Source organism: Episyrphus balteatus, chromosome 1 (genome assembly GCF_945859705.1).
Source record: "Episyrphus balteatus chromosome 1, idEpiBalt1.1, whole genome shotgun sequence".
Classification (NCBI taxonomy): Eukaryota; Metazoa; Arthropoda; class Insecta; order Diptera; family Syrphidae; genus Episyrphus; species Episyrphus balteatus.
The window spans coordinates 112,031,494-112,175,672 of record NC_079134.1 but is presented as its reverse complement, the minus strand read 5'-3'; the positions used below and the strand labels follow the sequence as shown (position 1 = coordinate 112,175,672).

Sequence of the window (144,179 nt, the reverse complement as noted above, 5' to 3'; positions counted from 1 at the left end):
CTAAAATTCATGTTTTTGAAATATTGGAACAGCGAAAAGCAACTATATATTTCTAAATATCGAATGTACTCGTCGGTAAAGCTATCGAACCAGTCTATTTTCTGAATCAAAGAATTTCCAGAATCCAAAAATTTTTGCTGTAGGTATTACTTTTAACGAATTTTTATCTTGAAGGAAGAAAATAAAAAAAAAAAATCATGTGTGCAATTCACACTTGGTAGAAGTGAAACCTTAAAAAATCATTTTTCTTGCAAAAAAAAAAAAAACAGAAAAAATCTACCAATTTTTATTCTATCTACTTTAAATCCATATTTTTTTATACGACAACCTACATATGTGCCCATGATTATGAAAGTGGACTAAGTCACTTTTTGCATTGTTTGAAGAAAAACTTACACAATAATTTTCTTATAACGATTTAATGATATTTCTTTTATGAAATCACTAGAGGAGCAATAAAGAAGTTTATTTACTGCAATTTCGCTTTCAAATCAACTTTACTCCTTAAATAATAATTATTTTTAGTCTAGATTTGATGCCATTTTTTGGAGTGACTTAGTCCACTTTCATAATCAAGGGCACATATATACATTTTATATCATCTAAAAGCTCAAAATATTTATATCGAACATGTCTGTACAACATCTACAAAAGAACTAATTTTTTTTTTAACCAAATCACTTTTCATCAAAAAAGCAAAAAAATGAATCTTCTCCACAGGTGTTTTGAGGTATTTTTCAAGTTTTTCAATTTAAGATTGTGTAACTTGTAGAGCATTTACCGTTAAGGTAGTATTATTAGCATACGTATTAAAGTCAAATAAAATGTTTGTGTGCTCTAGATCCAAAGATATAACGTGTTTTGAAAAAGAACATTTTTTTACCGTTATCTCAGGATATTGAATATGAAATTAATTGAAATTATGCACAATTATAGTTTATTTAAATACCTATCTACAGTATAAATTTCTTTTGTCCATCTATTAAAACAAAAAAGTTATAATGAATTGATTTTTCGTGTCGCTTTTTCGTTTCATATTGTTTCAAATCACTACGATACTAAAGAAGTTTTCACTTCAAAAATCATCTTGATTTTATTCTAGAATCTGGAGGACACAGGAGACAGGATTCACTCAAAAGAGTAGGTACAAGTCAGAGTATTTGACCAAAAATTTGAACTTGGGGTATAGTCCTCTGCGATCGCTGTATTCCATGCGATATAAGGCATGGAATACAGCAAGTTTAGGATGAGATAACGATGAAGGAGAATGCCAAAAACGTGAGTCCCGCAATTCTGTCTGTATGTACCTCAAGCTCAGGCCTAAACTATCGGAGCGATTTTCTTTAAACTTACATAGTATTAAACAGTAGAACCAAAACTAACGGTATACATATTTATAACGGAAATAGAAAAGTTTTTTTTCGAAAACGGCTCTAACGATTTTATTAAAAAATTTTGTGTGTAGTATTACAACTTTTGAAATAAAAAAATATTTGTTGTACCGATATAACGTAATTAATTATGAATTTTTCGTAAACAAGAGAGCCGATTTCAACCAAAATCTTTAAATAGAAACGTTAAAACAATGGTTGTATTAAAATTTTACAAAATTTTCAAAAGACACATTTTTGGATTTTTAAAAAAATATTTTTTTTTAAATAATTTTTTTTTTGAAAACGGGTTGATGAACTTTATCGAAATTTTGCTTTTAAGTGTTGAATATTTTCTTAAAAACGGCATACCAATATTTTTTTCGAAAAATGTTAGAAAATTGCTATATGTGTATTAGGGTTCTTTTTTTAATGCGGGAGATTTGAAAACAGCTGATTCGTGTTCACAAACGTATCGGATACTTAGGTATCTTGTATAGGGTATCTGTGAGTACGTGAACGCACCCATTCATAAAAGGCTGAGTAAGTAAGAAACTTAAGTAATTAAATATTTTGTTAGTTTTGTCATTGACATTTGATACCTAAGTATCCGATACGTTTGTGAACACGAATCAGCTGTTCATCAAATCTCCCATAAGATACACGAGAATCCAGAAATTTTTAGGATACCTTTGGATTTTTTTGCTTGTCAACACAGCTGATCGATCAGCTGAGATTTTATATGGGGTTACAACAACACAAAGGTATCCGGATACCCTTGGATCGGTACGTGAACGCACCCATTGTCTCAATATCGATGATGGGTTTTAATAAAAACCTTTTGACGAATGTACCCATTTAATGCACAATGTTTACCCTTTGATAGCATGGAAATTCACAATTTGTGTGGTAGAAGGATTAGTAGTACCACATGTAGCGATGGTTTTTGCGATGGACTATGCCGCCAGATGTTTGGGTTCGATACCCAGCGTCCACCACCAAAAAAAAAGTACCTACTTCTTGCGTGGAATATAAAAAGCCTCCAAGGGTATCATCTCTTCTTAGCCGTTCGGATTCGGTAGATTCACCCCAATTACCTAAGTAGTTTTTACTAAAACGAATTGCTCTAGGAGCGCCAACCTGTATTAAATTAGAAATTTAACTTCACACTTTCCTTCGCTCTTCACCCCTCTACCCTCTATTTTAATAAGATAAACTGCATAGCTGGAAATGAAGAATTCGCACATCCGTTACAACATCGATGTAAATGCTGCTTCTTTTTTTTGTCAAAGGACCCAAACTGAAAAGTGCCCTCTTTTTTAAAGCTGACAAAGAAAATTGTAAATTTTGAAAATGGGAACGATTAAATCGGTCCAAGAAAGAAAATGCACTTACTTCGATCTTGTGCTGGATGTGACACCTGTTGATTTTAATTCAAAATATTTAATGAAACAATAATAACATTACTCTTGAAACAACAATTTTAAAAATACAAGTAAGGCAGGAGACTTGTTTTATTAAATCTTAAAAACTAATAAATGCTTTTTTCTCAAATTATGTAGTTTCTTTTTTCTAATTTTTCGGAATGTAATAAGGAGCAGAAAGAAATTTTCGTGTTATTTCGCCAACGAGGCTTCGATCGGAAATTGTTTGCGCTACACCATAAACAGCCAATTTACCCTCTACTGGTCGACTGGGGTCTTTTAACATTTCCTCAACTTTAGCCGCTGTATCAGCCAAAAATTTAGCAGCGACTCCTTCTTTAGTGTGCATATCAGTTACGCAGATGTGGATACTATGGATAATAAAATTTAAATAAATTTTAATTCAGAATGTTACAATAAATAAATACCCGGAAGGAAATTGTAAAGTATTTAAACTCCAGCCCATCTTAGAAAGGGCGTCTGAAAGGCGAAAAATTTCAAAAACTTCTGAGCCTATGGCAATAACAGTAGTTGCAGGTTTTCCAATCACATGTATTCCTTTAATTTTTCGCAGACTTTAAATATAAAATATTAAATTACGTATTGTACCAATTTATCCATAATAATTTACCCATCTTCAATAAAGCGCGACGTATCCACAATACGCTTTGTTGCTTCCAAATATCCTTCTTCACCATAAAGCATCATAGTAGCCCAGCAGGCGGCAATAATACCACCAGCTCTCGATCCGTTAACTGTTGGTGATCCATAAACACCACCCGGCCAATCCGTGGTAACCGTAAATTGATGATCACGGAATTTTTCGTCTGAATATATAATGACTGAAGATCCCTTAGGCGCAAATCCGTATTTATGAGTGTCTACAGACAAACTTGTTACACCTCTGACACTAAAGTCAAAAGGTCTCACAAAATAACCGGCTCTCTTCATAAATCCAATTATAAAACTACCAAGACACGCATCTACGTGCACTGGGATGTTGTGCTGAAATCCGAGTTTTCCAATTTCTTCAATATCGTCCATTGTTCCATATGGGAAATTAGGAGCCGAACCAACGAGCTTTAAATTATGTTTAAATGAATTTATAATATTTATTTTTAGATTTGTATAGTAATATTAAAAGAAAAGAAAACTAAGTCTTAAAATTTTGGAAACGGATGAAACAGTATTCTTGTGGAACGAGTTAAGAAAGGAGATGTAAAAATTTTAAATAACGATCAACAAAATTTCATCATACAAATCTAGAATATTCGAAAATGAGAACATTTAAGTAGGATTGGGCTAAGACTCGCTAGTAAAAAAGCTTGAATAATAATATCCGTGTTTTATTAATACTCAGTATTTTACTTAGTAAACATTTTGTGCTGTAAACAACAACAATTGATTACTTTTATTTATTTATTAATAATCCTTACTGTTGAAGGGTCAAAAATGTATAAGTTTAGAAAATAATTTTCTCTATAAACCAACAAATTAAAAAACTTTTGTTTAACCTTAGCTATCTTTTATTGTTGTTTTCCGTGTAAAATTTTACTGAGCTAAGTACTGAGTTACCAATAAAACACGGCTAATATTAAATTGGGGAACTGGTTGGAGTTGAGTTTTGCGTTGGTTAAATTTGGTCTCCAAAGATGTTTAATTTACTGTGGTATACAAAATTTTAAATTGTTTTTTGTTTTTTTCTTAGAAAAAAATTAAATTCAACGCAATACCCAGTTACTATCTATAGTTTTTCTTCTAGTCAATCAAGTTATGCCATATAAAATTGATGTTTATAATTTACGATCCCCGACCAATAATTATTAGTCATTATTAGAACACGATTATAATATCGTGTTCATTTAAAGATATTGAAAAAATGTTCAATTTTAACTAACTTGGAGCAATTTAAATATTTGGGTCCCTGTTTTTTATCTCTGCCGATACACATTGTTGAATGAAATATCACATTTCTGCCACATAAATATTTTCCCAATTATGAAGGTCCCAAACCCTTTAGTTACAAAAGAAGTTACACATTTTTAAGTATTAGGTAAAGAGGAGAGGTTTAAGTAGGAGACACCGATGTTCATTGATTTTAAACCTTTGTAGATTGTAATGCGGTTTAAAGACTGATCCAGGTAAAGCATTAATCATATGAGTTAAAAAGCAAAATATGAGTTCTTATACTTAACTCTACGGCCAAAGTTGTGTTCAAGGTGGAATTTATGGGCATTCCTAGCGAAGCGAGTATTGCGGTTAAAATTTTTAAGGGGAGGAAGCCAACTAGCAACTTCACTAGAGCACTGATTACAAAAAAAAAAAACAATAACAGAGTGAAAGGCAGGACGATTTTCAAAAGAATCTATCGATTCAATAATTGCACCATCACCAATCAGTTTTAAAGCTATGTGTTGTACCCTATCTATTAGGCGCAAAGATGTTTGGGAAACGCCTGAACAATTATTAGAGCGGGCGGCCACTGCAGAAACGCTCAACTCATCGAGCTAAAGAAAATTTCAAATGGGAAGTGAAAGAGGGCTATTAGTAGTTACGAAAACCACAGGTCTTCCCGTTCGCATCCTGGCACGATTGGCGTGGTAAAGTGCATCGTGCATCTCATAGAGTTAAAAGACAATATTGGTGTCAAATTAAAGGTGCTATTGTCAGCTATCAAAATTCAGAGGTCTTCCAGGCGAAAATCTGGCAGTTTTGTCATGCAGCCCGTTTTAAGGTTAGAAGCGATAAAAGTGAGTTTTTTCATAAAGTCTTGTTTTTTGGTATTTTGGTGGATGAGTTAAGGAGTTTTTTCACTATAAAATAAAAATAAGAGTTATTAGCATTAAAATATAAAACGATGTTTTGGAAAAAGCTTGATAGTTTATTAACAATGACCCAAATTATATGCAAAACTACGAATAATTCACGAAAAAGTCTCAAATAATACGCTGCGCCCCTTACAACTTACCGAATTAAAAGGCGACTTTAATTTCAAATTGAAGCTAATAATGTCTTTTTTTGAAAACCAGAGGTCTTCCAAGCCACATCTTGACATTTCACCCCCCAGCCTGCTTGAACGTTTTAAGTGAAAAACGCTCCTAACCTTAAAACAAGCTGCGTGACCTAACTTCCAATTTTTGGCTTGGAAGACCTCTGGTTTTCAAAAAAAGACATTATTAGCTTCAATTTGAAATTAAAGTCGCCTTTTAATTCGGTAAGTTGTAAGGGGCGCAGCGTATTATTTGAGACTTTTTCGTGAATTATTCGTAGTTTTGCATATAATTTGGGTCATTGTTAATAAACTATCAAGCTTTTTCCAAAACATCGTTTTATATTTTAATGCTAATAACTCTTATTTTTATTTTATAGTGAAAAAACTCCTTAACTCATCCACCAAAATACCAAAAAACAAGACTTTATGAAAAAACTCACTTTTATCGCTTCTAACCTTAAAACGGGCTGCATGACAAAACTGCCAGATTTTCGCCTGGAAGACCTCTGAATTTTGATAGCTGACAATAGCACCTTTAATTTGACACCAATATTGTCTTTTAACTCTATGAGATGCACGATGCACTTTACCACGCCAATCGTGCCAGGATGCGAACGGGAAGACCTGTGGTTTTCGTAACTACTAATAGCCCTCTTTCACTTCCCATTTGAAATTTTCTTTAGCTCGATGAGTTGAGCGTTTCTGCAGTGGCCGCCCGGACTATATGTGAATCATATTCTAGTTAAGGGCAGAAGTAGGCTTTATAAATTGAAGCCAAGTCTGAAGGGGTGAAAAATTTCCTGCATTTTTTAAGAAAACCTAAGTATTTAGCGTAGCCAACGTAGATCATCATTAACACACATACCTAGTACTGACAGCTTTTCGGTTTGGTTAATGCAGGTACCACTCATGGATACATTGAATTTCAACGATAAAAGATAGCATTGGATTTTCGAAGCATTGAATTCCACTCGGTTTTCGCATCCCCATTTTACAATGCTATCAAGTTCAGAATTCAATGACCCTATCATACGCAACCGTTCACGCCTTATATCTGAGGAGCAGGGACGTGAGGCAGGAAACGCATATGAGAAGCTAAGGGTTGAGTCATCGACGGAACAATTCAGTGAATTAGTAGTTTTGGATAAGAGTTCATTTATGAATATAAGAAAAAGAGTCGGAGACAAAACGGAACCCTAGAGCACACCAGCATTTATGTAGTGAGTGTCAGATTTAAAACCATCCAATACAACTTGTATTGAACGATCAGAAAGGTAGTTACTAATCCAGAGAAGGCAATCATCGATACCAAAAGCACGTATTTTTGACAACGATCGTGGTTCACTGCTTAATTCCAACGTAATTAAGCCTTCAATTGTTGGAAACGTTTCAAATTAGATATGTTCTATGATGTGCATCGTACGTTGCGTACTAGAGTAGTTTCTAAAATCAGGGTGGCGAAAGCAGCCGCTTAAATTTATCTTTCAATGAAAGGCAACTACAGAGGAATTTGCAGGAACTTGAAATTGTAAAAACAGAAAGTTGAAGGAAATATTGATGGAAATAAACTAAACAAAAATTTCGTGACATTGCATTTCCTTTATGAACCATCATAGCAAGTTCCGAGATGGTTTTTTGAAAAAAAAAGTTCATATTTGTTATCTACGATTGATGCCCATTCAAGTTAAATAATTTTTATCGGTGCTGATTTTCTTTCCATTTCTTCTCCACTTTTTTCAACGTTTTGTTACCACTGGTATGTGTATCGTTAGTCTTGCTTGTGGGTTTTCGCCTGGCGTTTTCGGATGTAAATTACTAAAGGATCATAGTTTTTATATTTTTATATTTTGTATTCTTGAAATTCAAATCTATTTGTCAAAATCGTAAATTTTGAGATTTATTTTTCAAGACAAATTAAAAATCCCTAGGATATTTTTAACAGAGCTTCTATTTAAAGCAAATACTGTAACTAAAGAAGAGTGAATTAAATGAACTTTCAGGCCCAAATTTATTATTTTTATAGGGACTTTAAATATAATGGAGAGTGGATAAATTGGGTCTTTGGTGTAAATTTAAAGGTCGAATATTTTCATAACGCTGTTTCTTAATAAAACAAGTTGCAGAGTTAAATTTTTCAAATTAAAAGACCTTATCTTATAAATTTTAAAACATGTTTTGGACTGCATAAATTTGGAATTACACGAAAAATTGGCAATTAAACCGAAGATTTTGTTTTCTAGATGTCAAATCTCTTGATAATAGTGAAAAGCTTGGGAAAATTAGCATCTTCTAACATTCCAAAGTAACGGAGAGGCCATATTGACACTTGTTTCCAGTTTATCTCGCTGAAGAAGCAATCACTTTTATTGAAACTTGTTTAAAAAATTATGTAAATATTACCAGGAATGATAAAAACTTTGAAAAATCGAAAAAAATTAAAACAACTTAACCTCAAAACTATTGCCCGCTCAGAAAAAGAATATATGATAAAAGAAAAAGATAATTCAATTTCGGAAAACTTTGGTCTGATAACCATTTCTTTAGGACCAATAGTTTTGGGGATATAGAGCGATTCGCGTTTTCCAAAATGGAGGATTTCGCCAGGTGGGTGGCGTCCCTAAAACTAGGACTTTTTCGATACCCCGCTTTCAGATTTGAAAAATTCAGCCTTCCTGAATTTCGTTCCACAAAATGCCTGTTTTTTTACTAACTTTCCTGTACTAGTCGAAAATATAACATGTTTTTCTAATGCAAAAAACGAAAACCTTTTTTATATTTCTTTTAAAATTCAAATATATGTACCAGTAAATATGAATTTAAAAGAAAATCTATGTGTAACTTTATTTTTCCCCATTTACCTCAAAATGAAATTATTTAAAAATTTTAAATATACAGTTTTGTTCGTTTGTAAATAGCGCAATTTTTTATTACTATGCCAATTCGAAAATAAAAAACAAAAATAAAATCACTCCACCCTTACCTACATATTTTGAACTTTTGGATAAAAAACTATGGTTTGTAGGTACCAGCGCAGAACAGAGCCCTTAGGGGCTCATACCACCTAGTTTCCCTTACTACGAGTATATTCGTAAGACCAAAAAGTAAAAAAAATAGTTTCAAAAACTAAAAATAAATGGTAAATACCCGGTGTATACCCGAAAATGGTAGCATACATCGTCGGCACAAAGCCAAAAGCACAAATGTGCATTGTTAGACATTTTCACTTCAATGCCGCATTTAACTTGTAGTTTTTTTTAAAGAACCTGTTCTGACCTGTTCGGAATATAAAAGCATGTATGACTTCTTAGTGCTTAGTTAAAACAAATCTAAACGCCTTTCTACAGTATCGGTCAAAGTAGTTTTGTTTAATCAGCCTGTTCTGAACTGTTTGGAATATAAAAGTACAACTAATTGGTCCTTAGTTAAAAAAAAAAATTAATTCCGAACAGCATTTATTAATGTTTGGAACAACACAATTTTACTATGTTCAAAAAGCCTTACAAGGCGTACTAGGCCCTGAGAAAAGTATATTTAGTTTGTTTTTTAGTGATATTTTTTAAATTTAAAAATAACTTACCATTATTGTATTACTATTAATTGCTTTTTTAAAAGCAGCTAGATCAACTTCGGTTGTTTTTGGGTCCAATTTAATTGAACGCACATGAATTCCCAAATACTGCCCAGCTTTATCGAAAGCAGCATGAGCGCTTCTTGGAACTACCATATTTGGTTTTGTTATGCCTTTTATTTCACGTGCATAATCTCTATATGCCTTACATGCCAAAAGTATTGATTCAGTTCCCCCTGTAGTCATCTAAAGAAAGATAATTTAATTTTAATTTTAATTTATAAATGTTTTCAAGAATTATACTGTGCCAGATGTGTTTTCACCGCCGTTGAACAAAGTACTTATCATTTTAACAACTTCAGCTTCCATTTTACAAATTCCTGGGAAAATATCAAGGTGAAGTGGATTTGTATATGAAGCTTTTCCATATACTGTTGTTATTAAATCAACAACATCTGGATCATACCCATAAACAGTGCCAGAAACACGTCCATGTTGCCAACCGTAGTTGCCCTTTTCTATATGTTGGTCAACTAATTTAAAAATATCTTCCTTTGAAAGACCCTTTTCAGGCAGTTTGTAAGAATACAGAAGCCCATCACACCTCTTCAACATATCATTCCGGAATTCATCACGAGTACTGCCTATTTCTTTTTCGATGCGTGCTTTGACCATAGGTATTTTCTTGACGAGGCGGAAGAAATGTTTTTTGCCGCGGCTGTAGATACCTTTCGAAAAAAGTAAGTAATGCATTATACGTTTTTTCACATTCAATAATTCAAATTTTTTCAGCGCTCGTATTTAATATTTATTTTATAATAATAGCTATGTTTTTTAGCATTACTACCCGTATTCACAGTTGGAGTTTACATGCATTAAAAAAACAACACGCAGCTGTCGATAGGAATAGAACGTAAACCAATATGCGGATAAAATTTTGACGAAGTGTCTTAGTTTACGTTTTCCTTACTCTTGGTGCGTGCATATACATTTTTGTTCAGGGTTGATATATAGGGAATCCTACTGCGGAAAGCTTTGCCAAAAAAACACGCCTAATGATTTTTATTTCCAATATTTAACAATCTTTTTTACATTATGAATTTATTTTTAAAAGTACCATAAGAAATGTTTTGTTTTATTAGGAAGTTGGTTATAATAGATTAACTGATCTGAACTACCTTTGAAATTTTTGACGCATCCTTTGGATCGTTACTCTTTTGGCAACCCCACCGAATGCATATTTTATCGTGATACGGTAGCATGTAACTCTGCAATATATTTTCTACGTACTTGACAGCAGTGTTGGCAGTAATCGATTGCGTATTCGATTACAAAAGTAATCGATTACAAGTAATCAGATCACATTTGTTATCAGTAATCCTGCTTAGATTTGTAATCAGTAATTTGATTACTGATTACATTGCAAATAGTAAAAGGTTAAACAAGCCATATTTTAATAGAATGAAATTCAAATTTGTTTCTTATTTGCAAGCTTAGTAGTTCCGAAACACTTTTTTCAATTCTTTTTTCTCTTTTTTTCGGATTTTATTGGGAATATTGATTGATTCTAACTGCTGGCTACTGCGCCAATCTTGATGATGGTTCGAGAATAAACTCTTCGCGTTCTACAAGAATTTCTATTGATGTGAAATAGGCAATGCCTTTCATTCATATCCCTTTAAAAAGGAGTCAATACATTGAATAGGTCAATTTCTTCCTATCCAAAGAACACCGACTCTTCATTAGTCAATTTTTAAATGTATGAATGTTATGTTTTGGAACCCCATCTTGTTTATCATCGATAAAAAATCCTGGCTTCGATCTGGTAAATCATTTTGAAACACCTCCACCAATCAATCTAACCTGCATACCAAATCAAGGAGGAGACCCTTAATATTTGTTGAAACTGCATTTATCTTAAAGAAAAAATTAATAAATGTTTAAGACTAAAACAAAAAACACATCTTTTTAAGATTTCAACTGGGGGAGATTTTCCCAAGCATCTTAAAATGTATGAGTTTTCTGGTAAACTTGTTCTCTACTTTTTTGTTTATTGTTATTTTCCTCATAAGAATAAATTAATCAATCACTATACTGAGCACACATTTTCGAAGAAAATTGGCGTCAAACTAACAAATTATCATGGGCATGATAAAATGAACAACCTTTTAAAATGTATATCTGACCAATTAAAAAAGATATCAACCTATTGTAAACACACCAACAAAGAATAATATTTCTTCTAAAAATGAAGAGCTTTACCAAGTTCGTACAATTACACTGGTCAACAAAATTTAACCTTTTTTTCTGCCACAAGAACCAAAATATACTTTTCTAGTAGTTTTTGGGGTGCTGAATCCGAATCTGAAGTCAGAAAAATTTGATTGGCCTCCGTTTTTGAAATATTACCGTTATAAAATGCTAAAAACCGTGATTTTGGCTGTTTTCGAGGTTCTGTTTTTATGTGGGGTAATTCATTATACAAACAAATTTGTAACGGTAATTATAAGAACAGATATTCTTCTTTCAAAAACTGTTTAAATTTTCCCGATATCTCTTATTGCTCGAGATATCTTAAGTTTCAGTTAATAAGCCAAAGAGAAACTAAATTTAATCTTACGTTTAAGTCACTGGTCACAGAATTTTTGCCACAACAACAAAAATATACTTTTCTGAAGATTTTTGGTTTGCTGAACTCGAATCCGCAATCAGAAAAATTCTATTAGCCTTCGTTCTTGCAATATAACCGTTATAAAAAAACCTTTTTTTTTTGCATTTTATAACGGTAATATTTCAAGAACGAAGGCTAATAGAATTTTTCTGATTGCGGATTCGAGTTTAGCACCCCGAAAACTACTAGAAAAGTATATTTTGGTTCTTGTGGCAAACAAATTTTGATTTGGTTGGCCAGTGTTGTTTCTGATTCAAATACCGCTACTTAAATTTTTAATATCTCGGGCATTAATAGAGATATCGGAAAGATTTAAACAGTTTTTGAAAGAAGAATATCTATTCTTATAATCACCTTTACAAATTTGTTTGTAATAAATTACCCCACATTACAACAGAACCTCGAAAACAGCCAAAATCACGTTTTTAGCATTTTATAACGGTAATATTTCAAAAACGGAGGCCAATCAAATTTTTCTGACTTCAGATTCGGATTCAGCACCCCAAAAACTACTAGAAAAGTATATTTTGGTTCTTGTGGCAAAAACCTTGTTGACCAGTGTTATTATTAACAAAGAAATTGTGATTACCATGAGTAAAGAATTTAGAATTAGAAAACATTTTTATTCATTCATTTTTCATATACAATTTAAACTTATAGTGCAATACAAAATAGTGTTAAAAAAAATAAATAATAGCTATCATTCTTTAACTTAAAGTTAGGGTTGAATGATACACCAAAGTTAGTGTTTTTATTAATTAATCGCTAAGTTGTATAAACTTTGCAGATAGAGCGTTGCTGTAAAACAATTTTGTTCTTAGAATTTACCCTTTTATTTCCCTTATTTTATAGCGGAACACCAATTATTATTATTTTTTTCGATTTTATTCTAAGTTTCGTTACTTTCATGTTACATGTGTTTTTAAATATTTTTTTTTTAATATTTCTATTTTTTCATGGTTTCGCGCAATATTAAAAATAAAACAAATATAATCAAAAAATATGTAATCTGATTACTGTAATCATTAATCGATTACTGATTAAATATTGTTGTAATCCAGATTACTGATTACATTATTTAATCAGTAATCGTTAATCAGATTACTTTTTTTTGCCAACACTGCTTGACAATTATTGTTTCTTTTATCAGAAAAATAGTTTCCACTCCAAGTCAAAAAAAAAATAAATGCCATACTTTTATTAGAGTATCGCCAGTTCTAAACGGAAAACTGTAGTAAATGTATTAATGTATATAATTTTTCTCTAGTACTTCAATACAGATTTGTAGATATTTGATATAAGACCATTTATTTATGTAGACCGTAGGGTATTTAGATAAAAAGCCCTCTGACCCTGTGATAGTATATAATAAATGAAATTAACGCTAAATATATTTATTAGTAGCTACTCCAATCTTTTTCTTTATTATTTCCTATTCATCATTGCAACCAAGTTACATCTTCTTCTGAGATTCTTCTTGAGTTAAGTGATACAGCGATACAATTTGGCAGAAAGTTTCATTTGCCATGAAAGTGATTTTCTTTCTTCAAAACAATTTATGAAAAAATTGACTTACTTACAGGACAGACTGACTATGATTTGGGCGGATTGCCGGATAATCTGTTGTGTTCTCATCAGACAATTTTCTTCAAAATTCATTTTTTAACTTTATTTTCAATGTTTTTTGTGTCTCTTTTAAAACAAAATATATTGGGCTACATTCATAGTTCTTTCATAAGCTGTAAATTTCTTGTTTCTAAGATAGACTGAAGTTTATCTTATTCATAGACAATTTAAACCCACTTCTAAATCATTTCTCTATGGAAAAGAGTTGCTTCTAACCTTGGTAATAACTTTAGACTCCGGTCTAAGCAATTTAATTTAGAATCGTTTTTAAAATATGACTATAAATAACTATAAATATGGCCCAATATTACTGTGAGCCTACAGACAAGCTGTTTTTTTTCAACTTGACTAAAATGTCGGTCCGACCACAAAAATATCAATTTTGTTTAACCCATTCGGCTTACAGGACAGACCGTCCTTTGAGTGTCCACATCCACACTATCCAATTAGACTTACTCTCCGGTAAGTTAGTCAATGTGATTGTGAACCCCCTGTTCTGCCCATAATCTCGTAAAGGAACTTCGATTTTGATTTTTTTGCATATTTGGAAATATCGCATATTGCGATATTAGATTTACTATTTCCCTCTATAACTCGGAAGTAAGAAAAATGTAGTTAGGGCCTTTACGAGATTATGGGCAGTGTTATAAAAGAGTCTACTAGCATAGTTATGAGGGGTTTTCTTTTAAACTCTGTATTGGAAACTAGGTGTATCTTGAGAAACCAAACTATTATAAAAGTACAAGTCAAAATTTGCGGATTATAACGTTTAATAAATTTATTAAGGTTTATTTCTAAAGCTATATAAAAGAAAACACTGATCCAAATCAGTTGGTATGGTTCCAGTACGGTAAGTATAGTTATAATTATATAGTGTTGTATGAATGTACCAATAAGAGATTATTATTTTAGACTTTGACCCATCTTAGTTAGAATAAACATTTTTGAGGTACCTACATACTAAAGCTATCATATCACAAACAGTTATCAGAGGCTAGATTAAATTTATTGCTAAAGTACCTAGCCTATATACATATATGGCACACTTTTTAAAAAATGTGAAATTATTATAAATGAGATAATTAGTTTATTTGGCAGATCAAATTCCATACTATAAGAAAAAATACTTACTCTCATCCTGATTTATTAAGTTCCACAGCCAAACTGTGCTTAACACAGTGGTTGCTGTAATTACCATTATTTGCCATGGTTCTCGATTGTTAAATGTCTTATTGATTCCTCCAGTGAGGACTTTTATAGAATCTCCCATTTATATCAATAAATTTATTGAATAGCTTTAAAGAAACTTTAGAAAAAGTAAGGAGAACCACTTCTGTGTTGAACAGAAAACAATAAGAACCAAACTAAGACGGCAATCCAAGTGTTTCAGTTTCTTTTTTTATTTTACCAGCAAACAAGTAAATTTTTTCAGATAAAGTAATTTGATATAATTTATTTTTACCAACTCAGATACGCTCGTTGTGATAAGAACATTCAACAGTTCATTATTGATTTTTTTAAGGTTGTGAGCCTTGTGAATTATTTATTATAAAGAAGGTCCCAGAACAAAAAACAAAGCAAACAAATTTGGCATGCAATCGCCTTTAATTTTAACAAAAGGTCAACTGTTGAATTAATGAATGTGTGACTCTAATTTGGAGCTTTTATAAAATTGTTTTTGTTGCTTGAAGTTTACTACCGTCATAATTAGAAAAATTCCGTTGACAGCATTCTATCAACATAACAAAAAAATAATAAGAGTGAAGTAGGTTCCACTTATAATTTTTGGAAGAAAAATGGGTGCGTTCACGTATCTATCTTAAGCTTAGAGGATATAAGTGCCTGGCTACACGGTGATTTTTCAATCGCCTAAGCAGTGAGTTTGTAGGCAAGAGAAATGAAGAGTGAAGGGGGAAGATGCTCATGAAGGGAACTGAATTTTCTGAGGGCAGTACAGTTGCATTGCTAAATTTTTCCTATTTTTGACATTTGTTCCTAGAAAAGTAAAGGCTTAAGGTATAACTACATTGGCTCAAAAAGTGAAAAAGTACAAAAGTGAAAATTTTCAAATGCATTTTTGTGTAGTTTTTCGGGCTGGACAATTAAGACTAATGATGCAGAAGGCTTATTTTTTGGTCTAAATAACAATTTGTATAATCTTTATCACAAAACAATTGTGCTAGTCAGAAAAAAAATCTTTTCACTTTTGTACTTTTTCAAAAAGTGGTGTATGTAGTTAAGCCTTTAACTACATACACCACTTTTTGAAAAAGTACAAAAGTGAAAATATTTTTTTTCTGGCTAACGCAATTTTTTAGTGAAAAAGAGTATACAAATTGTTTTTTAAACCATAAAATAAGCTTTCTACATCATTTGTTTTAATTTTCCAGTCCAAAAAACTATACAAAAATGCGTTTGAAAATGTTCACTTTTGTACTTTTTCACTTTTTGAGCCAATGTAGTTAAGGCTTAAAAGTGGAACGTGATTGGGCACAACAGTGTGTAGCCACCGCATGTGATTTTTCAATCGATTGAAAAATCACTGTGTAGCCAGGCACTAATAGGTGTGTTTTTTTGTTTATCTATGTCAGCTATTACATGAAGCCTCAAGAGGCGCGCCTCTTTTCAAACGTAATGAGTGCAAAAGAGAAAAAAGATGAAACAAAAAATTATGCGACCAGAGAGTCGTGGGTCGGAATTCTGAGACTCTTTTTTGACGTTTCTTTTTCAACTTTTTCTTTTTTCAAAATTCCCTTTCATTTCTTTTTGCTTCTTGGTGCAATACAACAACAACACATTTTAAATCAAAAGAAAAATGTCAAATTTGAGGCGTGTGCCCATGTTCTGTATTTTTTATCACTGGCGATAAAATATTTGAATGGCTTTAAAATCCATTTAATCTCATCAAAATAAAAGAAATTTTGTTCCAGATCATAATTTCTTAATTCATACATTCTGAATTTGAAAGAAATTTTGCTTTATTTATGGAAGAAAATGGATTTTAGAGACATTAGGTGTGTTTTTTTGTTTATCTATATAGATTTTGTGCAAAAAAACGACATCGAGATTTTTGAAATCAAAACAAAAACTTTTATCTGTATAGATTTTTGAAAAATCCAGGTAATTGAAAAACGTTTATCGCCAGTGATAAAGTTACAGAACAGGGGCCCTGGACTCAAGAGGCATCATGTAATAGTGCGCGCCTCACATAATAGGTGTGTTTTTTATTACCACCGGTCTTAACTGGACAAAAAAAAACGCCTCGGGGCTAAACCTGAAATCTTGGCAGCACCGCCATCAACTTAGCAGCACTTAGTGGGGATTTTCAAAAATTTTTATGCAAATAATTAGGTGAGAATTAGGTGAAATTTAGTGAATCAATTTTACAATTTGGTGAATCATGGTTTAAAAGTTATTAACAAATTACGTAAGGCGTAAAGTTAGCAGCACTTGGTCATGAAATTCAAAAAAAGTTTCTCCATAATTCAGTGTCAATTTAGTGAATCGTATTTCATCAGTTTCATAATTTGGTGAATCATAGTTTATTAAATAATAACTAAAATAGAAAAATTAACAAACGTGACGTAACGTAAAAAAAGCATTTGTTAATCATGGACACAAACCTCACGAATGAGAATGGCAGAGTTCAACACACCAAAACTGAACCTAAATTCAGATTTTTTCACATTGAACGCACTTAATATAAATGTATACTATGACAATGCACAGTACACATAATAAGGTAATATATTCCGAACGTTGTCAAAATTTGTTTGTCAAAAATGGGCACCAATCTGTCAGGTCGGCCTTTAATTTTAATATTTCAATCGCAGTAAACAGGAAATTTGTTTTTGTTTTAATTTATAAAATGTCATTTAAAAATATTATAAATTGAAAAATAACAAATTTTCTTCGTGTTTCATCGCGGAAAATGGTAAATAATTGTTTAAAAATTAGTGGTGTGCGTGGTTTATCGGTTTTTGTGCGTTTTTCGTCGGTATTTTAAACAATTAAGAATTCGGTAGCTGACATTGGTCGCCAAAGTGTCATGTTTTGACAATCTGGCGACCAATGTCAGTTCGGAATATATTACCTTTTTATGTGTACTGTGATGACAATGCGTTCAGGTGACGTTTTTCATTTACAAGATACACTTTGATTTGAAAATTTCCAATGCGAGTTACAACAAAAATGCTATTTTATAATACAAAAAAAGTTTGTTTACATCTTCACTAGCCCAGAACTAACATTCAGTGGAAGTTACTCACAAGAAAGATTTTGTTTTTTTTTTCGCATGAATCTTGGACACTGATCTGTCTTGGAACATTTTTGAACTTCCGCAGATGATTACTTCAAAAGTATGATTCACCAAATTCTGAAATTTGGAACATTTATTCAGAAAAAGACCACAAGCATTTTGGTACATAATTCATAATTTGGTGAATCTTAATTCAAGAGTTACATGCGATTTTCTTTTTTTCGCGTGCGTCTTGGAACATTTTTGAACTTCCGCAGATGATTACTTCAAAAGTATGACTCACCAAATTCTGAAATTTGGAACATTTATTCAGAAAAAGACCACAAGCATTTTGGTACATAATTCATAATTTGGTGAATCTTAATTCAAGAGTTACATGCGATTTTGTTTTTTTCGCGTGCGTCTTGGAACATTTTTGAACTTCCGCAGATGATTACTTCAAAAGTATGATTCACCAAATTCTGAAATTTGGAACATTTATTCAGAAAAAGACCACAAGCATTTTGGTACATAATTCATAATTTGGTGAATCTTAATTCAAGAGTTACATGCGATTTTGTTTTTTTCGCGTGCGTCTTGGAACATTTTTGAACTTCCGCAGATGATTACTTCAAAAGTATGATTCACCAAATTCTGAAATTTGGAACATTTATTCAGAAAAAGACCACAAGCATTTTGGTACATAATTCATAATTTGGTGAATCTTAATTCAAGAGTTACATGCGATTTTCTTTTTTTCGCGTGCGTCTTGGAACATTTTTGAACTTCCGCAGATGATTACTTCAAAAGTATGATTCACCAAATTCTGAAATTTGGAACATTTATTCAGAAAAAGACCACAAGCATTTTGGTACATAATTCATAATTTGGTGAATCTTAATTCAAGAGTTACATGCGATTTTCTTTTTTTCGCGTGCGTCTTGGAACATTTTTGAACTTCCGCAGATGATTACTTCAAAAGTATGATTACCGCCGTATAGTTAGCAGAGAGTTTTCACGATTTTTAAAAATTTTGATGCAAATAATTAGGTGAGAATTAGGTGAAATTTGGTCAACGAATTTTAGAATTTGGTGAATCCTAGTTTAAAAGTTATTAACAATTTAAGGTTTGGCGTATAGTTAGCAAACGATAGTAACAAAAATAGGGTTTTTTGGTATCAATCGATCGGAAATCGCTTTGTGAAATTTGGTTAATCAATTTTAGAATTTGGTGAATCATAGTTTAATAAATAATTAACAAAATGTGAAAAAAATGACAGTTCTATAAACAATTACAATTTACACACATATTTAACGTTACGCGACGTAATGTTATGTAACGTAGTAAAATCTGTCATACACGTACACAAAACCAACACACATGAAACAAAATCTGTCCCAAACAACGTCAAAATGTTTGACAGCCCATAATTTATTTCACATTTTTTCCCGCGTTTCTTTCTATTTAAACAAACAAAAAAAAGAAAAGTTCTCGACAAACTTTTATGTACATCCTAAATATACCTATATCCCGGTCTGTAATTTTCTAAAAATATTTTTTGTTGATTATTTATTGTCCTTTTATGGGAAGTGCTAAAACCTACGGAACTTATCCATCGTTGGTTGTGTTAAATGCATTAAGGTGCTTCAGAAAAAAAGAGTCCAATAGACTTATGTTTGCAAGCCGCCACCATCAGTTTTTCTTTTTATTTATAAACAAATCTTAAGCATTTTCTTAAGGGAAAAACAAAAAAGGAAGAAGATTTTAAATGATGGCCAACAGAATCATTCAATTATACATATGTGCAAGCTATCCTAGACTTTATGCTGCAAAGGATGAGTGTAGTATTGCGACAAGGTTTAGTACGTCTTATGCTGATTGCAACATATATACTCTTGGTACAGATTCCAAGAATCTTAAGTAACAAATAACATTTTATTATAGTGAGCGTATCAAGAAGATCCCAGGCTAAAGGAGATTAATATGAAAGTGCAACGAATCGAAAAATCAACAACGTGCTTAGTCTTAACACTAATCAAGCAATTTGATGATCAAAATACACTCCGTCAGATGCTCTACATCGCTGACAATGTACCTAATTTCCATATGTTGTTCAAGATGCGCCCCTCTGATCTGATTTATAAAATCTAGTAGCCACATTCAAAGAATGTCAAACCTGCTGAAAATGCAGACGATATTCTTGAAGACCATGAGGAAAATCCACATGTTTTCTTTAAACGTTTACCCGAGGTTATTGGCGACATTTGGAAACGTATAACGTCAGTGTGGGCGTGTATACTGAAACAGTATTTGAAAGATATGTACGCCCTACAGGCTAAGAAGACGGTAAAATATCAAATAACACAAACATTTTACAAAAAATTGTTACGACGAAAACAGTGCCCAATTTCAATTGCAGAAATTAAGGAATTGGTCATAAAATCAAGTGATGTCTGTTTAAATCCAGAAGATGAGAAAGATTTACTTATATGTATGTACATATGTTCTTTATGATAAATGTAAAAGAATTTATTCTCTTTCAGTTTTTCAGTTTAAACAACTTATAAATAAGTTTGATCCAGATGATGCATATCTGCTCTTGATAAAGAAAAAAAATAAACATGATCAAGCTGGTGAGAGTAGTATAGGAGCAAGAGCGGGCAGTGCGACAACGCCACATGTAAATAGTGTTAATCATACGATGGTTTCAAGACCATCCCAAAGCAAGGTTAGTCAAAGAATGTTGTCTTTGTGATTTGCTTTCACAAGTTATTTTTTTTATCGATAGAATGCAACAAAAAATTCTTTCCTATAATCTTTCCTATTTTCTATTCCTTCTGACTTGTGCCGTGCAGCATGCATTTAAAAGTTATAAAGGTCCTACAAGCATATAGTCAAAATTATTATTGTTAATGCTCCTGGAGTCAGGTGCTTCTATTAATAAAGTACCTACAAAAATTTAATATTATTTTCAAATGCAAAGTTTTCAACATTTTAATTCTTATATTTGACAAAAATGTTTGTCAGATCTATGCTTAAACTAATCAAAATTGCACCTCCTTGCTAGCATTACACGGCCAGTAAAACCCAGATTCGTGAAAACAGTCAAATAATTATGTTCTTTGTTCTGACAATTTTGTTACATATGTATTGTTTCTCTTGAAACTGTTCTGCTGTGTTATAATTTTTTTAGCATGTCTAATGCAAAATTCTGCCAATTACTTGTGTATATGTATGTCTGTCTTCAAATGGGTAGGATTTTGCTATCGGGTTTCAACTACCTTTTTTGTGATCTACAAGTTTCATCAGACAGAATCGAATAACAATGTTTTCTTGTGTGAATATTATTTTTTTTTGTTTATATGGAATCTTGCAATCTATTTTAAAGTATAGCACTACCACAAAATTTGTTAACCAAAATGTAGGCTTACATGTACGATGTACCTACCTAAACCCAAATATACAATTATTGTCTTTGGAATCGATATCTTAAGATATAAAAAATAGTAAACAAAAACAATACCGTCCCATTGTAGCACTTTGCTTTTATTTACCCCTAAAAAATGTTATAATTGTTTTAATACAATTTTTTTTTTTCAGAGAATCGTTGGATAGTAGCAGTGGAAAAATTGCACCCAGCATAGGCTTTGGAACGCCAACATTACAGAACAAATGAATCAGAAACAACTATTGGAAAATTGACCCAATGAATAATAATAATAATAATTAGTTTTTAACAAGTCTTGTTATTTAATTAAAGAATTTCGCGGAAAATTGATGAACAAAAAACAATTTTGAAGAACATAGGTACCTTTTGTTTTGATCTGGATTTGTTTTTATGTCAAAACTGTTCTTACTTTGGTTCGATATATAAATATATTGATCAATATATAAATGTTCAATAAATCAATAGTACCTATAATAGTATCTGGTTAGTAATGAAAATGACTTTTTTTAAGTTTTGAGAATCACTTTGAAAATTAACACCACACAAACTAACAAGTTATTCTTTAGAAATCTCGAATAAACATTATTATTTAATGTTATCACAAAAGCAAAATTTCTTGAACAATATATTTTTTTCGTACTATACAAATAAATTAATAATTTTTTTTTTTTGTTTTTTTTTAAATTGAAATTTTTGAAAATAAGTAAGTATGTTCTTAGTTGCAAGTTAGATTAGTACAAAATTAAATGCGTACTTCCTCCTACAGTTCAAGGCTATAAAAAACCTAATTAAAGAACTGAATTTAATCAAAATCGTAAGACCGGGAATATTTGAATGAATCAAAAATGTTATATTGGAGTTATTCAAAACAAGCATTTAAGTAAATTATTTCTCCGTATTTCAAGAAAACCAGTTTGTTAGCCTCTGTAGCCGAGTTTCTTCATGCATGCATTTCGCACGTTGAGAAAGATAGTGTCGCAATTCAAAAAGTGATTTTGAATATGGTTTTCTTATTTGCTTCGGCTGAAAAATCGTTATTTTTGAGTTGTGTCACTATGCTTCTGAACGTAAGATAAGGCAGTATTTATATTTGAATCAGAGATTTTTTGGCAGATCCAATGATCTTTTGTGGCAAATTGGCCAAGAGATTTATTTTTATTCGTTAAGTAACTGTGTGTGGACGATTTTTTTAAACATATAAAAGTCATGTAAGAGTTTCGTGTGCAAATAGGTGTAAATCTCGATAAAAAAGGCAATGAGTATTTTATATAATGGGTTTGAAAGAACTTTAATGGTTTATAACTTCGCTAATAATAATTTCCGCTAAAAGAAAGATTTTGTGTTTACATCAATAAAATTGAACTTTCCAAAATGACATTTAATACATATCTATTTTTATCAAAAATGCGTTTGTATACAATATGAGTTTCTTTGTTTTCTTAACGGACTTTTTTGTTTATAATTAAAGAAAATCGTTTTAAGCATTTTTGTAAATAAATAATATTCAAAAAGTAAAGAAAAATGATTTAAATAAAGAAAATCTATCTCCGTTTTCATAAACAAATTAATCCCCATCTTAACAGTTGGAATATCCATTCATAATAGTAGTAGACATTGACCTACTATATATGGACTGCTAGTCGTTTGACTTTTCCATACAAAAATTGAAAAAAAATGATTCCACATCTTTCTAGCTCTACTAGCGGTATAACCTTAGACGGCGAAAAGAGGAAACTTTTAGTGAATGACATCTGTCGTTAAAAGCATTGACTTAATATATATGGACTGCTAGAAGCATATTCAGGTTGGTTCCACTTGTTTCTTCGCGTTACTAGCGCCCTAAAAAAAAGCGGAGAATAAGTGCAACATTTTTGACGAAGTGCGAAAGGAACAAATATAGAAAAACAGAGAAAGCACTACCTCTTAACGACAGATGTCATTCACTAAAAGTTTCCTCTTTTCGCCGTCTAAGGTTATACCGCTAGTAGAGCTAGAAAGATGTGGAATCATTTTTTTTCAATTTTTGTATGGAAAAGTCAAACGACTAGCAGTCCATATATAGTAGGTCAATGGTTAAAAGGTAGTGCTTTCTCTGTTTTTCTATATTTGTTCCTTTCGCACTTCGTCAAAAATGTTGCACTTATTCTCCGCTTTTTTTTAGGGCGCTAGTATCGCGAAGAAACAAGTGGAACCAACCTGAATATGCTTCTATCAGTCCATATATATTAAGTCAATGGTAGTAGATATTTCTATTGTTTCATTTTAAATTTCTTGATTCGAAAAAAAGTGTATGTGTATCCTTATGCTACTGATGAGCACCTCGATTAATATTTTAAATTTCGTTCAGTCCACTGAACTGAAATTTCAGAAATTGGGACATGTGACAGGTGTTTGTATGTATCAAAAATCCTTACGTTACGGGTTTCAAAAAAGATCTGTTTCCTTTAACTATTTGCATTTTAGAAAAAATTTTTCTCCTTTGTTACATTATTAATTTAAATTGTTAATAAAATAAAAGGTATAGCACACCAAGTTCTGTAAAGCTACAAAACTGCTAATACATAATTTCTAAACATTAGGTTCAAGTTTCAGAATTTGGTGAATCATATTTTTTTTAGTTATCAACACTTAAACCAAAAGAATACACTAAAAAATGAGTCGCGACAAAAGAAAATCGCATTTATTTAGGAATTATGATTCACCAAATTATGATTTATGTACCAAAATGTTCTTGAACGTTTTCTGAACAAACGTTATAAATTTCAGAATTTGGTGAATCATACTTTTTGAATTACCTTCTTCGAAAGTTCAAAATTATTCGCAGACACTTGCGAAAAAAATACAAAAGCCCATATAACTCTTGAACTAAGGTTCACCAAATTATGATTTATGTACCAAAATGTTCTTGAACGTTTTCTGAACAAATGTTATAAATTTCAGAATTTGGTGAATCATACTTTTTGAATTACCTTCTTCGAAAGTTCAAAATTATTCGCAGACACTTGCGAAAAAAATACAAAAGCCCATATAACTCTTGAACTAAGGTTCACCAAATTATGATTTATGTACCAAAATGTTCTTGAACGTTTTCTGAACAAATGTTATAAATTTCAGAATTTGGTGAATCATACTTTTTGAATTACCTTCTTCGAAAGTTCAAAATTATTCGCAGACACTTGCGAAAAAAATACAAAAGCCCATATAACTCTTGAACTAAGGTTCACCAAATTATGATTTATGTACCAAAATGTTCTTGAACGTTTTTTAAACAAATGTTATAAATTTCAGAATTTGGTGAATCATACTTTTTGAATTACCTTCTTCGAAAGTTCAAAATTATTCGCAGACACTTGCGAAAAAAAAACAAAAGCCCATATAACTCTTGAACTAAGATTCACCAAATTATGATTTATGTACCAAAATGTTCTTGAACGTTTTTTGAACAAACGTTATAAATTTCAGAATTTAGTGAATCATACTTTTTGAATTACCTTCTTCGAAAGTTCAAAATTATTCGCAGACACTTGCGAAAAAAATACAAAAGCCCATATAACTCTTGAACTAAGGTTCACCAAATTATGATTTATGTACCAAAATGTTCTTGAACGTTTTCTGAACAAATGTTATAAATTTCAGAATTTGGTGAATCATACTTTTTGAATTACCTTCTTCGAAAGTTCAAAATTATTCGCAGACACTTGCGAAAAAAATACAAAAGCCCATATAACTCTTGAACTAAGGTTCACCAAATTATGATTTATGTACCAAAATGTTCTTGAACGTTTTCTGAACAAATGTTATAAATTTCAGAATTTGGTGAATCATACTTTTTGAATTACCTTCTTCGAAAGTTCAAAATTATTCGCAGACACTTGCGAAAAAAATACAAAAGCCCATATAACTCTTGAACTAAGGTTCACCAAATTATGATTTATGTACCAAAATGTTCTTGAACGTTTTTTGAACAAATGTTATAAATTTCAGAATTTGGTGAATCATACTTTTTGAATTACCTTCTTCGAAAGTTCAAAATTATTCGCAGACACTTGCGAAAAAAATACAAAAGCCCATATAACTCTTGAACTAAGGTTCACCAAATTATGATTTATGTACCAAAATGTTCTTGAACGTTTTCTGAACAAATGTTATAAATTTCAGAATTTGGTGAATCATACTTTTTGAATTACCTTCTTCGAAAGTTCAAAATTATTCGCAGACACTTGCGAAAAAAATACAAAAGCCCATATAACTCTTGAACTAAGGTTCACCAAATTATGATTTATGTACCAAAATGTTCTTGAACGTTTTTTAAACAAATGTTATAAATTTCAGAATTTGGTGAATCATACTTTTTGAATTACCTTCTTCGAAAGTTCAAAATTATTCGCAGACACTTGCGAAAAAAAAACAAAAGCCCATATAACTCTTGAACTAAGATTCACCAAATTATGATTTATGTACCAAAATGTTCTTGAACGTTTTTTGAACAAACTTTATAAATTTCAGAATTTAGTGAATCATACTTTTTGAATTACCTTCTTCGAAAGTTCAAAATTATTCGCAGACACTTGCGAAAAAAATACAAAAGCCCATATAACTCTTGAACTAAGGTTCACCAAATTATGATTTATGTACCAAAATGTTCTTGAACGTTTTCTGAACAAATGTTATAAATTTCAGAATTTGGTGAATCATACTTTTTGAATTACCTTCTTCGAAAGTTCAAAATTATTCGCAGACACTTGCGAAAAAAATACAAAAGCCCATATAACTCTTGAACTAAGGTTCACCAAATTATGATTTATGTACCAAAATGTTCTTGAACGTTTTCTGAACAAATGTTATAAATTTCAGAATTTGGTGAATCATACTTTTTGAATTACCTTCTTCGAAAGTTCAAAATTATTCGCAGACACTTGCGAAAAAAATACAAAAGCCCATATAACTCTTGAACTAAGGTTCACCAAATTATGATTTATGTACCAAAATGTTCTTGAACGTTTTTTAAACAAATGTTATAAATTTCAGAATTTGGTGAATCATACTTTTTGAATTACCTTCTTCGAAAGTTCAAAATTATTCGCAGACACTTGCGAAAAAAAACAAAAGCCCATATAACTCTTGAACTAAGATTCACCAAATTATGATTTATGTACCAAAATGTTCTTGAACGTTTTTTGAACAAACGTTATAAATTTCAGAATTTAGTGAATCATACTTTTTGAATTACCTTCTTCGAAAGTTCAAAATTATTCGCAGACACTTGCGAAAAAAATACAAAAGCCCATATAACTCTTGAACTAAGGTTCACCAAATTATGATTTATGTACCAAAATGTTCTTGAACGTTTTTTAAACAAATGTTATAAATTTCAGAATTTGGTGAATCATACTTTTTGAATTACCTTCTTCGAAAGTTCAAAATTATTCGCAGACACTTGCGAAAAAAAAACAAAAGCCCATATAACTCTTGAACTAAGATTCACCAAATTATGATTTATGTACCAAAATGTTCTTGAACGTTTTTTGAACAAATGTTATAAATTTCAGAATTTGGTGAATCATACTTTTTGAATTACCTTCTTCGAAAGTTCAAAATTATTCGCAGACACTTGCGAAAAAAAAACAAAAGCCCATATAACTCTTGAACTAAGATTCACCAAATTATGATTTATGTACCAAAATGTTCTTGAACGTTTTTTGAACAAACGTTATAAATTTCAGAATTTGGTGAATCATACTTTTTGAATTACCTTCTTCGAAAGTTCAAAATTATTCGCAGACACTTGCGAAAAAAATACAAAAGCCCATATAACTCTTGAACTAAGGTTCACCAAATTATGATTTATGTACCAAAATGTTCTTGAACGTTTTCTGAACAAATGTTATAAATTTCAGAATTTGGTGAATCATACTTTTTGAATTACCTTCTTCGAAAGTTCAAAATTATTCGCAGACACTTGCGAAAAAAATACAAAAGCCCATATAACTCTTGAACTAAGGTTCACCAAATTATGATTTATGTACCAAAATGTTCTTGAACGTTTTTTAAACAAATGTTATAAATTTCAGAATTTGGTGAATCATACTTTTTGAATTACCTTCTTCGAAAGTTCAAAATTATTCGCAGACACTTGTGAAAAAAATACAAAAGCCCATATAACTCTTGAACTAAGATTCACCAAATTATGATTTATGTACCAAAATGTTCTTGAACGTTTTCTGAACAAATGTTATAAATTTCAGAATTTGGTGAATCATACTTTTTGAATTACCTTCTTCGAAAGTTCAAAATTATTCGCAGACACTTGCGAAAAAAAAACAAAAGCCCATATAACTCTTGAACTAAGATTCACCAAATTATGATTTATGTACCAAAATGTTCTTGAACGTTTTCTGAACAAATGTTATAAATTTCAGAATTTGGTGAATCATACTTTTTGAATTACCTTCTTCGAAAGTTCAAAATTATTCGCAGACACTTGCGAAAAAAATACAAAAGCCCATATAACTCTTGAACTAAGGTTCACCAAATTATGATTTATGTACCAAAATGTTCTTGAACGTTTTCTGAACAAATGTTATAAATTTCAGAATTTGGTGAATCATACTTTTTGAATTACCTTCTTCGAAAGTTCAAAATTATTCGCAGACACTTGCGAAAAAAATACAAAAGCCCATATAACTCTTGAACTAAGGTTCACCAAATTATGATTTATGTACCAAAATGTTCTTGAACGTTTTTTAAACAAATGTTATAAATTTCAGAATTTGGTGAATCATACTTTTTGAATTACCTTCTTCGAAAGTTCAAAATTATTCACAGACAGTTGCGAAAAAAATACAAAAGCCCATATAACTCTTGAACTAAGGTTCACCAAATTATGATTTATGTACCAAAATGTTCTTGAACGTTTTCTGAACAAATGTTATAAATTTCAGAATTTGGTGAATCATACTTTTTGAATTACCTTCTTCGAAAGTTCAAAATTATTCGCAGACACTTGCGAAAAAAATACAAAAGCCCATATAACTCTTGAACTAAGGTTCACCAAATTATGATTTATGTACCAAAATGTTCTTGAACGTTTTCTGAACAAATGTTATAAATTTCAGAATTTGGTGAATCATACTTTTTGAATTACCTTCTTCGAAAGTTCAAAATTATTCGCAGACACTTGCGAAAAAAATACAAAAGCCCATATAACTCTTGAACTAAGGTTCACCAAATTATGATTTATGTACCAAAATGTTCTTGAACGTTTTCTGAACAAATGTTATAAATTTCAGAATTTGGTGAATCATACTTTTTGAATTACCTTCTTCGAAAGTTCAAAATTATTCGCAGACACTTGCGAAAAAAAATACAAAAGCCCATATAACTCTTGAACTAAGGTTCACCAAATTATGATTTATGTACCAAAATGTTCTTGAACGTTTTTTAAACAAATGTTATAAATTTCAGAATTTGGTGAATCATACTTTTTGAATTACCTTCTTCGAAAGTTCAAAATTATTCACAGACAGTTGCGAAAGTGTTTGCGAATAATTTTGAACTTTCGAAGAAGGTAATTCAAAAAGTATGATTCACCAAATTCTGAAATTTATAACATTTGTTCAGAAAACGTTCAAGAACATTTTGGTACATAAATCATAATTTGGTGAACCTTAGTTCAAGAGTTATATGGGCTTTTGTATTTTTTTCGCAAGTGTCTGCGAATAATTTTGAACTTTCGAAGAAGGTAATTCAAAAAGTATGATTCACCAAATTCTGAAATTTATAACATTTGTTCAGAAAACGTTCAAGAACATTTTGGTACATAAATCATAATTTGGTGAACCTTAGTTCAAGAGTTATATGGGCTTTTGTATTTTTTTCGCAAGTGTCTGCGAATAATTTTGAACTTTCGAAGAAGGTAATTCAAAAAGTATGATTCACCAAATTCTGAAATTTATAACATTTGTTCAGAAAACGTTCAAGAACATTTTGGTACATAAATCATAATTTGGTGAACCTTAGTTCAAGAGTTATATGGGCTTTTGTATTTTTTTCGCAAGTGTCTGCGAATAATTTTGAACTTTCGAAGAAGGTAATTCAAAAAGTATGATTCACCAAATTCTGAAATTTATAACGTTTGTTCAGAAAACGTTCAAGAACATTTTGGTACATAAATCATAATTTGGTGAATCATAATTCCTAAATAAATGCGATTTTCTTTTGTCGCGACTCATTTTTTAGTGTATTCTTTTGGTTTAAGTGTTGATAACTAAAAAAAATATGATTCACCAAATTCTGAAACTTGAACCTAATGTTTAGAAATTATGTATTAGCAGTTTTGTAGCTTTACAGAACTTGGTGTGCTATACCTTTTATTTTATTAACAATTTAAATTAATAATGTAACAAAGGAGAAAAATTTTTTCTAAAATGCAAATAGTTAAAGGAAACAGATCTTTTTTGAAACCCGTAACGTAAGGATTTTTGATACATACAAACACCTGTCACATGTCCCAATTTCTGAAATTTCAGTTCAGTGGACTGAACGAAATTTAAAATATTAAGCGAGGTGCTCATCAGTAGCATAAGGATACACATACACTTTTTTTCGAATCAAGAAATTTAAAATGAAACAATAGAAATATCTACTACCATTGACTTAATATATATGGACTGATAGAAGCATATTCAGGTTGGTTCCACTTGTTTCTTCGCGATACTATCGCCCTAAAAAAAAGCGGAGAATAAGTGCAACATTTTTGACGAAGTGCGAAAGGAACAAATATAGAAAAACAGAGAAAGCACTACCTTTTAACCATTGACCTACTATATATGGACTGCTAGTCGTTTGACTTTTCCATACAAAAATTGAAAAAAAATGATTCCACATCTTTCTAGCTCTACTAGCGGTATAACCTTAGACGGCGAAAAGAGGAAACTTTTAGTGAATGACATCTTTCGTTAAAAGGTAGTGCTTTCTCTGTTTTTCTATATTTGTTCCTTTCGCACTTCGTCAAAAATGTTGCACTTATTCTCCGCTTTTTTTTAGGGCGCTAGTATCGCGAAGAAACAAGTGGAACCAACCTGAATATGCTTCTAGCAGTCCATATATATTAAGTCAATGCTTTTAACCATTGACCTACTATATATGGACTGCTAGTCGTTTGACTTTTCCATACAAAAATTGAAAAAAAATGATTCCACATCTTTCTAGCTCTACTAGCGGTATAACCTTAGACGGCGAAAAGAGGAAACTTTTAGTGAATGACATCTGTCGTTAAGAGGTAGTGCTTTCTCTGTTTTTCTATATTTGTTCCTTTCGCACTTCGTCAAAAATGTTGCACTTATTCTCCGCTTTTTTTTAGGGCGCTAGTAACGCGAAGAAACAAGTGGAACCAACCTGAATATGCTTCTAGCAGTCCATATATATTAAGTCAATGCTTTTAACGACAGATGTCATTCACTAAAAGTTTCCTCTTTTCGCCGTCTAAGGTTATACCGCTAGTAGAGCTAGAAAGATGTGGAATCATTTTTTTTCAATTTTTGTATGGAAAAGTCAAACGACTAGCAGTCCATATATAGTAGGTCAATGTCTACTACTATTATCATTGACTTAATATATATGGACTGCTAGAAGCATATTCAGGTTGGTTCCACTTGTGTCTTCGCGATACTAGCGCCCTAAAAAAAAGCGGAGAATAAGTGCAACATTTTTGACGAAGTGCGAAAGGAACAAATATAGAAAAACAGAGAAAGCACTACCTTTTAACGACAGATGTCATTCACTAAAAGTTTCCTCTTTTCGCCGTCTAAGGTTATACCGCTAGTAGAGCTAGAAAGATGTGGAATCATTTTTTTTCAATTTTTGTATGGAAAAGTCAAACGACTAGCAGTCCATATATAGTAGGTCAATGACTATTATGAATGGATATTCCAACTGTTAAGATGGGGATTAATTTGTTTATGAAAACGGAGATAGATTTTCTTTATTTAAATCATTTTTCTTTACTTTTTGAATATTATTTATTTACAAAAATGCTTAAAACGATTTTCTTTAATTATAAACAAAAAAGTCCGTTAAGAAAACAAAGAAACTCATATTGTATACAAACGCATTTTTGATAAAAATAGATATGTATTAAATGTCATTTTGGAAAGTTCAATTTTATTGATGTAAACACAAAATCTTTCTTTTAGCGGAAATTATTATTAGCGAAGTTATAAACCATTAAAGTTCTTTCAAACCCATTATATAAAATACTCATTGCCTTTTTTATCGAGATTTACACCTATTTGCACACGAAACTCTTACATGACTTTTATATGTTTAAAAAAATCGTCCACACACAGTTACTTAACGAATAAAAATAAATCTCTTGGCCAATTTGCCACAAAAGATCATTGGATCTGCCAAAAAATCTCTGATTCAAATATAAATACTGCCTTATCTTACGTTCAGAAGCATAGTGACACAACTCAAAAATAACGATTTTTCAGCCGAAGCAAATAAGAAAACCATATTCAAAATCACTTTTTGAATTGCGACACTATCTTTCTCAACGTGCGAAATGCATGCATGAAGAAACTCGGCTACAGAGGCTAACAAACTGGTTTTCTTGAAATACGGAGAAATAATTTACTTAAATGCTTGTTTTGAATAACTCCAATATAACATTTTTGATTCATTCAAATATTCCCGGTCTTACGATTTTGATTAAATTCAGTTCTTTAATTAGGTTTTTTATAGCCTTGAACTGTAGGAGGAAGTACGCATTTAATTTTGTACTAATCTAACTTGCAACTAAGAACATACTTACTTATTTTCAAAAATTTCAATTTAAAAAAAAACAAAAAAAAAAAATTATTAATTTATTTGTATAGTACGAAAAAAATATATTGTTCAAGAAATTTTGCTTTTGTGATAACATTAAATAATAATGTTTATTCGAGATTTCTAAAGAATAACTTGTTAGTTTGTGTGGTGTTAATTTTCAAAGTGATTCTCAAAACTTAAAAAAAGTCATTTTCATTACTAACCAGATACTATTATAGGTACTATTGATTTATTGAACATTTATATATTGATCAATATATTTATATATCGAACCAAAGTAAGAACAGTTTTGACATAAAAACAAATCCAGATCAAAACAAAAGGTACCTATGTTCTTCAAAATTGTTTTTTGTTCATCAATTTTCCGCGAAATTCTTTAATTAAATAACAAGACTTGTTAAAAACTAATTATTATTATTATTATTCATTGGGTCAATTTTCCAATAGTTGTTTCTGATTCATTTGTTCTGTAATGTTGGCGTTCCAAAGCCTATGCTGGGTGCAATTTTTCCACTGCTACTATCCAACGATTCTCTGAAAAAAAAAAAATTGTATTAAAACAATTATAACATTTTTTAGGGGTAAATAAAAGCAAAGTGCTACAATGGGACGGTATTGTTTTTGTTTACTATTTTTTATATCTTAAGATATCGATTCCAAAGACAATAATTGTATATTTGGGTTTAGGTAGGTACATCGTACATGTAAGCCTACATTTTGGTTAACAAATTTTGTGGTAGTGCTATACTTTAAAATAGATTGCAAGATTCCATATAAACAAAAAAAAATAATATTCACACAAGAAAACATTGTTATTCGATTCTGTCTGATGAAACTTGTAGATCACAAAAAAGGTAGTTGAAACCCGATAGCAAAATCCTACCCATTTGAAGACAGACATACATATACACAAGTAATTGGCAGAATTTTGCATTAGACATGCTAAAAAAATTATAACACAGCAGAACAGTTTCAAGAGAAACAATACATATGTAACAAAATTGTCAGAACAAAGAACATAATTATTTGACTGTTTTCACGAATCTGGGTTTTACTGGCCGTGTAATGCTAGCAAGGAGGTGCAATTTTGATTAGTTTAAGCATAGATCTGACAAACATTTTTGTCAAATATAAGAATTAAAATGTTGAAAACTTTGCATTTGAAAATAATATTAAATTTTTGTAGGTACTTTATTAATAGAAGCACCTGACCAGCGTTACCACTTGCAGAAAAAAAGTCGAAGTAGATTTGAAGAAAAAATGGAAGTAGATTGAGAAAAATCGAAGTAGATTTCAAAATATCCTTTTTTTAATAAAAATCTATTTAAAAAAAAATTATTCTCTTAAATTTCTTTAAGTTAAATAATTTAATTAGTAAAAACAACTAAAACCAAAGTTTAGAATTCTTTCAAACTATATATTTTCGGTATAAATATATTTCTATACATTATTTTATAGCAATTTTTAGTCAAATATTTGGTTTTCTGCAAAAAGAAGTAGAATTGGCTTATATTTTGATAATTTGAAGTAGATTGGAACAGAGATTTTAAAATGAAGTAGATTTCGATGTTTTTGTGATGGTGCGAAGTAGGGAGTAGATTTAAATTTTTTTTGAAAAAAAGAAGTAGATCTACTTCAATTGAAGTAAAGTGGTACCACTGCTCCAGGAGCATTAACAATAATAATTTTGACTATATGCTTGTAGGACCTTTATAACTTTTAAATGCATGCTGCACGGCACAAGTCAGAAGGAATAGAAAATAGGAAAGATTATAGGAAAGAATTTTTTGTTGCATTCTATCGATAAAAAAAATAACTTGTGAAAGCAAATCACAAAGACAACATTCTTTGACTAACCTTGCTTTGGGATGGTCTTGAAACCATCGTATGATTAACACTATTTACATGTGGCGTTGTCGCACTGCCCGCTCTTGCTCCTATACTACTCTCACCAGCTTGATCATGTTTATTTTTTTTCTTTATCAAGAGCAGATATGCATCATCTGGATCAAACTTATTTATAAGTTGTTTAAACTGAAAAACTGAAAGAGAATAAATTCTTTTACATTTATCATAAAGAACATATGTACATACATATAAGTAAATCTTTCTCATCTTCTGGATTTAAACAGACATCACTTGATTTTATGACCAATTCCTTAATTTCTGCAATTGAAATTGGGCACTGTTTTCGTCGTAACAATTTTTTGTAAAATGTTTGTGTTATTTGATATTTTACCGTCTTCTTAGCCTGTAGGGCGTACATATCTTTCAAATACTGTTTCAGTATACACGCCCACACTGACGTTATACGTTTCCAAATGTCGCCAATAACCTCGGGTAAACGTTTAAAGAAAACATGTGGATTTTCCTCATGGTCTTCAAGAATATCGTCTGCATTTTCAGCAGGTTTGACATTCTTTGAATGTGGCTACTAGATTTTATAAATCAGATCAGAGGGGCGCATCTTGAACAACATATGGAAATTAGGTACATTGTCAGCGATGTAGAGCATCTGACGGAGTGTATTTTGATCATCAAATTGCTTGATTAGTGTTAAGACTAAGCACGTTGTTGATTTTTCGATTCGTTGCACTTTCATATTAATCTCCTTTAGCCTGGGATCTTCTTGATACGCTCACTATAATAAAATGTTATTTGTTACTTAAGATTCTTGGAATCTGTACCAAGAGTATATATGTTGCAATCAGCATAAGACGTACTAAACCTTGTCGCAATACTACACTCATCCTTTGCAGCATAAAGTCTAGGATAGCTTGCACATATGTATAATTGAATGATTCTGTTGGCCATCATTTAAAATCTTCTTCCTTTTTTGTTTTTCCCTTAAGAAAATGCTTAAGATTTGTTTATAAATAAAAAGAAAAACTGATGGTGGCGGCTTGCAAACATAAGTCTATTGGACTCTTTTTTTCTGAAGCACCTTAATGCATTTAACACAACCAACGATGGATAAGTTCCGTAGGTTTTAGCACTTCCCATAAAAGGACAATAAATAATCAACAAAAAATATTTTTAGAAAATTACAGACCGGGATATAGGTATATTTAGGATGTACATAAAAGTTTGTCGAGAACTTTTCTTTTTTTTGTTTGTTTAAATAGAAAGAAACGCGGGAAAAAATGTGAAATAAATTATGGGCTGTCAAACATTTTGACGTTGTTTGGGACAGATTTTGTTTCATGTGTGTTGGTTTTGTGTACGTGTATGACAGATTTTACTACGTTACATAACATTACGTCGCGTAACGTTAAATATGTGTGTAAATTGTAATTGTTTATAGAACTGTCATTTTTTTCACATTTTGTTAATTATTTATTAAACTATGATTCACCAAATTCTAAAATTGATTAACCAAATTTCACAAAGCGATTTCCGATCGATTGATACCAAAAAACCCTATTTTTGTTACTATCGTTTGCTAACTATACGCCAAACCTTAAATTGTTAATAACTTTTAAACTAGGATTCACCAAATTCTAAAATTCGTTGACCAAATTTCACCTAATTCTCACCTAATTATTTGCATCAAAATTTTTGAAAATCGTGAAAACTCGCTGCTAACTATACGGCGGTAGTATGATTCACCAAATTCTGAAATTTTTAACATTTATTCAGAAAAAGACCACAAGCATTTTGGTACATAATTCATAATTTGGTGAATCTTAATTCAAGAGTTACATGCGATTTTCTTTTTTTCGCGTGCGTCTTGGAACATTTTTGAACTTCCGCAGATGATTACTTCAAAAGTATGATTCACCAAATTCTGAAATTTGGAACATTTATTCAGAAAAAGACCACAAGCATTTTGGTACATAATTCATAATTTGGTGAATCTTAATTCAAGAGTTACATGCGATTTTGTTTTTTTCGCGTGCGTCTTGGAACATTTTTGAACTTCCGCAGATGATTACTTCAAAGGTATGATTCACCAAGTTCTGAAATTTGGAAAATTTATTCAGAAAAAGACCACAAGCATTTTGGTACATAATTCATAATTTGGTGAATCTTAATTCAAGAGTTACATGCGATTTTCTTTTTTTCGCGTGCGTCTTGGAACATTTTTGAACTTCCGCAGATGATTACTTCAAAAGTATGATTCACCAAATTCTGAAATTTGGAACATTTATTCAGAAAAAGACCACAAGCATTTTGGTACATAATTCATAATTTGGTGAATCTTAATTCAAGAGTTACATGCGATTTTCTTTTTTTCGCGTGCGTCTTGGAACATTTTTGAACTTCCGCAGATGATTACTTCAAAAGTATGATTCACCAAATTCTGAAATTTTTAACATTTATTCAGAAAAAGACCACAAGCATTTTGGTACATAATTCATAATTTGGTGAATCTTAATTCAAGAGTTACATGCGATTTTCTTTTTTTCGCGTGCGTCTTGGAACATTTTTGAACTTCCGCAGATGATTACTTCAAAAGTATGATTCACCAAATTCTGAAATTTGGAACATTTATTCAGAAAAAGACCACAAGCATTTTGGTACATAATTCATAATTTGGTGAATCTTAATTCAAGAGTTACATGCGATTTTCTTTTTTTCGCGTGCGTCTTGGAACATTTTTGAACTTCCGCAGATGATTACTTCAAAAGTATGATTCACCAAATTCTGAAATTTGGAACATTTATTCAGAAAAAGACCACAAGCATTTTGGTACATAATTCATAATTTGGTGAATCTTAATTCAAGAGTTACATGCGATTTTCTTTTTTTCGCGTGCGTCTTGGAACATTTTTGAACTTCCGCAGATGATTACTTCAAAAGTATGATTCACCAAATTCTGAAATTTGGAACATTTATTCAGAAAAAGACCACAAGCATTTTGGTACATAATTCATAATTTGGTGAATCTTAATTCAAGAGTTACATGCGATTTTCTTTTTTTCGCGTGCGTCTTGGAACATTTTTGAACTTCCGCAGATGATTACTTCAAAAGTATGATTCACCAAATTCTGAAATTTTTAACATTTATTCAGAAAAAGACCACAAGCATTTTGGTACATAATTCATAATTTGGTGAATCTTAATTCAAGAGTTACATGCGATTTTCTTTTTTTCGCGTGCGTCTTGGAACATTTTTGAACTTCCGCAGATGATTACTTCAAAAGTATGATTCACCAAATTCTGAAATTTGGAACATTTATTCAGAAAAAGACCACAAGCATTTTGGTACATAATTCATAATTTGGTGAATCTTAATTCAAGAGTTACATGCGATTTTGTTTTTTTCGCGTGCGTCTTGGAACATTTTTGAACTTCCGCAGATGATTACTTCAAAGGTATGATTCACCAAGTTCTGAAATTTGGAAAATTTATTCAGAAAAAGACCACAAGCATTTTGGTACATAATTCATAATTTGGTGAATCTTAATTCAAGAGTTACATGCGATTTTCTTTTTTTCGCGTGCGTCTTGGAACATTTTTGAACTTCCGCAGATGATTACTTCAAAAGTATGATTCACCAAATTCTGAAATTTGGAACATTTATTCAGAAAAAGACCACAAGCATTTTGGTACATAATTCATAATTTGGTGAATCTTAATTCAAGAGTTACATGCGATTTTCTTTTTTTCGCGTGCGTCTTGGAACATTTTTGAACTTCCGCAGATGATTACTTCAAAAGTATGATTCACCAAATTCTGAAATTTTTAACATTTATTCAGAAAAAGACCACAAGCATTTTGGTACATAATTCATAATTTGGTGAATCTTAATTCAAGAGTTACATGCGATTTTGTTTTTTTCGCGTGCGTCTTGGAACATTTTTGAACTTCCGCAGATGATTACTTCAAAAGTATGATTCACCAAATTCTGAAATTTGGAACATTTATTCAGAAAAAGACCACAAGCATTTTGGTACATAATTCATAATTTGGTGAATCTTAATTCAAGAGTTACATGCGATTTTCTTTTTTTCGCGTGCGTCTTGGAACATTTTTGAACTTCCGCAGATGATTACTTCAAAAGTATGATTCACCAAATTCTGAAATTTGGAACATTTATTCAGAAAAAGACCACAAGCATTTTGGTACATAATTCATAATTTGGTGAATCTTAATTCAAGAGTTACATGCGATTTTCTTTTTTTCGCGTGCGTCTTGGAACATTTTTGAACTTCCGCAGATGATTACTTCAAAAGTATGATTCACCAAATTCTGAAATTTTTAACATTTATTCAGAAAAAGACCACAAGCATTTTGGTACATAATTCATAATTTGGTGAATCTTAATTCAAGAGTTACATGCGATTTTCTTTTTTTCGCGTGCGTCTTGGAACATTTTTGAACTTCCGCAGATGATTACTTCAAAAGTATGATTCACCAAATTCTGAAATTTGGAACATTTATTCAGAAAAAGACCACAAGCATTTTGGTACATAATTCATAATTTGGTGAATCTTAATTCAAGAGTTACATGCGATTTTGTTTTTTTCGCGTGCGTCTTGGAACATTTTTGAACTTCCGCAGATGATTACTTCAAAGGTATGATTCACCAAGTTCTGAAATTTGGAAAATTTATTCAGAAAAAGACCACAAGCATTTTGGTACATAATTCATAATTTGGTGAATCTTAATTCAAGAGTTACATGCGATTTTCTTTTTTTCGCGTGCGTCTTGGAACATTTTTGAACTTTGAAAGACGCACGCGAAAAAAAGAAAATCGCATGTAACTCTTGAATTAAGATTCACCAAATTATGAATTATGTACCAAAATGCTTGTGGTCTTTTTCTGAATAAATGTTCCAAATTTCAGAATTTGGTGAATCATACTTTTGAAGTAATCATCTGCGGAAGTTCAAAAATGTTCCAAGACAGATCAGTGTCCAAGATTCATGCGAAAAAAAAAACAAAATCTTTCTTGTGAGTAACTTCCACTGAATGTTAGTTCTGGGCTAGTGAAGATGTAAACAAACTTTTTTTGTATTATAAAATAGCATTTTTGTTGTAACTCGCATTGGAAATTTTCAAATCAAAGTGTATCTTGTAAATGAAAAACGTCACCTGAACGCATTGTCATAGTATACATTTATATTAAGTGCGTTCAATGTGAAAAAATCTGAATTTAGGTTCAGTTTTGGTGTGTTGAACTCTGCCATTCTCATTCGTGAGGTTTGTGTCCATGATTAACAAATGCTTTTTTTACGTTACGTCACGTTTGTTAATTTTTCTATTTTAGTTATTATTTAATAAACTATGATTCACCAAATTATGAAACTGATGAAATACGATTCACTAAATTGACACTGAATTATGGAGAAACTTTTTTTGAATTTCATGACCAAGTGCTGCTAACTTTACGCCTTACGTAATTTGTTAATAACTTTTAAACTATGATTCACCAAATTGTAAAATTGATTCACTAAATTTCACCTAATTCTCACCTAATTATTTGCATAAAAATTTTTGAAAATCCCCACTAAGTGCTGCTAAGTTGATGGCGGTCTTGGCAGCACTGTATATTGAATGTTCCGAAAACAGCAGACACAACAGAAATTTAGAGTTGTCATATTTTTCGCTTTCGTCATTTTCTTGTATTTTTCATGTATGTTTCACAAAGAGATACAAAAATGTATGGTCCTTCCAAACGTGAGTTTTCACGTTTTTAAAAACAAATTCTAACAATTTATGAAAAAATTAGTTTGGTAGCACAGATTTAAAACTGTTCAAAAAGTTAAGCCCAGAGAAATCTCCGGGCTAAACAACAAAGCCCACGGGGCTAAAGTGTTGTTGTATTTAACATGTAAATTGCTTAGCCCCGACTGCGTTTTTTTTTGTGCAGTTAAGACCGGTGGTAATAAAAAACAAACCTAATGATTATCAAAAGAAAATTAGAAAAAAGAGTCAAGCCTCTTGAGGCTTCGTGTAATAGCTGACTATATAGATTTTGTACAAAAAAACGACATCGAGATATTTGAAATCAAAACAGTTCACATGTTAAAAACAACAAAAACTTTATCTGTATAGATTTTTCAAAAATCCAGATAATTATCCAGATTTTACTTTCTCTCGATACTTTATTTGTTGTGTTCATACAAAAATATCTGAAAATATTAACAAAAAAAAAAGAGTGGAGAAAATGAGGTTTGAAAAAGCTCTCATAGAAAAAAATAATAGGTCTGTTTGGGTTCTTTTTGCACAAAAATATGAAACCTGTCAAATTTTAAGGAGTGGGGATGAAATTCTCTCAGAGAAAGAAAAATTGTGTACAAGTACCCAAACGCTTTTGGCACAAAATTTTCTGCTACTTTTTCTACAACAACAAAAATATAAACAACAACACCAATTGAAAAAAAAAAATAAAGAAAGGAAAAATATCAAAACATTTTGTTTTGTTTTACAAACTAAACTAAAGCACTTCTTAACCATTAAAACACAAAACATAGCCACATCGCCATGTTTGTACATTGGTTTGTTCATTAAAAAGTGTAAACACAAATTAAAAAAAAAGAAATGAATAATATTAAAGTGCCTGGCCACACAGTGTTGTGCCCAATCACGTTCCAATTCACATTTTCTAGTAACAAATGCCAAAAAGAGGAAAATCCTCACGCCTCTTGCCTACAACCATTTTTGAAACACTTTTTTTATTATTTTGTTCATAAAACATTAATTTGTTTTGAGCATTACATCACTAAAACGAAATAAATAAAAAAAAAAAAAAAACAAGAAAAAATCCACGCCACCATGTTTGTAGTTTGTTTTCTTTATGTTGTGCGACAAGAACAAATAAAGAAAAACAGAGAAACCACTACCTTTTGACAGATTTCAGATTTTTGTTCGATGAAATTTTTTGGGCAGAAATTCGCAAGAAGGGGAAATTTTTTTCTCTCTCACGGCCATCTTTTTTTGTGAAAAAAATGTACAATTTCAGAGTACTCAAACAGGAATTGGGTTAAAAAAGTTGAAAAAAGTTGAAATATTTCTGTTTTAGTGCCTGGCTATACACAGTGATTTTTCAATCGATTGAAAAATCACATGCGGTGGCTACACACTGTTGTGCCCAATCACGTTCCACTTTTACATATTCTAGGAACAAATGTCAAAAAGAGGAAAAATTAAGAAATGGAACTGTACTGCCCTCAGAAAATTCAGTTCCCTTCTAGAACACCTTCCCCCTTCACTCTTCATCCCTCTTGCCTACAAACTCACTGCTTAGGCGATTGAAAAATCACCGTGTAGCCAGGCACTTAGGCAGTACCCAAACAGACCTAATCTAAAAGCAGAAACACAATCACGCTTTGCCGTCGATTTTGACAACTGCCAAAAGTTCAACCATACGAAACATGTGTAACCTCACACAATGACGCTTTTTCTACGTACCTACGCTTTTTTGACAAAGAACGTAAGGAAACGTAAGAAAGCGAGCAAAAGTTCAACCAGACTGAACTTTTGCTCGCTTTCTGACATTTATCAGACATATAGTTACAGTCACCCACATTAAAGGCCAAATGTAAAGGCTTAACTACATACACCACTTTTTGAAAAAGTACAAAAGTGAAAAGATTTTTTTTCTGGCTATCGCAATTGTTTTGTGAAAATGAGTGTACAAATTGTTTTTTAGACCAAAAAATAAGCTTTCTGCATCATTTGTTTTAATTTTTTATCCCGAAAATCTATAAAAAAATACGTTTGAAAATTTTCACTTTTGTACTTTTTCACTTTTTGAGCCAATGTAGTTAAGGCTTAAATAAAAAAAAAAATAAATTATTGCAAACCTAGGTGTTTTTTAATTTCTTTATAGGGGTATTCACGATCCGATGCAACTGGTCTAGTATCATTGCAAAAGTGCAAGTGTAAAATCTTACAACACTACAACAACAAAATATATGGATTGAAATTTTACAATGGTCTTGCACTTTTGCTATTACCTAACCCTCTATTGCAATATAAAAATACAATGGAGTAAAATTATTTTTGACAGATGGCAGCTCACCGTCGCGTCGCCCATGATAAACAGTTTGTCTTTTTTATTCTGTTTATAATGGTTGTCGCTACACATGTCCCGTAATTTAAGGTGTGTTTTTTATTACCACCGGTCTTAACTGGACAAAAAAAACGCCTCGGGGCTTAACCTGAAATCTTGGCAGCACTGTATATTGAATGTTCCGAAAACAACCGACACAACAAAAATTTAGAGTTGTCATATTTTTCGCTTTCGTCATTTTCTTGTATTTTTCATGTATGTTTTACAAAGAGATACAAAAATGTATGCTAACAAAACTATTTTAATACATTTTGTCCTTCCAAACGTGAGTTTTCACGTTTTTAAACAAATTCTAAACAATTTATGAAAAAATTAGTTTGGTAGCACAGATTTAAAACTGTTCAAAAAGTTAAGCCCAGAGAAATCTCCGGGCTAAACAACTAAGCCCAAGGGGCTAAGGTGTTGTTGTATTTAACATGTAAATTGCTTAGCCCAGACTGCGTTTTTTTTGTCCAGTGAAGACCGGTTGTAATAAAAAACACACCTTTAGTTTCTTTTGATGTAAAATAATTAGTGAAAATTAATTAACCCGAACAAAACAAAGAATTAAATTTAAAAAAATGTAAAAAAGAAGAAGCAACGGTGGAGGAAAAAAAAACATCATTCATGCTTCAATATTTACTATAGATAAGAAGAGGGGCGTTCAGGATCTATTGTAAAAAAATAAAAATTTACATTTTTACTAGGCCTGTTGCACCAGATCGTGAATACCCCTTAAGGCTTGGCCACACCGGAGGGTACGCGGTAGAGGTACAGGTAACGGTACGGGTATTTGTATGGAAAAAATTCCAAACTGACACATCAACGTTCGGGTGTGGAATTTTTTTAATACAAATATCGTTGCCGCTACCCGTACCGCTACCGCGTACCCTCCGGTGTGGCCAAGCCTTTATATAGATTTTGCACAAAAAAACGACATCGAGATATTTTAAATCAAAACAAATTACGTATTAAAAACAAAAATAATTTAATGATGTTGTAGACTGAGTTTTATTGTTAAAAACAATTAATTTCGATGGGTTTTGTTTTTATAACTATAAGATAAACAAATTTCTATGCATTTTTTAAACACATTAAGATCCTTTTTCATTTTTCCACAATTAAATCAAGATAAAGACTTGGCCCAATAATTTTGTGAGTGACTGTGTTTTTTTTTCATTTGATAGCAGATTTTATGTTGCAATCAGCTGTTTAAAGTCAAAGTGACAGAAGCGCGCTTTGAAGATTTCTCAACGTAACGCAACGAAGCGACGCCCTAAAGCGTGATTGTGTTTCAGCTTTAATGGTCATGGTCTTAAAATGTAGCTAAGAACATACAGATAATTTTTGGTTTTTTGTGAAAAAAAATTTTTTTGAATCCAACATGGATGCCATAGCCATAAGAAAATTTTTGTTTGCATCCAACATGGATGTAATGGCCTTGACACTTCGGAGTTAAAATACAAAAAACAAAAGCAACATTTTTGACAGACAGCTGCCAAAGTATATGTACAGTGTTGCCAAATGTTTGCATGGATTTCAAAAATCCCGATGTCGTTTTTTTTGCACAAAATCTATATAGATAAACAAAAAAACGCACCTTTTCTTTCTCTTTGCATTGCACTAGGTGTGTTTTTTATTACAACCGGTCTTAGCTAGACAAAAAAAAACGCAGTCTGGGCTAAGCAATTTACATGTTAAATACAACAACACCTTAGCCCCGTGGGCTTAGTTGTTTAGCCCGGAGATTTCTCTGGGCTTAACATTTTGAACAGTTTTAAATCTGTGCTACCAAACTAATTTTTTCATAAATTGTTAGAATTTGTTTAAAAACGTGAAAACTCACGTTTGAAAGGACAAAATGTTTTAAAATAGTTTTGCTAGCATACATTTTTGTATCTCTTTGTAAAACATACATGAAAAATACAAGAAAATGACGAAAGCGAAAAATATGAAAACTCTAAATTTTTGTTGTGTCTGCTGTTTTCGGAACATTCAATATACAGTGCTGCCAATAGGTGTGTTTTTTATTACCACCGGGCTTAACTGGTTGAAAAAAACGCCTCGGGGCTTAGCGAGAAAAATTGGCAGCACTGCATACTAAATGTTCCGAAATCAGCTGACACAAAAAAATATAAAGTTGTCATATTTTTCGCTTTTTGGGTTTCTTGTGTGTTTTTGAAAAAAAAAATTTCAACTAACTATTAAATAAATATTTAAAATAATAATTGTCCTTCCAAACATCAGTTTTGATGTTTTTAAACAAATTCTAAACAATTTACGAACAAGTTGAGTTGGTAGCACAGATTTAAATCTGTTGAAAAAGTTAAGCCCAGAGAATTCTCCGGGCTTAACAGCTAAGCCCAAGGGGCTAAAGTGTTGTTGCATTTAACATGTAAATTCCTTAGCCCCGACTGCGTTTTTTTTGTCCAGTTAAGACCGGTGGTAATAAAAAACACACCTAATATTTCAGGTTAAGCCCCCAGGCGTTTTTTTGTCCAGTTAAGACCGGTGGTAATAAAAAACAAACCTACTTATATGATGCGTTTAACGCTTTGCGTTTGCGTCTTCGTGTAAAAGCAGACAAAGCAGGAACAAGCGAGAATGTTTGTTGTTGTTTATTAGGTGTGTTTTTTATTATCACCGGGCTTAACTGGACAAATAAAACGCAGTCGGGGCTAAGCAATTTACATGTTAAATACAACAACACCTTAGCCCCGTGGGCTTACTTGTTTAGCCCGGAGATTTCTCTGGGCTTAACTTTTTGAAGAGTTTTATATCTGTGCTACCAAACAATTTTTTTTATAAATTGTTTAAAATTTGTTTAAAAACGTGAAAACTGACGTTTGGAAGGACAAAATGTATTAAAATAGTTTTGCTAGCATACATTACTGTATCTCTTTGTAAAACATACATGAAAATTACAAGAAAAGGACGAAAGCGAAAAATATGACAACTCTAAATTTTTGTTGTGTCAGCTGTTTTCGGAACATTCAATATACAGTGCTGCCAAGATTTCAGGTTAAGCCCCGAGGCGTTTTTTTTGTCCACTTAAGACCGGTGGTAATAAAAAACACACCTATTGTGTTATTTTTTCTGTAAAGAAGAAAGAGAAACAAAAAAGATAAGGACAAGAAAAGCTCTCAGACTTATCCGGATAATTTAGGATAGATTCCTGAACGCGACCAACGACGTCAGATGCTTGCGAATTTTTGGATAATTAATCTTTGGTCAGGTGATTTGATATCTACAAAAGTTATTTTTATTTTGACTTTGGTTTGGGTTGCACTTTGCTATCTTCTTGTTTTTCTGTTTTTGTAATCAGTTTATCAAAGATGTTGAGTTCTATTTCAAGGAATTTTTCTTCGGTAAGGATGAAATAAATCCTTTAGTGTTGAATATGTGTTCACTGAAAATTTGTTTATTCTAGGTTTTAAAACGTGGAAATTTAATAAATACTTTGAGTTCGAACTCACCTGTTGGAAATGAAGAACTAGCAATCATTTCAGAAAACGATGGTGTACGAGAAATTCAACTTAATCGACCAAAAACAAGGTAAACATTAAAACTTTTTTTTACAAACTATGCTGCCTTATTTATTAAGGATTATTCTGCATGTGCGTTTTTCTCATACTCCATCCGGGTAGTCGGTGACGCAAACACGGTTACCGGCAAATTTTAGGAGTGGTCTTTGGTATACCTCCACTGTAACCATAATACATACAACCAAATACTCTTATCTCGGCGATGCGATTAGTAGCTCTCAACCAAAAAACAATTATTTTAAGCTGCGAATATAAGTTGCCAGACTTTTAAATTCGTTATCAGGACGTATACAACTCCCAAAACTTGCTGTGGGCGCTAAGAACCATTTCACACCGGGTATACGTCACCCGGATGTTGGAAACCCATTGTTACAGCCATTTCACACGTCGCCGAAAACCGGCTCAGTTTCGGGTAAAATAGTGACCAATATCACTAAAAAGATCTCTATAAGAAAAGATACTTTTTAAGGAAAAAAAAACACCGATGCATAAGTAAAGTAGTGATGGGCAAATACCCGGTATATATACGGTGACCATAAATTTAAATTATAAATAATGAACTAAAACAAAAAGGTAACCGAGTTTCTATCCTTATTTTTCAAAAAGTAACTCAATAAAAGAAAAACAAGGATTCAGTCTTTGCTTCATGGTATTTCCATTATAAGAAGCTTTACTCGAAATGATCGAAAGTGATCGAAGTGATCGAACGCGTCTTTAAAATAATGCTTCCTTCGGGGACTTTTTACAGTGTTAATGTTTTTCCATTTTTTATCAAAAACTCTTTATTTTTTGATATTCTTAGATTGAGGTACATATTATAAAAAAAATATTCTTATTTATGAAATTATTAAAGTAAAAAGTGTAAGTATTTAAGCATCACCATTTAGTTTATTCGTTCGCTTTCATTTTTTTTTTTCTATTAATGGTAACATCCGTAATATTATCATATAATAAGATAATTAAATCCATATTTAAGAAGGAAAACCTGCTTCTATTGAGATTTTCATTTGTCAAAACATTATTTTAAAGTAAAAAAATCTTCCCTAAAATCCAAATCGAATTCCACATTGAATTTTTGATTGAAACTTCCCGTCCAACTGGCTACTATTTTCTTCTGACTTTTTTCCCATAGTGCAATTTTCACAAAAAAAAAAAACAGTTTTGAATGCTCGATATTCATCAAAAGCCTCAGGGTCACAAGGATTAAAATCGTTTCTTTTTTCATAATGTAACTTACATTACATTCAGAAAACTGGGACACTTTCGCATTAACATTTTGTTCCAAAAATTAGTTTTGTTTCAACAAAATTATAAATACTGAACAAAAATTGAACAGCTTTTGAAATAATGAACATTTTCATGTTTTAAGGGCCTTAAGGCAATAAAATCTCAATTTTTTAATGAAAATTGTATAAAAATAATAATGTACATCCAAAAAGATAAGTCGATGATAAGAAAAGGCAAATACAAAGGAAATTAATTCAAATATCATCTAAGAAAAAATGATTCTCATGAAACCTTTAAAAACCCAAGAGTATGATTTAAAAAGTCCTTTTTTTGTATGAACTGCTTTGGCAAGTATTATTTAATTGTTTTTCATTAATATAAAACAATTGTATTGCTTTAAGGCCCTAACATCTAAAATCCATGGGCGGCGAGCACCCCAAACATAGTAAGAAAGTTCTCAGGTAAGTTTTCAGGTGTTATCAATGAAAAAGTTGATCAATTCAGGGTTAATTAATTATTTATTGTATCCTTATTTAAGTGTGAATGTTTAAAAAATAATTGACGAATGGTTAATGTTTCATAAATTTATTTATCAACGAGAAAACATAAAATAAAGAGGTTTTTTTTTAAAAAAAAGTAGTTTTGGTTTTTTGTTAATTTCTCGAAAATGAAATGAATGATATATTTTTGAATCCGGTTTTTTGTTTTTGTTTAAAAATAAATAAGAGCATCGAATTTTAAAAACTAAATTAGTGCTTTAGTTTGACTTTTTTTCCAATTTTTTTTTCAAAATTTTGATTTTAAAAATGAATTTTTCAAAAATATGCCATAAAATGGCTTTTTTTGAATTTGTTATTAAAGACTAGGGTTTTGACTTTATAAAGAGGTATAGCACGTTATTGTAGGTGTATCCGTTGATTTTTAATAATTTTTTTTCCAAATTAAGTCAATTTTTTTTAAATTGACCCTCCCCGCTGAACGAAGGGGAATAGACCCCCCTACTCCCATACGGTTTTTTTCTTGTCTCCACTTAACCTACACGCTCTAGCTTTTTGGCACATTACTCCTGAATCACCCTGTATAAAATTAAATTATTAACCAAACTAAAATTTTAAATTCATCGCAAGTGAGAATGGCAAATGCATTTCACGAAATTTGGATGATGCTACCCTTTTTTGAAAAAAACTTCCAAAAATCCATTTTTTAAATATAAATATTGGACGGTTTTTGGTTTTTTTGAATGATCTATCCCCATTCCATTTAATTTTTATTTGTTTGCACTTTCACAAATCAATATTTTATTTACTTGTAACACTCGCTGCTTTTAAGAAACTATTTTTTTCATGCTTATAGGATATGTATGTATTTATGTACCTTAAAATGAAGATTCTGCTACCGCTGTTCTTAATGCTTCATGTATGGTACTTGTGTCATTTGTGTCTGTCTTAGGCCCATTTGCTCATACGATACTAAAATATTTAAGTGAAATATAAACTGCTAGGTTTCACATAGCGTTTTGCATGAACAACAAACTATGTCCTAAATCCCACTGTTGATCCGTATGAGCAAATGGGTCTTAGTTTTACTTTTATGAATACGCATATGCTCATGGGAAAACAATTCCTTCTTTTACAGTTGTCAACGAAAATCTTGCAGGTTGTTTGAAGAGATTTAGAGTCGTTTGCTGAGTCGAAACGTAAGCATTTATGTTCAACATAAATCCTTATGTGGCAGTTTACACAGAGGAAAAAAAAGACAATCAGAGTTTTTATTCAACATAAATTATTAAAGTTTCGATTCAGCAAATGGCCCTTAAATACTTTTTATTTTGCTGTTAAATGTTCTCTTGTTTCTGTCCTGAATTTCATTCCTTTTAAATGGTCTCCGTATTTTAAGTAGAAAGAGAGGCGACTTATGTCGTTGTTCAAGTACATGCATGAGTTCTGTGACATCGGCATTGAATTATATTAAATGAATAAAATTAAGGTATTATTTAACTTCAACGAATAGAACAACACGGTTTTATCTGAGCAAATTTAAGTCTTATCATAGGACACAATTCTATTTTGAGCAGTATATCGTAATCAATTCAGTTAAGTGCAAAATAAACAATTTCTTTCTTGCGATTGTTAATAAATAGGTATATATTTTTATCTTTTTTTTTAAAGTTCTTTAATTTTAATGCTTCAATGTTCTTTAACAGTTAAATGCAAAATAAACGATGGAGAACAAAGGTAAGCAATTATTTTTCCTTTTTTTTTAAGTTAGTTTGTTTTATAATTTTAAATTATAATACATAAAAGGTTTGGCGATATTTTGGGTATGTGTTTTGAAGTGTTCTCTTATATACCTTTAATAAAATTTGAAGATATAACGAACAAAGAATGAAATGTTTTTGGGTAACGGATGGCTGATACAACTTTGCAACCAGATGAAGACTGCAAAAATAACCTCTTAATCATGACGTTCAGCCGATGTCATAGTCACAAAGCCCTGTTCAATCTGATTTGTATTTGTACATCGTCACATACCAAATTTGAACTAAATCGACCCAACAGACTCATGTGTTGCCCTATCTCTTCTACTAACCTATGAGGCATTTAGGCTTCTGAACCTGAAAATAAATGATGGCTAGGTAAAGCCGATCTTATACCGCAACAATAATAATAGAGCCGGAACTAACGGCTTATGCTTCGGAATGATAATTTAATTTTATTAAAGAAAACTTAACCTGTTTATACCAAATATTTCCTTACACACTAACAGCCCTATTTACAAACTCATCATAGACAGTGCATAGCATTATGTACTCTTTATAATGTCCTTAAACAGAAAATTGTTATTTATAAAATGTATGCAACGTTGCGTAGAGGTTGTATAAGCTAAACGCGTTTTTAGGTTGTTTAAAGCCTGAATAAGAATATATTTTTCTTAATTGTCATTTGAACATCACATAATTTTCAGAAAAAGAACAACAAACAAAGCATTTTTTTTTCATTGAAGAATTTATTTTTTGGGTTACATTTGGAGATAAGTGAACAATTTGAAATCAACTAAAACAAAAAATAAGAATTTGGATATTTTTTTCCTGATCAATTTGTTATCAAGTAAAACAAATGAAATGTGTTTTTTTTTGAGAGATTTTCTTCTATAAATGACATCGAGAACTTTCGTCAAGTTTTTGTTTTTTGTTTATTTTCGAATCAGATGGAGTTATTTTAGCGACATATGGAGTTGTTTGTCGTGATTAAAAGTACTAATTTTCCATTTTTAGTACTTATTCGGACACAAACCTAGCATAACTACAATGGCTAAGAAAATGTTTTATAAATAGAAATTTATGTAACGTTGCATAAAGGCTACATAAAACTTAATGCATTGTATAACTATGTGGCCGTTTAGAGCTGTTTAGTGAAATCTAATAAATAAGGTTGTAAGAAATTAAATCTATTCATCATTCAATTAAACTTACACATACAGTAGGTTTCCACATGATTATGACCGATGCAAAATTTTCACTAATTTGTCACAATTCCTTAACCAGAACGCTAAAAACTAATTTAATGTAATTCGTTCTTTACAGAAATTTTTACTACGGTTGTGTAAAACATGTCATTACAATTTAGTGTTTTTTCTTTTTCTTACAAAAATGCCTTTATTTTTTCGGGAACTCTTATTTTACAGTTCTGAAAAGTTGTTGTTCTGAGCTTGTTATGGTCCAACCACTCAGCACTAAGCTTTTCCACCACCTAAGAATCTCCCAAGTGCATTATTTGAGGAATTCACCCGGGGAAAATTACCAAGCCTATTTATTCTGTAATTTTTCTTACTTAGGAAGGACGGACGTGACACTCTTGGCGTTATGGCAATAAGCCCAAAGCCCGCCGTCCAAGCATAAAGAAGCTTCCAGCTTCAAAACCCGATTTTAAACCCGTGAAATCAATAAGTTTTCAAGCTCCATTTTGTTTTGATCTTTCCTTTGGTATTTTACTGAGAAAAAGCCTTAGAAAGCCCTTGCCCTGGGATCACAAAACAGCTCACCAATTCTGATTCTCAAAAAAACATTCGCGGAATACGTTTGATAAGTCTATTTATGCCAGATTTTCCATTACAATAGATAATGTTGTAGGTTTTCTCGTGGTCATTAAAAGTCTTTAAACAAATGGAAAGAAATGTTTAACTTTTAAATACTATGTATGATAAACCGGTTTGGTCGATTTAAAAAAAAAAAAGTTGTAAAATGTATTGAAAAGTTTTTTGTTTTGTTTTTTCTTTTTAAAACAACTGTATTAAAGGAATCCTCTTTCCATGGGAATGATGGAATCTATTCTTCAAGGAATAACTGAAAATGTAAATGACAAATCTCTGCGTTGTATTGTTATTTCTTCTACTGGACCAGTTTTTTCAGCTGGGCACAATTTAAATGAATTGGTGAGCTTCTTTAAAATAAAACAACGTTTCAAATATCATCTTTGTTAATTTTATCTACAAAAGAAAGCCGAAAAAGGTTCGGATTGTCAACGTAAAGTCTTTGATAAGTGTGCAGAGCTAATTCATCAAATGCAACGAGCTCCAGTCCCAATAATAGCTAAAGTTGACGGCCTGGCCGCCGCCGCTGGTTGTCAATTTGTAGCATCATGTGACATGATTATTTGTACAGAAAGGAGTTCCTTTTCCACCCCTGCGTGAGTTAACTTTTTGGTTCAAGAAAAAAAAAAAATTAACATTAATTCATCATTATTACAGAGCTAGTTTTGGTATATTTTGTCACACTCCGGCAGTTGCAATATCACGTGTTATGCCTCGCATGAAATCATCTTATATGCTATTTACAGGGTTTCCAATAAGCGCCAAAGATGCATATATATCAGGTATTTATACATTATTATTGATTTCTCTTCAAGTAATAACAAATAACATTTTTTCCAGGGTTGGTGAGTGCTGTTACCCCAAACGATAAGTTAGATGAAGAAGTAAACAAAATATGCGATTCCATTAAAAGCAAAAGTCGTCCGGTAATACAACTTGGTAAAGAGTTTTATTATAAGCAGATGGGCTTAAATTTATCTGATGCTTATGTCAAAGCTTCTGAGGTATGTACGGAAGAGTGAAATCGGCAAGAGCGAATTTATACGGATTTTTAGTTTTGTAATTCCGACTGATAGATATGTACTGAGTTATTTAATTGTTATATCCAGTCAGTTATTTTTTTAAAGCCTTTGATTGAGCAAGTGCCATCAAAAATTAAATGAGCATGTTTATCATATTTATCATTATCAGATCTAGGCAAATTAGTTATAAACTTGATGATAAGCAAAGCAGTAGAAAAAATAGGTAGTTGCCTGTACCTAAGGTACGGACAAATGGATTTTTTTTTTTTTGAATTCGAAATATAAATTAGTTTCAAAACTGCACTCTAAGACAGAACAAGCGATCTTTTGAGGGCTTTTTTACAAACAGGGCCCCCAAAAAACAAATAAAGTTTGTTTTTATAAAAAGGCATATTATTATAGGTCTGGCAAACAATATTATGTCATCTTTCCTTTCAGGGGCCCAAGGAAATAAAGATAATGTGTTGATAGTAAACAAATACATAGAAGTTGTTGGTGATAAACCTTTTTTTTTCATACTCCAAAGAGTCAAAAAATTCGAATATTTTTTGCATCTCCCAAAAGAAATACACTTTAATTCTCTGATTCGTTCGTTCCTATAATTTTACCAGAGAATAATTAATGCCGAATATCTAAAGAAGTCCTTTTACACTTCGTACACGCAGATGCCCAAAAACTGCAGTAGTAAAAGTAATTCAATTTCAAAAGACCACACACATGTGGATTTCGTAGGGTACATTGAAATTGAAATTTTAAATTTTTTTGAAAAAATTCCCCAAACGGTTAAATCTTTGTAAAATTAAGGAAATCTTTAGTTTTTGAATCGTTTTTGATGTTTAATCCTTACACTATTTTACATAATAAGTGATTACCTCCTGAATACAATGGTGTAGCTGTGGCTGTATCTTGTAGCGCAAGTTGAAGAATTCTCAACGTTTTGCTCAACTGCCGCCAACTTTTGTAGGGTTTTCCATTAGTAAAATTTTGACAGTTCTACAAGCTACAGCCACAGCTACACCATTGTATTCAGCCATTGAAAATAAATCAGTTGAACTTGAATGAAATAACTTAAAATAAAACGACTATTGCCAGATGAAGACAAATTTTGGTCTTTAAAGCTTTAAAGAAGCTACAGTTGTTAGCATTAGTAAAACTTTAAAGGATAGGAATTGTTACTTGGGTAAGAAGCTTTTTAGGGTATTCACTCAAATATATTTTCACTGCGCCTAGAAGAATTATATCAGCGCTGATTTCGAACTGTAGGTTGGTGGTATAGGAACGTTATAGATAGTAATAGCACGTTTTACCCCCACATAGGGGGCAAAACCAATAACAATGACTAAGTTATAATACATAAATAAATAGACACATCGATAAACTTAATTTAGCTAGGTAGTCCGGGAAGTTCAGACCTGGATGTCCAGTTGGGCAGTTGGTTGAGTTAGGTGTTTAGCCACGTAATAATTCTTCCTCGTTATCCGCTGAAATCATGTGCTCATCCAGACCAGTAGCTTCCTCGTAGAGTCACTTGTTGTTATAGTATATGTCACTCTCGGTCGTAGAAAAGTCCGGTGCTTTGCTCCAATTTACAAGTAATTAATCTCAAATGAAATAAACAACCCCACGGTCAAAACTTGGTGATAATCACCGATTATTAGGAATAATCACTCCAATTAAAAGCCGATTTCACTCCGTGTTATAATTATAAACTGGATTATAAGTATTCCTTTTCAGGTCATGGTAGAAAATCTGGGTCTTAACGATGGAAAGGAAGGACTCCAGAGCTTCTTGGAAAAAAGAAAACCAAAATGGAGCCATTCCTAGGTGAAATTTTAGTTTATTATATTCAAAATGCATTTATTTAAGACATGTAAATACAAAAACTGTCTAGGTGGTTGAGTTTAATAAAAGTTTAACGTTCTTTGCAACTTTTGTCATTATATGTAAAAGTATGTACAATTGTATGTACATCTCCGGTCATGGGAACCGCACCATAGAAGTAAACAAGAAGATTGTGAAATAAAATAATAAGTGTCAAAACAAAAAAGATAAAAAAAGTACAGCTTCATGTTCTACAGGGTTAACTGTTGCCTATCAGTTTTGAAATTTCAAATCGACACAAAAATTATTTGCAATGATTTTTCATTCAAATAAATTATATGTATGTAATTGTTCAAATTTTAAATTTTTTTTCTTCATATTAAGAAGATTCTAAAGAAATTCCCATTTTTTTGTATTCTTTTCATATTTTTGTGTAAATAAAACAAATCAGGTGCTGCTTGATACTTTTCACTCATTTACTCTACCTTAAAAGTAGGAGCAGGAAAATTTGAACTAGATTGTGCTGGAAAACTTCATGGAACACAAATGACAGATTGTAGAACAGTGTGTGGCAAGGTATTTCTTCATGAAACACACAAACCTGTGCTTTTCGGATCTTTTCTGGGCGGATCATATTCATTAAACAGACCTAGTATCTTTCAAGATCAGTTTTGATAAATTTAAATTTTGGTTTTGAAAATTTAATAAAATTTTTTTTATTTAACCCATTTCCGGCTAGCGTTGCGTTTTCGCAACGTCATGTTTGAAGACTTCTGGAAAATAACTGAATTTAAATTGGAACAAACTATAAAGTGATTTTGAAAGAAGGTTGAATTATCTAATCGACCTGATTTTTATTTACATAGTTCATTTCTTCATAAAATTGTTCAAATAAAACTGAATTTTACTTTATGTAAATGCATTTATAACTCATTTTTGTTTGTTACTTTAAAGTTCGGTATGAAAAATAAGAAATTAAGATTTTTTGATGATAATATAATAATTTTGCCAAAACTTTGTTGTTGACTAAATTATTGTGTATGTATCTTTCCTTACCTTCAAATAGACCTTCGGTTCATAATGGTTTGAAGTACTGAAAAATGCGGGATGAAGAAGCATTTGATTTCAATGAAAATAAATAAATGTTATTTTGTACGTTTTGTTTTATTTTTATTAATTTTAGAAATAATAAATGTAAAAATATTCCTCAGTACAGTATTGTTCTTTTTTTTTTTGCGGTGTTTATTTCATGTTTGTTCATAAGACTGTTGGATGTGTAAACATGGTTATGACATTGCTGGATCTCTTACAAAGTGAAATTTAAATTCTTTTGAATTTTAATCCAACTCAGCAAAATGTATAAAATAAAGAATGGCCGAAACAATGAGCGAACTGGTAAACATTGCTATAAATTACATTGTGTAATGATTCCCCGAACGAAAGTACATAATAAAAAAAAATCTATGGAAAATACATGTAAAAATATGTTAATACAAAAAAGGAACAAAAAAGTGTGTACTTGTGTGTGGTTTTAGTATTAAGTTACGTAGTAATATTTGAAGTTTATTTGAAAGCCGATGATATATCTTTCAGCTTTTAGCGATTGTGTTAATATAACTCCTATAGCTTTGTATTTAGACTTCTGTTTGTGGTCGTTTTTCTATCCAGGCTTTGATAGATTCAATGCTGTTAATAGAATCTACAAGGGCTCTTAATCCAGGGTAAGACTCTAGGAGGTCTCGCTTTACCATGTAGTTCATGTAATCCAAAATGCCAGCAAAATAGATATCGGCCCATGTAAGCTAAAAAAAAACAAAATTAGATTATTAGATTTATACTTCATTGTTATAATTTTACTTGCAGTATTTTCCTATTTATACATTTTCAAATAGAATTTTTTACTTGCGATAGTTTAGGATTCGTAAAAAAAATTTAACTCGGGATACGATGATGGAGAATGCCAAAAGTCTGTCTCTATCTCAAGCTACTGCCAAAACCACTAAGGTCCATTTTCTTCACTCGGAGTTGAACATAACTTGAGAATTTTTAATATAAAAATTCTCAAGTTTTGTTCAACTCCGAGTGAAGAAAATGGACCTAAAGCGATTTGCTCCAAACTTGGAAGTTACGGGTTTTGGTTGATTCCCTAGAAGGGAAATTGAATTGTTTTTAGGGTCAAAATTAACGGTACTTGCCATACGACCAAAATGAAAAAAGTTGTTTTTCTCGAATACGGCTCTAACGATTTTGATTAAAAAAAAAATACATGAACTGTGGCTAATAAAGTCTTAGTTTTAAAAAAAGTTAACGGTACCTGCCATAGAACCGTTTTCTTTATTTCTGACTTTCTCGTAAACGAATTAACCGATTTCAACGAAAATAATTTCGAAATATGAATTTTGAATAATTTTTTTTGAAAAATCAATATTTTCTTAACGGGTTACTGAATTTCCTGAGATGTCATGAAAGAATGCCATAACAATTTTTTTTTTGAAAAATTATTGAAATTTTTTATACAGGATGTCCCAAAAGTCAACTTCGAAACGAAAATGGCAGATAGGGTAGGTGGTGACAGTTATCAGAAAAATAATTAAAAAAATCGCAGCCATATATTTTGTGAGTTATGGGCATTCGAAAAAAAAATCGAAAAAATGGTCACCCTTGGACGGTTTTTCATGTGCCGTGACTACAAGTCTTAATTTTTCTCATTTTTTTCTTTTTTTACGAAACCTTGAAATAACCCTGCTTCCAAATGCATTCAAAAATTTTAATTCAGCTGCATCAGTTTTAAAGCAAATATTACTTTTTTGCCCAACTAAGTACTAAACAATTTTACATGACTCTAAATCAATGGCAAGTTAGTTTAAAAGTTGGTGTGTTCAATTCTCTTTTCAAAATGGTACAACATTGTTGAGAATATTCCATAAATAACCGAGATAAAATATTTTTTTTTTTTAAATCCGACTTTTTTATTAGGTAATTTTCCATATTATGTATTTAAGTTTTTGTATTCTGAAAGGGTTCAGTCAATTGTGTAGGTCACGTCCACTATTTTGAGTTCACTAAACGTTCTATTTCAATACCTGACACATTGATATAATTTGTGTTTGTTGCTTTTTAAACCGCTTTTCTCAGAATAATATCTATAGGCTTTCAGAAAGACAAAGCAAGAAGCATTTCCATTTATAAAACTTGCCTCTTTTTTTTTACCAGTAATGTTTTTGTTGTGATTACAATTTTCTTGAAACCGGTCATAACGATTTTGATTAAATTTGGTGTACGCAATGCTGTAAGTATTTCTTACAAAACTGCGTTTTTAGTTTTTCTAAAAAAATACGCATACTGAAAATATGGTATTTGAGTTTATTTTGAAAAAAAAGTCGTCACTGAGATACCTTCTATATATCTCTTTTGTAATTAAACCAATTTTTAAGAATTATATAAAAATATTCTTATAATACAAAAGGATATGTGTAACGCGAAGAGAGCAAATAGAGTATAGGGGAAGTTTGCTTCCTCTCCATACTTACATAGTTGGCCAATGGTAGTAAGGTTGCCTTGCAAGTCGGACGTGCCGAATCTATTCTTTATATCTAATCTGTTTCATTCTTTTTAATTATTTTCAATAAATACATGAATAATTAACTATCTTTTTTTTGTAATAAACTAACTCATTACTTGTAAAATCGTAAAATATGTATTATTCACATATACGCAGTCGTGCATATAGCTGCAATAGCCCCGTTCCTTATTTTTTTAATCTGTAAACTGAAGGACAAGTACCTACATACGTGAGATCCATTCGTGCATTTCAATTTATTTAAAAAAAAATGATAATAGTTTAAAATTGTTTAAATAAGAAAACATCAAAACATCGAACAAACATAGAAATTTGAAATGAACTTTCAACGTCATGCAACGTATTCTATGGGTAACCCCTTTCCATCCCTTCCTGAACTTCCCTTCCATTAGGGATCAGTTATAGCGATCATTAAAAGCGATCAGTTAAAATGTTCTTTTGCATAAATTCGTATGTTTTTAAAATATGTGAAATATGAAAATGTTGCCAATCGATTGCACAATTACTCTTCTTTAATTTTCATAAGTAAATTACCTTTCCAAGTGCTAAATGTCCATCGTTATCCTTAACGGTTTGTTCCAATTTTTCCAAATAGAATGGAATGACTTCTGTATTGAGTGTAACCAGTTTCTTTTCCTTAATTTCGTCCTCCGGTTCATAGGATACGACTGCAATTTCTACATATTATAAAACAAGATTAATCAAACAACACTGAACATGCAACGTCACACATTGTTCGCTACTTAGGCGGAAGTCATTGATTGTATCAACGACAATATCGATTTGCAAATCCTCCCATGGATTGGAACCACTCAGTCCAATTGTTTTAGCCAAAAATCTAGCCATTGAAATGCTCTGATGTACACGTTTGCCATCGACTTCCAACACGGGCATTTGACCCATTGGCATTGCTGTAACATGATAGTACAGTTTTTTTTTTTAATTCAATTCAATAAACAAATAAAATCTAAATTAAGTACTAGTACGAATTCATCATGCTTTAAATTAAATTTAGAATTTGAAAAATTCTTAAATAATGTCAAAGCTTCTTGTACTAGCTATGACAATGAACTCCGACATTAATCAGCATATCAAAGTATATGTAGGTGGGCCAAAGCTGTAGACAACATATAATCGCTAAATATAGAAGAAGTAGAACTACTTACTTGGTTTCAATGCAGGCCATTCATCCCGCGTCACTCGAACATCCTCGTATTCAATACCACCATGCGCAAAGAGGTAGCGTAAAGGTTCAGCGAGCGCTTTCACATTAAAATAAAAAAGTGTGTAGGTGTGTTTAATGGGCTCTGCTGGTGCTGCAGGTTCACCTTCGGCTGGTGGAGCTTCTCCCTCGGCAGGCGCTGCTGGGGGTGCTTCTTCTGCAGGTTTTGCTTCATCGGCCATTATTTAGAGCTGTAAATTATAAATCAAGTTTCCGTAAAATTATAAAATTACAAGTTTTGTCTTTTTAAATTTTATATTATTTAAAAAGAAGAATGAAATATAAATCCCAGTTTTTAAAAGAAATTCGGCAAGTGTATTCTAGCAAATAATAAGTATAAGAAATATGCAAGATCCAAACTAAAACCCAGTCGGTTTCGAATTACGAAAAATAATGACAGGTTCCAGTAGGCTAACTTTAGACCATTGAATGATTTTAAGCTAAAAAATAGAATTAGTAACTGCCAACTTTTAAAACCTTAAAACTGTCATCGAAATAGGAATTTACAAACCCAAGAAGAGTAAAAATAAGTTCCCTGGTGGAATTCGGAGTTAACAAAACTTCGCAAAATTAAAATGTCTGCACTTAAAACATTCCAGAAAAGACCTACACAAACTCATTTAATTTTGTACAAAAAGTCTAACGCAATATTTAGAAAAGCACTTAAAGACAGCAAAGCTAAAAGCATCGGTGAGTTTACTGCACAGATTTGCCCTAGCTCGACTCCAAAGAAAATGTGGCAAAATATTCGCCGCCTTACAGGTAACTCTTCACCATCTAAAATTACTAGTATAAAATGTCAAGATGTAATAATTACAGACACAGCCAATATGGCAGATTGTTTTGCGCAAACATGGTCTGCATATTCAAATGACACAAACTTTGACTCACAATTCAGGTGCAAAAAAACCGAAACTTCCAGCTACATTCCAGGGGAATTTACCACCAATCATTTCGCCCAAACAATTGAAAAACAAATAACGCTTCTTGAATTCGAAGCTTCTCTCAGTAAAACTAAGGGTAAAACTCCGGGAAGAGATAGGATATCCTATCCAATGATTAAAAATCTCCCCGTTGCAGCCAAGCTAAGGCTCATCCAGCTTTATAACAACATTATCGATACTTCCACGATACCCCAAAACTGGAAAAATGGTATTTTGCTTCCTATTCCAAAACCAAACAAGGACACTTCTCTTATAGAAAGCTATCGCCCAATATCGTTAATATCATGCTTATCTAAAGTCTTAGAAAAAATCATCGCGAAACGTCTTCTTTGGTTTACAGAGGCAAAGAAATGCATATCTTCTAAACAGGTAGCTTTCAAACCCAACAAAGGTTGCATAGATGCCCATCTCCATTTAGACCACTACATTTCCAAAGCTATCTCGTCAAAAAACCACGTATCCGTGATGGCCTTGGATTTCGAAAGAGCCTTTGAGAGAATCGGTAAACATGTTATTCTTACAAAATTAAAAAAATGGGATGTTGGTTTAAAAATTTTCAAGTATGTCGAATCATTTCTCTCAAACCGCAAATTTTCTTCAAGAATTAACAATTGTCTCTCCAAACTATATACACTAGAAAATGGTATACCGCAGGGATCTCCCCTCTCGGTAATGCTTTTCACCATAGCTTTTGACGACATTAGCTCCATACTCAATGGTCATAAACTGCTAGACCACTGTCTCTACGCCGACGATGTGTATATTCTGAGCAAAATTTCCGACTTAACAAAATGCAAAGATCTTTTTCTAAATGCCATGCAAGATATCCTTGCATGGTGTTTAGAATCTGGAGCAAAATTGTCACTTACAAAATGTAAGACATTGCATATTTGCCGCAAACTTAATTGTCCTAATCTAACTTTATATGTAAATAATACACCTATCCCTAATGTAAATAACTTAAGTATTTTAGGATTAATTTTTAGTAATAAGTATTATTGGAAGGAACACTGTCTAGAATTAAGAAAATCCCTAGCTGCGAGATGTAATATAATAAAATACTTAGGTAGTAACAAATGTAATATCCATGTAAATACAATGTCACATATAACAAAAATGTTAATTTTAAGTAAAATTGATTTTGGTATCTATATATACGGCAAGTGTGCGAAATCAACCCTCAACATTATTAAACCTCCTTACCACCAAGCAGCAAGAAAATGCCTCAATGCTTTTCCAACAACACCAATACGGAATCTACTAACTGAAGCTGGACTTCCATCCGTAGAACAACGTATAGAAGAAATGACTCTGAAATTAACACCGAAATTAGTTTTCTCCAGGAATTCAGTGATTGACGACGACATAGTGAACGCACTGAACCAAAAGTCTATGAAGAGAATCCCATCAACTCTAAATCTAGCCTTAGTCAAAGCTAACCAGTTTCAACTTCCGACAAAACTAGGGTACAACTTCAAACCGTCATTTCCTTCTTGGCAAATCAATCCCGAATTACTAATCATGGACCTAGCTCAATATAATAAAAATGACACCAGTCATACCATTTACCGAGCTCTTTTTTCGAGCATCGCATCGGAACTTCGTACCAAAGGATGGAATTTCCTTTTCACCGATGGTTCTAAGACCCCAGACAACACATCATACGCAGTAACACAAGAGAATGGTCAAATAATGAGCATTGGCATTTTGCCGGGTTTCACATCCATTTTCACAGCTGAAGCTTTTGGTATTCTACAAGCAATCAACACAGCAGCTAAACAACGTAGTAGAACTATAATCTGCTCTGACAGTATGTCTGTGTTAAAAGCTACTATAAACCCAAACAACAATGTAGAACTAGTAACCGAAATAAGAAATCAGCTTTTCAAACTGCAAAATAAAATCAAACTGATGTGGGTACCCGGCCATACTGGCATATGCGGTAACGAAGAAGCAGATCGAGCTGCCAGTTCCACAAAAGAGGCACCCGTTTACTCCTTCAACATTTTTACAAAAAAAGACATGAACAAATTCATACAAAATTCTCTAAGAAAGAAGCAGCTAAATGATTGGAGCCAATACCATCACCACTATAAGGAAATTAACCGCTACAAAACATATCCTCAATACCCGGATCTACCAAAATATAAAATCAGAAATTATATTCGACTTAGGCTTGGACACACAGCCGTCACTCACGAATACCTCCTCACCAAACAAAACCCGCCCATATGCACCACTTGCAACGAAACTTTAAATTTAGAACATTTATTAAAAAATTGCATAACATCTAAAAAGTTTTTAAAAAATAATAATGTATATGATCTACTTACAACTCCAAATCATACAAATATTGAAATTATAAACAATCTCATATCAAACCTAAAAATTAAAATTTTAAATTTATTGTAAAATACCCAGAGCTAATAGTCCTCGCAGCTAGGCTCTTTAAAAATTTATATTAGCTAGTTACTTTTAAGTGCTCGTTAATAAATAATAAATAAATAAAAATAAAAAAAATAAGTATGGACATAATTTTGATAATTCTCACCAATTTTTCAAGGTTCTTATATCTACCACTCATTTTGTGACACGTCTAATATTAAACCAATGATATGCTTTTTTGAAAATAAGTGGCAATAGAAAGGAAAACAAAAATTGTAAATTTCCCGCTTCTTGTAGAATGTTTTTAGAAATAGTTCGATCATTTTCAGAAGTTGCATTCAGAGTAATTCATCAGCGTAGCGCGCTGCAGTATACCGGTGCTGTAGCGGTATGCCAAAAAGCTAAAGCTACACGCGGTTGAGTCGATCGGAGAAAAAATCGTATAGGAGGAGGGATGTTATCTTTCTCACATGCTGACATGCTGTACCTTTCTGTAAATTTTGTTTTGAAAATTCAATACTTTTATAGTTGTTAGTCCAAAGCAGAAATCCGAATAAGAAAATGTTCAGAACGAACAAACATTTTTTTAGGAATCACAATACTTTATACACTATCAACTATAACTGCAGTTGATTCTTAATTCCGCTTAAGCAAATGGTCATTAGAACTGTGTCGAAACGAAAAACTCTCCAATTTCATTTTGAAACATTTTTTAAGGAGAGCAATTCGTAGTTAAAAGCTTAAAATAGCTCTGCTTTCCGTAAACGAATTTAAAACAAAAATGAGAAATGAACTTTTACTCGTATTGAGATTTTGTAGCAAAAAATGCACTCTTTTAAGTTCGAAATTAAATCGGGAGTACTTAAAAACAAACATTTTAAATAATCCCATTAGTTTGAGCTAACTACTTCACTTTGAAAATAAACAATAAACTTAAATGGTTTAATTTTCTAAGTTGAAACAATTTGATTATAGGAAGTTAAAAAATAACGAAATGTGCATATGTAGGTACTACACTCTCTAAATAAATGGATGTATTTATTTTCACATATATACTGGATTTAAGCTTAACAGCGGTTAAAAATCCCTTACCAAACGTTGAAATGGACCAAACATTTTTTTTGTTCCCTTATAAAAACTTCATCGACAACTTTTTTAACGATACAATATTGGTAAATACTTTAAGGGAGATTTTCATATAGGTAATTAAATCACTAAAATACACAAACAAACCATTTAGCGCTGCACATATAACACTTGTATTTGTTTATAATATATCTTTTGATTTTCTAAAAAAAAATTCGGAGGAGGTTAAACCCCTTAAATGGAAATGTCTCTTTGTATGTTTTTGTTTTCTTATTTATATTTTATGGCCATGGCGCAGAGGAATAGGTAGATGAAGGGGCCAACCGATAGAATCCGTTGCGTGCGTAACGTCGAAGTTTTCTAATGACCGATTTTATGAACTTGCATTGCTCATTAGTGAAGAAATTTTAATAAAAGTAACATTTAATGATAAGGGTTGGGCCCTTGACTGTAGAGCCGGCATCGTGGGTTCGAGCCCAACGTTCGGCTCAGCAATTTTTTCTAAATCGCCAACTTAACTGAAACCACCTGTGCGATATCATGAGACAATTTTCAACGTTGTCGTTCCTTCTGTGCCAAGTAGTTCTCTGTTATATGCTCTTCTCTTGTTCTTTGTTTTCTATGTTGTACTAATGGACACGTTCAGACAGTTAACACAAAGCTATCGGATAGCTTTTTGTTGTTGTAAACAATGTTAAAAATTAGCAAAGAAACGAACCATTTTCTGTCAAAAAATAATCTGAAGGTATCCGAGAATTTTTGGTATACCTCATGTATCCGAGTGATATCCGAGTGATCAGCTGATAAACATTTGGCTATTTTTATTTTGATTTCTATTCGCGCGATTATTCAGCTTGAAAATAAAATAAATTTGCAAGAATTAAAGTTAAATCGATTGTGCAAGTACTATGAAAAAATAAAAAAAAGGAATTTGCTCAAAAGAAACAATTTCCTCTCTTCAATATTTACTTATTTTTTTGTAGCTGCTTTGGCAAGCTATCTGGATAGCTTTTCGTTCAAAGGAATATTGCAGATACGGGTTTCCCAGATAGCCTATCAGATAGGTGTTTGAACGTGCCTAATGTCTTGTGTTGTATCAGCCGATGGACTATGCTTCCCAAGCTGCAGTGTTTTCTAATCCGTAGATTTTCATTCGGATTAGATTAAAAATGTAATGTTTTGATTCAACACCATTCGATATGTAAGCAAAAACTAGGGATGTCAGATCTAAAAATTTTTCTTGTGGGACAATATAATTTTGAAAACATTTTTGAAATGAATTTTTAGTTGAAGCAAAAGGCGTTTTGAATAAGTCTCTAAGACTGACATTTGGTATGCTTCTTTTTTGGCTCTGAGGAAATCTCTGACAAACAGACCACTGAGCAGATCTTATTCGGAGCTTTCATACTTAATTATAAAACACTCCTGAGCGAAAAACTGTCATTCCATATAAAACTTCAATAATTTGGTTTTATTTGTCTGAAGTAGACAGCCGACTGCCTTGGGAATCAATATTGAATTTTTATTTCTTTTTTTTTCTACTGAATCACTAAAAAAATAAGTGATGTTTGCTTATCTCAGCCTTTCTCTCGATTTACTCGCTGGTTTTATCCTGAGCAAATCGATGAAGCTTAGACCTAAAAAATGTTTGCTCTGATAATGGGCACGTTTAGGAAATATGAGGGACTATATATTTAGGTTACGTCATTTTCTGAACGGAAATTTGAGTAAATTGACTAAATTAGTTTGGATACGCCATTCTTGTCCAATTTCGAAATTTACTTGATAATTTTAGAGATCGCATGGAGCAGACACCAAATTTCACTTCACTTTAATAAATAAATAGGGGAGAGTCCGATAACTTAGGTGACAAGAATTGATAACGGTATTTTGTAGAGGAGTTCAATACAATCCTTTTTACTATGGGAAGGGCGGGGGAGTGTCTATCTCCCCCCGTTTAGGCGGGAGGTGTACTTTTCTAAAATATGACCTAAAATACAAAAAAAAAAATATTAAAAAACAACGGAAGACGTACAGTTATGAATGATACCTTTTTCAAAAGCCAGAATTGTACACTTAATTCTAGTTTTTAATTCAAATTATTTCAATTAATTGTTCTCGAAATAATCAACTTCAAACAAACAAAATTTCGGAAAAAAAAAGTTTAAAAACACATTAAATACTATTTTTACCAAGACTGTAAATTTAAATATGAAATTAATCAATGAAATAAACTGAAATAAAGATAGACCCCCCCCTCCCATAGTAAAAAATGATTGTTATCAATTTTTGTCGCCTAAGTTATCGTACTCGTGCCAATAAATAATATTAATTATAACCGATAATGCCCTTTTTACTCGTTTTTCAGACGAGTAAATTTAATTCTGCTACCGTAATTCTGTAATTAAAAACAATCAGCTGTCATGTTAACAAAAAAAACTTTCCTAATTTTTTAACCCGGGACGTCTGGCATCCCTAGTAAAAACTCAAAAATGTTAAAATTAATGAACTTTTTTTGTTTTTTTTTTTTTTTTTTGCTAAGATCTAAGTAGGTAGTGTCGATTTTGTTGCACCCGCGCACAGTGGGTCCCGCCATAGGTCAATAATAAAAAAAGTAAATGTCAATTTTTTAAAATCCAATGATTAAACAACGTTCTACAATCTCCCATCGAACCAAAACCAAAAAAAATTTGACGGTTACCCCTTTTTTCATTTCTCAATAGCCATTCAAAGTCGGTATATAAAGAAAGGTACAGTTTTTTAATCGCTGCAGGTATAAGGTGTGAACTTGCGATAGTGATAGCGGGTGTTAAACATTGTGAACAGTATTAAATTGTTATGGATATTAAACGAGAAGGTTAATACTTTCTAAAAACATAAATTATATTGTTAAATAACAATAAGGCTAATTGTAATGGGGCTCGTTAGCGAAGCAATTTTAACCATTTTTATTTAGCTCAATTTTCATTAAATTAGAGATTTAGTTGGTTTGCCTTCGAGTGCCCTCTACAATTTAACTTCTCAAATGAAGAATACCGTCCTACCATTCGAAATAATAGCGCCGTTTTTTCCCCTTTTTTCCCCTTTTCGAGTAAAACGAGCTTAAATGACGATACACGGAGAAAAAAAAATACAACGTAAAACTAAAAAAAATCCTTTTTGGCACTATTATTTTTATAAAAGACTGAACTAGAGGGTAAGGGTAAAGTGCTCGACTGACAGGCATGTCCATTTCCGGCATTAACCATTTTTTTTTATATTTTCAAAAAAAAAAAAATTTTTTACCCTTTTTTATTTTTCTTGAAAATAACCAAAATTTTAAAAAACTGACTTGATGCATTTTTTTGCAATAATAAATCATATAAAATGATAACACATGTGTTTCATTAAAAAAAAAATGGTCATTATATTTTTGACCGCACTTTGTATGGGAGGTGACCCACTGTGCCGCGGTCGCACTTTGATTCCTTCCTAGTGACGATTTACTTATTTAATTAAAATTTATAACTCAATCAAATGTTAACACGTTTAAATGTACCCCTTTAACTTATAGTTTAATCAAAATATTTGTGCATTTGTTTGTAAATAAACTTCGAATAAGTATAAATGTTGCACCCGCTAGAATGGAAATGCCCTAAAGCAAATTAAACCGCATTTTTTAAAGAAAAATTAAAAATAAACAAAAATTAATAATCCAAAGATAAATAAATGGAATGGGAAAGAAAGACAAAAACTAAGGAAGAGAATTCAAATGCTAGCTAGGAAAAAATTAATTTAGTATCTTGAAAACCTTAAAAATATGAAAAAAAAAACAATAGGTACATGTTTGTAGGTATCTATGATTTGTAACAACATGATTTGAGTGTAAAGGCAAGTACGCAGCTGAATTGAAACAAAATTTTCCATACAAAAATAGCACAACGGTATCTTGAACGAAATTAATTTTTTCTGATTTTTTTTGATGTTTTTTTCTTGATTTTTTTTTTATTATTTTGACTTTTACATCGTATTGACCGATGGTCAATACCATGGAAACCTAAAATTTTTTCGTTTCGCTTCAGCTGCGTACTAGGCTTAACCGTTGATTTAAGAATTTTTTCCCAAGTTAAGTCAATTTTCTATAAAACACCACTACTCCTCGAAAAAAACACGAAGCGATTTAAGGGGTAATATCACCTTGTAAACCATGAAATCGAGCGGCATATTCATCACCGTATAAAACAAAGAAGAAATATTATTTTCTTTTGGTGTTTGTTTAGTTTAATTAAGTATATTAATAGGTAACAGAATAGGCTAATGTAAAATTTTTTAATGATGTGAAATTTTTTAAATGGCGGTGTAGTCCAGGATGATAGTAAAATCCTGTGCTCCCATCGGGCGACCAACTAACTCCTACAATTTTTAACCGATTGGGCTGAAATTTTGTGTGGAGCTTAAAAATACTATTCTCTAGTGAAGTACGTAGGATTTTTTTGAAATATTAATTTTTAAAGAAATGGCATTAGTTTGAAAAAAATTATTTCATTCCAAAAAACAAAATTCGTTGAAAAAAGACCATAAAATCGTTAAATTTCAATATTTCAAAAAAATCCTACGTACTTCACTAGAGAATAGTATTTTTAAGCTCCACACAAAATTTCAGCCCAATCGGTTAAAAATTGTAGGAGTTAGTTGGTCGCCCGATGGGAGCACAGGATTTTACTATCATCCTGGACTACACCGCCATTTAAAAAATTTCACATCATTAAAAAATTTTACATTAGCCTATTCTGTTACCTATTAATATACTTAATTAAACTAAACAAACACCAAAAGAAAATAATATTTCTTCTTTGTTTTATACGGTAATGAAAATGACGCTCGATTTCGTGGTTTACAAGGTGATATTACCCCTTAAAATTAGTATCTAAAAATTCAGATTTTTTGTTATGACAAAATATTTTTGAAAAAAAGACAAGTGTTTAATTTCAATTCTTACGAGAATAACGGTATAACGTAGGAGCCTAGCGCTTAGGAATTATTTGTGAATTCAAATTTCTTGTATTTTAATACTTTTTATTACATTAAAATTATTTTTTTTTAAATTAAAACTAAGGTTTTTAACACAAAAGTATTTGAAACTAATATAAAATTTATTTAAGAGTGTGTAATGAAATCGCAATATTAAAAACAATTTGTTTTTGTATTGGAAAAGGTAGGTTTAAAAACTACGGTAGAAGTTAAAATTTGTTTAACTGTTTTTGAAGCCCTTTTATTTTAATGCATTTTATTATCTCTTTACCACTTAAGATGACACAGCAATTAATAAATGAACACTAGCAATCGGTGCAACCAAACGCAAAAAAAAATTTTAACGAAAATCTGTTTATGCTTCGACAAAAAAATTGAGATATAAATTATATGGTACCTATATTATAGCATTTACCGTCGATGGTAAACTTTCTTTATTCTTAACAAATAAATAATATTAAGATAGCCAAGTTATTTTTACCTTATTATTTAGCACGAGGTTCGATAATAATAATATCAAGAATATTAAATAATTTGTCCCTGTTTTATTAGTTCAATAACAAATTTATTAGTGAGGGGGGCTGTTTTCATAGTATTAGGCTATTGATTATGTAGTTTAGAAAGGAACTAAGACGTTCACGGGTTTTTATTGCAGGAATCTTTCAATGGGTTATAAAAGAAGATAAAACCGCGGAGTGCTATTAAATGAGAGGGTGGAAACTGAAGACAGGGGTGCAGAAGCCTCCTTTTTGTTTTTTTCATTATACCTCGTAAATCAAGCAAAATTTTGATAAATTCCACAAACTTTTTGTAGAGAATTAAATTTCCTATTGGAATAATGTTTTTTAAAAATTGAAAAAAGAAATTTCCATACCAAAATAGTCGAAACAATCATAAAAAAATATATCAAAAAAATCGATTTTTTGAGTTTTTTTTTGCTTTTTTAGTTGTACATTTTTTTGGGTTGAGATAGACATAAACATTGCTCCAAAGAAAAAAAGAAGATTAAATTTCCTTCAAAATGCTGTCTTCAAAAAATTTTTTCATTGAAAATTGACCATTTTAATCCATCTTTTTTTTTCGCATTTTTAGTTTTACTTAAGTAAAACAGAAACATTTGAGGGGAAAGTACGATTACTTAAGCACCAAGAACTGATAATGAGATTTTGTAGAGGGGTTAAATACAATCATTGTTTACTATGGGAGGGAGGGTCAATGTCCCCCCCGTTTTGGAGGGAGGGGCAATTTTCTAAAAAAAAATACTGAAAATTAAAAAAAAATATTAAAAAAATAGTGGCAACACTTACAGTTTTGATTGATACTTTTTTCAAAAGCTAGAATTATAAAATTAATATTAATATTAAAATGAAGTTGTTTTTATCAATTCTTTCCAAAAAGGGGGCGTTTGCACCCCTATCTTCAGTTTCCACCCTCTCATTTAATAGCACTCCGCGGTTTTATCTTCTTTTATAATCCATTGAACGATGCCTACAATAAAAACCCGTGATCGTCTTAGTTCCTTATTACCCTGTTTTTTTTTCGACATAATCAATAGCCTATATCTTGTTATTAGAGAATTTATCACGTTATCATTTGAAACCTTCCTAAAAAATTTAGTGTAGCAAATCGATAGGAAATGTTTTGTAAAGTAGGGGAAAAAGAGTAACTGTTCATTGAAAATAGTAAGAATATTATTGTTGTGATTTGGTTCATAAAAAAATTTAAAACTTTGTTCTTTTTCGATCATAGGTAAATAAATATTTTCTTAATTTTAAATTGATTTTAGCCACTAAGAGCCGTTTTCTGAATCTATGTTCTACATAAATCCTTATGTGACACTACGCAGAGGAAAAAGTAGAGAATCCGAGCTTATGTTCAACTTAAATTATTTAAGTTTCGTTTCAGCAAATGGTCCGTTTTCATTTTTGACGTGGAGGCATAACTTGGTGATAACCTTTTAAGTTATCATTCATTTAAAAATGGGTTAGTAGTTTCATAAGAAACAAAAGTAGAGAAAGCCAAAAAAATATTCTGAGAGATTTGATGTGTTCGTAATTTCTGTACGACAAGTCTCAACAGCTTTTCCGACTCCAGATTCAGCTCCGGCTGCGATCTTGCATTGTGTTCTTGCAGTAAGGCTCCAGCTTGTCGTAAAGATGGTCGCAGACGAACCTACGAACCGACAGACGGAGGTTATTATGAATCCCACTTTTCTTTGGACACGAAAATAATCCCAAGTTCATAAAAAAAACCTGCAGCAGTACTGCAAAATAGCACTTCCGTTTATTCAACCAAGTACTGTTTATTAAAAAATGTTCCGACTTTTTAGAACTATTGATCTTTCAGCCAGATTGTGATCATTTCATTTGACAAGCAATTCTAAAGGAAAACGGTACACTGTACGAGTACAAAAAGTTTTTTTTTTTTATTATTTTACTAACAAAAAAAAAATTGTATTACTATTAAGAGGTCTTGATGCATGTCTCTCTTTCTTCTGTAGGAAACAACCTTGCAATATACAAGTTAGGCCATTGCTCTGATAATTTATATAAAATTATTAAAATTGCGAGAAGGTGTGCGTAAAGTATGTTTGTATTTTTCTTGCATTTTAAAGGCGTTGTCCCGGTAGGCAAAGCAGAGACAAGATCAGAGTGCGCAAAGAATAAAACTTGTGTGCAATAAACCAGAAAATCGATACATAACCAACGTAACAAATAACAATGTACAAGAACGATAAATGAGTAAATTAAGTTCATGATGCACATTCAAAAAAGAATTAAATGGTTGCCATTCGAAGGATTTTTGTTTATATCAGACGCTTTTTCAAGGACATCTTCAGGTTTGGAAAAGTGGGCACATTTTTTAATCAAGTTATGTCTTAGGTTATTTTTAACCAAAACTGATTGTGTTTACGCAGGGTTGACTTTGTCTCATGGTGTATTTTATTACCTAACCTATTTTCGATTTATCATACAAGACTAAAAATTCCATAAAATAGCATCGGATGAAGTGCATTTATCCGAAATATTTTATGGAATTTGAAATTTCAAGGCCATGTGTAATTTAAGTAGATTTTTTTTATAAATATGTGCCACGTTGAAACTACGGTCTAAAGTAAAACAAAAATACGCCTTTTTTTCTTTCTAATCCTAAATTCAATTAGAATTAGAGCCAATTTCTAACAAAACAACAAACTCTTATAAGAAAAAAATAGTAACATCTATCGATATCACTAAAAATATACAACCGGATTATTTGGTTTCATTATGTAAAGTAATTTACTCTAAGCCTAAAGATTTTGGAATTAATATTATTCTTCTTTATTTTAATTTATTTCAACTAAAATAAGCTTCGCATTTCTCTTTACGAATCAAGTAAATCACTTCAAACTATATCTAATGAAAGCACACATTTACATAAAAATGCAACCAATGAGCAGCATCAAACTTCAATGACGACGACGCCACAACCAATAATTCGTTCAACCGTTTTCTTAATCGAATTAGATCAAATTAAATGAAATAAATTGGATTGGCTGGGAAAAAAGTGTGGCACTCACAAATAGATCAACCGCCGCCAGACAGCAACCTAGATCAGTCACTTAATAAATTCACAATTACTTAATGCCGGCTCTATAATTGTGGTCAATATATTGGCACATGTAACTACAAAGTACAAAAAAAAAAATTGCCTCTTGTGTCGAAGGAATTACAGATGACCGCAAAACTATTTTTTTTTTGGCTTGAATCTATTTTCCGACTATCGAATTTCACTCACATCAATTGTAATAGTATGTATTGCTAAACATTTGCACTTATAGTTACATCACTTAGGAAAAAGCTTTAAAAAACTGAACAAAAAACTAAGTCCTTTGGAATAAGGTTTTGTATTAGAAGAATAAAACGTATTCAGAATTATTTTTTGATAACGAAGCACGAAGCCGGAGAAATGAAAGGCCTTCGAAAGTAGTTTTTTTTTTTATATTTTCACTATTCCACTGCCTTACCTTTTCTTAGTGCGTTCTCTCTGAACCTTTAAATGAATCTGAACAGACTACGCTGCCAATTTCGATCGTTTAACTTTATATACTCCACATTCGAATATCATGATGTCGAAACGGAGCGGGGGTCTTGCTGTTGTACCCCTTTTATACTTCTATGTTCGATGATTATTGTTGTTGTTTTTTACCGATACTAAGTTTATTGCGTTTGTTATTCTGAAAAAGAGAAAACATAGAATGAAGAAAGAAAGTGGATACATAGTATACCTACTCTTAGGCTAAGGTTTAAATGAATCCAGGTGTGTAATAGAGTGTTTATGGGCCCTAACATTTAAACTTTTATATTGTATAACTCGTGTAGATATTTGCCTCATATATGAATTTTTCTTACTAAAAATGTTGAACTGTTTTTTTACAACTATTTCCCTAAATTGAAAAACTTAACAAAAAAAGATAAAAAGAACACGAATCTGATAAAAGATAATCATTTTTATCAAAAAAAAAAAAAAAAAAAAAAAAAACAAGACCGACTTCAATAACCCAAACCTGGATTTATAGTTTTCTTATGGACCTCACAGTAATAACCACACTGCTGGCACCAGCTTTCGAATACAAAAAGAATTATCAAAATTGGTTCACCCAATCCAAAGTTATGAGGTAACAAACATAAAAAAAAAATACATTATATTGATAACCTCCTTCTTTTTGGAAGTCGGTTAATTAAAAAAAAAAGTATTTTAGAAGTTTGGGGATTGGCGGCCAGTGGAGAAATAACTATGATATTGTTATATAAGAATAAGTAGTGTTAATGCATCGTGCAATGTATAAGGGACGGATAGAATAATATTTTCATTATGATTTTCAATATGATGGTATATCATTTTCCCTGAACCCGAAGAACTTAATCTTAAACATCTAACAAATATTTAGTGGCCCAATATCTAAAAATGATGGTTATATTATTGTAATATCATCGCTTTCAATTTAATTCTGTTATCACAAATTGCACATATTTTATTATTTTGTTCTTTGGTAGGTATATGGAACGTCCGTACAAAATTTCATCAGCCTTCCACTTATTTTCATAGAGTAATTATTACAGTGGAACTTCTATAAATCTGACTCCCAAAATGGAAGAAGAAAAATTCGAGTAAGAGAAACTTCGACTTGAAGAAATGAAAATATAAATTGTATTATACGCAAAGTGTTCAAAATAAACTTCGACTTATAAAGACTTCGACTTATAAAGACTTCGACATAAGGAAGTTCGAGTTATGGAAGTTTGACTGCTCTTTAAGTAAAAGACCATTCATAAAGAGTCCAATAACTTTTTATATGATGGCCAGACCCAGAGATACCCAGAAGGAGATGGGAAACTTCTGACGTCATACAAGCTCGGATTGGTACTTTTGGCCAAATATGCGTGAAAAGATTGATTCAATGTGTGTGAATAGTCGGGCGCTTTTGGCTAAGTATGCGTAAAAACACTTTGGTTACCCTATGTGTGTATTTCGCATTTATTCACGGATACAAAAGAAATTACAACAACACGAAATAAACGGGGGGGTTAAACATACGAAAGTTTCCGATCTTCTTCTGGGTATCTCTGGCCGAGACATTTTTGAATCAATTTTTTTTCGATCGGGCCTTAGAAATAATAAATTATGTAGGTAAACTTTAGGTCCCTTCCGATCTTGCAAATTTATACACGCACATATGAATGATTTAGAGTTGTAAGTCACTAGGCCTTGCTTTTTCGTGAGGTGTTCTGCTACATATTATTATTAGTGTAAAAAAATGGATTTTGGGCTAAATATTTAACCCGATTAACGGCCTGAGTTAGGAATATTATTTCATTTAACTGATCTCTGATCCCCGCCAGATTTTTCTCTGTGAAGCCTAGTACGCTGCTGAAGTCTGGTACGCTGCTCGCGCTAAATTTTAGCTGCCATACAAATTATCGAAAAATTTTAGCCGAGCTAAAATGAGTTCCATACAAATTATCAATAACTTGTATGGGAATTTTATTTTGGCTAAAATTTAGCGCGAGCAGCGTACCAGGCTTGAAGCGAAACGAAAAATTTTGAACTCTCCAAAGTCAATAGCAAACATGTTAACAAAAAATACCATCAGGTAGGTATTATAGCAAAGTGTATGACAAATAAAAAAAATTCAAGAAAACATCAAAAAATAAGTTTAAAAGCAAAAACAAAACAAATTTAATTTCGTTCAAGATTTCGTTAACGAAATTTTGTATGGAAAATTTCGTTTCAGCTGCGTACTAGGCTTGAAAAGTCTAAAAATTGATATAGCCTAATAATGGCCCTTACTTTTAAAAAATTTCACTGTACCGAACAGTAAGTGCTAATCGGCAAAACGAAAAATGTACTCAGATTTATTCAGATTTGTACGTCACAAATGTCAAGTAGTAGTCATTTTCTATTCATATAGTCATGTCTATTACCGAAGACTCCCCGGGAATCTACTCGATCCGCAATCAAATCAAATGTCAATCCGTGAACACCCCGGGATGAACTGTATTATTGACGGTGTTCACATTGACCTCACAAAGCCGACTCATTTTGACAGCTATGTGAGTCCGAAGATTTTAAATGAGTTTTAAATTTCCTGCCTCTTTTTGACATCTCTTTCACACCATGAAGTGCAAGTGAGAAAGCAACAAATAAACGTCAAAATGCGACGGCGGAGTAAGGCCAATGTGAACACCGTCATTGATCCACGAAAACACATTAAACTGCTTACCGACATATGTCATTGTTGACACTTAAAATGTCATTCTATCACTTCCGCACCGACGGGTTCGGTAATACGAAATCTTGTGAAAGTGACTCTCACTCTCACCGCAGTGCATCTGCGTCTTCGGTAATAGGCTTGAGTATTTTGATTTTCCAATAGGGTTATGAGTCCTGCGTCAGCCAGTAAACAAATAAAAAAACAAAACACCTTAAATGTGTTAAATTATTTCACTTTTGTGAAACAAATATTAAAGATTCACCAGTGTGAATTTTAGAAGGTTTCATGGAATAATCCTAAATCATCATAATAAACGAAGCAGCCACATATTTCTGGGCCCTTTTTGCGTGTGGTCTTTGAATACTGCACTGTATTATGACCAATGGTCAAGTAACAAACAGGTGCCAACGCACTCTCTTAATCTAAAAATATTGTTTCAATTCTTTCATTCTACATTAATTTGAGTTTCATTGTATATGTTAAGCAATTGAAAGAGAACTGATAGCTGATAAGTGGTTCATTTGTGTAAATAATAAGTCTTGGTCTTATCATTTCCGTTATGTTTGAATAACTGTAAAACGATGACGATGTACTTTCCTTTGCTATTTTCGTAATAAAAAATAATATCGAAATAAATATAGAATGGTTATCTCTTATTAACAATGCGATGGCGGTAACACAAATAGACAAATAGAATGTATGTATGTATTGTGTTTTTTGCAGTTATTTATAACTTCCGAAGAGTCGATATTAACTTTTAAACATTTTAACCTTTGAATTTGTTTTTATTAAATCTTTAAATAAAAAAAAAACATGTTAAGTTGTACAAAAGTTCAATTACTGGAATTCAGTTTGCTCATGCATGATTTACGCACTGACATGATAAACAGAGATACGTATGTATTGTTAATTGATTAGATACTCTTGTTATCGTCTTGGTTTTTATTGTTTTCTGAAAATATAACAGGTAAAAATAATAAAATAATATGATACGAAAAAATTTAATGCTTTTAAATAACAATTTATTAGCTTTTCATAATCTTTAATTTTGTTTTGAATTAAAGTCCTCAAACGCCATATATGTATCACAAACACCAAGAAATGATAAAAAAAATGTCAATAAAATTTTGACACACAAACTGACAGATATACTAGAAAATGGAACGATTTGTTGAAAACCCATTTTTTTAATTAAGCCGAAAAAAGTGAACAAACCGACCATTCCAAAGTAACGGAGGTGACATATTGAATTTATTTTCAGTTTATCTAGTTGAAGAAGTACCTAATCTTTTTTCTTAAAACTTGGTGGGTCTTAAGGACTCAATTCAATTTCAATTTTGTTTTATTGAACATAATCTAATACTTACAATTGACTTAAGCTTAACTTATTTCTAATAAGATACATTGATTGATATAAAATTTGCTGGCACACATGGGGCCTAACCTTATACAATGGATAAAAGATAAAATATAAATATATAGTACATGAATAGGCTTAATTTTACAAGTCTGCTGACTAGGTTATCCTCGGTGTGTTCCGTCCCGGTTGTCCAGTTGTGGTATTGATTATGGCATTTTGGGTGATATGGCATTTAGCCGCGGGTAGCAGGCCGAGTGCGTATCTGCGTAAAAGTAAACTACTTTCTCGTTGTCGGTTGGGATAATGTGAGCACATTATCCCAACTGACAACGAGAAATATCCAAAGCACAAAGGTATCTAGATTCGGGATGTCGTTGTTGGGTTCTCATTATTCTCATCAGCTGATTGGGGTGGTTGGCGATGCTTCCGAAAAGTTTCTTTGCAGATTGCAGCAGATACTTGTACAACGGGTTAATGTTTGCTTCCTCGGAGAGTCGCTCGTTGATGTAGTATTTTTGTCGCTGTCGATCGAAGTAAAGTCCGGTGCAGATCCTCCGTATTTTCCTCTCATTTGAAATTTCTTCATGGCTGTCTTGGAGATGGTATACAATGGTGGAAAGCTATATGCGATGACAGGTCGGAGAAGCTGCTTGTGGATCAGGAGTTTCGTTGGTTGGCTTAATCCGTTTTTTCTCTTCATCAGGGGGTGGAGGTGATGAAAGGCGTGGTTGTCTTTTTTCAAGACTGACCTTGGGTCTTAAGGACTCATCATAAAGTTGATGTTCTAAAAGTTTCACGAAAAATTAATTTAACGTAGCCAAATAGATAATTTGTTCCCTTACCATCCGTTACCGTCTTTTTCTGTGAATAATTTAGCTACTTTTAATTAGTTTTTCGTGAAACTTCTAGCAAATCACTTTGTCATGAGCCCTTAAGATTTAAGACCCACCAAGTTACATGAAACAAATTGGTTCTTTAACGAGATAAACTGGATAACAAGTTTGTTCACAGTGAACAAATTGACCCTATATCGATTTTTATAATGTGTAACGAAAATGCCAAATTAAAAATTCCCTTTTCCAGGATTGCGTTCAAAGAATTTATTGAACGCAGTACAGATGCCATATTTTGCTATTTTTTCCACTAAACTGCTAAAATCTGGATTTAGTAGCGAAATACGATTTTTCTTTGCTGCATCAAATTTCAACCGATTTAATCTAGAAGAATGACATTCAGTTAATAATATGTTAAAACATGTGGTTTTAAATAGCATAATGGCATTTTTCTCTTCTGAATATAATGGAATAATTTTTAAAAGATATATTTTATTCTTTTCTTGGTTTCCCATCAGAATTCACTTAAAATTACTAATATTTAAATAATTAAAAGTCCTAGTGGAAGAGCAAAACAATTTCATTTGATTATTCACAAATGCAGACATAAAATTTCAGAATTGAGTGACAACGATTCAAACATGGATTTCAGAAATTCATAATTCAAAAAGTTTAAACGTATTTATCACATTCACAAAAAATCATAGTTTCCCTAAATAAAATCCTTTTTCTTTAATATTTATGACGTTATTTGTAGAAAGTCACAAGTTCATAATGTTATTTTCCGCCAGTACAATTTTTGTTTGTATTTGACTCAAAGTACTTACACTCCGCTTCAACTAAATAAGCACACAAATTTTCAAAGGTATTTTGTCCATTTTTTCCTAAGATTGAGCTTTATTGTTTCATTTGATGATGCTTACCGATAGCTTGTGATGTTGTGAAAACAAATCAGAAAGAATAATTCACAAAGTACCGCTATTTTTTTTCCTGTTATCTTACAAAGCGTCCCATATGGAAAAAAGCAGTTTTTTTTTTGCGTCAACTGAATAGACACACGGTCTTTAAAGGTCAATATCTTCGTTGTTTATGGGAGTTTTGAGGTCATTGGCATACCAAATGAAAGGTTGAAATGTTCTTAGTGAGATTTGGTCCTTTAATTAAAATTTAAAAACAAATTAGTAGATTAAAAGCTTTGAATAGTGTCGTAAGAGCTAAAATTGATTTGTCAAATAAATAAAGACTGACCGGGCTTGCTGTAGCTACTAAAATTGATAGGAGTTATAGTGGTGCCTACTCGTACCTCAGAAAAAAAAGTTCGTACAGGAAAAACATGAATTGAGGCAAAAAAACGGCAAAAATAGCAGTAAATCGATGAGAAATTTTGAGACCTGCCTTAAATTCTAGTGACTCTGCGGCGAAAATCAAACAAAAAGTTGGTGTTACTGCAAGTGTTTCAACAGTCCGCAGAGTAATAAACAGCACGGATCATTTTAACCCATTATAAGTCCAAAACTAACCACCTTTGAGCAAGCAACAAAAAGGTTTTCGTTTTTAATTTTCTAGAATCCATATGAGCTGGGAAAATGAGTGGCGCAAAGTGGTTTTTCTGATGAGAAAAAGTTCAATTTTGATGGTTTCATAATTAAAGCCATCGGGGCCATCAAAATTGAACTTTTTCTCATCAGAAAAACCACTTTGCGCCACTCATTTTCCCAGCTCATATGGATTCTAGAAAATTAAAAACGAAAACCTTTTTGTTGCTTGCTCAAAGGTGGTTAGTTTTGGACTTATAATGGGTTAAAATGATCCGTGCTGTTTATTACTCTGCGGACTGTTGAAACACTTGCAGTAACACCAACTTTTTGTTTGATTTTCGCCGCAGAGTCACTAGAATTTAAGGCAGGTCTCAAAATTTCTCATCGATTTACTGCTATTTTTGCCGTTTTTTTGCCTCAATTCATGTTTTTCCTGTACGAACTTTTTTTTCTGAGGTACGAGTAGGCACCACTATAACTCCTATCAATTTTAGTAGCTACAGCAAGCCCGGTCAGTCTTTATTTATTTGACAAATCAATTTTAGCTCTTACGACACTATTCAAAGCTTTTAATCTACTAATTTGTTTTTAAATTTTAATTAAAGGACCAAATCTCACTAAGAACATTTCAACCTTTCATTTGGTATGCCAATGACCTCAAAACTCCCATAAACAACGAAGATATTGACCTTTAAAGACCGTGTGTCTATTCAGTTGACGCAAAAAAAAAACTGCTTTTTTCCATATGGGACGCTTTGTAAGATAACAGGAAAAAAAATAGCGGTACTTTGTGAATTATTCTTTCTGATTTGTTTTCACAACATCACAAGCTATCGGTAAGCATCATCAAATGAAACAATAAAGCTCAATCTTAGGAAAAAATGGACAAAATACCTTTGAAAATTTGTGTGCTTATTTAGTTGAAGCGGAGTGTATGTATGTTTGTCCGTTTATCCGTAATATTAAACTCTTAAGGAATGGTCACACAGGAAAGATATGCGGGAGCGGTTCGGTAATTGAATGAAAAATAATACAAACCGGAAGTCCAAAAAGAAATTTTGCTTAGTAGGTACCTATTCATAGTAACTTAGTAATACTGAGTGAGAAGAGAGAAGTCATTTTAAATATAACTTATTCATAGAAATAAAAATGTACCAACAAAAATACTCTAGTCCAGTTGTGTGTGGTGTGGGCATAATTTTGTTTTTGTTTTAATGATTCCTTAGCTCATTTAACGAACAAAATTTTTTCAAATAAAATAATACATAATGTATGTAGTAATAAATGAAATGACTTTTGACGCTAACGGAGAGTGAATAAATAGAAATCCAGTTTAAAATCTCCATTTGCTCTAAAATCCTTCTTAAAAGGTCTATTTCGGTGTTTTAACTAAAACGGCTTTTAAATTTAATGCTTAATTAGTTAATGATGCCAAACTTCAAAAAAATCGTTGAAAAAGACTGAATTAAACGAATTTGGTTTTTAATTTTAAAATTCCCTTTTTTAATGGCGATTTAAGTTTAATGGAGATAAAATAAATAGTTTTAAGAGAGCCCGACTCAGGACAACACGACTATGTACACCCCGACTCACGACAGCCCGATTCAACCCAACTCGACTCAGGTAAGAACTCGACCTGAGTCGAGTTGCGATGAGTCGGGCTATCTTGAGTCGGGCTATCTTGAGTCGGGCTATGGGTTGAATCGGGCTGTCGTGAGTCGGGTTGTACAAAGTCGTGTTGTCCTGAGTCGGGCTATACCCTTCCCAAAATAAATTGGGCCTTCATAGTTTAACTCCTTTTGTGTGTGATGAAGCAGTCATTAAAATAAAAATTATGTCAGCTGTAAGTTAGACGTTCATGAAAAAAATGAACAATATGACGACTCGCCACTGTTTGAGTGCTTAAGGCCCAACTATAATGGGCATAAGTGAGTGAGTGGGATAGCCATCATGCGCATATGCGCACTTCGTTAACTTTCGTTAAGCATATGTCGTGTGCTCTGCACCGCATGGCAGAATAAAATGTAAACAACATGGATACAAGAGGGATGGAAAAATTAAATTAATTTTCACTTAATAAAAATGTGATAAATGAATTGTGAATACTTCAGTAGAAAACAGCCTTGTAGCCTGGTTCCAAATGAAATAATTTCGCAAATTATCTCATTTCAATGTCAAACCGTATAGCAAATTATTTCATTTGGCATTTGCAATCAGATAATTTGCAAAATAATATCATTTGGGGACTAGACGAAAAAGCCTTTAAGATTAGGTACCTCACTAATAAATCTTATTAAACTGAACATATAAAAAGTGACTCTTGGAGCCTAAGTCCTTAGGTAAGGGTACAAAAATGAATACCCTAATTTTGAGTATGAAATTTATAGAAGTGCTCTCTCTTAGGTTATTTATATAAATAACAACTTAGTCTTAGTCTTCACAATCAAAAATGTGATGCGTCTAAACAATGTGCTCACTTTATTTGAAGATGCATTCCTCTGCTTGTTATTCTTGTCTTTGATGGATAAAAATCACTTTAAAAACTGCAGATAATATGTACATGTACTTGTACATAGATGCATACATACGTTCGCTTCTCTTCGTAATTTGCTTTCAATTAAATTTAATTCAATGAACATTTAGCTTGATAATAGTAAAAGCTAAAAGTAGCTTCAGTTACCTTTATTATAAAAAATAGCTGCGAGTGGGATTTAGAAATAAAACACATACCTTTGTATCTTGAAAACGTGCTCGTTTTATATTGGTCTTGTTTTTTTTTGTTTTCTTTTAAATAAAATTAGAAATTGTTCGTTTTTTATATTCCTATTGACGGTCAGTGTGTCCGCAAAATAAAAGAATTCAATAAATTTACTTTGTTGGTGATATCTAGATTCTGCAGCATCATTTGTTAAATGAGATTCTTTCTAGGTAAATAGCTTCGCGTGTTTTTGCAAGAAATGGTGACAAATTGTTTTAATTATTATTTTATCAAACTAAAAATTGATTTTTGTACATAGTGTTCTTCAGGGGGCCGTTTATTTCGTTTCAAATCTAATTGTCGCTTCACCAAAAAAGGGCCCAAACCTAAAATGTGATGAATTATTGTATAAATCCTCCTTAGGCTATAACCACATATCACAAGATCTGATATGGGTGGGCTTCAGGCAACGAGGAGTACTAGAATTCTTACCTACGTGCGGATAATAATGGGCATGTATGATGGAGTGGTTACTTTAATCAAATGTGCAGCTGGAGTCACCAAAGAATTCAAAATCAAAGCAGGTGAACTGCGGAGAAGCGTCCTCTGCTCCTTATTACAGTTCTTGATTAACTGCTTGAAGACAAATTGACGGACACAAAAGTCAAGTAGATTGAGCCATCATAAGTGAAGATCCAATATCCCTGAAACGAGCAATTGAAGATGTTCTGGAAGGAAGTGAGTACCGTATAAGCGTGCACCAACGAAGGGAGTACGAAGATCTGAGGATGCCTACTTGTCTAAAATACAATCTTTCAAATGTTCAATGGATAGATCCTGAGAACCCCGTCAAAAAAAAAAAAAAAAAATATAATACAACGTTCCAATACAAACTCGAAGATATAAAAAATTGATTAATACTAGACCGAGACACTAACTTGTCGTCGAATTCTGAGGTCAACCCGACGAACCCCACTGGTAGATCACAAGTGTTAAACACATACATACGTGCATAGAGGAAGGAATACCTAGAGAGCCGACTCGTACCCCCCTTGCCTAAAACACCCGCAAATTTAATTTCAGATAATTGGTATACATCTCTCTTATTTTTCTCTTGTTTTCCTATCTGTGAATACGTGTGAAAGGTATAATGCGTTTAATACCTTCCTTTCACCAGTAGATGTTCTCACAAACTTTGAATTCAAACATGATTTTGGTTTGTACATGAACTTGAATAGCTCAAATAGCTGACTCCAGACACCCAGCTTTCAATAAATATGTACAGAAATAAAAAAAAAGGTTCGTGTTTTGAATTTATTATATTATTTTTGTATGAATTAATTCCTTTACTGAGCACTTAAATTGTTTTTAATTGTTTTGAGCCAGTGGCGTACGTTGAGTCGCCGGGGCCCCGGGGTAAGACTAAATTTTGGGGCCCCTTTGATATTTGGGGGCTCCTTAGTTACAAAAAAAATTACGTATACGCCATACGTTTTTTTTTGTATGGCTTATTTATTTTAGGTTTATTTTAAGGTTTTAATATGTTCGTAATGCACTTTGCTATATACTTACTTAAAATGTCTCTCATAAAAGTATTAAACACTTGTACTAGGGGCCACCAAAATAAAATATTCAGAGACCCCTAAAATAAAAATTTTTAAGCTAAGAATTGATAGTTCTTGGGGCCTCTGTTCAGAAGTAATAAATACATATTTTATTTTCCTTCATCAGACATAATTTATTTTATTTTGGGGCCTCTGAAAAATTATTTTTAGAGCCTCAAAATTAAGTGCTTAGAGGCCCCTAAAATATAATATAATTTTTTTGGAGCCAAGAATTAATAGGTATTGGGGCCTCTGTTCTGAAGTAATATTCGGAATGCCACCAATAACGTAATGTTTTTATTTTGGGTCCTGATGTATTTATGTTGGGGCCCCTGAATTTATATTTAATTTTTCATTTGATTGTTTTGAACCACTTTTGAGGATCCTCAAATAATATTTTTTTGCTTTTTTGGGGCCCCTAATGTATTATTTGTGGTGGCAAAGATTTTTCAAGTAATATTTTTTGGGGCCCTAAGATAAAATTATAATTTTTCTTTTAAAAAAGCAGTTTATTTTTTTTGGGGCCCCTTGGGTAACCTTTTTTTAAAATCAATATACATACATTGTGTGGCTACCAATGCATTATACATTACACTGAATGACATAATTTGTCTCCCTGGTTACTTTGTAACGCAGTTTATGCTAACAGTTTCCTTCTCTGCATTGTCTCCAGTGGGGGCCCTGGGGTCGGTCGGGGGCCCCGGGGCACAGCCCTGCTTGCCCCAAGGGAGTGTACGCCCCTGTTTTGAGCACAACTCCACAGTTGAATGTGTTGGTGCCATTTAAAATGCACGGGAAAACTACCACATATAAGCACTGTGGAGTTTTTCCTCTCATTGCAGCTTGTAGGGTGGAAGAGAAAAACCAACCGAAGTCGCGTCTCTAGGTATTCCTTCCTGCGAGAGTTCTGATGCGACCCCCTCGAAATGACATCGAGATCATAACAGCGCTAAATAAAGGAAGAAAAAGAAGGCTAGTAGGTACCATATAACTACGGTGACCATATTTTTTTTTAATTTCAAATAATGAACTAAAACAATAAGTTAACCGAGTTTCTAACTATTGTTTTTTTTTTGTTTCAAACCGTAACACAAAACCAAATCTTACCGAAAATCCAAGTCAAATTCCACATATTTTATAATGTTGAAATTGTTGTTTGAAACTTCCCGTCCAACTAGCTACTGTTGTCTTCTGACTTTTTTTCCCATAGTGGAATTTTCACACAAAAAAAAATAGTTTAGAATGCTCGAATATTTGTCAAAAGCCTCAGGGTCACAAGAATTAAAATCGTTTCTCTTTTAACCGACTTCCAAAAAGGAGGAGGTATTCAACTCGTCTGTATTTTTTTTGTGTTTGTTTCCTCATAATTTTGGACTTAGTGAACCAATTTTGATATTTTTTTGTATTGGAAAGCTGGTGCCTACAGTTTGGTCACATTTTCGTCCAGTACTGGCTATAGAAAATATGAGAAAAACCATAAAACGCAGTTTCGATCCATCGGTTTAGTTTTTTTTTTGATATAAATGATTATTCATAATGTAAATTAGATTACGATTTTTGCACATTCAGGAAACTGGGCCACCTTCGCTTTATCATTTTGTTCCAAAAAATCGTTTTTGTTTCAACAAAATTATAAATACTGAACAAAAAATGAACAGCTTTTGAAATAATGAACATTCTTATGTTTTTTAACACAAAATAATTCAAAATGAACATGTCCTTCAAATAATGAACAGTTCATATAGTCAAGGGGCACTGTAGTGCCCAGCCAAGTTCTCTAGAAACTTTGGCACTACACTTATTTACAGGAAAGAACTCAGGCCATTTTCGACCCCCCTCTAACTTTTATACCAAATGTGCCAGAAATTTCAAATTCGCTCCATTTGTTGAACTAGTCAAAAACAAACTCCTCATAAAATTTCAGCTACTTAGGATGATAGCCCAGGGTAGATAATTTTTGAAACCAAAAAAAATCATAGTAGGATGAAACCCATTGGAAAAGGAGGTGAATATGATACAAATGAAAGGAAAAATAAATTACGGGCGAGCCGAGTTCCGCAAGTGGTAGGGTTGAGTTGTTTAATATAATATCAAGCAGCCTTTGTAAACCACATGATATATGTAGTAGGGTGGAGCGATTTTATTTTTGTTTTTTATTTTCGAATTTAAAAAGTTGCGCTATCTATAAACGAACAAAACTGAATACTTAGAATTTTTAAATAATTTCATTTTGAGGTGCCCCAAGCCCTCTGAATGCTTAAAAAGGGACTTTTTGACCTTAAAATTAAATGGGGAAAAATAAAGTTCAACATATTTTTTTTTTTTTTTAATTCATGTTTCACTGAGATTGAACCATCTAAAAACTATATTTCACTTCACTTTTAATTGAGATTTCAATCAAAATTCTAAACAAAGGTGCGGTTAGTTGAAAATCTAGAATTCTTAAATTTCGATGTTCATACGAGGGCGGTTTGAAAAGTTCTCGGCCCGACCAATAAAACGCAATAAATTTTAAAACTTTTTTTTAATCCCTTTCTGCAAATTCTCTTCTTATGCCAATACACTCATTTCATGTGTTTTCTGGTGCTTCTATTCCCTTTTTATAGGCCGATTCCTCCAACTCTTCAAAAAACAGCTCCGACTCAGCAATCACCTCCTCTTTGGTGAAGAATTAGCGTCCAGACAATTTTTTTCTTTATGTTTGGAAAGAGCCGAATAAGGGGGTGGTTCAGTACTCCAAATCGAAGTTCATGGAGTTAAGATTCTCTCTAGAGATTTCAACTCGATTGAATATTTGTTCTTTTTTAAGCAAACGCGGCAGCCACCTTGCGGAACGTTTTTTCGACCGCAATTGTTCGGTCAAAATGTTTTAAATCCGTTCAGAAGAGATCCCCATGGTCTTGCTTATTTTTCTCAATTTTAATCTTCGGTCGTCTAAAAACATTTTATGGATTTTATCGACGTTTTCTGAAGAGGTGGATGTTGTTGGCTTCCGCTTCTGGGATCATCTTCGACGCTCTGTCTGCCATGTTTAAATAAGGCTGCCAACTTTTTGACCGTGGAATATGAAAGTGCATATTCCCCCAATGTCTAATAGAAGTCTTCTTTAATTTGATTTGGCGTCATATTCTTTCTGGCCAAATTTTAATAACGACTTTAATTTTTTTTTTTCAATTTTCGTTATAAGCAAAAGATAAGTTCAAACAAAAAATTGCACTGATAAAAATTCGTGACCAATTTTAATGAAACTTAACATATAATCATAATATATATTAGGCTATTTGGGTAATTAAAATTAATTTGTTTAAACAACGCCATCTATGTCAGGTCGAGAACTTTTCAAACCGCCCCACAGTGCGGCCTTTTGAACAAAATTTGGACAAAAATCATTTTCTTGATAAATAGGTACATTTTCCTATTTATTTGTACAAAATTAGCTTAAAATAGAATTTCTTAAGATAAAACACAATTTTTGATTTCATAAATATTTTTAAAATACGGAAATTCTTTTTTGATCAGGTATAACCTAAGTTATTATTTTCCTTTTGTTTGGCTTATGCAGTTGCATTTGATTTTTTGCCGTTTGGTTCATTGCTAAAAAGTCTTTTTTTCTTTTTTTGGTTTGGTTGCTAGAGCAAAAAAGGCGCTACTTTTGACCAAAGGATGTCGCAAAAAAATCCTTGATTTATTGAATATCTTTAAAAATGTATATTTACTCAAGTTTTTACTATATAGAATAACATAACCTCAAAACTCGTGTGGTTATATAGTCTATACTTTTACCCTGAAGTATTATATTCAAAGAGTAGTTATAAATAAGGCTCCCAGAATTTGAAAACTCTAATGGCAACTTATAAATGCAATGTTTTGATCTAACTTTTTCCAAATCAAGTACGGGACTTCATATTTTTTGTAAAAAAACAAATCTTTTCAGGATTTTTAGTGGAGCAGGTTTTCCTGAGTATCATAAAATGTACATATAAGTTTTTTGGTAAACTTGTGTATAACATTTTTGTTTATTATTGCTTCCTTCATAAAAATAAATGAATAAAACGCTACTTTTAAAACACATTTCTCGAAGAAAATTGGTCTAAGTCAAAAATTATCATGTTCAAGAAAAAAAGAACAGACTTTAAAAATTAATATCCGAGCAACCAAAAAAGATAATAAGAATAACATATTTTCTAAAAACAAAAATCTTAACTTTGTTTCTGCCAATTGTTTTAAAAGAGAAATCATCATTAACATGAGTAAAGGTATACAAAAGTAAACATTTTCTTAAATCATCGTAACGTGGTATCAACTTTGCAGATAGAGCGTTACTGTAAAAATTTTTTTCTTAGAATAAACCCAAGAATCACGCCTTAAATTGTCCTTATCGTATATGGGACAGCTGTCCAAAAATTAAATATAAAAAAAAATTTAAAAAACTTTTATTTACACAAAAATGTTTTGTTATGGTTTGATCTACGCTGTTAAAAAATCATTAAAAATAGTGTAGCAGTTTGTAGCAGTAAATTTAAACAGTTGGATATAGCCAATCATATATTCTATGCGCTTCTGTACAAATTACAGGATATTTTGAGCCGTTAATTTTTTACGTCTATTCAAAGTTCCTGAACTTTTCCAAAAAAAAAGGAAATTAAATGGTTATTCTCAAAATTAAAAAAAAAAAAAAATTAAAAACCTCCAATTGGTTTCCAAAATATTGTATATAATACAAACATTATACCTTCTTGATAACCCGAAAAAAAAATTTGTTTAACTATCTATTACCCGTACTTGTTAGGAAGAATAATCGTTCGGACTTACCAAACCAGGCTGTCTAAAATGAATTTGTTCTTGTTACCAATGCATAGTTGCAGCAGACTTTGCCGAAAAACTATTCTGCCCAATGGGAAAAAAGTTTTGTTTTCCAATGGTTATATCCTGTAACCGTTACTTTTGTAAAAATCGAACACATTTTTTTTTTCTTTTTGTCTAAGGAGTGCCGCACTGTGCGCCCTCGTACTTTTCGTAAGACTTTTTTCAAAAAAATATATTAAAAAGTCAAGTAACTTATTTTTTTTTTGATGTTCGATCGATTAAAATTAACACCAAAATGTCTCGATCATCATGTACAAAGTTATTGGACTCTTTATGAATAGTCTTTTACTTTAAGACCAAGAGTCACAATATTATCAATTACTCTTTGAAAATAAGTGGTAGGCTAGTGAAATTTTGTATGAACGTTCCATATACCATTGACAAAAATAATAAAATATGCGCATCAAAATATTTCGGGTTATAAGGTGTTTTTTTTTAGGAAAAAATAACACTTTTGCAATGGTAACATTGAACCTTATTGAAAATGTATGCATTTTTTTTAATTGCATATAAATATTATACATACTATGAGAACCAAAAATAAAAAAAAATAATTATATTTACCATGGAATATTGAATTTTCATAACAAACTTAAAGAGCTTATATCTACCCTTCTGCATGGAATACAAGGTGGCCCAATATCTCAAAATAACTCTTATGTTGAGTACTACAAGTGTAAATCAATGAGCTTTACACAAAAACAAAATTTAATTGCTTACAACTATGAGAAAAATTCGTCGCAATTATGTAAATTATCAAGTTTTTCTGACCTCGGAATCAATTTAGATCCGAAACTAACTTTTACTGATCATTATAACCACATTATTAAAAGAGCCAATGCAACACTTGGCTTCGTCAAAAGATTTGCGCGGGAATTCGAGGATCCATATGTTTTGACCCTTCAAGCAAACAGGTCCGACCTCGGTCCGAATCCGCTCCGCCTGAGGCGGAGCTGTGTCCGACTTCGGATCAGAAACTGGTCCGAAGGCGGCTCAAATTAGTATGGAAATTATAATCACCGCGAAGTCGATTGCATATGTATTGGTGTGGTGAAAATCTCCATTCCGAGAAAACGGAGCCGAAGGCGGACCTGAGCCGGAGCAGCGAAAACCTACCAGAAAGAGGAATAAGAAAGGGATGACATTTCGCATTTGCGACCAAAAAAAGAACAAAATTTATTTTTTTTTCACTGAAACTGTTTTATTTTTTATTTTATTTTGGCAAACGAAATTTTCACAATAAATACAATATAAAATACAATACATTTTATTTCATTTGATGCTGCTGCTGTTGTTGGTGTTTTTTTTTAGATACCCAATCGCATGTTTCATCTTCTGGATTTTTCTTCATCATTAGAGATTACATCTACAACACAAGCAGAAACAACATTTTAATCCAAACACTTTGAGCGGTATAGGTATACAACATACCTTTTTTGTTTTCCATATTGTTTATAATTTAAAATAATTGTTTATAATTAATAATCTAACATTATACAAACAACGACACGAGACACGACGCGACCAAACACTTCAACAAAAAATAACAAAATGACGCTTTGGCTCTTGTTGGCCTTGTCTTTCTTTTCCTTTTCTCATTTTTCACCACGATTCTCGTTCGACTTTTGTGTTCATACACAAAAAGTTGCAAGTGTGTGAGTGCAACCCCGCTTTACGCGGTCGGAGGTCGGACTGTCTTTTCTGGACTCCGTTTTCTTGCTTGAAGGGGAAGGTTCTATATATTTCATTTGTAAGGCCAATTCTTGAATACGGATGTATAGTGTGGGCACCTTACTATATGATTCATATAAACAGAATTGAAAGTGTTCAGAGAAGGTTCATGAGATTTTCGTTACGTTTCCTTTCATGGTCCGACTTAAACTTATTAATTTACCATCACTTTCAGTTCACAGGGAGTATTTGCAATTATGTTTTATAATTGGGATAATAAGAGGCTCAATATCTTCTTCAGTGTTGGACTGAAGACCGAATTTTAATGTTGGGCGTGCTGGTTTAAGAAATAGGCTACCAATTTGTGTGTTTTTAGTAGATATAACTATGGCGTCAATAGCTCTATGAATCAACTAATTAATATTTTTAACAAAAACTTTCATATACATAATCGATTCTATTAATGATAATGTTAAATCCCATAAATTCAAAAATAGCTACTTTAATCAATTCAATTAATGTAGCAGAATGTTGTTTTTTCTACCAATGATGTAAATTTCATGCTTTTATCACAAAGTGCACGATTTTGTTGCTAAGCCGTCCCACTAAAATCAGAATTTTATTGATACAAATTTAAAACTAAATTTTAGAACTTGGTACACTTTTACATACATCTCAGTAGGTATTTTTTGTGCCAGCTTAATTTCAACTTAGGAGAACTTGGTTCTTTTTTTAACAGTAATGTTTTTGTTAGATTTCACCACTTTTAGCAAGACGTTGCTATAGAATTTAAAATCCCTATATTTGATGAAAATTTAGCGCAAAGTAGCAGTTGCCACGCCTGCCCCTGGCTAAAATTGTAAATTTTTTCCTTTGTATAAACTTGTCAAAATTAAATTTTTTGGTAAGGCACTCGCCTAGTGACTCAACAGTTGTAGGTACGATCCCCAGTGGCTGCCAGTACTTTTTTTTTTAATTTGCGCATTCACGAAATGAATGTGATTTGTCACCTTAATTTAAGGTGGAAGTCATCTTAGCAAAAAACCATGCAGAAATCCGCTTAATTTAAGGTGGGATCCGCTTAAGTTTCTGTGGTCTGTTTTCTCCGTGTTGCTAAAATTCTCAGATCTTAAAGTCTTTCCTTTGTTTAAACTACCAGCTCTACAATTCTACCAAATTTCAAGATAATCAGAAGTGTTCTTTTAAAATCGATGAAAATTCTGTGGAAATGGGCGGTAGCCATTCCCCCTGGCTAAAATTCTCAGATTTTAAAATTTTCTTTTGTATTAACTAGCATTTCTACCATACAAAGTTTCAAAATTCTGCGATAATAAGAAGTGCTCTTTTTTATTTGATGAAAATTCAGCGGAAATGGGCGCTTGCCACTCCCCTGGCTAAAATTCTCAGATTTTAAATTTTTTTGCTTTGTATAAAATAAACTACCAGCTCTACCATATTCTACCAAGTTTCAAGATTCTATAATTATCTCAAGTGCTCTATAATAATAATTGATGAAAATTCAGCGAAAATGGGCGGCTTCCACGCCTCCTGAATTGAAAATCTAAAATGTTTGATTCTTTCCCTTGTAAACACAACAAGACCCATCACCGTGTAAAATTACAAGTTTCTACCATAGCGGCAAGTTCTCCATAATTTTGATGATCTGTCAGTTACGGTTTTCGTGATTTTTGAGGCCTTTATCTAAGAAACTACTCATCGTAAGAAGCTGAAATTTTGTGAGAAGTTTGGTTTTGACCAGTTCAACAAATAAAGCTAGTTTGAAAGTTCTTCATCTTTGCTGTGGAAGTTAGAGGGGTGTCAAAAACGGCTTGAGTTGTTTCCTTTAAATAATGGTGTGGTGCCAAAGTTGCTAGAGAACTTTGGCTGGGCACTACCGTGCCCCTTGATCTGTATGGGTTCACCACTTGCCTCACAAATATGTACTAGGCTTTAAACTATTATTCTCGTAACTCTTTTAACGTTTTGTAAAAATAACCGCGCACGACTGTACTGTATGTGTTATCAACGTTGAAGTAAAATCATACATAAATCCACTGCATACTACTTGGCGGTTAAATCTGTGCAAAATTACATACTAGCAACAGTATCGTCTATATTTTTAAATTTAAAATGTTTTTGCATTTGCTTGTTGTAGTTACTAGAATCTAAATCTATATACTTGTAGTTGTTAGGTTCATTTCTCTTTTTCCTTTGCAGTCGTTGACGGTTTATGAGTTTTATAACGAAGAAGAAAAAAAAGTGTTGTAACAATTTTTTAGTCTACAATAACGCTGTTCCCACTTTTCGAAGGAATTTAAGTTGTTGAAAGTTGTTTGCGGAAAAATTGATTGCCACAGGGTTAAACCATTAACAAACTATAAAAAGACTGGAAACTGAGCGGTCTAATGACGTTTGCCTACAAGCTGCGAGGTGTGGTGAATGTCGTGAATCTATCGTTGTGTGCGTGTTCGATGTGTGGTGAATGTCGTGAATCTATAAATGTGTGCTTGTTAACGTCATTTACCAACGTGGTTGCTTTCACATAAACTCCTGCTCAAAATTAACGCACACTTTTTTTTTCTTTAGTTATACCCCTGCATCTTGTTTGAAATGGCTTTAAAATTATTTGTTGTATTTTTTTGTGTTTGCTTATTGTTTAGCAAGTCAGAAAAATGCTAAATTGCAACAGTATTATTAACCAAAAAAAAGAAAAACCAAATTTAGCAATTCAAGGTCTGAAAACTGATATTAAAATAATTTTTGTTTTTTAAGAAATAAAATTTAAAAAAATGGAAACGCGTGACAGTTCTTTCCAATAATTTTTTTCAATACTTGGCATTGTCTCCTCTAGCGCATATGGTAATTTGGAGTCGTCTATTCATTCCACGAATTAAGTTTTGAAGGTTTTGTTGTAACTTTTCTTTCACTGCAGTTTTCTGTTAATCAAGAATGCTTGGAGGTGGATTTCGGCCGCAAATGCATTTTTTTCAACATTTCCTAGACATGTTCTATTGAATTTACATCCGGATATCTGTGTCGCCAATTCAAAGGTGGCACATTTTATTCATGAAGATATTCTCAAACCACTCTAGCATGCATTATCGTGCATCAGACTGATTTGTGGACCAAATCTAGGGGTGATTGGAACCGCATGCTGTTCGAGAATATTAGCCAAGTATCTTTGGGTACTTAAATTAGGTCTAGGAGATCTCACTAACTCCGTAGGTGTTGTGAGGCAGAGTTTACTCCATGAAAATGTATGACTCATCTCTAAAAGGTTCGCGGGTTGACAGATAGACTTCAGCATACCTCTCCAAATCTTCCCCACAAACATTTTATTCCATACCTTCAATTTAAGCTAACTCCTGTCTTATTTGAGAAAATAACCACGATACTGTGAGATAAAGTAATAGTAGGACTTTTTTGTAAAATAAATATGATGTGCGTTAAATTTGAGCAGGAGTGTATATTCACAGACAACACTGTACACAAAAGGGTTTTGGGGGGTAAGACGTACGAAAGTTTCCAGTCTTGGTATAGTTTGTTTATGGGTTAAACATTCTGTCGTAGTTTTTAAGACAACCTTTGGAAGTAGGCCTTTTTCTATACCAACAAAAAATAGTTTTCAATATTTAAATCTTATGACACAGTTTTTAAATAATTTTTGTATTGATTTTAAATATTTTTGTATTAAAAACCTTATTTTGAATACAAAAAACATGCAAATGTAATCAAAAGTATTGAAACTAATTTCTAGCCACTTTATAACTTTATCTTGGTTAGAACTGAAGTTGAACACACTGAATTTTATTCAAATTGTATTAATAACCTTAACGGCACACGGCAGCAACAGCCATTTCAAAACAAGAAATAAAAATTCTTGTCCGAGGTTTGAGGGTTACCTTATGCCGGTCGCACACCTAGCGTTCAACGCACTCAACGCGAATTTAACAAATTAATTATAAAAAAACGACGGCACTATGCGTATACTTTTTAATTACTTCGTTTAGCTGGGATCTCCAACTGTCTAAAACTCGTTGTTTGAATATAATTGAAAGCACCATCAATTAGAATTTAAGGTTTTAAATTTCGGAAACTATCTCATTTCGAATGTCAAATCGAATAGAAAAAAAAAACGGAATTTGTTATTCGAACTGAGACCATTGCGGGTGGCAATGGTCCTGTGGATGTAGTGCTTGACTGCTCGCCCTTAGGTGTGGGTTCGAGCCCCACTTCAGGCAGCATTCTTTTCTTTATCCCCCGGCTTCGAAGCCACCCGTGGGATTATATGAGATAATAATCATCTTATTCTCGGGCAGTAAAGATATCGGAAGGATTTAAACAGGTGTCGAAAGAAGGAAAGCGTTCCGGCTTATATTTTAACAATTTTCCTAACATAAAAAAATAACGTCGGAACTAATCAAAAAAATATTTTTTTTTTTAATTTTATAATATTTCGTAAACGGGACCTGATTAATTTTTTCGTACCTCGGATTCGAGTTCAACACACCAAAAACTTTCAGAAAAGTATGTTTTGCTTCTTGTGTGAAAAATTCTGTTAACTTCAAAAGTAGTCAAAACACTTTTTTTTTTGCATTTTCTAACGGTAATATATCAAAATCAGGAGCTTATCAATTTTTTCTGACTTCACATTCGAGTTCAACACACCAAAAAACCTTCAGAAAAGTATATTTTTGTTTCGACAAAAAAAAATTTAATTTTGTAAACCAGTGTAATTAATATAAATTTTGTATATAAGTAGGTATATAATAATAACTGTTAAATAAAAACATCGTTAAACCGGCTCTTGTTGTTGACAATAGTTCAAGTTGTAAAATGGTGTCAATTTAAATGTGTCTTTTTGAGTAAATAGTAACGAATTTATGAATACCAGAGGTATGTGTGCCAAAGCTATGAAAAACCGAAGTTTTGAAAGACCGAAGCACCGAAGTTATGAAAAACCAGAGCTACGAACACCAAAGCTATGAAACGTGGTTCTTGGGTTTGCAACCATTGATAGGAACGATATACGTGAGGAAATACCAAAAAGCTAGAGCGTGTAGGTTGAGTCAAGACAAGAAAAAAATTGTATTCGACGGAGTATTCTTGCCCGTTTAGCCAGGAGGGGCAATTTTCTAAAAAAATTGACTTAATTTGAAAAAAAAAAAATTTAAATAAATTGGAAAAAAATATTTTTAAACTAAAAAAAATGCCTCGAACTCAAATTTTTTCACTTCCAGGATTTTGGCGCTTAAACACTTATCACTTTGGTCCTAAGTAATAGACCCGAATTTAACGAAAGCTTCATTCCAAATTAATAAAGTGCTATGATTTTAAAATCGACTTATTAATAGGTGAACTGATTATTCGAGTTTTTCTATATTCAGGTCTATTACTAAGGGCCTTTGTCTTTATTAAAACTGTGTTTCTGATTGAACTGTTTTCCAATGGGAACAATTCAATAACACTTTTTTTTCTCCACCTTAATTTGTTATCTTAAAATAAAGCTCCTTTAAAAATCAAAAACTTCGATATATATCAGGAAATGCTTTAAGTATCAGCGAAAAATAACAATTCTTTTTGATAACATGATAAGTTAATTGACGATACTCACTCATACATATGCGTGAAGCATACCGAATTTCTTAATTTCTAGTCAGGTGAACTTCAACAAAGTTTACCTGTCTACAGTTAGTAACGTTTAACATTCGATAGCGATTGCAATTTTTTTTTACTTCCCTTCTGACCAGAATACCCGTGAGTGCGATAATAAACATTAATATAACTATTCATTCTTCTGATTACGATACCATCACAACAAAGCTTAAACTTAATTATCGCTGTTAATTGAACTTACAAAAAATATTATAAATAAAGACAAGTGGTGTATAGTCGAAAGTATTTACCAATGACACAATGACTTACAGAACAAAAAGATAAATTTAGTTCAGTGCGGAATAATATATTATTTTGATATCTCCCAAATAAAATCCCCCTTGTTCGTTTTTCTTGCAATTTATTTTTGAATACATACCTACAATATTATTTTATTGCTTAAGTAATTAAATTTCTGCCAAGATTGAGAGTACTGCTCTTTTCTATTTCCATGGAAAAAAGCTTTAACGCATAAGTATATAACTTTAATGACGCAACGGTAGCAAGTTATCTATTAGGTCTAAAACACTCAAGTTTTTCGGTGAGACATACTCGCACTTGGCTCATTCTGATCTCACCTGTTCTGCTCTCCCATTTGACCAAGACGAAAAGTAGGTATTGGAATAGTTCCAGTTTGTTTTTGCAGCTGGTTCCTTACAAGTAAAAGTTTTAAAAATAAATATAAATAAATCCAAAAAAAAATCTAAAGAACATTGTTTGCTCTTATTTTATTCTACAAAAAAATATACACTGGGAAAAGATAAAAGTGTGCAATTTTGCCTACATTTGTAATTAAAAAAAAAAGTTAAAATTAAATAAATTTAAAAAGCGTACTTTTTTTACAATAATTAGGTAAAGTGGATATAGCTGTAACTTACTTTGAATATTGTATATATATATATTTAAACAGAGCACGTTGGTTGTAAATTTTGTAGATATGTGAAAAGCAAGTGCATAGTGCGATTTGTAAAATTTTGTACATGAGTTTTGAACTTTCTGATCGATTTTTTTCTGATAAGAAAAAAAGTAAAGTTTTCATTTTGTATGAATACATGGCTTATATCCATCAAAATCAATGAAAATAAAAAAGCTGAATCTTAGCGTTCTTGTTCCAATTTTATAAAGTCAATCTAAATCTTTTAGATTTTCTTGTTCAATTGTGTTTCAAAAATCAAAAAAAAAAAAAATTGCTGACAGAAATGATAAATGCTTAAAGCTCCGTATTCAAGCAGCGTGCGCGTCAAATTTGACACTCTGCAACGCAAATCGTTTATTCATTAAGTCTCATTAGGTCTGTTCCAGACTTTTTGTGCACTAAATTAGTCTGTCTGTCAAATTTATGAGAGTTGGGAGAGAATTCTCTCAGTAGGAAATAAAACTACGAAAGACTGCCAAAAAGTCTGGAACAAGTTGAACACCATTATACAACACAATTTCATATTTTATGCTTAATTTGATAAACATTAACACTTTTTTAATGCAAAAAACACGTAAACGCGATTCAATTTAAAAATCACTACAATTTGATTTGTTTTCTTCTTTATTTATTTGTTTGACATACGTCAACTTTTCATTTGACAGAACTCAAATTTCTGCCGGAAGAAATTCTTTGGGCTAAATTTGTCAGGGTGGGGACCTTTTGTACTCTCTCGTGAGCGCTCTCTTCTACACAATTTTTGAAGTTGGGAACAGACTCTGACCAAAAATAACCAAATATTACTAAATTCGGCAGTTGCAAACTGAGTGTGGAACGGACCTATTAGGTGCGTCCCACCAAGGGAGACATCTGAGCGCTACGAAATTTTTTAAGTAAGACAAAAAATCTCAGCTTAGCGCTCACTTTTTTTCTGAGATTTCTGAGACGAAAATTTTTTGGATTAAATTTCTCAGTTTTCTTTCTCTTTCTTTAGTTGTTTTCTTTGTTATTGTTTGGATTTTTTTTTGGTGGTGTGCAGTTATAAAAATGCTAAAAACATGAAAAATTTAATGAAAATTTGGAGAAAATGTTATTTTTTTGAGCTTGCTTCACGAAATAACTCATTTTGAAATAATTTTGTATCACAATTTAATATTTGAAGAAAAGTTGCAGTTGTGTGGAGTGGCAGTAGAAGTGCTGGATTTGAAAAAAATTGGATTCATGTGAGAAACTTGCCCCACAAAATTATTTTCTTTCTTCCAAAATGACATTGAGCCTTCAGCCCTCTTCTTGGTAGGACGCGCATATTGATTTTATAGGATTTTCTGAATAGCTTAATATAGTTTTACATATTCTTAGCCAGTGTGTTAAATTATGCTAGTTTTGTACTTATGCTGGGCTAAGAACTAAGAGTGAAAAAGGGATATTAATTTAATAACTACAACTATATGCGAGTTTTTTCTATTACTCAGTAGCTACTCATTTTTTATTTTATTCGCAAAACAATAATAAAAATTACACAAGTAAGTATTTGTTTTTATTGTTTTTCAAATAAAATAAAAAAATGAGTAGCTACTGAGTTGTAGAAAAAACACGCATTATGTACCTATGTACATCTCGGAAAAATGTTAACAGAATAGAATTTTTGAAAGCCATGTCAGGAAAATTATCTTTAACAAATAAAGTTTTATTTTTCGTAAAATAGTTAAATTCTTTAAAAAAAAAACAATTAATTTTTCTTATTTCAAATAACAGATAAAATGGATGATGACGATGCACCTATACCTTTTGTCCGTAATCGGCAAAGTAGAAAAAGCCGACGTTTCTCGAAAGGCCGTCGTGTAAGCATTGAAAGTAACAGCAGTGCTGATAGTATAAGCCAACCAACATCTACTACTTCCTCTTCATCATTGCAATTCTCGTATTCCGTCAATTCCCAAAGTGAATCCTTGGCGATCAAAGAAAGAGCTTTTGCAAAAATGGAGTCTTCAGTGGAGGATATCCGACGTGTAAGAGCCCAACAACTTCAATTGAATTCACAAAGTGAACCATCCTTGCTTAAAATACAACGATTATCTCTTGATGAAATAGAACGAACACCAGTGAGAACTTTACGACAGAGGTTTGAAGAGCTCAATGGTCAGGATCAAATAATTTTCAAGACACCAGCATATAAGAGCACAAATAAAGCAATAAGTGGTTGGCGAAAAGAAACTAACCCAAGTATAGATGAGGCAGCAACGGAAGATGAACTAGATGGGTTTAGTGATAACGATGGAAACAAGTCTGATACCTCAACTGATCTTCCACCGCCAATACCAAATTCTTCACCTCCACGATCAACTCCTCCATTGCCCATGGAACAAAGTACACTTCAAGTGGAAAGCACTTATTTAGAAGCTTACAATGATCTAGTGGATCCCAATCTTTTAAAAGAAACAAATGCCGAAAAGCTTGATAATCTTCTCGTCGTATCATCTAATATTCAGTGTGAAATAAAAAAAGTTGCTCCTGCCGACTTTCCAAGGTATGTTGAAACCTGTACTCTGTACTGTAATGTAAAAATACTATTTTTATAGCCTGTGTGTGAATTGGGTTAAATATTTAGCGAAGGTCAGAGAATACATTTTTAAAATCTATATCTGTGTTGAACTTTGAAATTAAACTGTGTGAATGCGAATAAATATTTAACGTGGCTAAATAGCTTTTAAAGTTGGGAAACAAAATAACTAATGGTGTTAAAAACATATATTTGTCCTACAATTTAACTTCCAACAAGCGTTGTCCTCACGTTGTCCCCTCGTTGTCCCCGCGTTGTACATTACACTGTGCAAGTCGAAATCTAGACATGTCCGTTGTTGACCGTTTCCCCCTATTTTGAACGTGAGAAATCGATTGGCATCATTAGTTTTTCGATTTATCGGTACGAGTCCGAACACAATTTTTTTCGGAAGTTTTTTTTTTCAATTATTTTAAGCATTTTTCCCGGTTGAAAGTCATTTTTCTTGCTATTTATTCTTCTCAAACATTTTTTTACTATCAACATAAAGACAATAAAACAATTTTGAGCAATTTATTTAACAATTTAGCAATTATTTTTATATTCAAGAAATTTGTTTTTTTTTGCATTTTTATAGTTTTATTATGTTTTAGTGTAGTAACTGAAGCAAATTAAATCCAATTTTGATGATTTTTGTTCTTAAACGTCGGTAATGAAAAATACTTTACCCTCTATGGGTTTAAAATTTCCGGTGTTGTCGTTTTATTTTTTTTTTAAACAATTTTTTTCAAAATTTTTTTTCTTTATTAGGTATGTAGTGTGTAAGATGCCAAAAGATTATTTAGAATATTTACAGAAAACAATCAAATGCGAGCGATCAGGGACAAATCGACTTCAAATCTAAAAAAAAATTTATTACAACACAGCGGCAACACATGCATTATTAAGATATACATTTTTAGAAAGCCAGTAGTTTATTGATATCTGTAAAATTAAAATCAAGTAAACTAAATGAGGTGTTCTTGAAGACAAAGGATGTTTTTTTGCCTTTTTTGGGGTCTTTTTTGCATTTTTCTCAAAACTGGAGGGTAACCGGGCAAAACGGACTCAGCGGGCCCAAAAGCACATAGTAAGATAGGTCTGGTTCCTGGTACATGACACTTTTTTTTTGTGTGCCGGTGTTATCAATAAAGTGAAATATATTAAAAATAATTATTTTCCTTAATACACTCATGCTCAAATTTAGCGCTTATCCTATTTGTTCTACAGAAACAAAATGCATGTGCGATACTTACTCTTATGGTAAAATGTGCTTAGGGCCATTTTGTTCACCATTGCTTGAAGAAAACTCTCAAGTGGACGAATTTGAGAGTTGACTTCAACTCGAGAGTTAAATAAAAAGTTGAGAATTGATTGTGTTCACTATAACTACATACAGTACCTTGCCATATTATTAGGCCCAAGCGAAAAAAAAACAATTTTTTGCTTCATGTTGCTGATTTTTTAAAGTTGTTGTGGAAATATCTTAATTTTTTTGTGTGTCATTTACTTGCACTTATCATGTACATGCGGATTGACTTAAAAAAGTTAAAGAATTCATAAATTTTGATATTAAATAACGTGTAAAAGGGAATAAGCTCCAAAAGAAAATTTCTATGGAATTCATGATCGGAAAATTTCCAGACGGGTCCAATACTTAAATTTTTGTATCGAGGAATAACGTGACCTTCTTAACTTTATGGCAAAAGCCCCATCTTGCATAAATATTGAACTCTGATCGTCTGGTTATTAAGTAATGTTCTCAGATTCGGGGTAGTTTTTTCCTTCAACGAGCAGAGCTATTCACAGTATGTTTCCAACTTTTTTTAAGTCAATCCGTATCTACATGATGAGTGTAAGTAAATGAGACAAAAAAAACTAAGATATTTCGACAAAAAGTTTAAAAATTCAGCAACATGAAAAATTTTATTTTTTTTTCGCTTGGGCCTAATAATATGGCAAGGTACTGTATATAATGCAATTCTCCTTCTTTTTTAGTTAGTTAGTTGTTCAAAAAAATATTTATTAGTTTGTTCTTTAAATTAGTGAGACAAAATTTTGTATCGATTTTTCTTAAAAGAAAATTAAATTAAACAGAAAAGAATTATTTTCCGAAATTTCGTTGCTTTGGAACATTAACATTTGTTAAAAGGAAAATTAACAAAAAAATCATTTTGCAAATCTCAAACTTGGTAAAGGGGGAAATCCCTCTGGACGACAGCTTTTTCAATAATTTTTTGGAAAACTGAATGCATTTATTGAAATTTGGAAAAGTATGTGATATTATTGAAATTGTGAAGTATTGGGCACGTTCAAAGAGCTAACATAAAGCTATCGGATAGCTTTTTGTTGTTGCAAACAGTGTTAAAAATTAGAGAATTTTTGGTATACCTCAGGTATTCGAGTGATCAGCTGATAAATATTTGGCTATTTTTTATCTTGATTTCTATTCGCGCGATTATTCAGCTAGAAAATAAAATAAATTTGCAAGAATTAAACTTAAATCGATTGTGCAAGTACTATGCAACCATACAAAACAGGAATTTGCTCAAAAGAAACAACTTCCTCTTTTCAATATTTTTAGCCCAGTAATTTTAGTCATTTTTTAGCCCAATCTGCGGAAAAATTCCTACTGGGCTGAATTTTGGTATACAGCTTAATGACGGCTTTGTTATGAAGATGTGAAAAATCGACATTGATATCGTGTCCGCGTTAAGAGTTATAGGGGTCAAAAGGTCACAAAAACTGGTTTTTCACGATTTTCAGCAAAACGGTAAGTCTTATCAAAAAATTTTCAATGCAAGAATTGTAGACCAAATTATTATATATAAAAAGTGTCATGACACTTTTTTTCCTAAGACCCACCGTTTCTTAGGTATAACGATTCAAAAAGTTGAAGTTTTGTTGTAATCGTCATAATCCTATTCCTGAAAAAAAAACTCCTAACTGAAAAGTTCCTGAAATTTCATTATTTTTTTAGCTTGAATTTCGTTCCTCAACTGTTAAGAATATGGGGAAACCAAAAAAAAATGGAAATTTTCGCCATTTTTCCGATTGGGGCCCTTTTCCCGAAACCATTTCCCTGGGAATTTTTGTTTACAATATGTCTGAAAATATACAGGGTGTGCAATAAAGAATGGACAACCCTAAAACGGCTTATAGCTACACTTATGATTGTTCTAAAAACAGATATAAGGGGAATATTTTTAAGAAAGATGGCCACCTAGGTTTCTATAGATTTATTTTATACCACAGGTGTTTAAAATTTTTCATAAAATACTTTTTTTACATTTTGCATCAAAAAACAGATTTCAAAATTTTTTTTACGAAAATGTGCAATAGCTATGAAATTTTTAAAGTGTTTATGTACTCATCCAATTATTGTAGAAAATTATAAAAAAAAGAAATAAATAAAATTCATTCATTCGTGGTTGTAGTGAACGAAAACATAAGATGATAAAATTTAAAATACACTGAACGAAAAAAAGTCCATATTTTATGAACTGGTTGCGATAGAACTTTTTTCTATCTGTTTTTAGAACAATCATAAGTGTAGCTATAAGCCGTTTTAGGGTTGTCCATTCTCTATTGCACACCCTGTATATTTTCAGACATATTGTAAACAAAAATTCCCAGGGAAATGGTTTCGGGAAAAGGGCCCCAATCGGAAAAATGGCGAAAATTTCCATTTTTTTTTTGGTTTCCCCATATTCTTAACAGTTGAGGAACGAAATTCAAGCTAAAAAAATAATGAAATTTCAGGAACTTTTCAGTTAGGAGTTTTTTTTTTTCAGGAATAGGATTATGACGATTACAACAAAACTTCAACTTTTTGAATCGTTATACCCAAGAAACGGTGGGTCTTAGGAAAAAAAGTGTCATGACACTTTTTATATATAATAATCTGGTCTACAATTCTTGCATTGAACATTTTTTGATAAGACTTACCGTTTTGCTGAAAATCGTGAAAAACCAGTTTTTGTGACCTTTTGACCCCTATAACTCTTAACGCGGACACCATATCAATGTCGATTTTTCACATCTTCATAACAAAGCCGTCATTAAGCTGTATACCAAAATTCAGCCCAGTAGGAATTTTTCCGCAGATAAAACCTAAAATTACTGGACTATTTCATATTTTTTTTTTGTAGCTGCTTTGGCAAGCTATCTGGATAGCTTTTCGTTCAAAGAGATATTCCAGATACGGTAATACCAGATAGCCTATCCGATAGGTCTTTGAACGTGCCCATTGATACAATTTTTTGAAGTACAAAAAAAAAATGGCGGCTCTACAGATCTTTAAAGTTGACGCCTCGGGTTTGCGCCGTGCAATGCCTAGGTGCAGAAAATTATTTATAATCAAAAAAGAATTTGTTTTCCAATAAAATATATTTATACGCATTGCATGAACCTAAATTTAGTAAAAAAAAGTGTAAAATAAAAATTAGATACCAAAAAAAAAACGAAAAAACACAATGTTTTTTATAAACAAATTGTTAAAAAAAATATTTATTGTAAAAATTTTATTGAACTTTTAAGTTCATGCAATGGCCAATAAATTAAAGAGTAATTTGTTTCAAGTCGATAGCTTCATTAGTTTTTAAGTTACGTTGCACAGCGCGGTAAAAAACGCGTTTCGAGGAAAAAGCGTTTAAAGTTTTCGCTTTCGCACTGTGGTAGGTTCGGAGGGCATGGGTTTCGGGACTATCTAGGGGCTTTTGAGGCTTTATTTAAGGCTTAGACCACTGAAAATAGTTTCTTCGGTTGATAAATTAATTTATTAGGGAAAAAAAATTAATGGAAAAATAAAAATGTCCAGAGGGATTTCTCCCCTTAAGCAAACTTCTACTTTTTCCGGAAGTTAAGAAAACCGAAATTCTCAATCACCCTTAGTATATGCTGAGATAGATACTAACTTTTTCCAGCCTACATGAATGGGTGTGCTCAAACTTCTTTGAGTTCAGTTACTGTTCGTTGTAAACCATTTTTTTCCCCCCAAAATAACATGGATTTCTTAAGGGGAGGTCCACCACAACAAACCTTACTGAATTAGGGTGTTTTGCATTATGCGCTCTAGAAGAAGGTAAAGAGTTCGATTCAGTATCTACAGATTTTCGTTTTTTTAAGAACTTTTTGAATCCTTTGTTCCCGCTTTATCTTAAACCTTTATTCCGAATTTCATCAGTGAAGCATGTTTTTCAGATGGGTTTCGGTCAAGAAACAAGCACCCTTGTTTTTTATCGGCAATAACTTTTCATAGAGCAATCGTATTGACTTTATTTTTATGTCATTCGATTAAGCATCAAAAAATACCTTAAAAAATGTGTCAAATGATGATATTTCACAAACAATTATTTTCAGTATATATTTGAGCTTCACCCCCTCCCTCTTGTTCTCGAAAAAACACCCTTCCACCCAACTTTTTTTATAGTCTTTTTTATCCTTGCACATTTTTTGCTAAGTTTCATGAGTGTAACAATTTTTTTTATTTGTTGATTTTATGTACTATTTTACCTGTACTATTGATAAAGTATCGCATAAAATTATTCTATTTCAACTTAAAAAATCTTGGCTTTTCCCCCGTATTTATATCTTTGATTCAATCGTACCTGTGCAATTTGTTACATTTAAGACTATTACTTTTTTAATATACCTAGGTAGATTTAAGACTTAGATTAAGATCGCTTGTATTAGGCTTAATTAAATTCAATGAAAAAAATCATGGTTTGAACTTATTCAATCACGCTACAGTTAATCATAGTACAAGTTATCATGGGCAGCCCATCAAAGGGCAGTTTATCATAGGGCACATTTCATCAAAAGAAAGAATTAAAAAAAAAAAATAAAAACAAAAACTGTTAGTGAATATCCCTTCCTAGAAGAAAAGTATTCAAATAAATTGAACTAAAACGAATTTGTTCCAATCGAAACTTGTGATGAACTGTGTTATGATGGGCTGCCCACAACTTTTTTATCAAAAAGAAGATGTATAAAAATTACAACACGTACGGTCATTTTTGGGATTCAATGTATATAAATATGTATCTGTTAATTTGATTTACAATTTTAGTTGAATTTCATTCTTCTTTTAGAAATTATAGATCAGAACAAAGAAGGAAGACTGAAATCATTGGACAAACTGAGCAATCAATATCTAATAAGCATAATTCTTTTCATTACGGAAGTCCAATGTAGGTTTGAATATTAGTATTAATTAAAAGTTCTTTTCTGAAAATTAATCTTTTGATTTAGAGACGGAGAAAATGAAGAAGCAATTCTTCGTGAAAAATGCGACAAAACAATACAACCTATCCTAGATGAGCTGATTAAAACTGAAGAATCATATGTGCAGAATTTGTTCATGGGTATCAGTAATTATGGTAATATTTTTTCAAGAAAGGATCTGCCTTTAGGACTGAGAGGGAAAAAATATGTTTTGATTGGAAATGTTGAGCAAATCGCAGAATTCCATCAGGACGAGTTTTTACCAATGTTGAGAAGGAATAAGGATGACCTTACAAGACTGTTTGATGAGTTTTCAACTTTTATTGATGTTGGTGATTTCATTCATTATTCAACTTGACATTTCTTCATTTGTTTATATTTAATTTTTTTTATGAAGGAAGGCTGCTTTTACGGGTATGTTCTATTTACAATGAATAAGAAGCGCTCACAAAAGCTTTGTGAATTACACCGGGATTACTTCAAGGTAAATTATTATATGTGAAAAACCTACATTTTCGACATTTGACCTCGAATAACTTTTTATGCACACATTAGACTTGACATTTTACTTTAATCGACATTTCAATGATCTGTATCAATTTTCAGCTCTACGCGAATAATCTAATATCGTTTTGCTTCACTCCATTGAGAGTACCCTTTTAGTTTTTTGAAGGTTTTGTGTTCCTCCACGCCACCAAAATTTTTTTTCTCCACATTTTTAGTTGGATTTACACCGATTTGCACACACAATTATGAATTTGAAGTTTGACATTTTAACATTTTGTTTAAAAGTGAAAAATGCGAAAAGTGTTTCTTTCAAATTCTTTTGTTATTAACAAAAACAACCATTATGAATATATTTTATATTATTATGATATCCCGCCATATTTAATTCTTCCATTATTTTCGTTAATTCTACACTTTTTAAAACTTTTTCCAAAATGAAATTGGAAACCGAATAAAGGAATTTGTCCAGCTAGTGTTCTTCAGCGATCGAAAAAAACGTGTGCCAGAAAAAAAATCCCATTTTTTTCTACGCCGCACATAGAGGTATTCACCACCAAATCTTGCTTATTTAACTTTTTTGCAAAATTTGGAGTTGAGAAGTGATTTTTTTTTAGTGTACACCTACAAATCGAAAATACTTTATTTATACCTACTTTTACCTAACTTTTTAAAAAATAAAAATTATTTCTTTAATTTTTTTCGATCTGCATTAAAGGGTTACGAAAATAACGAGGATAAATTAAAAATTAATGAAAGTATTAACATCAATTCTTTGTCAGGTCATCTCAAAAACATTCGCAGAGTTAGTACGACAAACAGGAAAGCATTTTTGTATGAAAAACGGAGACGCTATGGTTTTTTGGGGGCCTCTCATTAGACCCTACGTAATTAAAATGTAACACATTTGTCTTTACAAGAAATCAAAATTGGTATACAAACCATGAAGCATTTTTCGAAATCCAAATAGGTATTCCATGAAGCATTTGCATGAAATAATAGTTCCCTTAAAAGTAAAAAAATATATTAAATCCTGCGAATTTTTATTTTTTTAGTTCATTCAAATTTTTCCCTACGCCCGTTATCACTATATTCTTCAAGGAAATGAGCCATTTTTGTCTTGTCACACACGCAATTACAAAAAAAAAATTACTCTCATAATGTTCCATCAATCCAGAAAAAGGGGTAAAAATATAGAGTACATACTCCCAAAAAGAGTGAAGGAAAACGACATAAGTTTAGTAATCTATTTTGGCGGGAATAATCGTGATAGGTTCATTTTTTAAATTGGGCACGTTCAGGAAATATTAGGGACTAGATATTTAGGCAACGTCATTTTCTGAACGGAAATTTGAGTAAATTGACTAAATTAGTTTGGATATGATGCTATTGTCAAATTTCGAAATTTACTTAAGTATTTTACCGATGGCATGGGGAAGACACCAAATTTCAATTAACTTTAATGAATAAATATTATTAATTATAACCGACAATGCACTTTTTACACGTTTTTCATGCAAATAACTTTAATTTTGCTAAATTATTTCTTTAATTAAAAACAATCTGCTGTCATGTTGACAAAAAAAAAATTTCCTAAATGTTTAGGGAAAATTTTCTTGCCTAACTTTCCAGCTAGCTTTCCAATAAAATTACCTGAATTGGAAAGATTTTTTTTGACAGCTGACCAATCAGAGACCGAGAAATTACCTAAATATTTAGTGCCTACCGTTTCTGAACCTGCCCATTTTTTTCGGGCGAAATTAAAAATGGATAGAACTTTTTTGTAAGAAATTTCCTGTCCACCAGACCGTTTTTGACATGTTGCAACTTCACATAACCCATTTACAATAAGTCAAAGCAAATATGGTAAACCAGTTTTGTTATCGCCTGAAAATATTTATAAAATGGACTTATCTTCTTTTCAAAATAACCAACTGAATTAGAGAAAATGGTAATGCTCTTCCTTTTTCGTCATTGTTTATAATTTGTTTTGACGATTACTGCACTCAAAAATAATCATTAAAAGACTAGTTTTTTAATATTTACTTTTAGCTTATTTTTTGACTATTTTTCACTATTGAAACTACCTACTTTAGAAATGGCTGTAATCTTATTATCCTTGCGTTATAATTTATCTGCCCGCTTTGTTTGCCAGATAGTTCCTGAAATCACACGCTCTCATCACTATAAGACTTCGAATTAATCGTCTTTTAAGTAAAGTTTTGTTCTGCTTTGTCTTTCGAGAGTTCTAAATATATCTAAAAGCATTCAATGCGTGCACTAAAAAAAATGAAATGGCCTTAAAACTACTACTGTTTATGAAACTTAGCCAAAATCTATGGGATAAAACCCCAATAAGGGCAATTAGGCCTTATTTCACTCTCACAAAGTGAAATTGAACCAATTTTTGAAAGTTGTCCTTATTTCACGGCACCACCCATTAATGTTCCATTTACACTAGTAAAAACTTGCTAGGTGGGACCACCACATAAACGGCTCAACGTTTATAAATTGGTGGGTAACTTTCACATTTGTAAAGATAGTTGAATGAAATAAATGTTATTATTTAGTTAATAAACAAGGCTTAAAATATTCGACCTTATTATTTCTAAAAGAGACTGGGCACTTTGACTTATTGGTGTAACACATTGAGACATACATCAAATGAAAGGTCTCGATGAGTGTTCTATTTTGCACCACTGTACTTTCCCTGCACGAGGTAGAGTCTTTTGTCTATACAAACAAATAATACTCTCATTGAGATCTTTCATCTGACGTAAGTTGCTATTTTAAAAACTAAAACTTTGTTTTTTTTCTAGAAAAATTAATAATATCTGATGCTATTTTTCTTGACCTTGCAATGTTTGAACAGGTGGAACCTCTGTATAATGTATATATCAATATTATAATTCATAATCGCATTTTATACTCTCTAAATTACAATTGCTCAAACTTAGAAATTATAAGGTTGAATATTTTAATAATAAAATTTATGTATTTCATTCAATTATCTTTAGAAATGTGAAAGTTATTCACCAATTTATAAACGTTGAGCCGTTTATGTAGTGGTCCCACCCAGCCTTAATATTGTTGTTTTTATTTGTTTACAGACATAAAATTACCTGCATTTCTCCACAGAATCTGCAATCCGAACTAAATGACAAATTGGGTGTTAATAGCTTTCTTGTGCAACCAATTCAAAGAATGGCCAGATACCCGCTTCTACTTCAGCAATTTATAACGGTAATAAATACATATTTAACTAGGTTTCACTTAAATAAAATAGAAATTTGTTTTTCAGACGCTTTTCAAACATCGAGATTTCTATTTCAAATCAACAATTGAGTCTTGTTGTCGTTTGGAGAAAAAGATGCGTACATTATTAACAATGACAAATGAATCAGAAGTTATTAACGATATTATTGAATCAAACGATGTAAACATTTTATATAATTATGTACTTTCAATTAAGTTTAATTATTTGTCTTGTTTTATAGTTTAATGTTACTTATCAGGGAAAATTCCGAAAAGTTAGTGAATTCTACGTTTTCGATCATAGTTTGAAACGCGGCTATCGATCAAAAGTGTTTATTTTTGAAAAATGTCTTATTTACACTGAAATAAGAGACAAACGATTGATATTCCGAGGGTGTTATCCATGTGAGAGGATTGGAATAATAACAAATAAGAAGACATTTACACTTTTTTATCAAAAGCGGAAAACTCAGGAGTGCGATTTTAGTGCAGATCCAGCCCAGTGTGAGCAATGGCTCGAGTTAATCACTGAAATGATCAGTTCTTTTGCAAAAGAGGAACGGCGAAAATTGAAGGAAAAATATTCTAAAGAGAATGACCATGCCCACCGTCGCCCACCTAGCTTATCGCAATTCAGAAATTCAAACCGTTTTAGTTCAGACAGTGGCATTGGAAACATGTGGTCCCTACCAAAGTCAGTTGATGACACCAAAGATGAAGAAAAAAAGTCAACCTGGTATGCTGTATAGAAAAATGCATCGTGATGAGCTAATTTTTGTTTTAAGAGTTTGAAACTAAGAAAAGCCATGATAAGGATCTTTTTAATTACCAATTGTATTAGATTTTGTTTACATGAAGAACTAATTTGTTAATAAAAACGATAGAATAATTTAATTAAGAACTCTTTTTTGTTCATATTTTGACAGGCCGTGGTTGCGCATGGAAAACAATGCTCCGGTCCGCAAAGTTTTCAACTCCAACCCAGAGAGAAAGTAGAATAATACTTCGCCTAGGATTATGCATGTAAGTGGAAGGGTACCTTAATTAACTTCGCGAGCGAAACTAGAAGCAACTACCTAAAGATAGAGCTGACTGGAGGAGTTTGTTGATTGTGGCCAAAATCCATAATGGATTGTAGCCGTCTTACGGCTCTGGTCACACTAAGTACATAAGCAATTAAGTAATTCATTTTGGATTTAGGCGCGTCCGAAAATGAGGTTTCCTCGACAGTGCCGGATTAGCCTCAAGGCAAACTAGGCAGCTGGCTAGGGGCCCCACTTCAGCTAGGGGCCCCTCGCCCCGACTACGAACAAACAAAATTTCTTGGAGTTGTACCTTCAATAAAAACCAGCCTTACATTTGTATTTGTAAAAATAAGAAAAAAGAAGAATAAAAAAAAGTTTGCAAATCATTAAACATTAGCTCCGTTCCATTGGAGGTGGTAGTTTACTCATGATTAGATCTAGTACTATAATTACCACATGATCTTCTACTTCTACCACTCATCTATTTTTTTTTTTTTTTTTTTTTTATAATGAGCGCGCACTAAAGGGGTTTTGGGTACTCTTAATATACATGTGTTTATAATGAATTATGACTCCCATCCCATCCTGAAGGGCCCAACCCAGCGATGCCAGATTGAGGGATTTTTTCCTGTTTTTTTTTTCGGTATTTTTGATTAGGGAAAAATGGAAAATCAACCCAGAACTGTCAGCTCAAAATATATCACGTTTAAATACCAAGACAAATACTGTTCTATTCGAATATTATTCCAACGACATCGAACCAGAGTTTAGTAACGAGATGGTGCCATTAAAGCTCTTCATGTTGCAATCAGATAATATGTCAGAAAAATCTGAGATTGTGCATGCAGAGAAGTTAGAAGTTAATATAAGCACCGTTACAAATTTATTCATAATGAATTACCCCAAATAAAAACATAGCTTCGAAAACAGCCAAAATGACGTTTTTTGGCATTTTCTAACGGTAATATTTCAAAAACGGATGCCAATAAAAAAATTTTGACTTCAGATTCGAGTTCAAAACATCCAACACTACTAGGAAAGTATATTTTGGTTCTTGTGGCAAAAACCTTGTTGACCAGTGTTATCAATTAAAAAAAAAACTAAACCACCCACACGCGTTTTGAACGCGTTTAGGACGCGTTTTGGATGCGTTTTGGACGCGTTTCGGACGCGTTTCAGATGTGTTTTCCCAGCAAACGCAGAACTACAGAAAAAACCGGATAAATATGTAAGTAAAAGAAGTACTTCTTTTCCACTGAAAAAAGATAGGAGCTCGGGAAAAAACTCAGTTATATACTTTCTGTATATAAGAATACGTGAAGCAGCTATCTATTTCTTGCATGCAAGATGAAATAAATTTCCCCTCCATTAATAGTACAGACAAATGTACTTCAAAAGTGCATTTTCCAGTACTTTTTTACCTACAGAAAAAGCACTGAAACTTGTACTTTTAAAGTACTTATTTGGAGCACTTTCATGGGTTTCTATCCGTACTGCTAAAATCCATATTTTAATTTCATCTGAAAATAAAAAAATCTTCAAAACAAACAAACAATTCTTTTAAACTATTATTTAATATTTTATTGGTAAAACACAAAATAGTTTTTTTTTTTTTGAAAACAAAATACATAAAAAAAGATCATTGGGCACGCGACTGTGGCCTGGCCAGTTGAGAAAAATGAAAAAGAAATAAAATGCACGACTGGGGTCGCACGTACTTGCTCTTGTACTTCACAGTATCTTTATCTTAAATATCTTTTGGAAATTTAAGATTTTGTTTAATGTCGAGAAAAAAAAAATCAAAAAAAAAAATCGAAAGTTCAAAAATTAAATTAAAAACTTTTTTTTTCAAAAACGTTTTTAAAAATATTTTTATTTTTTTTTTCATTTCATACTTAATGATCTCTGTAAATTTTAAATAAAATTGACTTATGTTTTGATGAAATATATGAACTTAAAAAATATGTCAATTTTTGAAAAACGGCAACGCCATATTTCCGTTCTCCGCATTTTTTGAGAAAAACTAAAAACGCAGTTTTGTTAGAATCAATAAGTCAGTTACGTATACCAAATTTTATCAAAATCGTTAGAGCCGTTTTCGAGAAAATTGAAATACCTCGAAAACGTTATAAGGGAGCTATGTGTTAAAAAGGAGATATTAAAAAAATAAAAAAAACGGGTCTAGGGAATAACGTAAAAATCATCTGTACCAAGTTTCAAGAAAATCCATCCAACCGTTTAGGCCCTAGCTCGATGTACAGATGGACGCACAGACGCACATACGCACAGACGCACAGACGCACAGACGCACAGACGCACAGACCGACGGACGGCATGACGAAAACCACTTTTTTGATCTTCTCCATCATCGTAATGTTGGTTTTGATTAAAACCTCAATTTTTTTTTTCTACACGAAACCAATACTTGCCCTATAGAGCAAGTAAAAAATACTCTGCGTCTGCAGTCTGCACTTTGGTGGTAGTTTTTGTATCTTATTTTGATTTTTTTTTTCTAAATGCTCAAGGCAGAAGCTGCTGTAAACTCAGTCAATGATGTCTGGAATTGATCGCCACTAAAAGACAGAAAAATCAACAACTTTATAATTTATCAATTTTATAATCAGCATACCTTTATTTTCCAAATCAATTGGTGGTTGTTTTTGTATCATTTTTGTATTACTTTTTTTTCTAAATGCACAAGGCTGAGGCTGTGCATTTTGATGGTGGAAATAAATTTTTGTGGCGTGCCGAAGAATTTGTGTGGTAGATATTGTTTAGAGAAAATAGTTTTCACAAATAACAAATAGCGTTTCGGACGCGTTTTGGACGCGTTTCGGACTTTTTTTTTTTTTTTTTTTTCCCTTTTATTTATTCCAATAAATTTACATTTGGTATCTGCAAAGCCTTTAAGGCTTGTCTGCAGAAGACTTTACATATTTTTAAATTCATATAGTGTTGAACAATTTGAACAATTAAAAAATTCAAACAAATAGCAATATTTTTTTTTTGGTATATGAATAAATATCAATATATGAATAAATACCTATGCATAATTATGTATAGTTATGGACGAAGATACAGATTTTTAACTTCTCTCAACAGGTCATTCTTCGGTAGGTTGTGAAATTCTCTTGGGAGATCATTTAGGACCATGGGTACTGCTACATCGAACTTCCTGCGCCCATACTCGTTACGGAACCTCGGTATTTCGTAAAAATGCTGTTGACTTCTTCTGGTGTTTACTTCTTTGTTATTGAGCATCTTCACTTCCATTCTGTGTTCGGTATCATTGTATTGTCGATTATGAGCTCGAATGACAATTTTTCGAAGTCGTTTGTGTATGTTTTGCAAAGGTTGCATTTGTGATGCTTTTCCCCATGCAAGTATTCCATACCTTAAATATGATTCCACCAATCCAAAGTAGCATTGCTTAAGTACAGATGGTGTGCATACTGTGCTTAGATGAAAAAGTGCATACGCCGATTTTCGCAACTTTTTTGTCACTGATTCGATGTGATAGTTCCACTTAAAGTTGTAGTCAACTATTACCCCAAGATATTTGTATGTTGATACGTTATCAATGTACACGGAGCAGTTATCCTCGTTATTTAGATTCTGTTGCCCCGGATTATTGTGCAAACACTTGATTTCGTGAATTTTAAGTTTAATTTTAAATTTTGAAATGTGGGGTGGTCGAATATGCATCACTTTAGTTTTTTTTGAATTGATAATCAAACCGTGATCGTGACACCAAGTTGTAAGTGCATTGAATTCTAATTGCATCAATCGTTCAGCTTCTTCTACGCTCCTGTGGCTCACTATAATTGCTGTGTCATCCGCATACGCATAACCCGTCGCTTGTTTAAGAACTGACAGCATTTGATTGACATAAATAATGAAAAGAAGTGGGCCCAGTTTTGATCCTTGTGGGACACCATATGTTTGTATTTGTCTTTCACTAACCTCTTTTCCAATTTTCACCTCAAAGCTTCTATTCTGAAGATAGTTCGAGAACCATGATAAAATATTACCTCTCACACCTATTTTATCCAGTTGTTTTATTATTTGCACATGACTCAGCGTATCAAAGGCCTTTTTGAAGTCGATGAATAGAACTATTGAATTATGGCTCTTGTGAAGGCTGGAGTATAGTGTATTAGAGAAATCTCCAAGCATCCGATTTATGCTCTTATTTTTTTGGAAACCGAACTGATTTTTTTCAAGAATCTGGTATTTTCCAACATAGCCATAAAGCCTATTCGCCATTACCTCTTCTAAAACTTTGTCGTCCGCTGATAAGATGGAAATGGGCCGATAAATTTAATATGTCACTTTTGCTTCCGTTTTTGTGTATTGGCCGTACAATCGAAGTCTTAAGAAGTTCAGGAACCGATGCTTGATCTATGCTCATATTCAAAAACTTTGTAATGACTGGAGCCAGAGTCTCTGAGTTAAGTTTTTTAGCGAACTAAGGATATTTTTGACTTCTTGGACAGTTACAGGTTCTATATACATTGAGCGTTGAGTACTCATTTCAGCACCAATATAAGTCTGATGACTGCAATCGTGAACTGTGTTCAAGACTTCAGTTGAAAGTGTATCCGCGAATTTATTGGCTAGCGTTCGAAGGTTACTTTCACTAGCGAAGTTTCTTTTTAAAGTTTCATCTAGATTTGTCTTCTTTTTTCCCAGTATTGAGTTGACTAGCTTCCATGTCTCTTTGGGGTTGTTTTTAGCACATTGAAATTGTTGTTTATAGAAGCTTGTTTTTGCCCTAGCAATTTTTTTATTAAGTTCGTTGCGAAACTTTTTGAACTCTCGTTGATAGTCTTCATTTAGCCTATTGTTTTTAAATCGTCTGTAAAGTCTATCACGCTCTATGCAGTCTTTCTTTAATTCTGTGTTTATCCAGCTATGTTCTGTGCTTCTTTTCTTTTTTATTACTGTAGACGAAGTGTTCATTGCATGCATAATTTTTCATAAAGTCCATTAACTTCCCAACTAACAATTTTACTTCTACAAGGTTAGGATCTTTAATTTCTTGCAGCTATTATCTCTACAGGGCTTGTATTTAGTTTGTAAATCGAAAATTCAAACTTCCGAGGCTTAACTTTCGTTAACCGCTTCCTAGAAACCTAGTGCAAGAGGAATTTAAAAATTTCTACAAGCATAAATGAAAACATTTCGTTTAAATTTCAATATGGCCACATGAAATTCCATTGTAGAAGAACAAGAAATAAAAGCCAATAACTGACTTCTTTTAAATGGCTTTGCAAAAGAAATTGTATTATACTCTGTCCGATAAAAATTGGCAGTACAGGCCTTATGGGAGAGCTTTTTCAAAATCAATGGGACCTAACGATTGCTAAAAAGCAATTCACGAAAAATATGCCCCTGAAACACACAAGAACACCACAGACGCGCCATGGGATTGTTGTTGTTATTTCTTTATTAAGCGAAGTACATCCTCGTATGACCGATCTGCCACACGATCTGTGACAGAATGAAACTCAGTCATAAAAGCTATTTATTAAAAGTATTCACAATACATAAGAGTTACCATTGGTAAACTTCCTTCATAAAATACTCCTTTTTCTATTATTTTTCTGAAGGAGCTTTCAGGATTAATGCTTTTTTCAAGCTTTTAGAACGAAAAAAAGCATATGTGTTGTCGTGGTGTTGGTGGCTGTTTGATTTTTATTTTGTGTATGTAGGAAAACAGTTAATGTCAACATTTAAACATGCATTTTAACATTTCAACAGGAAAATTTTTTTACATATGCATGGGGTCGGGCTGCGTCTTAAATGAGTGAATTTTTTTAATTGCTATTTTGGTGTTAAACGAAAAATTAATTTTTTTTTTCGTTTTTGTGAAATTTTACTGACAAAATGGTAACGCTGGTACCTTTTCGAAACATTTTTTTCGGATAATACGGCATCGCTGTGTGAGCTTTTTTATGTGATAGACATATCCAGAAGACGTGAAGCAGAGTGAGATGCAAATGCCCTATCTTCCCTGTACTGCCAATTTTTATCGGACAGAGTATAGAACTGCTTACAAAATCTTTATGAATGCTATGTATTTTTTTTATCCAATTCGAAAATTATTAGACTCAAAAATTACTTAGGTAGGTTTTTAGTAGGTATGGTAGAAGTACCTACAACTTATACAATTGCCTTAAATGCATTTATTATTATAGTTCTTTAAAACTCAAAATTATGTCAATAGTATATGAGTCGTGATATTCATCTAAAAAAAAATTACGTTGAATTTCAAATAAACCGCAGTTAAACGGTTTTGCCTTTTTAAACAAATATTTCACAAAATAAATGTGTTATAGTTACTCCATTCTAATATTTGAATTAAAAAAATGTTGAATCATTGTTTTTGATTGAAAATTATGTTTAATATCACTTTTAAATATAACAACTTACATAATTGTATGTTTTGCATCTCTGTGTGAGAAAAAAAGAAGTTCAAAAAAAGCAAAACTTTGTAAAAAGCATTTAATTTTATAAGTTTGCCTAAGCGAAGTTAGGCTCCCTAATTTTATTTCTAGAAGCCCTGTGAAAGTGAGTACAAGTTAAATTTTTTAAACTGTCAGGCAAACTCATGAGAATAAGAAATATTTGGATAAGTGCCATTATGGTGACCATTTTTGGTTTTTTTATTCATTGTTATAAAGAAATAAATGAAAAAGTGAATCTTTTCATATCGGTAATTGGTTTAAAATAGTGATATTAAAAATGGTTTACTGACCAATTCGGAGTTCATATTCAAGTAAGTGGAGAAGAAAGGAAAACATGATTTTAATCTTTTCCACTTATTTAAATATAAAATAGTGATGGACATTTTAGATTTTTTATCTAAGTTCAAAACAAGGTTAATTCTCTAATTTTTAAGAAAAAGCCAAAAGCCCAAAAAAATTAAAGATTTTTTTTCTGCTTCGGAAAAATGGGGTTTGACGGCATCCGGGTGAAACCTCTAATGTCTAAAAAAACCGAATTTTTCAGATATTCCAGAAAAAATTGTTCTTGAGAAACAAGTTGTTCTCTTTCATCTTCTCAATAATGACATGGTTTGACAATCAGTATATAGTATTATTTAGTCTTTATTAAATAATTTTTTACAAGATAAAAAAAAAAAAAACAGAAAATAACCAAAAATAATAACTTTGAAAAAAAAAAACACAAATGGTCACCATATTCTTTAAGATAGTGCAACTCATCAGGAAGTTAAATCGAAGCCCTTAGGAAGCTCTGGTTTCAACTAGTCCAAATTTGAAACTCTTTTAATATATACCTGAGTAGCTCGATGGGTAAGGTACCGGACTATCAATCAGGATGTACGAGGTTCAAATGCAGCAAAATGCGTCAAGTAAGTAAGAAGTTGTTTTCTCAATATAATTGTGTTTGGAAATTTAATTTCAGAAGCAAAACTTGTCTGGATCGAGAATAAAGAAGAAAATGAAAAAATAAAATGTAATTAGGTACACAAAAAAAAAAATAAGATGAAAAAAAAAATATTTTTTTTTTCTTTATTCTATTTGGGATATACCTCGTTTAGACTTTCACAATCCTTCGACAAGTCTACTCAGAGCTTCTAAATAAAAATAAAAGCCTACAAAAATAATACACATTTTCAAATTTCAAATGTTGGTTGTTTCTATAAGGCATTAAAGACATGTTATGAGTCTCTCCAATCAACTTGCATATGACTCTTCTAAGGCCTATCAAGCTTCTCGGGTGGGCCAGATGGGCTTCTCTATGGTCGTATACAAGCAATATTTCTAAAATCGAAACAGCTTCGTTAGACCCTTGTGGAAGTAAAATTGTTAGTTGGGTTCAGTGCAGTTATTCAGGTTATTCCAATTAAATTCACCTATCTTTTGTTGAACAACGTCACTGAGAATTTGATGTTCTTCTTCTTTTACATTAGTTATAGATGATGTTGTTTCAATGCCGCTATATATTGCATAATGGTCTGATATACACACTTCTAAAACAGCTGTTTTTAATTTAGCATCTTTTACTCTTACCAAAATGTGGTCTATCAGGGTTTTTGTATTGCGAATTAAATCTACGCGTGTGTATGAGAGTATGTAGTTGCATAATCCCTTATTTGTGAGATATCTACAAACAAAGCTATTTCTATCATCTTTTACATCAATGTTTACATCTCCCATGACTATCAAATTTTTTTCTGTCTTCAAACAAATCGACATGATCACCAAGCTCTTGAACAAAATAAAACGCGTTTCAGACGCGTTTCGGACGCGTTTCAGATGCGTTTCGGACGCGTTTCAGACGCGTTTTGGACGCGTTTTGGACGCGTTTCAGACGCGTTTTGGACGCGTTTCAGACGCGTTTTGGACGCGTTTCAGACGCGTTTCGGACGCGTTTCAGACGCGTTTTGGGGTCGTTTTGGGCGCGTTTTGGGCGCGTTTCAGATGCGTTTTGGACGCGTTTCAGACGTGTTTCATACGCGGTTTGGACGCGTTTCAGACGCGTTTTGGACGCGTTTTAGACGCGTTTCAGACTCGTTTTGGACGCGTTTCAGTTGAGTTTTGGACGCGTTTCAGATGCGTTTTGGGCGCGTTTCAGATGCGTTTCAGACGCGTTTTGGACGCCCTTTGGACGCGTTTCCGACGCGTTTCAGACGCGTTTTGGACGCGTTTCAGACGCGTTTTAGACGCGTTTTGGACGCGTTTCAGACGTGTTTCAGACGCGTTTTGGACGCGTTTTGGACGCGTTTTGGACGCGTTTCAGACGCGTTTTGGACGCGTTTTGGACGCGATTCACACGCGTTTTGGACGCGTTTTGGGCGCGTTTCAGATGCGTTTTGGACGCGTTTCAGATGCGTTTTGGACGCGTTTCAGACGCGTTTCGGACGCGTTTCAGACGCGTTTTGGACGCGTTTCAGATGCGTTTTGGACGCGTTTCAGATGCGTTTTGGAAGCGTTTCAGATGCGTTTTGGACGCGTTTCAGACGCGTTTTGGACGCGTTTCATACGCGTTTCAGACGCGTTTCGGACGCGTTTCAGAAGTGTTTCAGACGCGTTTTGGACGCGTTTCAGATGCGTTTTGGACGCGTTTCAGATGCGTTTTGGAAGCGTTTCAGATGCGTTTTGGACGCGTTTCAATTGCGTTTTGGACGCGTTTCAGACGCGTTTTGGACTCGTTTCAGGCTTGTTTTAGGCACGTTTCAGATGCGTTTTGGACGCGTTTAGACGCGTTTCAAACGCGTTTCGGACGCGTTTCAGACGCGTTTCAGACTAGTGATGTATAGTTCCGGAGCCAAATAGTTCCTGGAACTAGTTCCTCACTCGGAACTAGTTCCACTAGTTCCCCAAAATTAATTTAAACAGTTCCATCGTTCAGACACAGCCACACACAAAAGAAAGAAAGAAGAAGAGGAACAAGAAACAAAACGAATGCCTCTGTTTGAAATACACAATACACACACGCATGTCATAGAATTCTCATCCAAAGCCAACACACATGGATGCGAACGAGTTGAGCGCCAAAAATTCACAAACCAAAACCACAACTACTTTCTTATGAATCATGCTCACGGACATGGAACTACATTAATAGTTCCAGTTCCAGGATCAGGAAAAAATATTCAAATTCATACTATTTCTTATTTTGATGCATTTTATTGAAAAAAAAAACTTAAATTCTAGATAGTTCCGCGGAACTAGTTCCAGGAACTAGTTCCAGGAACTAGTAGGTAGATTAAGTTTGTGTCAACCGACATACGTTTTTCTGGCCGCTTTAAAAGGTAGATTAAGTTTGTTTCAACTGACATAAGTTTTTCTGGCCGCTTTAAACGGCCATCAGGAAAAAATATTCAATATCATACTATTTCTTTTTTTGATGCATTTTCCTGAAAAAAAAACTAAAATTCTAGATAGTTCCGCGGAACTAGTTCCAGGAACTTGTTCCGACCGAAAAAAAAACCGTTCCATGTTCGTTCCGGCTTTGGAACTGTTTTGCGGATCTCTGTTTTGAGTAATTTGCCTTGTCTATAATAATAATAAAATCAAAATTGAAACTTTTTCGTATGATTTCTCTTTCCAGTTTTATAATGAAACCGTAATGCCGACTTATAACGAGTCGATTTTCGCCGTGCGGCGAAGTTTTTTGGCGTCAGTCGAGTCGTGTGAACGTAAGCCGCACGCGACTAAAGTGACAATCCCCATACTAGAGTCCTAGTCGACTTAAGCCGTGAGACATATCATGTGGTTAAAATCGACTCGTGAAAAGTCGGGATGGGTATACCTACTTATACCTTTTGAATCTAATATATTTTCTAATAACTTATCGTTAATAAAAATTATCTGTGAACCATCAAGTTGCTTAAATTTTTTTTGTTGAGATATCACTACAATTCTTATTATAGTTATTTCAAAACTTTTAGTTTACATTTATAAAATGACATGATAGGACACCAGATTATATCCGATTAGTCTCTAGTAAGTTACCTGCACAAATTTCTAACCAAACTTAAAAATAGCTTATGATACTGAAAAAGCATCGGAAAAGGGCCCAAGAATTATTTTGCCTAGAGGCCCATGACATGGTTAATCCGGCACTGTTCCTTGAGGTTAAGATGTTTTTTAAATGGGACAGCAAAAGCAAATTATGGCATAGTCGTACATTTAGCTCATACAAACATTAGCTAAGAATAGACAATCGTAAATTCCTACATTATTATGAAAATCTGTAATTGTAAAAACTGTCCCATTAAACAACCTTTTTAAAACAAAATATTTTCCGACAATTGTGTAAGTATTAGCTGTGTTTTTTTGAAAATATATACTTTAATTTGATGTCGAAGTTGGGTGAATGACGAAAAAAATGGAATTTTTGAACTTTGACAGCTTATAAATTCTAGGTGGTTTAACCGAGTTAAATGTTTTGTACATTGTTGAAAACGTATATTTATCATCTATCAGAAACTGTAAATGGGTAAAAATTTGACGAAGCTAGATTTTTTTCAATGGGTGAAGGTAAAAAAAACCGTTTTTTGCCCCTAACTCCAGATTTTGGGGGTGTTAGGGACTTTTTAAATACCATTTCGTAATCAGTGCGACTAGCTCTTAGTTAGTTAGTGTAGCACATTTGGTAGGTTTACCAACTTCACCAACACAAACACACACATCTGAATTTTCAGATATAAATTTCCACCTGAAAATCGTAACTAAATGTCAAAAAACGTAACTAAATGCCACCTAACTTTTTATGACATCAGACCAATCAGAGCCTCTGAAAATTCAGATCTTAAGTTCAGGTGGCCTGCGTTGAACGCGGGGATTGGCGCCTGCCTGTCGACTTTACATAACCCAAGAGGAGCAACGAAGTTGCGTGAGCGGGACAGAGGATCCGAAAAGGAAGTTAAAATCGTTAAAACTGATTTAGAATCTGGATTTATTTCGCCGAAACAACAGGGCTCAATCGCGCCTGCTCTGCGTTGAGGATACGCAGCTGTTTTCTTATTTTTCAATTTCCTCAAAAACTAGAAGGTATGGAAACATATTGTTTTAAGTGTTTAAAAAGAAATTAATTAAGGCAGTTTTTTTTTGTATTGAAAATCTTAGTTATGACAAAAAAATATACAATGTATTTTTTTAAACTTCTTTTATTTATTTTAACTTTAAAATCAAATGTTCAAAACGAGTGATTGAAATACATAACTTTTTTTTAAATTTGAATTAAGTGATAAGTTCTGGATTTAAAAAAAAGAATCATTTAGTTCTTCCGTTGTTTTTTAATATTTTTTTTTTATTTTAGTAATTTTTTAAAGAAAATTACGTGCCGTTTTCTTTTTTTTCCAAATTTTTATAGTAAATTATGAACCATTTTGGGCTTTTACACCTTCCCAATGATCAATCTGCATTGGAAAAAAGATCAACTACAATATTTTCTTATTAAAACCAATGTTTTGTGACCAACGTTGATACTTACGACTGTACGTATTCGACGAAGGTTCAAAATTCATAAAAATAAGAAGTCGGAAGCGGTGATAATTTTATTAATAAATGTAAGTTTTATTATCCGTTTAATTTCTTAACAATTATTGGATAATGCTTAATTAATTAAATTTAATATAAATAACTATTTTCGAATGATTTGTGCTTGACGTATATTGCCATCAAACACTTTCCAATCGAATTTTTAATTATAAATACTACTTTATGTTAATTAATTTTTAACAATCATTTTATTTTCTTATTTATGCTTATTACAACAAAAAAAGCTAGTTTTTTAATTTACTAAACATATTTTTATTATTTCTCAGTCCAGAACTGAAACAAGCACAAAGTTCTCCATCAAAATTTCAGTTAATCGCCACAATGGCCATAGTTATAATATGTGTGCAAAATTGTCCGCATCATCCATAGTACTATCATGAAGGAAAACGATCTTAGAAACTCTGGTGGTAACTTGAAAAAGCCGAATTTGTATGAAATAAATACACTGAGCGCCACCTCAAAATAGTGGTGACTTGAACTAAAACTAGATTCGCCTTCATGATAGTACTATAGAAATATATACAATGGTCCGCACCAGTAAGATATCCCATACAACATTAAACAAATATGTACTCCAAACATACGGTACGGTAAGTAATGCCAGAAAAAAACAGCTAATGTCATAAAAGTTTCAATACACACCACGAAATAAAAAATACATTTTGTGTAAAAGCTCAAGATCTAAACAAACCACCTTATTCTCTTAATAATATTATTTGTTCCCACAGACATGAACATCAAGCTCAAGCTCACTGGTTAGCCTCTTCTATTTTTATGTGATCAGTGATGCCCCTCTATTCTTTTTTACATAGTTTGGCAGAATATTGATCTGAACCTTGCGCTTGCATGGCAACAAATAATGAATCAAACCCCAGACGAAACACAATTGCTGTAATCAAGAAATCAAATTGTCATATAGTTGCATGCAACCCAAAATATATTCATGAAAATCAAAAACATTATAGGTAGGTATTATAGCTGGTATAAAAGTGTTGAGTAGGTAGTTACAATATACAATACACAAAAACCTACAATTGTATTGTATTAAAGTACTTAACATACATCCCTGTTGTGATCTTATCGCAAAATTAATGTAGTAAAAAAGCTTAATCTCTTTGACGAATAACAACAGTGTTGAAAAAATTTAAATGATTCCAACAGAACGGAATGTGATCTTCTAGTGTGTGTACGCGACACTTTAAGTCGGGCATTATTCTTTTATCGTTTTTGACATTTTATTTAATAAATCAAAAATCATAATACATAAAAAACGTCTCGAAATAATGTTACCCGACATTTTTTATCTGTCATGGTTCGACATCTGCTCTTTTATATCGTTTTTGGCTGTAGCGCTAAGCGTGGTGGTACTGGCAAAAAAACATCAACATAAAATTGATTTGTTGGAGTACGTTATGATCATTGCATTAATTTAAATTTTGTTGTTTGTTGTGTCCAAGGTTTTTTTTGTTAATGAGAAATTCACGGAATGGTACAAGTTGTTGTTTTTTATATAGCCACTTGTGTCCCACCGACGGAAAATGTTTTGATTTTGTTTGTTTTTCATTCTTTTAAAATAAAATGAAAGAAATATGTATAGAAATTGTTGCTTCATACGTACATATGTAAATTTGTTATTTAAAAAAAGGCAGTTGATGTCATTCGTATTCGCAAATGAAATCTAATTCAATCAGTGATTAGATATAGATACAAATAATTTTATCAAATTGTGTAAAATACCGATTGTGATTGTTTGTGTATTTGTTTTTTAGCAAATCATCACAGAATTCGTTGTCATCCATCTCTTCTACAGTGCTGCCCCCAAGTCCTACAGATTTATGTAGTCATGACGAATAGTAAGACACCTATCGTTTTACTTTTACAAAAGATCTTTCTTCTGTTTTGAAATTAATTTCTTATGCACCAACAAAATTAAAATCCAACAATTGCAGCCACGAGGATGAGGACAGTCTATCATTGGATAATCTCTTTCCATGCGATCAAACCGAGATTTATGCTTCAAAGAAAATTAGTTACATTATTGAAGAATTGGTGCAAACGGAAGCTAGCTATGTGGACAATCTCAAACTTGGTCTGAAAAACTATGCTAATATTTATACTCGTGACGATCTACCATATACTCTGAAGGACACAAAAATTGATCTTTTGGGAAATATTGAAGAGATTTTGTATCTGCATGAAAAGATGATTTTGCCTATGATGCTGCGGAATCAAAGGGACTTAAAAAAGTTGTTTGATGATTTTTCGGAATACTTTGATGTGAGTAACTTTACATAACTTAAAAAATATAGATAAAATAGAGTTACCTTGTGAACACAATTTACGACTATTTAAAGCCGGGGCAAAGCATCCCGAGTCCAAACTGAATACAACATGATTTTGTATACCCTGACTCTGCTGATGGCCAAACTCAATCCTTAGCCTGACTTGAGATTCAAAAAAGCCCGACTCACGACAACTCTACTGAGATAGGCGTTTATTTTTTTGGGTTTAATTTTTTTCAAGAATTATGACGGATTTCGTTATTGGTTGGTGGTTGAAATGTGTTTTATTATATAATTGAGGAGAGTAAAGTAGGTGCAACACTGAAATTACATAGTTAATATGGTCGAATATTTCATACAAATATTTTTGTTATATTTTTTGTACCATCCACTTTTTTGTATGTACAAAAACCGTTTTTACCGTCGTATTTATTAGATTTGTGTCTACTTATACACTACATAACGTTTTTCAAATTGTTGGAAATATGCTTTATTTAATAAAAATAATAATCACATAATTCGCGATTAAGACAATCTACTCTTTTGTATACGTTTACAGCTATTAGACAACAATAAACAAGGTTTTTGATCACATTTTCCAAATTTAAACAGTTGTATAAAGTTATACAAAGTTTATAATTAAGAGGGATAAAGTATAAGTTTTAATCCTATAAATCTTGAAAAAGTAATTTTTTCCTCAATTTTTTTTAACCTTCACCATTTTTTATTGCATAATGAAACAACAACAAAAATAAAGTTTTTTAATATTCTGAAAGAATATTTGTTTACGCACAAATTTTTGTATTGATTTATTGAATTGGACCAAAACTTCCATCATGGCCTGCCATGCTGTGTATTGCAAGCAATACGGTGCTCGTTATTTTAAAAGAATTAGAATTTATATGCTCTTAAGGGTTTATATGGTTGGAAAATATTCTCCAAGTTTCAAGTCTCTAACTTAATTCTAACCTGTGCCTCCAAGCGATTGAAGTTTGTTATGGGAAAAATATGGCGTTTTTTGGACCTTGTTCGATCAATTTATAATTCCAGCCAAACCATTTGTTCAATAAATTTAGCATTGAGTATATTAAAGACACAAATAAATTTGGTGGTATTTGTTCTGATTCTGATCGAATGTGCAATTTGAATGCTTTCGCTTTCTAATCTCCCGATCTAAAAGATCCCATAAATCTGCTTTCGTTTGCATTTTCTGCTGAGCCCTAGGAGAGATGTACTTTTTCAGGACAGTTAAATCTACTCTTGGAGGTTTGACAAAAAAAAAGAAATATTTACGATATCGTTCACAAAAATTGTTTCTAAGTTATTACCCTAAGAACTATCCTACCATTCAATTGCAGAAAATATTGTCTCTCCTTCTGTAAAAATGGAATTACCATTAATCTTTTTGAACTACATACTTATAAATATAGTCTTTAAATTCATATTCTATAAAAAATGAATAAGAAAATCAGAAACTTTAAACTGTTTTTCTGAAAAATCATTTTTTTTTAAATAGGAACTTGTTCAACTAAATAAACGGTATGTACCTACATTTATTTAAACAGCTAGCTGTGATCTTGTCTGGGAGATGGTGTGACGTGTGACATGTGGGATTTCTCAGGTCATGGTATTTCAAATTCTATCAAGTTTTGTTACTCCTGTTTTCATGGGAATCTTTTTTATCCCTCATACCTGCTGAACTTTACTGAAGATTGTGAACTACTAGGCTAGTCATTATGTCAGACTGATTCAAAAAAAATTTTTTTTTTGTTCAAAGCATTGTTGAAAATATTGTTGGAAATGACAAAAAAAAATACTGTAAAAGTTTCAACCCTTAATGTTAACATTTAGTACCGCCGCATCGCAAATTTCTATTTCCCATACGATTTGTATGGGAAAGATTGTATATTTGTGTTTAGAATTTTGTATCTTTTTAATGGTTCATCAAAAAGGCTAGATTTAATCATTTTCTTGTACAAAATTGAACGCTCTACAAAATTGCATTTATAAAATTAAAAAAAAAAAACTGACGCGAAAAATTAATTAAAATAATTTTTTGTTGAAAAAATGAATAATTCGAATTTATTGAAGAAATCTAATATGATAGTATTAGAGGTTTGAGAGTTATATAAAAGGATCTGTGAAACCAAAACACAACATAGAATACAAATATTCGAAAATTTTGCCAAAGTTTTTGAAAAACCTAATAATTTCGTCAAAAAATAGGAAAAAAATGAGAAAAAATTCCTTTTTATATTTTAAAGTTGAATAACTTCGAAACGCGGGGGTAAATCAAAAAAAAAAAGTGTGTGTACGCATGTACACGCGACTGAAGTTATACTTCTCAAATCTTTATAATTGAAAATTAAGAACCTTCATACCAATTTCCGGTGCTAAATTTTTGAGAAAAAAAATTAAATTTTATCTACGACTGATGTCCTTTATATCAATACAAGTTTATTTTTAGTCTATTTTGTTTTATTTTCTTTTCATTTATGAGTATTTACAGTTATGTTTTTGTTTTTTGTGGCAACTTGCCACACGCAACTTGCCACATGCAACGTGCCACAGACAACTTGCCACATTTTGCATACAGAATGCCACAGTCCTCGTGCTACTTGCCACATGCACTTGCACAATGATTCATGCCACATGGTACTTGCCACATTCCACATGCAATTTGCGACACGAAACATGCAACTTGCCACGTGTTGTGAGTTTTTTTTACTAAAGTACTAAATACTAAAATACTACATACTCTAAAAGTGAAACCACAGCCCTGCTGCCCAATTGTCTCGGAGATAGTGATCGCGTCATAATCCCTTTGACATTCTTGTCAAAAAATAAATTTTCATACTCACCGTCCCATAAGAAGTATAACTTCAAAAATTATTAAGAGCTTTTTTAGAGCGAACAATTTTATAAAAGAAAATGATTTTGCCTAGCCTTTTGGATGAACCATTAAAAAGATAAAAAATTCTAAACACAAATACACAATCTTTCCCATACAAATCGTATGGAAAATAGAAATTTGCGATGCGGCGGTACTAAATGTTAACATTAAGTGCTGAAACTTTTACAGTATTTTTTTTTCGTCATTTCCAACAATATTTTCAACAATGCTTTGAACAAAAAAAAATTTTTTTTTTGAATCAGTCTATTGTAGAGGATGCTTAAAAAAGTTTAACTTGAAGTTTTCGACCAAGATTTCCTATGAGCTTTTTCCGCCATTTTGAAAAAAGGATAAAATTGGTTTTTTGACAATAACTCGGCTATCTGACGAGATGCGAAAATTTTACAAGAACCTTTTTTGTAGCTTTTAACGAGTTCTACATACACAATTTTTGTGTATCATGAACCGTTTTCGAGATATCAATTAAAAAAGTCAAAAATTTAGGACATGTCATTTGTTTTTTAACATAATCTATTTTTGGGTGATGAATATCGAAAAAATTATCACAATAAAATTTGTAGACCACATTGAGACCTACAATGTCGTATTTTTATATTTTGTTTGGACAAAAATTACGACTTCCAGCCGGCCGCAAAGTCGTTTAGTCCGCGCCCACCGCTAAACAAGCCGCCCGTTCGGTTGTAAAAACAAAACAATCATTCATGTTTTTTTTTAATGTTTATATGATTGTATCAGTAGCACATACATACAAATGTATGTATTTATTTAATAAATAATGAGAAGAAGATGGTAATGGTTTTTTTGTAACCCCAATCTTCTTAACCCAAATTTTGTAAATACAGTATACCGGCTTTTTGTGTTGATTGTGCATTTTGTAATTTGCTTCAATATCTATATTATTTAGTTCATCAAAATTGCAATTACATCAGTGCCAATAATTTTTTAAAATAAAAAAATTATTAGCAGCATATGGGTGGTTGGAAAATTTAGGATAAATGGTATATGAAAGCGGAAAAAATAAATTGCCCACAAACTAATTGGTGGAAAAGGGTGGGTGGGCGAAAAAGTGGGGTTGGTGTCAAAAATCGTGGTTTCTTACGATTTGTGTCAAAAGTAGACCTATCGAAAAAAGTTAAATGCAAAAGTTGTGGATAATAAAAGTGTCATAACTTTTACTCAAACCATTTTTTTTGTATAATCTCAAAAATATTGAAAAAATGCAAAAAATACGATTTTTTTTTTTATTTTTATCTTTTACCAAAATGGTTTGATTTTAACAAATCTTGGTTAAAAATTACTTTGTTATGTTTTCTATCTATTTTAAATGTTTTTTGAGCAAAAAGTTAATGTTTGGATTTTTGACGAATTTAATTTGAAAAAATAGCCTATTTTTCAATCCAAAAAGTTTTTGATTTTTGAAAGTCTTGGAATGCAGTTACTTAGGTTAAAAAATAAAAACTTTTATTGAAGGTTGGAAAAACTATACTTTTAATTTAGAAAATATTGAGAAAAATTGAAAAAAACAAAAAAACTATTTTTAAGATCGATTTTCCGTAAATGACAGTAATATTGGCGAGAAATAATTTTCCATAGAAACCAAATTATACTTTTCTAATGGCCTTTGACCTTCTTAATTTCAATCTAGCATTAGAATAGCTCTAACGTGCAAGGTTTTTGAGATATTGAATTTTGAACGTTCAAAACACTATTTTTGTGATGTAGGTATTGGCATGGTAATATCTCAACGTGATGTGATAGAATTTTTCTGACTAAAGATTCGAGCTCAGCATACAAAAAATCAATAGAAAAATATAATTTAATTTCTATAAAAAAAAATTTTCCAAAAAATATATAAAAATACGACATTGTAGGGATGTATGTGGTCTACAAATTTTATTTTAATAATTTTTTCGATATTCATCACCCAAAAATAGATTATGTCAAAAAACAAATGACATGTCCTAAATTTTTGACTTCGATATCTCGAAAACGGTTCATGATACACAAAAAACCAATTTTATCCTTTTTTTCAAAATGGCGAAAAAAGCTCATAGGAAATCTTGGTCGATAACCTCAAGTTAAGCTTTTTTAAGCATCCTCTACAACATATCCAAAATTTAGCTTTCTCCGTCATTTTGCATTTCCAAATGTATATAATGACTGGCCTATACACCTTATAGCCTTTTCACACCAAACCCAAAAACGCGGTTTACCTATGGCAAAAAGTTTTCAAAAACCTGAAAAGCGTTCACACCACAAGTTTACAGGTTTTTTTTGACGTTTAAAATGTTTTGACATCCAAATGTCAAGTTTTCGATGGGATTTAATTTTTGTAGTTTAAATCAGCTTGAGCTCACAAAATTGATCAAATAAAATGAACTCTGACAACTTAAATATAATTTTATTTATTTGGTCGTTAAATTGTGTAGTTTTATTTTAATTTCTTCCGGAGAGTAATATATTGGCCGCCCCTCAAATTCTTTAGACATTTCGATGTAAATATGACGGTTTTTTCGGCTGCCTTTGAGCTGGGGCTCCTTTTCAGCCCAAAGTTCCAACAGGAACTCTTCATCTTCGGTCCCCCAAATCTTTTTTTTTTTGTTTTTTTTTATACTATTTTATTTCGTTTGGATGTTTTCATTTTCAGGTTTTTGGCGAGTTTAATCAAAAACTTGTGTTTTACGAAACTTGTGGTTTATGAAAAAAGTATGGAAAAACTTGTGTTTTTGATATAGGTTTTTAGGGTTTTTTGCAAAAACCGCGGTTTTGGCTTGGTGTGAAAAGGCTATTAGAGCTACAGTAAAACCCGGATAAGTACCTCACCTTATATGCCCCATTTAAATAGGCAATAAAGCGGGTAAGGTACTTACAAGAACCCGTTTAAGTGCTCATAGGCAGTTATCTCTATATTTATTTAATAATAAAAAAAACATGTTTGATTACTAAAAAAATAATCTTCACAAAACAAAATTACTTTGAAAGCTTAAAATAGCTAACTAGTTAATTTCTACCTATAGTAGGATTTTAGAATTTTAAAGCGGTTTAGGAAACGAAGTTCTTCTTACAGGTCAAACTTGTTTCAAATGTGTACTTAAAAGTATTTTTTGCAAGTAAATTCAATTATAAGTATTTGAAAAGCCAGGCAATTAAGCGGGGAAGGCAGTTAAGCGGTTCGAGCCCAAAGCTTTGCAACGGTTTTTCGGATCGATTTCTCTCAATCAGTTTTAATTTAAATATGAATGTCTTTTATAAAATAGTAATAGGAATTATAAAAAAAAAATAAAAATTAGGGCTGCCACTTTTGAATTTAAGTTAAATACTATCAAATATTTTCTTATACCTTTGTCTCACTTTATGAGCATTAACTACATATATAAAATGTTGAATTATTTTTGCTCTTTTGAAAATTTACAAATTATTTAATTCTAAATGTATGTAAAATAGATATTTATTTTTATTTTAACCTTTTGAATGTTAAGAAACTTTGATTGTTAAATAGGTTTAGATGCTCCAAAAGATCCTTATCTTAATGCGTCATTGTAAATTAGATACTTATCGAAATAAATGAAATGAAAAATGAAATGAAAAATGAAATTAAATTCCTACATAAATACACATTTTATAAATGAACGAATTAAATAAAATAAGGATTTCTTTATCACTTTGAATTTTTACCAAAAAAACGTGCATTTATAGAAAATGACGTCACCAACTAAAAATGCACAACTTACACAGGGTAGCAAATTGTAGCAAGAACACTTTTCATATTCTTACGGCGAACACAATTAAACGACTTAAAAAACACTAACACTAGTTTCTACACGTAATAAAAAAATAGTACACAATTAACTGAAACAACCCAAAATGATTAAAAGTCCCCAAAGTGATCTTTCTCCTCCTTTGAGATGATCTCCTGAATACCACGTGGTGGAGTCGAAATTAATTTTTCTCTCTCATTTTTAATTCTCTATTATATTTCGAAGAGAAATAGGTGGGTTATTTAAAACATAAGCTCAACTTCATGATTTGATTAAATGCCAGCTTTTTGGAGTTTCGCCCCATTGTGCGACGCACTACGCATTGCACCACTGCTGCCACTTGTGAAATTGCAATCCCGAACAGTTTTTCCAATTATCAACATAACTTGATAATTTTTGGTTACGATTTCCAATTCACAGGTTTTTCCAATTATCAAGTAATAATTGGAAAACCTGTTCGGGGCTATCACATTTATCTTTTTAGTAAAGTTTCTTATTTATCGTTGTAATAAGAATAAGAATATTGAGAAAAGTATGTTGAAAACTTAATCAGCCAATAGCCGAAAGAAGGCGGGCTACCATTTATGATCTCTCCGACAAGGTGCTCGTATGAAACTACCAATATAATAAGAAACTGGTACCTAAATAAATTGTTACAATTCCTATTTCTTTTAGATACATAGGCTGGGTCGGTCTGGGGCAAAGGGGCCCGGTTGGGGTACAAGGGTATGTCCAATTGTACACCCCAGGGGCCTCAAACCTTTTAACTTCTTATAAAATTATAAATATAACTTTCAAATTGTTAGAGTAAGGGCATAGAGGAAGGAATACCTAGAGAGCCGACTCGTACCCCCCTTGCCTAAAACACCCGCAAATTTAATTTCAGATAATTGGTATACATCTCTCTTATTTTTCTCTTGTTTTCCTATCTGTGAATACGTGTGAAAGGTATAATGCGTTTAATACCTTCCTTTCACCAGTAGATGTCCTCACAAACTTTGAATTTAAACATGATTTTGGTTTGTACATGAACTTGAATAGCTCAAATAGCTCACTCCAGACATCCACCTTTCAATAAATATGTACAGAAATAAAAAAAAGGTTCGTGTTTTGAATTTATTATATTATTTTTTATGAATTAATTCCTCTACTGAGCACTTAAATTGTTTTTAATTGTTTTGAGCACAACTCAACAGTTGAATGTGTTGGTGCCATTTAAAATACACGGGAAAACTACCACATATAAGCACTGTGGAGTTTTTCCTCTCATTGCAGCTTGTAGGGTGGAAGAGAAAAACCAACCGAAGTCGCGTCTCTAGGTATTCCTTCCTCTATGAGTAAGGGCTTGCATTTGTTAAACAAGCCCTATTTCTTTGTTTGAAATTTGTTTCTGTACTTTTTTATTACATCTTTATGCATTTTTACTTTGTAACTATGGGATAGCTGAGGGCCCGGGTGGCAATCGCCAAGTCTGTTATATGGCCAGTCCGACCCTGCATAGGTAGATACTTATCCCATACTCGTAAGACAATTGATTGAGGAGAAACTATCCAACCCTATAAAATAACTGTTGTCATTTTTTTTCTTTTCTAGATATCAAAACAAAATTATATAAATGTAAACACTTTACACAATAATTGAAATTACTTAAGTATACCTACCTATAATGGAATGCCAAAATGGCATTTCGATACAAAAATATACTTATGCAGCCAGTATTAAGCCCCCAAAAGCGTTTGCCTTGACTATAATGCGTTTATGCATAGGGCTGTCGTTCCTTACCTACTTAATGTTATTAAATATATTGATATAGTTCAGTGCATGTAGTAAGCAGTTGTTAAAGTACAAACAAAAAAGCTTAATCAGCATAATTAAACTCGTGATTGGTGATAATTTATAGCCTACGTGACGACAACCTTTGATGAGGTATGCCAAAACAAATTTACTCACAGTCGCAGTTAACTCATTTTAAAAGCTTTTATTCAAGCTTGTCTTTTGTTCACAACTAGATGTTCTTGTAGTTCAAAACTGAATGCATTGGTTAAAGATATCGATATAGTATTAGTATGTACTGGACATACATAATCATTTATGCATGCACTTGTACATATATTAAAGTTTTTCAAAAATTTAAGCGGTTTCATTTTTAATTTCGCGCCATTTTTTAATATTTTCATTGTGAACACTTTTGTTATTACTAAAACGAGTAAGGGCTTATTTTATTGGATAATTACAAGTGCTATCATACATTCTCCTTGGTCATTTTTGGTCAAAATGAGTAAAAATGGAGCTATTAAATAAAAACGGTACTAACCCCTTTCTAAGATGACGGCTGTTCCCGACATCCTTTCATCACACCATAGTGTTGCCATGACCGGCTATTTATAGCCAAACCGGCTCCTTTAAGTTTTCTCCGGCTACTTCAAATTCTGATTTCCGATTTATCAAAATTTGGCTCCTTAAGTTTTCATTTTGGCGATTTTTGGCTCTTTCAAAATTTAAAACTTTTATAATAAAAGAACTTGATTTGTTTATATTTTATTATAATCGCACCTTAAAAGTCTTCGAAGTTAAACTAAACTTCTTTGAAGTAGAATCTGACATCTTGCTGAATAGCGCAATTATGAATTTACCTACTTTCATATTATTCATATGTTTCTAATCTGGATCACGAGGAAAATTAAACACAGCTAGTATTCTAGATATTATTGATCATGATGAGACAAATGCGTTTATTCCATTAAACCTTATAGTTTTTGTTTATATTATCATAAATCTAATTTAATTTAAAGTTTGAAAAAAAAAAAAATGAAAACAAAATTTAAAAAATGATACAAAATACATGTTATGAGTTTTTAAGAACAATTTTTGAAATTGGCGATTTTTGGCTCCAAGACTTCTTTAATTCGGCTCCTTGCCTCTAAAATTCTCTGGCAACAATGCCACCAAATTGATTTTTATGATAAGGTCATACACCCGAACACATTCCATGAACAAAATTTTGTCCACCAAAAAATGCGATTTCATTTACTAATTTGCTTGGCCTAAATCAAAATTAAGAAAAAAACAAGGAGGATTGATGAACAAAATCGTGGGTATAGAACATTCACAAATTTTTTGTGCGAAAAGTCGTTCGCGAGATATTGACATTTATACTCAGAAGAAACCCCTCTTCAATGCTGCATCCAAACTAAACTGACGTCACAATTTTTTCCCTATTGTGAGTTTCACGTGAACAAGATTCCACCGCGAAAAATTAAACTTCACTTTTCCTTTATTCTATTGTGAGTTGCGGGCGACAAGTTGTTCGCGTCCCGCAAACTCCTCGTATCTTGAACTTTTTTTTATTTAATATGGGAGGTAAGCAACTTTTGGTGAAAAACAAAAAAACAGTTAAGCGGAAAATGCTGATTTCGTTCCGATGAAACTTGCAATAGCTTTTTAAATTCCGGGCGAAAAAAAAAATATTTCGGTGAAACTCACAACAGGGCTGATTAATAATACAAAAAAAATGGTTATTTAAGTTTTTAAACCTGCCGCCCTCCCTCCCCCCGAAATTTTTTTCTGCGTTCACCCCTGGAGCAGCCCAAAAATATTAATATTTGAGAAACCAAAGAAGATATCAGCATTCATTTATTAAAATGCAATCCTTAACTAAGTTCTTATTTATATGTAGGTACCTATTAACAGAGAAATAATGGTGAACATGATGAGTCAAGATATAGGTACCTATTTACCGAACTAAAAGTTTCCTAAAATAATCGATAACTGATAGGTACATACCTATCAACTTTTGAGATAGACCCTCATTAAAAAAAACACAATTTTTTCTTAGAATACACCCAAGAATCATATCCTAAAAGTTTTTTTTTAATTCTTTTACGAATAAAAAAAAAGTCCAAAAGATTTATAGCTATGTATATTGAAAAAATATACACAATGTGGAACAGCCTACAATTTAACCCAAGATGTCATTTTTATCAAATAAAGAATTCGCAACACAAAACTTGTCTTTCTCAAGTTCCACATATTTGAGGGGCAAACGTGATTAAACTTCAAATACAAATGATGAAGACTTACACTCGTAGGTACATACGAGTGAATTGAGGCGTTGGTTATAATTACATCATCAAATTGCATGCCAACAGAGTGGTAAAATAAAATTTTCAGTTCCAAATTATTTTGAAGGTTTGGCAGAAGAATTATAATTGGAAATTCAACTCACATAAAATAAATAAGGTTTTTAAAGTACACTAAAATAATCGATAACTGCTATGACTCATTTTTTACTTAAAAGTTCAAGTAAAGCTACTTCGAACTTGATTGTCAACAAACCCAATTTAAGTTGCACAACCATAAACTAAATACATAAATTAATATAGTTTCTTTATGAGGCATTTTCCTATATTTACTGAGCAAATGTTGCATCGAATTGAAAAATTAAGGCCCAGTTGTAGGTACTAATATTTATTCCGTGGTTCAGCAACTTTTATCTTCTGAAATCGGTGTTGAAGGTGCAGTTTAGCACTGGTTTAAGGTCCATTTATGTCAAAATAGCTTAAGTCATACTTGAACCAAACTCGATCCACAGTTAATCCGCCGAAATCGGAGAGTTAAATTCCTGAACCGATGCTGAACCACGTTTGTACAGCTGGCCCTAAACATGGTCATTTTTATAATATAATTCTGAAAATATTTATATGCACAGGAAGGTACAAGTTGTCCCTAAAGTAATGTTTCAACGGAGGCGTACGTTGAGTTGCCGGGGCCCCGGGGCAAGACTAAATTTTGGGATTCCTTTGATATTTGGGCGCCCATTCGATATAGAAAATAACAACACCCTACTTTATTTTGGGGGCCCCTGATGTATCGTTTGTTGGTCGCTATAAGAGTATTCAAGTAACATTTTTTGTGGCCCTAAGACAATATACAGGGTGATTCAGGAGTAATGTGCCAAAAAGCTGGAGCGTGTAGGTTGGGTTGAGACAAGAAACAAATTTTATGGGAAGGGGGGTCTATTCTCCCCCGTTTAGCCGGGAGGGGCAATTTTCTAAAAAATTGACTTAATTTGGAAAAAAAATTTATTAAAAATCAACGGTTACAGATACAGTGACGTTCTGTACCTTTTTGTAAAGCCAAAACCCTCGTCTTGAATAAAACTGATTTATAATACAGTTAATTATAATTAAATTAAATTATAATTAATTAAACAATTTACAAGGTGGTAACGCTGGTATTTTTTCAATCAAACTTGAAGCTTTTTTTATACATAATACGGCATTACTGTGTGCACTTTTTGCTGTGAAAGACTTGATCTTTTTTACACTCTCTTTTTTCATAAAATTCTTTTTTTGTTCTCTATTTTTCAAACTTCCTCTTTTAAGTCTCTTTTTTTATTTACCTCACCTGCATAGTTTTTACAAAGTGTTAAGGGCCCAACCCATAGAATCCGTTGCATCCGTTCCGTCGAAGTTTTCAACTGACATGACAGCTCGATAAAATACACACGTTCTTATGAGAAGCGACCCATAAGCGACGGATCGGACGCAGACGGATGGATTTGACGGAAGAAGTAGCCCAACTTTCTACTTTGTGCACATTCAGAGATAAAATATTGAACACACCTTGGAATTTGAAGTGAGCTGTCAAAAAGCAATCCGTCACACGACGTATTCTATGGGTCACCCCTTTCTGTCCCATCCTTCAACTTCAACGGATGAATTGACGGAACGGACGCAACGGATTCTAGGGGTTGGGGCCTTTAAGTCTAGAAAAAAGGGTTTTTGTGAAATGATTTCAAAATTTAGTTCTCTAGAGATGTTAAGCATCCATGATATTAGGGTTAAATTTGGGATTCAAAGTGAACTACGCAAAAAAAAATTGTCTTTTTTTTGTGTAATTTTTTGTTTTGTACAGATTCATAGCTGATTCTACTCAGTACTCGTACTCTTGTGTTTCTTTATTAGCTAAGAAATAATTTGACGCAAACAAATCAGTTCTCCATTGATTTGTTTAACAGGTAACGGGAATTTTAACTTGTAACAATAAATGCCCTAATTTCAATATTTATTTGCGAAATGTTTCCAATTTTTTTTTATGAATCTGAGCCTTAACATGTTCAACAGTTGGATACATGCTTAAAATAAGCAAAAGTATTACTTTACCTTACCAAAATTGAAAAAGGATTCTGGTCAAAATACTTATGCCACTAAAAAAATAGCACTTCTAATACAAAAAAAGCTGCCTGAACTCCAAATTTCACTCATATGACTTACTTTTACCACCATGAGATTCACCATAACATACTTAAAAAAAAACCATCAACTTTACCTATGTAAAGTTTAACCGTTAGAAATTATTCTCATCAGATCGAGAATTGAAAATTAGTCAAAATAATTATGCTGACGACTGTAGTTCAGTTTAGTTCAATTTAGTTTAACAAGTCCATTCTAATACTACTACTGTTTCTTCTCCGTTAAGACTTAGACATGGATGAAATTTCATATGCCCTTTGGTTTCTGAACTCGGCGTATAAGAAATTCTTCTTCAAATTCAGATGTGCAGGAAAATTGACTTTATGAGATGTAATGTGGAAGGAATTGAATGCTTTTTTACCGGGGTTGCGAATATGTAAGTTTTTCAAATAGTTTTTGGGTCGCTGAAACCGAATCCGAAGTCCATTTTGCCCCATCACGTCAGGTTTTCGAGGTAACCTCAAAAAATGTCACGAATTTTGCCGATGGTTTTGTTTTGTTTTTTTTTTTTATTAAAAAGGAGTTTGATGGCCGAAAAGTGGCAGAGAAAAATATTAAACAATAAGCCATAAAGCTGAAATTTTTTTGTTCACCTCAATAGTGTCAAAAATTTTACACGGTTTAACGCAATTCACACACGGCCTAAGAATACCTACTAAGTTTACTAGCTCACTGTAATGAACTATACTCTGTCCAACAAAAATTGTCAGTACAGGCCTTATGGGAATCTTTTTCCAAATCAGTGAGACCAAACGATGATGTGCCATGACATTGTTGTTGTAATTTCTTTATCCTCCTTTGACCTATCTGCCACACGATCGTCGATCGGTGAGGTGACAGACTGAAAGACTGCAACTCATTCAACAAGGGTGTGTATTAAAAATATTCACAATACATAAGAGTTACCATTGGTAAACTTCCTTCATAAAATACTCCCTTTTTCTATTGTTTTTGTGAAAGAGCTTTCAGGATTAATGCTTTTTTAAGGTTTTAAAACGAAAAAACAGACGTAAGTGTTGTCGTGTGCTTGGTGGCTATATGTTTCTCGTTTGTTTGGAAAACAAACAATGTTAACATTTGAACATGCGCTGCAATGGACTTTCAGGGAAAATCTTTTGGCGGACGTGTTGCGTCGGGATGTTTCTTGAATAAGTAAATTGCCAAAATTTACTTTATTACATCTTGGTGGTGTGGAAAAAGATAATTTTTTTTCTTTCTTATAAAAATTAGTTATTGTGAAATTCTACCAACAAAGGGGTAACGCTGGTACTTTTGCGATCAAACTTGAAACATTTTTATGCAAAGTGCGGCATCGCTGTGAGAGCTTTTTGTTGTGATAGACTTATGCGTTAAACATGATGCAGAGTGAGATGCGAACGTCCTATCTTACCCGTACTGACAATTTTTGTTGGACAGAGTGAACTATACTCTGCCCAACAAAAATTGAACTAGTTCGTTCGCGAACTACACAAGCCTACTTCTATGTATCTCTATCCTGGATGGATTAAATCCCATTCGTGTTAAGAGTAAAGGCCATGTTTTCACAACATAAAATTAAATGTTCAATTATTGTTATTTATATATAAATTTGTCTTAGAAAAACGAAGTAGAAATAAAAAAACAAAATAACCACTCAGAAAGACGGTCCTCGGCCATGTAAAACCAAATTTGTAAAAATCTTTTAAAAAAATAAAGCATTTTAATATAATAGTAATAAAATAACGGTTTTTTTATTTTTTATTAAAACTAAAATTTTTAAAAATTAAACTTCTGGATTTTTGAAAAATATTAGAAATTCATTTTTGAAAAATAAAATTTTCAAAAAGGGTCACGTTATGTTAACTACAATATGACATACCAACTATTTTTCATGTAGAATAAAGCTGGATCTCCAACGTGTGAGTCGAATACTCATCGAATTTTTAGAATTTGTAGGGATTTAGGATTTGCGTGTGAGAATTGCCACTCAGTGTATCGCCACCTCGTCACTCGAAGTTGGCGCTCAAGATTCTGCCGCTATTTGGCTGCCCCAAAATGAAATAGTTTCGCACATTATCTCATTACGAATGTCAAATCGTTTAGGAAATTATTTGATTTGACATTCGAAATGAGATAATTTTCGAAATCAGCTCATTCAGGCTAAAAAAAAGACTATTAACCTCCACGTGGGTCGTCAATTTGAAAATCTAACAATGACATACCTACTATACATAAACCTATATTTTTCAAGACTTATTGCAATTAAGAAAATTTAAAAATCATTTTAATGTATTTCTAGAAAAATAGTTTTTACTGCTACGTCACTTTTACCATTAACAAAAAGACATCGATGGAACTACGCCAGGATCATCGAGAATATTTTAAGGTTATTGGCTAAGAATAAAAAAAATGAATAAATTCATTAATATAATTATTCTTACAGACACTCCAAACTGAATTCAATGACAAGCTAGGAATTGATAGCTTCTTGGTGCAACCCATCCAAAGACTGACACGATATCCTTTATTATTACAGCAATTGATATCGGTGAGTTCTAATAAAATCATTTAGTTTTCATTTTTGATTGTTTTCTATTTTTTGTAATTTGTATTTCGCAGGATTTTTATAAAAATGGCATCAATTGTAAGCCTGTGCTGATGTCTTGTTGTAAGCTAGAAACTCGAATGAGAAATCACCTCGCGGTAGTAAACCAGTCGGAAGAAATCAAATCAATCGAAGAACTTGATGAGGTAGATAAGTGAATAGCTCTTGATCAGGAACAATTGCGTTCAAGATTTCTTTTAAATTAATTTATTAAATCGTTGCATCATTAAATCGTTTTCGATTATATCTTTAAATTCGGTTAACAGGGCCACGGAGAGAGCTAAAGCTTCTGCAACTATGAATGTTTAGCTTAGCAGCCGTTCAAGGAAGCACTTTATATGATCCATACACAATACACAATACACTGCTACACTTCTTTAGGTTCTTTAAAAATCAATGGTTACACTTAAAATAACGTGCCATACCTTTTTGTAAAGCCAATTACAGACCAATAACAGATTTTACTGTCTCTTCGAAAGAAAAAAAATTCACCTTATTTTTTTTTTTTGCTTTCTATCCCAAATTCAACGTTTTTACCAAATTTCATCAGGGTGACCCATCATTTTGTTTTCACTCAAAAAAACACCCTTCGACCCAACTTATTTTTATAGACTTTTTTAATCCTTGGTTCTTATCCCTAAAGCAAACTTTTTGCCAAGTTTCATGAGAGAGAGTAACTATTTTTTATTTTTTAAATGCCTACATAAATATACCTGTACTATACCTTAATATTTAATTTTGGATTTATTTCAGCTTAACATTCTTCAACAGGGATACTTCCGAAAATCAAATGAATTTGATGCTTACAATCATAAGTCTCGAAAAAAATATCGGTGTAAGGTGTTTCTATTTGACAAATGCTTACTTTGTACAGAAGTAAAGAAGAAGCGATTGGCTTATCGTTGCCATTTTTCTTGGGACTCTATTGAAGTTACAGTTAATAATTCTAAGTCCATAGTTGTGACACATAGGATTAAAAATAGACCAGAATATGAATTTTATGCGGCCGAGGCTTATGTAATTAAACAATGGATGCGGTGTATTGGCCGAATAAGTGTATCTACAAGGGAACGGCTGGCAATTGAAGGCAATGTTACAATTCCAATGGAGGTGGTTTTAATAATTGGTATAATAATATGGATTATGTTTCGATTACTCTAAGTATATGTAATTATTTATTATACATTATGTCAACTTGATAAAATAGAAATAATTCTTAAGGGCCCAACCCATAGAATCCGTTGCGTCCGTTGCGTTGAAGTTTTAAAATAAAATACACACGTTCTTATGGGAAGCGACCCATAAGCGACGGATCGGACGGAGACGGACTTCCCATAAGAACGTGTGTATTTTATCGAGCTGTCAGTCAAAAACTTCGACGCAACGGACGCAACGGATTCTATGGGTTGGGCCCTTTATAGATATAATAATAAATTGTAATACTGAATACGAAATTGAAAGTTATAAAGGTACACTTCGTCTCACTTGATAACGAACAGTTTGTTATTTTGTTTTAACTTTATTATATTTTGCAAACCTCTCGCTAATTTGGTACAAACCAATTACCTACAGTTTGAATAATGGATATTTTTGTGCCAATTGATTACGATCAGTAGCTTAATCTTACTGCAGGAGCTTTAAGTTAAATAAAACAGTACAAAAATTACCTAATATGTATTAAAGACAAATGCTGGTTTTATTCAGATATTAACAGTAAAACTTTTAGTGATGGGTACTACCTCCTGAGACCTGAGCTTACTACATCAACTACATCAGCTACATTTATTACATCATCAACCTCAAAAGCCAATAGTTAAATCCAATTGAACGTCGGGAAATATAATAATTGCATTTTTAGGACATTTTCGCGCTTATTATCCAGTTTATCTCGTTGAAGAAGCAATATTTTTTCTGGAAACATGATAAAGTTCTAGAAGTTTCAAGAAAAACTAATTCAAAATAGCTTAATTATTACGAGACAAAGACTGTAACCGAGAAGACTTGTAGGCGTCTTCTCCGTTACCGCTTTATCTGTGACTAATGTGGCTACCAGAGATACCCAAAAGAGATGAGAAACTTCTGACGTCATAGACATTTTTGGATAAGTATGCGTTAAAAAATATACATTTTTGGCTAAGTATACGTGAAAAATCGTAGATTTTTGCTTAGGTGTGCGTAAAAACACCGTGGCTACACTATGTGTGTTTTTCACATTTATTCACGAATACAAAAGAGATTACAACAACACGAAATAAACAAATGGGTTTTGGGGGGTAAAACGTACGAAAGTTTCCCATCTCCTTTGGGTATCTCTGGTGGCTACGTTTAATTAGTTTTTCGTGAAACTTCTCTTCTTCTTCTTTTTAGTACAGAGTTTTAACTTTGTCGATCACCATTTGCTAATTGAACACTTTTTTGTGATAATCAAAAAGATCAACAGATATGTATAGGCAGTAATCATCAGCGGCGTAGCATACATGGGTGGCACCCAGGGCGGCAATTATGGTTTCACTATTCACTTTTCTATAATATTAAGATATTTTACTTGCTCTTTACCATAAGTAAATTTTGGAATAGCAAAAATTGAATAAAACCGATTTTTTATTTTTTTTTAAGTAGCGAAGGAAAATTTTCAAAATTCAATAATAAAGGACAAAGAACCAATGAAATTTTATTTTTATGTGTCGACTAATTTATTTATTTTTACCAATTTTTTTATTTTTAAAATTTGTATAGGTACATTAAAATCTTTAAAAAACGGTACCAATAATTTTGACACTAATTTTCGTCACTAAATTGCATGCTTGGTTTGGAGTTTATAACCATTCTAAGAATTGTTTTTGTACTTTTAACAAGAAAATGTTACGTTTTTCTTAAAGTTTTTACTGAAACTAATAAAATTGAATATATAACATATAGTCTAGTACGCAGATTGAGCTAAATTTTAGCAGACATTTTGTACCTCTCTTTTTCTCCACTTTTTAAATTTAAGAGGTGAGTCTTGGGTAGGTAGGTATATTCTAAGAAAAAAATTGTTTTATAGTAACGCTTACAACTGTTATTACTTTTTGTCAATACTCTGCAATCTATTAGGCCCATTACTACTTGGTAGCTTTCGAGTGTCGCCCTCAAGTGGGTGACACCCGGGGCGGTCGGCCCCCCTTCGCTACGCCACTGGTAATCATTAAAATACTCCCACACCGATGGCTATGTGAAGTTGGCTCTCCTATATGTAAATTTTGTTTTCAAAGCTGTGCGGTTTCTTTACCCAAGATGCGAAACGAAATTTTCCGCCGGTCTCCACACTCCACAAAGGCAGTGAAATGCTTGCGAAATCTTGCAGAAATTTTTTTTTGTAAAGAAATCACAAATTGCATAACTAAAATTATGAAATAAATTCAAAAGGCCCAACTATAGGTAATGGGCATATGCGCGCATGGGCTCATGTCAAATGGCATGAGTGAGTTGTCGAACACACACATTTCTTAGGGGGACAGCCATAATGGGCATGTGCGCGCTTCGTTAACTTTCGTGAAGCATATCGCATATGCCGTGCGCTCTGAAGCGCACGGCATGAGTAAATTTCTCAGAATAAAATGTAAACAACATGAATGCAAGGGGAATGGAAAAATTAAATTACTTTTCACTCAATAAAAATGCCATAAAACGAATTGTATAAAACCAGTTTTAAAAATATTTTTGTGTAATTCAACGCGTTTTTTTTTTTACAAAAAATATGGAAAACAAAAATGTAAAATGTGACAGAAGGCTATGTGCGCGTATGTTCATTATGGCTACTCCTCATGTTTTCAGAAACAGGACGAAGCAATTCGTTCGATTTTGACAGAAGCCTATGGGCGCATATGCCTATTATAGTTGGGCCTAAATAATTTCAGAAAATTGACAAAATGAATAAGAAAAGCAAAGAAAAAACTCAAACGTCATTTTTCCGCACACAATTATTAGTTGAGGTGGAGACCTCTCCAGATAATAATAGTAACTGCAATTTTCAATTTCGCTGGTCGAATAGCATATTGAAGAACGAAAAGCAGAACAAAGTTTTTTGTTTTGTTATGCTATTTGTTGTATGGAATTTTAGAAAGAGTTTTGTATGAAAGCGTAATCTTTACTCGATTTGCTTTCTAGATTCTAGGCCTTAGAGTTTAAACGTTAACATAGTCGGGATTTTTGTTCATGTACAGCTCACGCAATAATTTAAAAAACACAACGTAATATTGTTATTAAAAACAATTACTTTAAAAATTATTTTTAAATTAAATGTTTAAAAAAATATTTTCAGACCTCGGTTTTAGTTGGAGTTTAGCACAATAATGTTCAACAGTGAGAAAGTAAAGCACCTGCTTTTTTTATGAGCAGGTAAGCAACCGATAAATTAAAATAAAAAGGCTTTTTTTATTCTGCATGACGGTTGTTTTTCATGTGCTTACCGAACTGCAAAATTCAAGAATCATGATTTAAAAAATGAAAGGAAAATTGACGCAGCATGATGATAAGTTGCTTGTTGCATTATCCTTACAGTAAAAGACAATCCAAGCCTATTTTCTGCTTTTGGCAGAGGTTCTAGCATAAATAAATACTTCTGGGAATTCCTTAGAAATCTCACAAGCATACAAAGCGAACCATTTTTGTATGGAAAAAATTTAATTTTAATGTTCTTTTGATTTTCCGGCCAGTGAGCTTATTGCATCGCCTTTGCCTTCATCTCAATGTTGACACATACTGAGAGAATATAATTTCTTGGAGTTCTTTATAAAGGACATAGAAATACTGTTGACATTCCCTCA

The 144,179-nt window shown here is 32.0% G+C and overlaps 5 protein-coding genes and 2 long non-coding RNA genes across 14 annotated transcripts; 4 read left to right on the top strand and 3 right to left on the bottom strand.

Annotated features, from left to right (window-relative positions):
• Window positions 1–2,833: 2,833 nt before the first annotated feature.
• Window positions 2,834–15,379, bottom strand: LOC129905332 (sphingosine-1-phosphate lyase). The gene is made up of 6 exons (XM_055980801.1): window positions 14,783–15,379; window positions 9,658–10,082; window positions 9,364–9,600; window positions 3,426–3,874; window positions 3,223–3,369; window positions 2,834–3,165 (listed from the first exon to the last, which is right to left on the bottom strand). The coding sequence occupies exons 1-6, from the start codon at window positions 14,919–14,921 to the stop codon at window positions 2,943–2,945; spliced, it is 1,620 nt and encodes a 539-aa protein (XP_055836776.1). The 5' UTR covers window positions 14,922–15,379; the 3' UTR covers window positions 2,834–2,942.
• Window positions 15,380–19,296: 3,917 nt separating this feature from the next.
• On the top strand, window positions 19,297–21,960 carry LOC129905336 (uncharacterized). Its single transcript, XR_008770603.1, has 3 exons — window positions 19,297–19,751; window positions 19,834–20,617; window positions 21,490–21,960. It is a non-coding gene; the product is annotated as an uncharacterized LOC129905336 (long non-coding RNA).
• A 23,425-nt stretch (window positions 21,961–45,385) lies between these two features.
• Window positions 45,386–53,981, top strand: LOC129905334 (enoyl-CoA hydratase domain-containing protein 3, mitochondrial). The gene is made up of 7 exons (XM_055980803.1): window positions 45,386–45,538; window positions 45,601–45,725; window positions 51,238–51,373; window positions 51,437–51,627; window positions 51,689–51,813; window positions 51,872–52,035; window positions 53,788–53,981. The coding sequence occupies exons 1-7, from the start codon at window positions 45,506–45,508 to the stop codon at window positions 53,875–53,877; spliced, it is 864 nt and encodes a 287-aa protein (XP_055836778.1). The 5' UTR covers window positions 45,386–45,505; the 3' UTR covers window positions 53,878–53,981.
• Window positions 53,982–55,019: 1,038 nt separating this feature from the next.
• LOC129905335 (glutathione S-transferase) lies at window positions 55,020–72,264 on the bottom strand. Its single transcript, XM_055980804.1, has 5 exons — window positions 72,108–72,264; window positions 58,621–58,867; window positions 58,198–58,365; window positions 57,989–58,131; window positions 55,020–55,676 (listed from the first exon to the last, which is right to left on the bottom strand). Exons 2-5 carry the CDS (start codon window positions 58,856–58,858, stop codon window positions 55,509–55,511), a joined length of 717 nt encoding a protein of 238 aa, XP_055836779.1. The 5' UTR covers window positions 58,859–58,867; window positions 72,108–72,264; the 3' UTR covers window positions 55,020–55,508.
• Window positions 72,265–75,578: 3,314 nt separating this feature from the next.
• LOC129905331 (kalirin) lies at window positions 75,579–109,413 on the top strand. Of its 7 annotated transcripts, none has more exons than XM_055980799.1 (8): window positions 75,579–75,751; window positions 97,752–98,523; window positions 104,628–104,726; window positions 104,788–105,088; window positions 105,158–105,244; window positions 108,403–108,507; window positions 108,566–108,700; window positions 108,762–109,413. In XM_055980799.1, exons 2-8 carry the CDS (start codon window positions 97,757–97,759, stop codon window positions 109,266–109,268), a joined length of 2,001 nt encoding a protein of 666 aa, XP_055836774.1. In that variant the 5' UTR covers window positions 75,579–75,751; window positions 97,752–97,756; the 3' UTR covers window positions 109,269–109,413. The 7 variants fall into 7 exon arrangements, with proteins under 7 accessions (XP_055836774.1, XP_055836772.1, XP_055836769.1 ...); XM_055980797.1 differs by having other exon boundaries at window positions 75,709–75,822; XM_055980794.1 differs by lacking the exon at window positions 75,579–75,751 and adding an exon at window positions 81,484–81,514.
• LOC129905337 (uncharacterized) lies at window positions 75,710–96,173 on the bottom strand. Its single transcript, XR_008770604.1, has 3 exons — window positions 95,959–96,173; window positions 95,040–95,733; window positions 75,710–75,807 (listed from the first exon to the last, which is right to left on the bottom strand). It is a non-coding gene; the product is annotated as an uncharacterized LOC129905337 (long non-coding RNA).
• Window positions 109,414–122,726: 13,313 nt separating the features above from the next.
• LOC129921298 (triple functional domain protein) lies at window positions 122,727–140,587 on the top strand. Of its 2 annotated transcripts, XM_056003060.1 has the most exons (7): window positions 122,728–122,987; window positions 123,352–123,435; window positions 123,532–123,859; window positions 139,069–139,155; window positions 139,213–139,317; window positions 139,389–139,520; window positions 140,128–140,587. In XM_056003060.1, exons 1-7 carry the CDS (start codon window positions 122,866–122,868, stop codon window positions 140,533–140,535), a joined length of 1,266 nt encoding a protein of 421 aa, XP_055859035.1. In that variant the 5' UTR covers window positions 122,728–122,865; the 3' UTR covers window positions 140,536–140,587. The 2 variants fall into 2 exon arrangements, with proteins under 2 accessions (XP_055859036.1, XP_055859035.1); XM_056003061.1 differs by lacking the exon at window positions 139,389–139,520 and having other exon boundaries at window positions 122,727–122,987.
• The last annotated feature ends 3,592 nt before the right edge of the window (window positions 140,588–144,179 follow it).

What these genes read in the sequence shown, in the direction of transcription:
- LOC129905332 (XM_055980801.1), bottom strand. Translation starts at nt 14,921, where the DNA reads ATGGGAGATTCTATAAAAGTCCTCACTGGAGGAATCAATAAGACATTT. An exon ending in TTAATAGTAATACAATAATG is followed by an intron (nt 3,875 to 9,363) that starts GTAAGTTATTTT and finishes CATAATTTAAAG; the next exon opens with CTCGTTGGTTCGGCTCCTAA. An exon ending in ACTTTACAATTTCCTTCCGG is followed by an intron (nt 3,166 to 3,222) that starts GTATTTATTTAT and finishes TATTATCCATAG; the next exon opens with TATCCACATCTGCGTAACTG.
- LOC129905334 (XM_055980803.1), top strand. Translation starts at nt 45,506, where the DNA reads ATGTTGAGTTCTATTTCAAGGAATTTTTCTTCG. An exon ending in CTTAATCGACCAAAAACAAG is followed by an intron (nt 45,726 to 51,237) that starts GTAAACATTAAA and finishes ACTGTATTAAAG; the next exon opens with GAATCCTCTTTCCATGGGAA. An exon ending in CTTATGTCAAAGCTTCTGAG is followed by an intron (nt 52,036 to 53,787) that starts GTATGTACGGAA and finishes ATTCCTTTTCAG; the next exon opens with GTCATGGTAGAAAATCTGGG.
- LOC129905335 (XM_055980804.1), bottom strand. Translation starts at nt 58,858, where the DNA reads ATGGCCGATGAAGCAAAACCTGCAGAAGAAGCACCCCCAGCAGCGCCT. An exon ending in AATCAATGACTTCCGCCTAA is followed by an intron (nt 58,132 to 58,197) that starts GTAGCGAACAAT and finishes TATAATATGTAG; the next exon opens with AAATTGCAGTCGTATCCTAT. An exon ending in GACATTTAGCACTTGGAAAG is followed by an intron (nt 55,677 to 57,988) that starts GTAATTTACTTA and finishes GTTTTTTTTTAG; the next exon opens with CTTACATGGGCCGATATCTA.
- LOC129905331 (XM_055980794.1), top strand. An exon ending in GCTCCTGCCGACTTTCCAAG is followed by an intron (nt 98,524 to 104,627) that starts GTATGTTGAAAC and finishes TTCTTCTTTTAG; the next exon opens with AAATTATAGATCAGAACAAA. An exon ending in AGTTTTCAACTTTTATTGAT is followed by an intron (nt 105,089 to 105,157) that starts GTTGGTGATTTC and finishes TTTTTTATGAAG; the next exon opens with GAAGGCTGCTTTTACGGGTA.
- LOC129921298 (XM_056003060.1), top strand. Translation starts at nt 122,866, where the DNA reads ATGTTACCCGACATTTTTTATCTGTCATGGTTCGACATCTGCTCTTTT. An exon ending in TTATGTAGTCATGACGAATA is followed by an intron (nt 123,436 to 123,531) that starts GTAAGACACCTA and finishes CAACAATTGCAG; the next exon opens with CCACGAGGATGAGGACAGTC. An exon ending in ATCATCGAGAATATTTTAAG is followed by an intron (nt 139,156 to 139,212) that starts GTTATTGGCTAA and finishes TTATTCTTACAG; the next exon opens with ACACTCCAAACTGAATTCAA.